This window comes from Saccopteryx leptura, chromosome X (genome assembly GCF_036850995.1).
Source record: "Saccopteryx leptura isolate mSacLep1 chromosome X, mSacLep1_pri_phased_curated, whole genome shotgun sequence".
Classification (NCBI taxonomy): domain Eukaryota; kingdom Metazoa; phylum Chordata; class Mammalia; order Chiroptera; family Emballonuridae; genus Saccopteryx; species Saccopteryx leptura.
In genome coordinates this window covers 138,205,672-138,349,850 of record NC_089516.1, presented here as the reverse complement: position 1 = coordinate 138,349,850, position 144,179 = coordinate 138,205,672, and the positions used below count along the sequence as shown (strand labels likewise).

Below are 144,179 nucleotides of genomic sequence, written 5' to 3'. Positions count from 1 at the left end.
CAGAAAATGCAGATAGAAACAGCAAAAAGAGTAGCAGATGCAGTAAGCTAGCTCACAGCAGGTTACAAACAACAGTTGATGCAAACCCAAGAAGAACTAGATCCACCCACTATTGGTAGTGGGTGGCAGACAGCACCAACCACCAACCTTAGACTCAACTACTTACACAGGCAGCACACTAAAAGGTGGAGTCTAGCAGGCACCAAGAGGACAGACAGGCCCTGGCCGGTTGACTCAGTGATAGAGCATTGGCCTGGCATGCAGGAGTCCTGAGTTTGATTCCTGGCCAGAGAACAGAGGAGAGGCGCCCATCTGCTTCTCCACCCCTCCCCCTCTCCTTCATCTCTGTCTCTCTCTTCCCCTCCTGCAGCCAAGGATCCATTGGAGAAAAGTTGGCCTGGGTGCTGAGGATGTCTCTAGGGCCTCTGCCTCAGGTGCTAGAATGGCTCTGGTTGCAAAAGAGCAAAACCCCAGATGGGCAGAGCATTGCCCCCTGGTGGGCATACCGGGTGGATCCTGGTCAGGCACATGCAGGAGTCTGTTTGACTGCCTCCCCATTTCCAACTTTAGAAAAAAAACCCAAACAAACAAAAAAAAGAGGACAGATATTTCACAGTGTGTGTGTCATACACATAATCAAGGTTGACCCTTAGAGTCAGCAAGTTTTAAGGGATAAACATACCCACAAAAAGACCAAGTGCATCTAATACTCGCATAAAACAAGAAGAAAAATATTATCCTCAAAAATCATGTTTAGAACAAGGCAATCAAATGGCCTGGAGAAGAGTAACACTGAGCCCATCTTCTTCATAAAGACCACACAAAAATTTCAAAGTCAGACAGCACTTCCTAATACATAGACAAAATGGGCAGACATAGAAATGCCACCCAAATGAATCAACAAGAGAAATCCCCAGAAAAAAAACTGAATGAAATGGAAGTAACGCAAATACCAGATGCAGAGTTTAAAACAATGCTTTTTAAGATGCTCAAGGATCTTAGAGCAACAGTGGATGGACATAATGAGCACCTAAATAAAGAGATAGCAAGCATCAAAAAGTATATTGAAATCATAAAAAAGAACCAGTCAGAAATGACAAATACAATATCAGAAATGAAGACTGCACTAAAAGGAATTAATAGCATGCTGGATGAAGCAGAGAATTCAATCAGTGACTTAGAAGACAAAATAAATGAAAGTACAGAGGCAAAGAAGCTAAAAGAAAAGAGGCTTAAAAAGTCTGAGGTAAATCCAGGGGAGCTCTGTGACAACATGAACAGAAACAACATCTGCATCATAAGGGTTCCTGAAAGAGAAGAGAATGAACAATAAATAGAGAACCTGTTTGAAAAAAATCATACCTGAAAACTTCCCTAAATTGATGAAGGAAAAAGTCACACAAGTTCAAAAAGCACAGAGAGTTCCATTAAAGAGAAACCCAAGAAAGCCTACAGCAAGACACATCATAATTAAAGTGTTAAAGTTAAGAGACAAAGAAAGAATACTAAAAACTGCAAGAGAAAAGCAATTAATTACCTAGAGAAAAGCCCCCATATGAATGACATCTGAATTTTCAACAGAAACAATTCAGGTCAGAAGGGGATGACAAGAAATATTCAAAGTGATGCAAAGCAAGAACCTACAACCAAGACTTCTTTATCCAGCAAGGCTATCATTTAAAATTGAAGGAGAAATAAAAAACTTCACAATCAAAAATAATTTAATGAATTCATTACAGCCAAAACAGTACTACAAGAAATGTTAGGGGGCCTGCTGTAAAAAGAGGAAAGGTAAAAAATCAAGAAAAAAAGAATTGAAAATTTAAAGAATAAAATGACAATAAACAATTATATATCAATAATAACCTTAAATATAAGTGGATTAAATGCTTCAATCAAAAGACATAGGGTAGCTGCATGGATAAGAAAACAGGACCCATACATATGCTGTCTACAAGAGACACACCTCAGAACAAAAGATACTCATAGACTAAAAGTAAAAGGATGGAAAAAAATTATTTCACCCAAATAGAAATGAAAAAAAAAAAGCTGTGATAGCAATACTTATATCTGATAAAATTGACTTTAAAACAAAGGTTATAGTAAGGGATAAAGAATGTCACTACATAATGATAAAGGGAATATTCCAACAGGAGGATATAAGCATTGTAAATATCTATGCACCTAAAAATATAGGAGTACCTAAATATAATAAGAAGCTTTTGATGGACATAAAGGGTGAGATCTACAGTAATAGTATAATAGTAGGGGATTTTAATATCCCAATAACATCAATGGATATTTCCTAAAGACAAAAAATTAACAAACAGTGGCCTTAAATGACACACTAGATTTAATAGATATCTTCAGAACCTTTCACCCCAAAGCAGCAAAATATACATTCTTTTCAATTGCTCATGGGACATTCACTAGAATAGATCACATGTTAGGACACAAAACAAGTTACAATAAAGTTAAGAAGATTGAAATCATATCAAGCACCTTCTCTAATCACAGTGGTATGAAATAGAAATCAACTACAATAGAAAAACTAAAAAACATTCAAACACTTAACAGCTAAATAGTGTGTTATTAAATAATGAAAGGGTTAACAATGCAATCAAGTAAAAAATAAAAATTTTCTTGAAAAAATGAAAATAAATATATAACTCAAAATTTATTTGACAAAACAAAAGCAGCCCTGAGATGGAAGTTCATAGCATTTACAGACATATATAAACAGCAAGAAAAAGCTCAAATAAACAACTTGACCCTGAATTTAAATGAACTAGAAAAAGAAAAACAAATAAAGCCCAGAGGAAGAAGAAAGAAAATAATAAAAATCGAGTGGAAAAATATAATATATAGGCTAAAAAAACAATGCAAAAGATCAATGAAACCAAGAGCTGGTTGTTTGAAAAGGTAAACAAGATTGATGAACTTTTAACCAGACTCATCAAGAAAAAAAAAGAAAGGACTCAAATAAATAAAATTAGAAATGAAAGTGGAGAGAGATGACGTCAGAGTAATGGCGGGGTAGGAAGCGATACCGATAAATCTCCCCCAAAACTCAACAAGATCTTCAACCAGAAACAGAAAAACCTATACTTGGAGCCTCCAGATGATTCACAATACACCCGAAGGTATGATCGAGTGAAAAATTGGCTAAATATATAACCAAACCCCAAAGGAAATAAGGAGTAAGAAATGCTCCGCCTTCCTCACTAACATAAACAGGGCGGCTTTCTCTGGTAACTGTGAATATAGAAACTGAGGCGGGCAAAGGGGGTGAATAGATCCAGGCCGCGGCACAAACGGCCAAACCAGGCTGTGGCACGGAGATCCAAGCCGAGGAAAAACTGATCCTGTGGCAACCCGGGCAATACAAGCTAACACTCGTGACAAACCAAACAAAGAAAGACAAGCGGGGCAGCCATTTTACCCGTTCTCCTGGACGGTGTGCAGTTAGTGGGCGAGAGATTTCTTCCTAAGCCCCGGGAGTGGGTGCCCGTGTTACCCCACAGAGAGGCAGAGTCAGAGGCCTTTCTGTGGGCTGAAAGCAGAATCTCTGGGCAGCCCTGGTGCCCTGGGAAAGCCATGCACGGGAGGGAGCGAGAACTAATTCCAACGGTGGAAATTTTCCGTGCTGGTGGGGGTTTCACTCAGAGGGAAATGCGGCCGGCCTCATATCCTGGTCTGCGCACGCAGATAGGGAGTGAGAGATTCCTCCGAGTGCCTCGGCAGTGCGCGCCCATGGTATCGCACAGAGGGGCAGAGTCAAGGGCCTTTGTGTGGGCCAAAGCGGAATCTCGGGCTGCCCCAGCGCCTTGCAAAAGCCACGCACAGGGACACAGTGAGAGCCAATTCCAATGCTGCAACTTTTCCTTGCTGTTGGGGGTTTCACTCAGAGCGTGAGACTGCTGGCCGGATAACCTGGTCTGTGTACGCAGATAGCGAGAGTTTCCTCCAAGCGCCCCGGAAGTGGGTGCCCGCCTGTGTTACTGGATAGAGTGGCAGAGCCAGAGGTCTTTGAGTGGGCGGAAAGCCCGCCTGATTATGCTAGCAGCTCTGACTGACAGAGCCTTACCCAGAGCCCTGTGCTGAGTGAAAATAGAGTGGGGAGTTGCCAGATCTTTGAGCCTCTTACTATCCAGGCAGAGGCAGCAGCAACCCCATAGCTGGATTATCAGGCTACTAATTGAGGAAGGAAAGATTAGGAGAAAGGCTCCAGGAACACGGACTCTCTCACTGTCGGAGCCTATAAATGATAATGAGCCTCGACTGCCAACGAGACTAAAGCACAATACATGACATTGCAATACAGACTTATCAACTGCAAACCTCTACCTGAGCGTGCCAAAGGGGCAGAACCCGGGGTACAGAGTCACCGACCAGGAAGAGGGAGAGAAAAGAAAATGCAAAAAGATAACCTCTCAAAATCAAGAATAATCTGCAGACTTTATAACCTATCCCATTTTATTATATTTGTTCATTTGTTTCTCTTATATTCATTCTTGATACCTTTTTTCCTCCTCCAATTTGGCCGATTAACTCTCTGCCGGTCTTACTCTCTCCTCTCCTTGAACTACACTACCCATAAGTGTTACATGTCCCATTATCTTTTCTCTACTCTTCCTTTCTCTCTATGAGGGTTGCACTTCAAAACACTTAACTCTCACTCTCTCTCCTTTCTTTTTTCTTCTTTAAGTGGTTCCCTCTTTTTTTCTCTCTCTTTCTTTTCTCCCTCTGTATTAGTTTCTTCCTTTCTCCTTTGCATCTCCTCTCATTCAAACCTCAATAAAAAACAAATTATCTTATCTGGGACTCAAACTTATGTTTATGGCATTTTGGGGGTTTTTTACTTCACCTTTTTAACTCACTAGCAGTGCTCCCATCCCTGGCCCTCCATTTTATCTAGTTCTTATTCCACTAAATACAATAGTAATTTTTTAATTTGTCCCCCCATTTTTCTGTTTTCCTCTTATTCCTCTCATCATAACTCTTAGACAACCAACACCTAAAAGCAAATCATTTTATTCTTGACCCAAATTTTTTCCTTATTTGTTTTTTGTGGGTCCATACCACTTTTTTGTTCTTTTTTTTTTTCTTTTCTTTTTTTTTCCCCCTTTATTACTTTTCCCCAATTCAGGCCCTCCATCACAGGCATTGTTTGTTATAATTCACAGTTCATCACAAGATTTTCTCAAGAAAGAGGGGAGAGGAGAGGAGAGGAAAAAAGGAGGGGGGGAATAATTTCCTTTTTTAAAAATATTTATTTTATTTTATTTTTCTTTATTTCATTATTAATTTTTTTAAAAAAACAACTCTTTTCGATTTATTTTTTTATTTTTTTTAACTTTTTATTCTTTATTAAATCTCATTAATACTATCAACAAAACCACCCTCAGATGCCATTAAGGAAGTGAAAATCGAATATCATGGATACAAAAGAAAGAGAGGTAACACAGCTAGATGAGGAAAAATCTATAGAGAAAAAATTTAATATATTGGAAACCTTGGAGCTAAATGACATAGAATTCAAGACAGAAATCCTAAAAATACTCCGAGATATACAAGAAAACACAGAAAGGCAATTTAGGGAGCTCAGAAAACAACTCAATGAACACAAAGAATATATGTCCAAGGAAATTCAAACTATAAAAACAAATCAAACAGAGATGAAAAACTCAATTCACGAGCTGAAAAACGAAGTATCAAGCTTAGCTAATAGAACAGGTCAGATAGAAGAGAGTATTAGGGAAATAGAAGACAAGCAACTTGAGGCACAACAGAGAGAAGAAGAAAGAGACTCAAAAATTAAAAAAAATGAGATAGCCCTACAAGAAATATCTGACTCCATCAAAAAGAATAACATAACAATAATAGGTATATCAGAGGGAGAAGAGAGAGAAAATGGAATGGAGAACATACTCAAACAAATAATAGATGAGAATTTCCCAAGCCTGTGGAAAGAACTAAAGCCTCAAGTTCAAGAAGCAAACAGAACTCCGAGTTTTCTTAACCCCAACAAACCTACTCCAAGGCATATCATAATGAAATTGACACAAACCAACAGCAAAGAAAAAATTCTCAAGGCAGCCAGGGAAAAGAAGAATACAACATATAAAGGAAGGCCCATTAGATTATCATCAGATTTCTCAGCAGAAACTCTACAAGAGAGAAGAGAGTGGACCCCAAAATTTAAAATCCTGAAAGAGAGGAACTTTCAGCCATGAATACTATACCCATCAAAGCTACCCTTCAAATATGAAGGAAATATAAAAACAGTGACAGATACAGAAAAGATGAGGGAATTTATCATCAGAAAACCCCCACTCCAGGAATTACTAAAGGGGGTTCTCCAATCATATACAAAGAACAAAAAAAATACAGAGCCAGAAGTAAAAGCTCGGAGAAGAACACAATAAAACCAAATTTAAACTGTGACAACATCAAAAAGAAAGAGGGGGAGAAGATGGAGATTAACAGTAGCAAAGGACGACGGAGTGCAAAAGTACTCACAAAATAGTTCGCTACAATGAACAGGGTAGGGACCCTTTTCTTTACTCAAAAGTAACCACCATTGAAAAAACCACAACAGAAGCACATGAGATAAAAAAGATAGCAACAGAGAAAAGATGTATGGCATACAACCAAATAAAAACAAAAGATAGAAAATCGAAAGAGAGGGATCAAACAAGACACAAAACTAGCAGAAAGCAATCTATAAAATGGCAATAGGGAAATCACAAGTATCAATAATTACACTAAATGTAAATGGATTAAACTCACCAATAAAAAGGCACAGAGTAGCAGAATGGATTAAAAAAGAAAATCCAACTGTATGTTGCCTACAGGAAACTCATCTAAGTAACAAGGATAAAAACAAATTCAAAGTGAAAGGCTGGAAAACAATACTCCAAGCAAATAACATCGAAAAAAAAGCAGGTGTAGCAATACTCATATCGGATAATGCTAACTACAAGACAGGAAAAGTACTCAGAGACAAAAATGGCCATTTCATAATGGCTAAGGGGACACTGAATTAAGAAGACATAACAATTCTTAATATATATGCACCAAACCAAGGAGCACCAAAATATATAAGACAGCTACTTATTGACCTTAAAACAAAAACTGACAAAATTACAATCATACTTGGAGAACTCAATACACCGCTGACGGCTATAGATCGGTCATCCAAATAGAGAATCAACAAAGATATAGTGGCCTTAAACAAAACACTAGAGCACCTGGATATGATAGACATCTACAGGACATTTCATCCCAAAGTGACTGAGTATACATTTTTCTCCAGTGTACATGGATCATTCTCAAGAATTGACCATATGTTGGGCCACAAAAACAACATCAGCAAATTCAGAAAAATTGAAGTTGTACCAAGCATATTTTCTGATCATAAAGCCTTGAAACTAGAATTCAACTGCAAAAAAGAGGAAAAAAATCCCACAAAAATGTGGAAAATAAACAACATACTTTTAAAAAATGAATGGGTCAAAGAAGAAATAAGTGCATAGATCAAAAGATATATACAGACTAATGAAAATGACAATACAACATATCAGAATCTATGGGATATAGCAAAAGCAGTGATAAGAGGGAAGTTCATATCACTTCAGGCATATATGAACGAACAAGAGAGAGCCCAAGTGAACCACTTAACTTCCCACCTTAAGGAACTAGAAAACGAAGAAAATAGACAACCCAAAATCAGCCGAAGAAAGGAGATAATAAAAACCAGAGCAGAAATAAATGAATTAGAGAAGAGAAAAAGTATAGAAAAAATTAATAGAACAAGGAGCTGGTTCTTTGAAAAGATCAACAAAATTGACAATCCCTTGGCAAGACTTACGAAGGAAAAAAGAGAAAGAACTCATATAAACAAAATCCAAAATGAAAGAGGAGAAATCACCATGCACACCGAAGATATACAAAGAAATATTGTAGAATAGTATGAAAAACTTTATACCACTAAATTCAACAACCTAGAAGAAATGGATAAATTCCTAGAACAATACAACCTTCCTAGACTGAGTCAAGAAGAAGCAGAAAGCCTAAACAGACCTATCAGTAGAGAAGAAATAGAAAAAACCATTAAAAACCTCCCCCCAAAAAAAGTCCAGGCCCTGATGGCTATACCAGCGAATTTTATCAAACATTCAAAGAAGACTTGGTTCGTATTCTACTCAAAGTCTTCCAAAAAATTGAAGAAGAAGCAATACTTCCAAACACATTTTATGAGGCCAACCTAACCATCATACCAAAACCAGGCAAGGATGGCACAAAAAAAGGAAACTACAGACCAATATCTCTAATGAATACAGATGCTAAAATACTAAACAAAATACTAGCAAATCGAATACAACAACATATTAAAAAAATAATACATCATGAGCAAGTGGGATTCATCCCAGAATCTCAAGGATGGTTCAACATACGTAAAACGGTTAACGTAATACACCATATCAACAAAACAAAGAACAAAAACCACATGATCTTATCAATAGATGCAGAAAAGGCTTTTGATAAAATACAACACAATTTTATGTTTAAGACTCTCAACAAAATGGGTATAGAAGGAAAATATCTCAACATGTTAAAGGCCATATGTGATAAACCATCTGCTAACATCATATTAAATGGCACTAAACTGAAGGCTTTCCCCCTTAAATCAGGAACAAGACAGGGTTGTCCACTTTCTCCACTCTTATTTAATGTGGTTCTAGAGGTTCTAGCCAGAGCAATCAGACAAGACAAAGAAATAAAAGGCATCCATATCGGAAAGGAAGAAGTAAAGGCATCACTTTCTGCAGATGATATGATCCTATACATTGAAAACCCCGAAGAATCCACAAAAAGACTACTAGAAACAATAACCCAATACAGTAAGGTCGCAGGATACAAAATTAACATACAGAAGGCAATAGCCTTTCTATATGCCAACAATGAAACAATTGAGAATGAACTCAAAAGGATAATCCCCTTCACGATTGCAACAAAAAAATAAAATACCTAGGAATAAACATAACAAAGTATGTAAAGGACTTATATAATGAAAACTATAAACCATTGTTAAGGGAAATCAAAAAAGATATAATGAGATGGAAGAATATACCTTGTTCTTGGCTAGGAAGAATAAATATAATCAAGATGGCTATATTACCCAAAGCAATATACAAATTTAATGCAATTCCCATCAAACTTCCAATGACGTTTTTTTAAAGAAATAGAGGAAAAAATCATCATATTTATATGGAACTATAAAAAACCCCGAATAGCCAAAGCAATCCTAAAGAAAAAGAATTAAGCTCGGTTCATTACAATACCTGACTTCAAACTCTATTATAGGGCCACGACAATCAAAACAGCATGGTTTTGGCAGAGAAATAGACTCTCAGACCAATGGAACAGAATAGAAAGTCCAGAAATAAAACCAAATATATATAGTCAAATAATTTTTGATAAAGGTGCCAACAACACATAATGGAGAAAAGAAAGCCTCTTCAATAAATGTTGCTGGGAAAACTGGAAAGCCACATGCAAAAGAATGAAACTGGACTACAGTCTCTCCCCCTGTACAAAAATTAACTCAAAATGGATCAAAGATCTAAACATAAGACCTGAAACAATTAAGTACATAGAAGAAGACATAGGTACTCAACTCATGGACCTGGGTTTTAAAGAGCATTTTATGAATTTGACTCCACAGGCAAGAGAAGTGTAGGCAAAAATTAATGAATGGGACTACAGCAGACTAAGAAGTTTTTGCTCAGCAAGAGAAACTGATAACAAAATAAACAGAAAGCCAACTAAATGGGAAATGATATTTCAAACAACAGCTCAGACAAGGGCCTAATATCCAAAATATACAAAGAACTCATAAAACTCAACAACAAACAAACATACAATCCAATAAAAAAAAATGGGAAGAGGAGATGAACAGACACTTCGCCCAGGAAGAAATACATATGGCAAACAGATATATGAAAAGATGCTCATCTTCTTTAGCTATTAGAGAAATGCAAATCAAAACAGCAATGAGATACCACCTCATACCTGGTAGATTAGCTATTATTAGCAAGGCAGGTAATAGCAAATGTTGGAGAGGCTGTGGAGAAAAAGGAACCCTCATACACTGTTGGTGGGAATGTAAAGTAGTACAACCATTATGGAAGAAAGTATGGTGGTTCCTCAAAAACTGAAAATAGAACTACGTTATGACCCAGCAATCCCTCTACTGGGTATATACCCCCAAAACTCAGAAATATTTATACATAAAGACACATGCAGCCCCATATTTATTGCAGCATTGTTCACAGTGTCCAGGACATGGAAACAACCTAAAAGCCCATCAATAGAAGACTGGATAAAGAAGATGTGGCACATATACAGTATGGAATACTACTCAGCCATAAGAAATGATGACATCGGAACATTTACAGCAAAATGGTGGGATCTTGATAACATGATACGAAGCGAAATAAGTAAATCAGAAAAAACCAGGAACTGCATTATTCCATACGTAGGTGGGACATAAAAGTGAAAGTAAGAGACATTGATAAGAGTGTGGTGGTTACGGGGGGGAGGGGGGAATGGGAGAGTGAAAGGGAGAGGGGGAGGTGCACAAAGAAAACAAGATAGAAGGTGACAGAGGACAATCTGACTTTGGGTGATGGGTATGCAACATAATTGAATGACAAGATAACCTGGACTTGTTATCTTTGAATATATGTATCCTGATTTATTGATGTCACCCCATTAAAAAATAAAATTATTTTAAAAAATAAAAAGGGAAATAAAAGAAATGAAAGTGGAGAAGAAACAACTGCCACACAGAAATACAAAGGATAGAAAATATTATGAAGATTTGTATGTGAAAAAATCGGAAAACCTCGGTGAAATGGTTAAATTCCTAGAAACATATAGTCTTACAAAATTCAATCCGGAAGAATCAGAAAACCTAAACAGACCGATTACAACTAATAAAATTGAAACATTTTAAAAAAAAAAAACTACAAAAGCCCTGGACCAGATGGCTGTACAAGCGAATTTTACCAAATATTCAGAGAAAAACTAACACCTATTTTCTCAAGCTATTTCAAAAATTCAAGAGAAGGAAAAACTTGCAAGCTCCTTTTTATGAGGCAAGCAGAATCCTCTTTGCAAATCCATGTAAAGACACTACAAAGAAAGGATGCTAAAAGCCAATATCTCTGATGAAGTTAGATGCTAAAATTTTCAACAAAATGTTGGGAAACCAAGTCTAGCAATACAGGAAAAAAATCATACACCATGATCAAGTGAGATTTATTCTGGGGAGGCAAGGCTGGTATAATATCCACAAATCAAACAATGTGATTCATTACATAAACAAAAGGAAGGAGAAAATCACATGATAATATCAGTAAATATAGAAAAAGCATTTGATAAAATCCAGCACCCATTTATGATTAAAACTCTCACCAAAGTGGGAACACAGTGAACATACCTTAGTATAATAAAGGACATCTATGACAAACACACGGCCAACATCATACTAAATTGGCAAAAATTAAAAGCAATCCCCTTAAGATCAGGAAAAAGGCAGGGGTGCCCCCTTTCACCACTCTTATTCAACATAGTTCTGGATATTCTAGTCATAGTTATCAGATAAGGAGAAGAAATAAAAGGAACTAATTTAGAAAAGAACAAATAAAACTATCATTATGTACTGATGATATGATATTGTACATAGAAACCCCTAAAGTCTCAGTCAAAAAAGTACCAGACTTGATAAATAAATTTGGCAAAGTGGCAGGATATAAAATTGATATTCAGAAACAAGTGGCATTTTTATGCCATTTATTAACAATAAACTGTCTGAAAGAGAAACTAAGAAAAAATACTCCCTTCATTTTTGCAACAAATAAAATAAAGTACCTAGGAGTAAATTTAACCAAGGAAGTATAACACTTGTATGTGGAAAATTATAAAACATTGATAAAAGAAATCAAAGAAGATACAAACAAGTGGAAGCATATACCGTGTTCATGAATAGGAAGAATAAACATCATTAAAATATCTATATTACCCAAAGCAATCTATAAATTCAATGCAATTTCCATTAAAATATCAATGACATACTTCAAAGATATAGAGCAAATATTCCTAAAATTTGTATGGAAACAAAAAAGAATATGAGAAGCCTCAGTAATCTTGAAAAAAAAGAATAAAGTGGGAGATATCACACTTTCTGATATCAAGTTATACTACAAGGCCATTATACTCAAACAGCCTGGTACTGGCATAAGAACAGGCATACTGATCAATGGAACAGAACAGAGAATCCAGAAATAAATCCATGCCTTTATGTTCAACTGATATTTGACAAAGGAGGTAAGAGCATACAACGGAGTAAAGACAGTCTCTTTAATAAATTGTGTTGAAAAAATTGGAACATGTAAATGTAAAAAAATGAAACTTGACCATCAACTTACACCATTCACAAAAGTAAACACAAGATAGCTAAAAGACTTAAATTTAAGTTGTGAAACCATAAACATCTTGAAAGAAAACATAAGCAGTAAACTCTCCAATATCTCTCGTAGCAATATTTTTGCGATTTATCTCCATAGGCATGTGAAATAAAGGACAGGATGAACAAATGGGAGTATATCAAACTAAAAAGCTTTTGTACAGCAAAAGACACTGTGAACAGAATAACAAGACAACCCACACAATGGGAGTACATATTCACCAATACATCTGATAAGGGGTTAATAACCAAAATTTATAAAGAACTTTTAAAACTCAACACTGGGAAGATAAACAATCAAATAAAAAAATGGACAAAAGAACTGAATGGACACTTCTCCAAAGAGGGCATACAAGTGGCCAATAGGCATATGAAAAAATGTTCAACGTCACTAATCATCAGAGAAATGCAATGTAAAACCACAAAGACATACCACCTCATACCTTTCAGAATGGTGCTCATGAACAAAACAACACAAAGTAAGTGCTGGCAAGGGTGTGGAGAAAAGGAAACCCTTCTGCACTGCTGGTGAGAATGCAAACTTGTGCAGTCACTGTGGAGAACTGAATGAAGTTTCTTCTAAAAATTAAAAATGAGTGCCTGACCTGTGGTGGCGCCGTGGAATAAAGCATTGACCTGGAATACTGAGGTCGCCGGTTTGAAAACCTGGGCTTGCCTGGTCAAGGCACATATGAAAGTTGATGCTTACTGTTCCTCCCCCTTCTCTCTCTCTCTCTCTCTCTCTTCTCTCTGAAAATTGAATAAATAAAGTCTTAAAAAATTAAAAATGAAACTGCCTTTTCACCCAGTTATCCCACTATTAGCAATATATCCTAAGAATACCAAATCACTGATTCAAAGAAGATATGCACCCCCATGTTTATTGCAGCATTGTTTACAATAGCCAAGATCTGGAAACAGCCCAAGTGTCCATCAGTGAATGAGTGAATTAAAAAGCAGTGGTATATATACACAATGGAATACTATGCAGCTGTGAAAAAGAAGAAACCTTACCTTTTTTGACTGCATGGATGGACCTGGAGATTATTATGCTAAGTGAAATCTACCAGGCAGAGAACAAAAAATATCATATGATCTCCAATATATGTGGAATCTAATGAACAGAGTGAACTGAGGAATAGAATAGAGGCAGAGGAACTGCAGTCAGAAGGAAAGGGGATGAGGGGATGGAATCAGAAAAGGTAAAGGGATTAATGGAAGTATATATACATAACACAGAGATATAGATAACAAGAGAGCAAATCCTAGAGGGAAGGGAGGAAGGATTTAGGGGCAGAGAGGCAAATGGGATATAAAAAGGAACACAGGGGTCGGGGTGAAGGTATATTTAGTGGGACACTTGAATCCATGTAAACACAATAAATTAAAAACTAATAAAAATTAGAGGGAAAAAAAGAATGATAGTGTGCTGCATGCCATGAAGGCATTTTATCTTAAACCCTTTGATCTAGTAGTTATATTTCTAGGTCACTAGCCTATAAAAATAGTTCTAAACATGCATAGGATAGATTTAAAAGAAAGCTTCATATAGCATTATTTATAATAGTAAAAAAAGTGTTAACCTGATGATCTATTTTGTGAAAAAGTTGAATAAATTATATAGTTCACCCGCTATGGAATTCTATTAGCTATTACAATGACTTTCTGTTGAACAGTAAAAGCAAGAGGACAGAACAATAGTTTATAGAATACTATGGTTAAATCTTCATTTCATAGATAGGCTCTTGAAAACTGCAACTTAAAGGGAAACAATGTATAAAGAAACCAATTTTATCATAGACTAATTGATAGAAACAAGAGTTAAGTGACTGGCATATTTCTGGTCACTAAAAAAATCACCAAACTTCTACACAAAGGTCCGCACACTTTTAATATCAAACATTGAGCTATATATGCATTTAAGAAAAATGAATAAAAACAAGTAATAGAAAGATTTTCCAACCTGTTTATTCCAGTTCAGAGTCATGAGTGATTGGAGCCACTCTTGTCAGCTCAGGACACAAGGCAGGATCCACCTTGGAGAGGACGCCCTTCCATTGCCGAGCCACTCAGACACACCCACATTCATTCAGACTGGGACAGTTTAGACACGTCAATTCACCTCATATGCTCACTTTGGAATGTAAGAGGAACACTGTAATCTCTGGAGAAAAGCAATACTAGAGAGAACATGCAAACCAAATAGACAGTGACCTCACCCAGAAATTGATTTTTTCCTCAACTTTAACAAAATAAAATAGAATGAAATATTATTAGAGGACCTGCTGTATGTATAGGATGATTTTATTTGGTAAAACACACAAGAACACATGCACATATACAGAAAAGTGTCTGGAAGATACAAAGCAAAAAATCATCATGCCTGTCTTTGGGCATTGAGCCTGGGAGAGGGGTATTTTCATTTGTTCTTTTATATACTACTGCCCTTTTTACTTTTATAATAAGCATGTGTTAGTTTTGTAACAAAAAACACACACACACAACAATCTTACTCTATAACATTTAGAATAAAAAAACTATAAGGAAACAAAAAATCTATATGAAATTTAATTAAAAAAAGATAATTATTATTAACATGTTAAAATTTTCTTTTCAGTCCCTGTTATGCATTTTTACACATTTGAGATCTTATTCTATGTAATATTAACCTGGTTTTTCAATTAGTATAATGTTGTGTAGCTGATATAAAAAACTTAGAGAATAAAAAATACATGTATCCCCAACACCTAGGGGTAGTTGCTTAAGAAAATGTCATGAAATTCAAATGCACAAAATTGGATTGTGGATAATCCATGCATCCTGTCATAGATCGTGCACACTGATCCATACATGACTTTCTTTTATTTTTATCTATTAACTTATTTGATTTGATTTTTTAATTGTCATACAACTATTAAATAGTCAACATACTTTTAATTACATAATGAACAATTGTGCACTCACTCTTTGAACTTGAGCACTAGAGTACTGACATTAACTTCAATCCACTTCTAGGATCCTCTTATTCCAGCACCATTTCCTCAACCCCAATGACCTGAATTGATTATTCATATTCCTTTGCTTTTCAATAAAACATTTTAATCTCAAATATGTATATATATGCCTAAATAATATACTGTTTAGTTTTACTTGTTTTTGACTAATATGAAATCCAGTTATATGTAGTCATCTGAGAGTTGATATTTTAATTTAACGTTATAGAAATAAAATCTATCCACATTATTATTTTTAGCTGTAATACATAAATTTCATTGCTGTATAATATTCCACAATGTAAATATATCACAATTTATCCATTTTATTTTGATACATTAACTATGAACATTTTATTGCATATTCTTCTGGTTATTTTCCTGATGACATTTAAATAATTTCTTTTCTCCAAAATTTTAATACTATATATACATTTATGAGACTTGTTCCTCCTATTAATGAGATCTTGTGAACATATTCCCATTTCTGTAAATATTCTCCTATGGTATAAACTTAGATGGCTGTAGAGTATTCCATCATATATTTACAATATAATTTTATTCATCTGCAACAATTGTTGGACTTCTTGCTTGTTTATAATTTTTATGCTGTGATAGGACTTATGATGTATATATCTTTTAGATCAGCAACTCTCTTCTTAATAATTTATTCTTTTTCTGCCTGAATAGCTCAGTGGGTTAGAGAATCCTCCTGAAGTGCAGAAGTTGCCAATTTGATCTCCGGTCAGGGCATATACAGGAACAACTCGATGTGCCTCTCTCTCTCTCTCTCTCTCTATTTCTCTCCACCTTCCTCTCTCACTTAAATAAATAAATATGCAATGTTTTTTAAGAGATTTTTTCTTCCTGAAGCTGGAAACCTGGAGGCAGTCAGACAGACTCCCGCATGTGCCCGACCGGGAACCACCTGGCACGCCCACCAGGGGGCAGTGCTCTGCCCATCCAGGACGTCGCTCTGTTGCGACCAGAGCCACTCTAGCACCTGGGGAAGAGGCCATGGAGCCATCCCCAGCGCCTGGGCCATCTTTTTTCTCCAATGAAGCCTCAGCTGCGGGAGGGGAAGAGAGAGACAGAGAGGAAGGAGAGGGGGAGGGGTGGAGAAGCAGATGGGCACCTCTCCTTTGTGTCCTGGCCGGGAATTAAACCCAGGACTTCCTCACACCAGGTCGATGCTCTACCACTGAGCCAACCAGCCAGGGCCAAAAGATTTTATTCTAAGTAATATTTGAATAAATTTTCACCCAGTCACATGAAAGTCCACCATCAAAGATGAGGCAGTGTGTATTCTGCACAACTTGTACAATGTGTGCTCATCACAACAGTTTTTATAATACAAAAAAAGGAAAATACTTTAATGAAGTAAATAAGTTATGTACTGTCTGACCAGGTGGTAATGCAGTAGGTAGAGTGTCAGACTGGAATGCGGGAGACTGAGGTCCCAAACCCTGAGGTCGCAGGCTTGAGGGCAGGCTTATTGACTTGAGCACAGGCTCACAGGCTTAAGTGTGGAGTCACTGGCTTGAGCGTGGAATCATAGACATGACCCCATGGTCAGTGGCTTGAGCCCAAAGGTCGCTGGCTTGAAACCCAATGTCACTGGCTTGACCCAAAATTTGCTGGCTTGAGCAAGGGATCAATCGCTATGTTGTAGCCCCCCACCTCCCAGGTGAAGGCACATATGAGAAAGCAATCAATGAAAAAGTTAGTTGCCATAACGAAGAATTGATGCTTTCCATCCCTCTCCCTTCTTGTCTGTCTGTCACTATCTGTCCTTCTCTAAGTCTCTCTTTCTGTTTCTGTCTCTCTTGCTAAAAAATAAATAAAAAATAAAGAGAAAGTAAATGAAAATGATACATTATTCTAACCATCTAGAAATAATTAGTTTACAGTCTACAATGAATTTATTTGTACTCATTTTTCTTTGATTATATATTTTAACAGTTGCAATCACACTTTATATAAGCCTTTATGCTGATTTTTCACTTAAAATTATATAATATAAAGTCATAAATATTTTAATGGAATACTATTCCATCACACAGAAATAACAGATTTACTTAATTACATGCTTAAAGGTAGACCCTAAAGTTTTTGTATTTTTAACTATACCAGTTAACTATGTGAGGAACATCTTTGTACATGAATTATTCACATTTTAATTAATTCCATTGAGTAAATTTATTGGAGTAAAAATACTAAGTCAAAGAGTACATAAATTTTTATATCCCTTGATAATATGTTGCCAAAATTTTATTTAACATATATTTTAAGTCTGCATGGAATAGTAGAAAAAAAGATAAAAATATGTGGACCCAATGCCTATCTTTAGTATGTAGACAAAAAAAGGGAAAAAAAGAAAGACAGCATGACAGACTAAACCTGACTAGCTCAGGTGACCCTTGTATGATGGCCTTGCAAACCAAGAGACCTCAAGTAACTACACAGAAAGATCTGAACTTAAAACTTTCTAACAAAAACTGTTCATGGTGAGTAATGTCTTAGGGAGGTATTTTTCTTTAACAAAGGTCAATGCTTATCTTAATCAAGCCTGTCTGTTGTCTTTTACATGTACAATAGTGTACCTGATAACATGCTTTTGTAATGTAAGCATAATCTTCTTTCCCTGTGCCCCTCAGAAAAGATATTTCACCAGAGCAGAAACCAACAAATCCCATCATTGTTGTTATTATGATGTTAATTAAATATGTCATTCCTTTTTATGTAAAAGAAATGTCAGTATATATACTTTTACTTTTTTTAGAGAGAGAGACAGAGAGAGGGACAGACAGACAGGAAGGGAGAGAGATAAGAAGCATCAATTCTTAGTAGCAGCACCGTAGTGGTTCACTAATTACTTTCTTATATGTGCCTTGACTGGGGGTGTGGGGGACTTCAGCCAAGCTGGTGAGCCCTTGCTCAAGCCAGCAACCTTGGGCTCAAGCCAGAGACTTTAGACTTTATGTCAGCGACCATTGGGCTCAAGCCAGGAACCGTGGGTCATGTGTATGATTCCACGCTCAAGTCATTGACACTGTGCTCAAGCTGGTGAGCCTATACTCAAACCGGATAAGCCCATGCTCAAACTGGCAACCTCAGTGTATTTAACCTGGGTCCTTTGCATCCCAGGCCAATGTTCTATCTATTGTACCACCACATGGTCAGGGACCTTTTTACTTTTTTCCCAATCCTAGAGACTTCCTTGTTTTATTTTCTCCCACCTCCCTAATCTATCACAAATTAATTTCATGTAACTCCCTTACATCTTCCCCTTTGATTCTTATGTATAAAATCAGTGGTAAAAGTGCCATATTCCAGAGCATTTTCTCAATCGGTTGAGATTTTACTTTCTGGCAATTGTCAACATTTTGCCTCAAATAAACTCACTAAAAATTTTTACAGGTTTGGAAGTTTTTTTACTTTGACAAATAATTTCTTCTTGATATTTGATTAGGTAAAAACTGATGTAAAAACATCTATCTTATTTAAGTCACAAGGTTATTGTAATAATCAAATGAGAATGTAAATCATTGAATCACCATGAATGTTAATTTCTCAGAAATACTTTTATTAACTTTCCAGACTCACACAGCACCCTATACTTACTTTTCCTTCATAGCCTTATAAAGCTTATAATAATTGTTCAATTATTTGAGCACCATCTGTTTCTTCCAGATGATTGTAAGTCCCATTAAAATATGCCTGGCACACAGTTGGCACTCAATAAATATTTGTTCAATGAATGAATAAATGAATAAAGTGACAACACTTTGTAAACTAAGTAATTAGACATGTGTAAGGTATCATTATTATTACTAATTTGTATTACCATGAAGATAATTCTAAATTTTTAGAAATTCCTTGCCTAACCAAAATTTTGTTATGTGGTTTTAACATTTGTCATGCCAACTGGAAGCAGTGGTTAGCAACATTATTGGAAGTACCTGATAGGAGCTGAGACTTGGAGAACCAAGTAGTTAGTTCTCTAGGTCAGCATGTTGGGAGTTAAATAGTTATAGTCACTGTTATTCAGACACAAGGTCAGTGATATTTGAAGCAGGTAGATCCTGGAGGCCAGAAACAAGCTAATAGTAAGTGGTCTAATAAGGTGTAAACTGGACAATATTCAGAGATAAGGAACTGAAGTAGATGGGATAAATTCCAAGTACTAATACTGAAAGTATGGAACTATGAATATGATTCTAAAATAAAGGTTACTTGAATTCAGTGTTTCCTTATATTATTTCTACCCAAACTGAAAATTTTACGATGAAGTGTTTGTGCCTAGTTCCATATACATGAGCAAGGAAATGATAGCATCTAGTTGAGGAATAAGATTTGTGAATACAAACAAATGGGTTAGGATAGTGATAAGATACAGTAAGACCATTTGTATATAAGATTCTATAATAGTCTACGCATAAAATGAAAGCAATCAAGTTTTGGCTCTTGTAATTCTCATTTTTATTTTCAACATCAGATATTATTTGTAGTGGTTAGGGTCATGTACTCTAGAAACATGTTAGTTGGGCTTAAATACTAGTTCAATGATCTATTAGTTGTGTCTTTTGGACAAGTTATGCATCGGCATGTGCCAGTTTTCTCATCTGTAAAACAAAGGTGATAGGACCTACCTCAATAAGTTCTTGTAAAGATTAAATGAATTGATGCATGTAAGGACCTTAGAACAGTGCCTGGATATAGAAAATGCTATGTTAAGTGTTATTATTATTACTACTACTGCTATTATTATTAATAATAAAATAAGGCCAAATAAAAATTAATGTTATAAAAACAGATAAATACACTGAATGCCATCCACTGTATGTTAACTTTAGCTGAAATTAATCTTTAAATAGTTTTTCTTGTAAAAATTTTCACTTGTACATAAACACATTTTACTATATAAAAACTATAAGAATTGATAAAATAACAAAAATTATTACAGCATTTTCATATGTGTGTTTATTCTATGGAAGCTGTTTTATAAACATTATACTTAACATTTAAAAAAATAAATACACATTTCCTAATTGCAAAAAAATAAAACAAAACCACTCTTAGGCTAAAGTCAGTCTCTAACATCTGGTCTATAAACATGGATGCCATACTAAATTTTCTGAAGCTAATTCTACCAGAAACTCTCATTTGAGTTTGAAAACTTATCTGTGGAAAGGTGTGAACATGAAAAAGCTCAGTCTTGGGAAGGCTAATTTTGAAAAAGTCTGAACCTGGGGAATTATTGGAATACCTGTGCTATAGAACATGTTAGAATACCTGGATATTGTAGACACTGGATGACCAGAAATGCTAGAAGGCTGGAAACGGAAGACGTGGATATTGAGACAACTGTTGGAAGACTGGGTAGTTGTCAGAAGCCGTGGAGATGTTAGAAGATATGGAGATGCTGGAAGACGTGAAGACTCTGGAAGGTGTGAATGCGCTGGAAGATGAGCAGACGCTGGAAGCCCTGGAGATGCTGGAAGACCTGGAGGTGTAGGAAGATATTCATTTTTTGGAAAACATGGCTTAGTTGGAAGACACAGATTTTCTGGAGGACGTGGATTTGTTGGAAGATGTGGATTTTCTGGAAGACGTGGATTTTCAGGAAGACATAGATTTTCTGGAAGACGTGGATTTTCTGGAAGACGTGGCTTTGTTTGAAGATGTGGGTAGGCTGGAAGACATTAGTTTGATGGAAGACACAACTTCATTGGAAGACAAGAATTTGCTGGAAGACATGGATTTTTTCTGGAGTCTATGAATTTGATAGAAGATGTGGATAATCTAGAAGATCTGGAAGTGATTGGAAGACATGGATATTCTGGAAGACATGGCTTTTCTGGAAGACAGAGATTTTCAGGAAAACCCAAATTGTCTGGAAGTCCTTGATGGTCTGGAAAATGTAGATTTTCTGGAAGACCTGGAGGTTATTGGAAGACACAGATCTCAAGGAAAACATATATTTTTGGAAGACATGAATGTTCTGGAAGACATGGCCTTACTGGAAGACCTAGATTTAGTGGAAGAATAGATTTTGTCTGGAAGACGTGGATTGACCAAAAGACTGGATTTGGTGGAAGACATGGATTGGTTGGAAGACCTAGATTTTTCCAGAAGATGTAGATTAGCTAGAAGACCTTGAAGTTGGTGGAAGACGTGAAATTTCCTGGAAGATATGGATTTTGTGGAAGTCCTATAATTGCTGGGAGCCTGTATTTACTGGAAGGCGTTGATTGTCTGGGAGATGTGGGTTGTCTGGAAGACGTGGATTGTCTGGAAGACGTAGATTTTCTAGAAGATTGGGCTTAGCTGGAAGACCTCGATGTTGTCAGAAGACGTGGAATTAGTTGGAAGACGTGGTGTTGCTGGGAGACCTGGAGTTGCTAGAAGACCTTGACACTGGCACCAGTGGAATTCCTGGACATTGGAGACATTGGAAGCACAGGATGTTGAAGACATTGGAAACTTTGGATTTTGAGGAGATTATTTATTCTAGACATTGGAAACTTTGGAGATCCTGAATGTTGAAATTAATGGATATTGGAAGCCCTGAGCACTAGTGAAATGATAAGTCCTGGACCTTGAGAGCCTTAAAGTTTGGAAGATATTAACAATAGAAGATATAGACATTTAGAAATCCTAAAATTAGAAATCTTGGATATCGAAAATCATTGGAGAACCTGAATATTGACATATTTGTGTTAAAAGACATAGAATTTGAGAAATGTACTATTCATGATGATGTAAGTCAAAGATGTTGGAAGCCAAAGATATTAGAACACCTAGACTTTAAGGAATCAGTATGTTAAAAGACCTACTCATTCAAACATTGAGGATATTTGAATACCTAAATGTTGAAAGATCAGGTTTTTGGAGATATTGAAAGACTTTGCATAAGAAAACTTATAATTATACAAGATATTGTAAAATCATAATTTAGGAGACACTAAAAGTTATAGGAGCTGAATGATATAAGTAGTAGAAGATGGAGAAGCTGGACTTAGACACATGAAATATGTGAATGCAAGAAGACTGGTATATGGAAGATATTATAAAATTATAAAATTAGAAGTTAGAATTTGGACTTTAAAAGATAAGACCTAGAACTTGAAGGTTGATTTTTGGAGATACTAGAAGACCTAGACTTTTTAATACCCTGATATTGAAAAAATTAGAAAACACTGGCATTGGAGATGTTGCAGGCTAAAGAGTGAAAGATTTGGATGTTGTAACTTTTCATTTTTCTTCTTTTCTTTAATCTTTTTTTTAAAGTGATAGTAGAGGAGATAGTGAGACTAACTCTTATATATTCCTCAACCGGGATCTACCCAGCAAACCCCTTCTGGGGCCAATAATTGAATCAACCAAGTTATCCTCAGTGCCTAAGGTTGACACTAGGATCAACCGAGCCACTGGTTGTGGGAGGGGAAGAGGGAAAAATGGGGGAGAGGAAGAGGAAGCAGATGATTGCTTTTCCTGTGTGCCTTGACCAGGAATCAAATCCAGGACATCCATACGCTGGGCCAACACTCTGTCAACTGAGTCATCCAACCAGGGATGGATGTTGTAATTTTTAGAAGATATGGCAATTAAAGATTTTGGAAGCTTTGTAGCTCAGATGATGTGATGTTAGAGACACTGAAGAATTGGAAAGCCAAATATTAGAGACATTAGAAGGTCATGTTGAAAGGCTTTCATATTAGAATCTGATATTACATTTAAAAATAAATTATAAGGCTATTATTCTAATAAACTTTATGATATGGCATTTCTTTCACTAAAAAGCATAGGGAAAAGACATTCTAGAAAGACAACATGAGGATGTAGGGAAGTACAAGTTGAAACAAGTAATTTGAATGGGCTGGATTCTATCTTAGTCTTAATGAACTGGCCTTCTAGATCTGTGCTGTTTGACAAGGTGGACATGATGGATTATCAAAGAATAGCAATATCAAGGTTAGAGAAACTATTTGACTTTAGATTAAGGATCAGCACACATTTCTTATAATAAAATATCAGATAATAAATATTTAAGGTTTTGCAGGACATACGGTTTCTGTTGTAACTATTGAACTCTGCCACAGCAGTGCAGCTCTAGACAATATATAAATGAGTGAGCAAGGCTTCATGTTGGAAAAAAATTAGGTCAGATTTGGCACAAAGCCTTTAGTTTGCCAAACCCAGATCTAGATGCCAAATCTAGGATGTGGTAAACTTAAGTAAATTCTAGGCTGGCATTCACATGCAAGAGAATGGATAGAATAATTTGAAAGCCAGAGGTAAATAAATATAGATGAATTTTATGATACTGAGAAGATGAGGTTGGTCATAACTTAAAAATAGAGTTTTCATTGATACTTATTTGTTTTAAAGGCCTGAACAAGAAGATTTGTATTCAGAGCTAAATTAAGGGGTAGCATTAAAAGGGGCTAGGGTTCAGTGAGAATGACCTAATTTAGTAGGCTAGAAGATTAACAAGAAAATTAAAGAAACTCACCCATACAGACTGAATTAATCCTGCCAGGGCTAACCACCATTCTCCCAAAGAGAGAGAATAGCCAGCCCAGGGCAGACAAGAGGACAGTGGTAAGTGGTAAACCTCTCACTCTAAGTCCCATTTTGTTATCATTTTGGCACTTATTATATCACTATTAATTAATTAAGAACTATTGCTAAATTTTTGGAATAATGTAGAGAAAAAGGGAAACTGCAACTTGCTAGGCACACCTCAGGCACTTTGGCTATAGGTAATAAGTTGAATTTCTGATCTTATCCACCAGAGATAAGCAACAAGTTTAAGAGAGTTGACCTGTAGGCTAAAGAACATGAATACTTAGAGAGAACTGAGGAAGATAGGGACTATCACATACACTGTATGAAAGAGAACACTGGCAAACAAAACTGATTAAGGTACACAGGCTATACAATCATTTAAAGGGGTTGGCAAAAGCAGATTTACAGTTGTTAGTAAGTAAGACAGTTTATTCTTGTATTATTATTTATTTAACCTGCACGTCCTTTTCCATGTGAACAACTAACTGTAAACCTGCTTTTGCCCACTCCTGTATAGAAAATGGGCAGCCACAGAATATTTTTTTAATAAGGAAGTAAAAGAATCAGAATTGTGCACAAGGGAAGTTAGTAAATCAGCAAGTTGCTGAATACCAAAGACTATTAGATAGATGTATCATCCAGGTTAAGTGATAGTGACAGCTTGGTTTAAGGAAGTGACAATTCTATTGCTCAACAGACATTGTTAGAGTTACAGTGAATACTCTTCATGTTACCACTATTTTCATACCACTATTTCAAACTTCCTGATACACAGAAGATATACAAAGAAGTTCAGGAGATAATTATCAGGAAGTGTTTTAACCTAGTAAGATTACTTAGACATCCAATTCTCTCAAAGGCAGTTGAGCCAGAAACTTGTGGTTTAAACAAAGTGGGTCTTATATAGTTTTATCATTAGCTCCTATCAACACAAGAGCAAATTAATTATTTTAAAAGTAGAACCAAGTAGATGGATTATTTTCTAGAGAATAGGAATACTGTAGATGTGAAAAAGCCATTACCTTTAATCTTTAGATAAATAATATCATGCAATGATAACCACATTGTAAATATAGCATATGAAATCATCATAGGTTAAAGAGAAACATAGGGATAAAAGAATTATTGTTTAGGTACATTTCAGAAGCAAACAAAAAATATTAAAAATTGATTTATATTCTTTCTTTCTTCTTAAAACCATCATGCATACCTTATTTTGAAAAAATTAGATAAAAATATCAAAATATTAAAAATTTTAGAAGACAGAAATAAAGTATCATCTATTTGTTTTAAAATGTTTGTTATAATAATAATAACAGCAACAATTTATTGAGTGCTTACTATGTACCAGGCACTGTACTAAGCATTTGATATAATCTCACAGAAAGCCTGTGAAATAATGAAGGTATTTTTTTACCCCATTTTACAGATTAGAAACCCAAGTTTGAAACCTTAAACAAAAACATTCTTACAATCAGAAATCTGGTAATTGGCAAAGACAGGATTGAAAACAGTTCTTTCTGATTCTAAAGTCTTAGGACTTCTGCTGACTTCTCTTGCTCCGTGAGCCCAAGGTTTATCCTGTCGGGACTATGCACCACTTTCCCCAAAAGAAAAAACCCTCAGCCCAGGGCTCAGAAGAAGCAGTAGCAAAACCCTCACTCTAAGTCTCATGTTCTTTTCATTATTGCATTTATCATACAAGTGCCAATTAATCAAGAGCCAGTTCTATGTGTTTGCAATAATGGATTAATTTAATCTTTGGCTTTATGTAATGATGCCAGAAAGATGAAGTGCAATGTCTTAAGCCCACTAGATTCATATTTAATTTATCATTATTTGTAATTCACATAATGAAGTATACTACTTATTTTTTCATCTATTTTCTCTCTGATTTTATGGTTTCCAAGAACATATACACTTTGTTCATAGAACATCATACTTCTGAATTCTTAGATAAACAACCAGAACAAACTTGATTTTAAAGGCTGTTAAAAAATAATAATACCATTTAAATTTCAGTGATCAATGTATTGCATAACACAAACATGATTCACACACTCAGACTATACACACTGTATGTATATATTTTTTTATTTTTGACAGTTTTTAAATATGTCTGGAAAGGAGAAAATTTCCATGTACTTCATGACATATATATAATGTAAGAATTTATCTGAGTTATTCTACAACAGAAAGATTTGTTCCACTCAAACTGTTATAAAATATACTAAAATTCTTTTAACTTTTCAATTTTGCAGATTATTCTTAACTTAAAAGAAAAAAGAAACACCTGTTTACATGGCAGTGTTGTCATTAACTTCTTAGCTTATACTGACTTTCTCATCCTCCTATATGTTCTGCTGCCTTGTTCAACTCAATTATATGTAGTCTATCATATCCTCTCATTGCTGCTACTTCTTAGATTATTTTAACTGGACATTACCTTAAACAATAATTAGATTTATTCCATTGTTTTATTTCAAATGATCTGGGAACTAGACAAATGTTTCCTAGTATCAAGCTGAAGTCTAAACATTCCTATAACAGCTAAAATTATATAGTAGTCAGTTTACCATTAAATTATTTTGTATTCATAGTTCTTATTTGTGCTGTTTAATTTAAGATGTGATTTCTCTAATTCTGTTCAAATTAAGAGAAAAAATTGCCAAGACAGAAATCTCATTGAATGGTAAAATTATCAAGAAAGCACAATCTTTAAAGGCATATAGAACCACTGAGTATACTGGTAAAACAATCATTGAGTTAAAAAAATTATTGACCTCTAGATATGATTAAAATTATGCCAAATTCCATAGAATTTTGAAACAGTAACCTTACAGAATTCTTTGTTTTGGTTTATGGAAACAGTAAATAAAAAATGTTAAAATGTTTTACTCAAAATATCTATTCATTATTATATTCCTCAAAACCTGTAACTCAGAAGAAAAACAGCAATTATCATATAAAAAGAAACTTACAGGAGGTACTGTCTATATTTTCTTCAGAAACTTTATGCTATGTTTGTTTCCCTTTTTTACTGTGGCATCTATGTTTCTCTTTACTGGAAGGCACTAAAATGTAGTAGAGCTTGAACCATGAATAAAATTTTTTAAATAACAAGAACATAATACAATAATACTACTACTTACCTTGGTCTTTATGAAAAGGCTTAGGTACGAACAATGAGGTTGATAAATCCTTTTATCAAGTTAATGACATTAGAGATGAAAGGACTTTAGAGAGCAAATAGTCCATTGTTCTCATTTGACAGATAAGGTAAGAATAAGATGATTTGACTAAGACCATTCATTCATCTAGTGGCAAAGCAAAAACTTCAAATCAAGGTTTCCTAGTTCCTGGGCCCATATCATTTATACTATATTTTCAGTTATAACTCTATTTGGAATTGGAGCAGTGGTTTGCAATCATGACTATATTTTTAAAAAATCACTTTAGGACTTTTCAAAACATAGAAATGCTGTTCTCATCTCTGATTCAGCATACCTAGGGGCAGTTCCCAGAAATCTGTATTATTTTCAAAGGTCTCCATCATGATTTTTCTGTGCAGTTAGTGTTGAGAATCATTGTGGCTTACAGTAAAAGCATAAAACTTCTCTGGCACTCTGACAAGTCATAAGCACCAAAGCACCCTATAATGTGTTTTCAACTCTCTTCTGCTTCTTTTGAGCTTGTTAAGGGATGTCTCTCATCCCAACTCTAACTATGCAAGCAAGCTTTTTTAACTTTTGCATTTTCCCTTTCCTCTAATCACTTCAGTCTCAGATATAGGTAGCCTATAATTCAGACTTCCACATGTGGAGCAGATTTTCACCATATTTAAGGAAGAGGAAGGAAGTATCAATACATATATTTTTTTCTGAAGACTATTCAACTGTTCTAAATCACTAGGAAGACCAAATATGAGAACAGAGAAGATTGATGGAAATGAACTCTAGTAGCATCCTTCCATAATTAAGAACCAAAGTAAATCCAGGAATCCACTATAAATATACTGCCTTTCCAAACTAATTAAAAACTAGTGAAAAGAAGAGGGTTTGGATCCTTTCTATTGAGATAGCAAGTTAGGCTTAAACAGAATTAAAACAAATTTCCAGATCAAGAAAACAAATTAAATTGTCCAACCAAGTACAGTAGTCCTTTCCTTAGGTACTGGAATTGACTCCTAAAAACCTTATTGTAGGGGAATTTGTGTTGGACAAAATTATGAGCTTTTGGGGGAAATCAGGGCAGGGAAAGAAGTATTATGAAAGTAAAGACAGAGTGAATCTTCATGGTATTTTGCTAAATTTACATTAGCAATAGTGATTATTGGACAATTAATTTATATTTCTCTCTGATTCCAAGGTGAAAACAATCATGCATCAATGAAAATGCTGATCATCCCAGTATTGATAGGGAAAAAATTCAAGAAAATTGGATTTTGTCTGGAGATAAAGTGTAAGCTCTGTCTTCTGGTCCACTTTCATCCTCTGGCACATGAATCACCACACCTTCAGAGCTAATCAGACCTGAATCCCTAAATTTAACTTTCTATGTGTAGTCTTTCTGCCTGTTGTTTACAGAATGGTTTTGAATGACACAACATGATAGTCCAATCTCTTTTCTTCTGTTGGCCTAAGCAAAAAGAAAAGAATCAGTGGTATTTGTTTGAAAGTTTCTTCTTACTGATTTATAGGGTTATGGGTAATTATTTAAGCTTTGCCTGAAGGTCAATAAATATTCAACTGAAGGATCTTTTTCCTGAATCATCACAGCATGTTTTTTACAGAGTGGTTACTTCAACATTTTTCAAGTCCTTCAGGTTAACTTAGGTTGAGCTCTTTTCTCAACTTTCGATGTGATTACATCTCTGGAACATTTCTCAATGATTGGAGGGTGAGAGTCTAATAGTTTAGCAATATCCCTTAATTTAATGTCTTCAAATCCTTTGAAACCTAAATGTTTTGCAGATGCTAGAATACTTTCATTTCATTTTCTACAACTGGAGAGAATTTTTCAGAATCAGTTACAACTTCATTCCAAAGTTTCTGTCAAGCACCATAAAAGATTGATCATTTTATGTCTCTCACTGATTCTTGTACTATTGTTGAAGTGTTACAGACATTGAAATTTTGCCAAGCTTCTTTCACATAAGTTCTGCTGTTTCTCTCATAAGATCTGCAAGGTAGTCTGTCGGGAGCCGATCCACTAATGCTGGCTAACTAGGTCACAGCAGCAGAAGACCCACAACTGCTGGCTGACAAGGTCACAGCAGGAGAAGACCCACAACTGCTGGCTGACAAGGTCACAGCAGAAGAAGATCAAAAACTGCTGATTGACAAAGTCACTGCAGTGAAGACCAATGGCTGTGGGGTGACAAAGTCACTGCAAAAGGAAAGGCACGATACTTCCCCCTTTGATTTTTTTAATTAATCTGGCCTTATATCCCCCCTTTTTCTGGGTGTGTGCTATTATTTGTGGCACAGGGATAATAGTACCGTACTTTCCCTGTAGATTTGTAGTAATTTCTTTGGAAATGAGACAGAGGGTGTGAGTTCCACAGAAAAGCCTGTAAGCCCCTTGAACTGGGCTCATAGACATAAGAGGCTGGCTATGATATCCCTCATAAAGGGTTAAGTTTGTAGGAGAATTCCTTCTTAATCATGTTAAAAAGAATAGTTTGTGACTTGTGAATGGTTAGGAGGCAGTGGCTGTGCACAGAGCACCCTGAGGCCTTCACTTAACATTTTTTCCTCCCTAGCCTTTTCATGTGATAAGTAGAGAAACATTCCTTTCTTCTTTGATCTGCAAATAGTGGTATATTCTGAGAAGAATAGAGTCAAAACTTAACTAGTGTTTAAATATAATAAATAAGTAATATTTGATTAGACAATAGTATCTTAGGTAGGTATAGTAGAATGGCCCATTGTGTGGCCTAGAATGAGAGCATAGTCAGCAAGAAAAGAATGTTTTACTAAGAGAATTGTCTTTTGACTAAAGGCAATTGCTAGGCTTTCTCAATGAGATGTTCTCATGAGATTTAAAAATGTAGGGAAATCCATGGAATGTCTTGTGTTGCTGCTGGGCTATCTTGCAAGTGCACTCTGCATATCTTTGGATGAAAGCTATTCTTGATGTTATGTTAATTTCTATAGAGGCAAGCCTTTTAGAACTAATACTCTAAAAGCTTTTACTGATGTTGTTATCGCTATTCAAGTTATTTTGTATTTTGAATGATTTGCTACCTGACTTGTGACTCATAGATGTAAATGAACTGTTATCCGGAAACATGAAAACATAGTGAAACAAAAGTAATAATTAACACCATGTGATTGTAACTCGGTGTGCGTGTATAAAAAGGGAGCTATACTAGCATTTGGGAGAGATGCCTGGCAGTAAATGCTAACTAGAGAATAAAGAGAAAGAAAAGAATTCGGCTCTCTCACTCGATCTCGCCGACGCCGTCTCTTCCTGTGGGACCCCTGGATCCCCCCCGGGGCTGGACCCCGGCATTTGGCGCCCGATACAGGGACTCACAGGTAATCCCCCCTCGTTGTCTCGGGACGGCTAGGACTCCACTCAGGGTGCTGCAGACCCCCCTGTAAGAAAGACAGGGTGAGGATAGGTGGAGAATTTCAGAACTTAAGATTTTGAGAAGTCATGGGCCATACTGAGTCTAAAGAAAGAAGACTCTTTATGAAAGTTATTAAGTATACACTTTCCCAAAAAGGAGTTAAGGTCTCCTCTAAACAAGTAGCTCGTTTTATGAAATTCGTACAAAAATGTTCTCCATGGTTTCCAGATGAGGGAACGCTTGATTTCGAGAAATGGGTTAAAGTTGGAGAAGATTTAAAACTTTATTATGAGCTTCACGGACCAGAAAAGGTTCCAGTTGATACATTTGCTTTATGGAGCTTGATTAAAGATGCCTTAAATCCAGAACATGAGATGCATAAACTTTCTAAGGCAACTGCTCCTCCAAAAGAAGAGACTCCGTTAATTAGAAGTAAAAGGCAGTCTCAAGATAGTACAAATCATGCTATGGCCTCTTTAAAATTAAGTAAACATCAGAATGATAGTGAAAATCATTTATCTCCAAAAGATGAGGCTGAATTAGAAAATGAGGCAGCTAAATATAATAGGGATAATGAGGATTGGAAGTCAAAAACAGTCTTGCCCATATTATATCCCTCCAAGACTGACAAAAAGGATGAAAATAAGGCTGTTAAAATGTCTTTGCCTCTACCAGTACAATCACCAGATGTTAATGAAAAGAAAAAATCATCAGGGTTAACAGGGTTGCAGAAGGCAATTCAAGCTTCTTGCGACCAAGGGGAAACTGATTTGGCATTATGTTTCCCTGTGGCTGTGGCTGGTGAATTTGATGAGGAGGATCCTACATGGGAGCCGCTTTCTTATAAATTATTGAAAGAGTTGAAAATGGCTTGCAGTCAATATGGACCCACCTCTCCTTATACTATGTCTTTGGTGGAAACAGTTTCTCATAATTGGATGACTCCTTATGATTGGGAACAAGTGGCTAAAGCTTGTTTATCTGGAGGAAATTATCTCCTTTGGAGAGCTGAATATGAGGAGCAAGCTAAACAACAGGCAGTTAGGAACAGGAGGACACATAATCCTGTGATTAGAGAAATGATTACGGGAGAAGGAGAATTTGCTGATGTTAGTGAACAGTTAAAACTTTCTAAACCAGCTTTGATACAAGTGAATAATTGTGCTATATCAGCTTGGAGAAAGTTGCCAGCTTTGTCTGGTGGAGATGTTACTGTAGTAGGAGTAAAACAGAAAGGTGATGAACCTTATGAGGAGTTTGTTGCTCGGTTGATTCAAGCAGTAAGAAGAGTTATTTCAAATGAGGCGGCAGGAGATATTATAATTAAACAGTTGGCTTATGAAAATGCTAATTCCACTTGCCAGGCTATGTTGCGGTCAGTGAGGAGAGAAGGAACGATAGGAGATTTCATCAAAGCCTGTCAGGATGTAAATCCTGCTTTTGTTCAGGGAGTAACTATTGCTGCAGCTTTAAAAGGAGAAACGTATCCTCAATTTATTAAGACCATGTATCAAGGAAAAATGCCTTCTGTCAATGAAGCTTCCTCTAAGGGAAGTCTTACTTGCTTTACTTGTAATCAAACGGGCCACTTTAGCCGACAATGCCCTAACAAGAGTGGGCAAGCAGGCCCAGGAGTGCAAGGGACAGCTCCCGTAATTAATAATGCTAATAATAATGTCCCATTGCCTAAGACTTTGTGTCCACGCTGTCAAAAAGGATATCATTGGGCAAAGCAGTGCCGTTCTAAATTTCACAAAAACGGACAGCCATTAGGACCAAATTTAGGAATAGAATGGCAGCCCCCACATAATTCAAATCTGACAAGTAATCAAAGTAGCAATCAGGGAAACTGGCAAGGGGGCCAGCCTCAGGCCCCGATAACAATTGGGGCCAGCCTGAATCCATTTGTCAACTCCGGTCCGTCTCAGACCTCACCAGGGCAACCCCAGGCAGCGCAGGACTGGACCTCTGTTCCACCGCCTCAGCAATATTAACCCCTGACAGTCCGGCGGTTACATTACCAACAGGAGTTAAAGGTCCCCTTCCTAAAGGAATGGTTGGATTATTAATTGGCAGAAGTTCAACATCTTTAAAAGGAATATACGTAATGCCAGGAATAATTGATTCGGACTATGAAGGGGAGATAAAAATAATGATTGCTCCCCCAATTAAAACGCTTGAGATTTATCCTGGTCAAAGAATTGCTCAGCTTTTACTATTGCCTTACTGTCCCATCGGAAAGCCTATATCTGAACAAAAACGGGGAGAAGGTGCCTTTGGCTCCAGTGATTTTGTGTTTTGGATACAAGAAATTAAGAAAGTTCGGCCACTAAAGAAATTAAAGATTTCTGGAAAAGAAATCGAGGGGCTTTTAGATACCGGGGCAGACGTCTCCTGCATTGCTGGCAAAGATTGGCCTCGAGCCTGGCCGACTCAGTCAACTCCAACCTCATTAGTTGGACTTGGCCAGGCTTCAAATGTTGCTAAAAGTTCTCAAATATTAACCTGGCAGGATGAAGACAATAACCAAGGAACTTTCTGCCCCTATGTAATTTCAAGTATACCATTATCTCTCTGGGGGAGAGACATTTTAGAACAAATGGGTGTTTTCATGTACAGCCTAGATTCAAAAGTAACTGCACAAATGTTACAGATGGGTTTTGATCCTAATCGAGGGCTAGGAAAGAAACAGCAGGGCCAAGTATATCCAAGTCAGACATTAGAAAATCAAGGAAGACTTGGTATAGAATATACAAATTTATAGTTGGGGCCACTGAGTTATTTGCTGCCGATCCTATTAACTGGAAATCTAACAACCCAGTATGGGTAGAACAGTGGCCCCTGAGTTCAGAAAAAATTAAGGCAGCCAGAGAATTAGTTATGCAGCAATTACAGGAAGGACATATAGAAGTTTCTAACAGTCCATGGAATACTCCTATTTTTGTTATTAAAAAGAAATCAGGAAAATGGAGGTTGCTACAGGACCTTAGGGCTATAAATGCCACTATGGAAGATATGGGGTCATTACAACCTGGACTCCCCTCACCAGTTGCGATGCCTCATGGCTACAGTGTAATTGTTATAGATTTACAGGATTGCTTTTTTACTATACCATTAGCTACACAGGATTGTCGAAGGTTTGCATTTAGTCTGCCATCAGAAAATTTTAAACAACCTTATGAGAGATATCAATGGAAGGTATTACCCCAGGGAATGAAAAACAGTCCCACGCTTTGTCAAAAATTTGTGAATCAAGCTTTAGATCCAATAAGATTAAAATATCCTGATCTTTATTTAATTCACTATATGGATGACATTTTGCTTGCTCTGCCTGATCGGGAAAAATTGCATAATATTTTACAAGAAACAACTCAGTCTTTACAGAATTTTGGATTAAAAATTGCCCCTGAAAAAATTCAAGTACAGCCACCTTTTAATTACTTAGGACGTGTTCTGTCTACAGACATTGTCAGTCCTCAAAAGTTACAATTAAGAAAAGATCATTTAAAAACTCTAAATGACTATCAAAAATTATTGGGAGACATTAATTGGATCAGACCCTATTTGAAATTAACTACAGCAGAGCTTAAGCCATTGTTTGATATTTTGAGAGGAGATGCTGATCCAACTTCTCCTCGAGAGCTCACAGAAGAAGCGGCAAAAGCTCTTAGAAAAATAGAAGAAGTAATTAATAATCAACATTTAGTCAGAGTTATTATAGAGGAACCATGGCAGCTTGTGATTTTAGCCACTGAACACACCCCTACCGGATGTTTGTGGCAGAATGGCCCTCTAGAGTGGCTTCACTTACCTGTCTCTCACAAGAAAGTTATTATGCCCTATACTGATTTGGTGGCTACTCTTATAATTAAAGGAAGAAACCGCAGCAGAGAGTTGTTTGGTAAAGAAATGGCGGAAGTCATTGTTCCTTATAATAAGGATCAATTTCAAGCATTATTACAGCTAAATTCAGAATGGCAAATTGCTTTTAGTAATTTTACAGGGCAGGTTTTATTTCATCTTCCTGCTCACCCACTGCTGCAATTTCTAAAAAGACAATCAGTAATTTTTCCCACTAAGACTTCTAGAAATCCGCTGCCGCCACCAGCTGCACTGGTTTTTACTGATGGCTCATCTAATGGTAAAGCTGTAACAATTATAGGGGATGAGCATATTATCACTGATACTCAGGAGAAATCAGCGCAAAAAACAGAAATTATTGCTGTTATAACAGCATTTCAAAAATTGAAACATGTTCCCTTTAATTTGTTCACTGATTCACAGTATATAGTTAAAATGTTTCCTCACATTGAAACTGCTTCTTTACCACATCATCTAACCACGATTTTTTCACTTTTAAGCAGCCTACAAAAGCAGATCCATTCCAGAACTCTCCCTTTCTTTATCGGCCACATTCGCTCTCACACTTCTATTCCAGGGCCACTACACGAAGGAAATCGTCTTGCTGATTTTCTTACACAGCAGAAAGCAGTGTTTACAGCAGTAGAAGAAGCAAAACTTTCACATGCTTTACATCACCAGAATGCATCTGCACTCCGGTGGCAGTTTCAACTATCTCGTGAAGCTGCTCGAGCTATCGTGCGTAGCTGTAACACTTGCCCTACTCACTTTTCTAATCGTAGTTTTGGAGTTAACCCACGAGGACTCCGACCCAATGACCTTTGGCAGATGGATGTCTGTCATATTTCATCTTTTGGCAAACTTTGCTATGTACATGTTTGTGTTGATACCTTTTCAAATGTTGTTGCTTGTACTGCACGAACTGGAGAGGCCTTTAAGGATGTAGTACAACATCTTTTTCACTGCTTTGCTATTCTAGGAATGCCAAAGGCTATTAAAACTGATAATGCTCCAGCATATACATCAGCTGCCTTTAAAAGGTTTTGTAACACCTTTAATATTTCACATATTACTGGCATCCCTTACAATCCACAGGGACAAGGTATAGTAGAAAGGACTCATCAGACCCTGAAAATGCAGATTCAAAAACTACGGGAAGGTGAGTTAAAATATAGTTCCCCACATCAGCTTTTAAATCATGCTTTGTTTGTTATTAACAATCTTAATTCAGACTCTCAAGGCCACACTCGCATGCTGAGACACTGGAATCTGGATCTGGATAAGCCTAAACCAATGGCAAAGTGGAAGGATTTATTGACAGGTCAATGGAAAGGTCCAGATGTAATTTTAACTCAAGGGAGAGGGTATGCTTGTATATTTCCACAGGACGCTGACTCGCCTCTTTGGATCCCAGACCGGCTGATTCGCCATGTGTCACCAGAGGCCTCCACTGCCACTGCTGCCCCCTCCCAGCCAGAAGGAGACTTCTGTGCCACCCGCATCACCAGTGACTTTCCAGCAAAGGCCATCAAGGAGCTCTCTGTATAATCCTGTTACTCGAGTGATGCAGCGATTGTCACTACAGGAAGCTAGACGACCTCCCTATCAACGGATGGCTCGCTCTACTCGAACTGTCAACCCACCAACCTGGGGCCAGTTGAAGGCATTGACTGTGAGGGCTGATTTAATTTGTCATCGACAAAACATACATCGTAACCCTGCTAATATGTTTATTGTTATGCTAGCTGTACTTTCAATTCAGGTACTTAATGTTGAGGCTACTGAACAAAACAAATCTTATTGGGCTTATATTCCAAATCCACCATTAGTTAAGCTCGTTACTTGGGGAGGAAATGATATACCTGTGTTTAATAATCATACTAAGTTTTTGGGAGGATCATGTAGTTCTTTTATTATGCATAAAACTAATTCAAATTTCTCATTTCATGGGAAAACGGATAAGATACCTATATGTTTTATGTTTAATAATACTCACAAGATTTCTGGGTGTTTTCCTACTACACTTAAGACTATTTTGACTGACTCTCCTAAAAGTAATAAACCTGGACACCCAACAAGAGACTTATGGTCTCTCACAATTTTAATGCCTGGAGGCCCTGACACCCATGAGTATAATCCTGTTACATTGCCTCCTAAGGGATTTCACCCATGTGAACTTTATCCTCCAAAAAAGGCAACTCAAGAGCCTTACTGGTGGTCTGTAGAGAATAGATTTGGTTTTCCCCCATGGCAAGAATGTGCATATTACAATTATATGAATTATACTGCATATGCTGTTAATTTCACTGTACAAGATTGGTCTAGTCCTTATTCTGAATATGATTATAGAAAATTAGTACAGAAAATGAAAGACGATTACAGTTGGTCAGATAAATATAATCCTTTAAATAAAATCGTCACACGTTGGCAGTCTGCTGGATGGATACCTGCACAGCTGACTTATCAGGATGAATTAACCACCAGGTATCAAACAAAGCTTTGGCAGCTAATTGCAGCTGCTGCACCAGCATATTTGGTTAGGCCTTACCCTTATCCTGCTCAGAATATTTTTGTTCAGGCTTGTGTACCGGCTCCTTATGTACTCTTGATTGCTACAATAGACAGTAATCTTTCTGTTAGTACTTATAATTCTATATTTAGCATTTCCTGCTCTCGCTGTGTTTTAACAAACTGTCTATCTTATGACACCAAAGCTCAAGTTATGTTTATTTTGCGGCAGCCACCTTATGTGATGTTACCTGTTAGTCTGTCTCAGCCTTGGTATGATGACCCAGGGTTGCATGCACTACAGGCTGTTTCTGAAGCGCTTGCTCACCATCGAGGAAAGCGATTTGTTGCCGCATTGATTTTGGGAATTACTGCTCTTATTGCTATTATAGGATCTGTAGCTGCTTCCACCACTGCTTTAGCTCAATCAGTTCACACTGCAAATCATGTGGATAGTTTATCTCGTAATATATCTCTTGCATTAGCAGTACAGGAGACTATAGATAGAAAGTTAGAATTGAAAGTGAATGCTTTAGAAGAAGCTTTTATTCACATATGTAATGAGTTGTTAGCTATGAAAGCTAGAATGACTCTTAGATGCCATGCAGGATTCAGGTGGATATGTGTGACTCCTTTAGAATACAATCAGTCTATCATAGCATGGAATAATGTACAGAATCATTTGTTAGGTGTATAGAATAATAGTGATATTAGTTTAGATTTGAAGGAATTACATCAGCAGATACAAAACTTAGGACATTCAGGCTCTTTAGTCTCTGCCTCAGAAGTAGCTAATCAATTTGTTGAAAACATTAAAAGTATGTTTTCTATGCATGGCCTGACCTCTCTGGCTACTGATATAGGCATAATAATAGCTGTGGCAATTATCACTCTTCTTGTCCTTCCAGTCATGTTCCGACTCTTAAACAGCAATCTCAGAGAAACAACGGTGAAAATACAAAAGCTTTATTTAAATAATAAAAAAGGGGGAGATGTCGGGAGCCGATCCACTAATGCTGGCTAACTAGGTCACAGCAGCAGAAGACCCACAACTGCTGGCTGACAAGGTCACAGCAGGAGAAGACCCACAACTGCTGGCTGACAAGGTCACAGCAGAAGAAGATCAAAAACTGCTGATTGACAAAGTCACTGCAGTGAAGACCAATGGCTGTGGGGTGACAAAGTCACTGCAAAAGGAAAGGCACGATACTTCCCCCTTTGATTTTTTTAATTAATCTGGCCTTATATCCCCCCTTTTTCTGGGTGTGTGCTATTATTTGTGGCACAGGGATAATAGTACCGTACTTTCCCTGTAGATTTGTAGTAATTTCTTTGGAAATGAGACAGAGGGTGTGAGTTCCACAGAAAAGCCTGTAAGCCCCTTGAACTGGGCTCATAGACATAAGAGGCTGGCTATGATATCCCTCATAAAGGGTTAAGTTTGTAGGAGAATTCCTTCTTAATCATGTTAAAAAGAATAGTTTGTGACTTGTGAATGGTTAGGAGGCAGTGGCTGTGCACAGAGCACCCTGAGGCCTTCACTTAACATTTTTTCCTCCCTAGCCTTTTCATGTGATAAGTAGAGAAACATTCCTTTCTTCTTTGATCTGCAAATAGTGGTATATTCTGAGAAGAATAGAGTCAAAACTTAACTAGTGTTTAAATATAATAAATAAGTAATATTTGATTAGACAATAGTATCTTAGGTAGGTATAGTAGAATGGCCCATTGTGTGGCCTAGAATGAGAGCGTAGTCAGCAAGAAAAGAATGTTTTACTAAGAGAATTGTCTTTTGACTAAAGGCAATTGCTAGGCTTTCTCAATGAGATGTTCTCATGAGATTTAAAAATGTAGGGAAATCCATGGAATGTCTTGTGTTGCTGCTGGGCTATCTTGCAAGTGCACTCTGCATATCTTTGGATGAAAGCTATTCTTGATGTTATGTTAATTTCTATAGAGGCAAGCCTTTTAGAACTAATACTCTAAAAGCTTTTACTGATGTTGTTATCGCTATTCAAGTTATTTTGTATTTTGAATGATTTGCTACCTGACTTGTGACTCATAGATGTAAATGAACTGTTATCCGGAAACATGAAAACATAGTGAAACAAAAGTAATAATTAACACCATGTGATTGTAACTCGGTGTGCGTGTATAAAAAGGGAGCTATACTAGCATTTGGGAGAGATGCCTGGCAGTAAATGCTAACTAGAGAATAAAGAGAAAGAAAAGAATTCGGCTCTCTCACTCGATCTCGCCGACGCCGTCTCTTCCTGTGGGACCCCTGGATCCCCCCCGGGGCTGGACCCCGGCAGTAGTCAAACATAAAGCAAATATAATACATCATGAGCATTTTTAGCACTTCCAGCTGCATGGGTTGAAGCAGTACAGTTGTAATGGGTGGGAGGATGGAGACGACTTTAATACAAAGATCAGCATTTACTCTTGCACTTTTGTCAATGAGACAAGTGTCCAGTAACATAAGAATCAGCAACACTTTGAACTCAAGATTTTTTTTTGTTTAAATATTACTCAACCTCAGGAGCAAAACACTTCAAAAACTAATACAAAAAGGGTTTCTCTATGATCCAAATTTTATGGTTTCCCTCATCTAGACAGGAAAATGTTTCTCACATTCTCTTCTAAGAGAATATAGATTTTGAAATCTGTGAAGCAACATGGGTTTAATCAGAAAGTCACCACATGCATTGGAACAGAGTATGTCTTTGAGCTTGTCTTTTCCAGGCTTGAAGCCTGTGGTTTGTTTCTCGTCTTTTGCAATACATGTGCAAGTAGGCGTGCACTTCCAGAACATGACCGTTTCATCAATATTAAACACATGTTCAGGCAAATAGCCATTTTCCTCCATCATTTTTTTCCAAAAGTTCAAGATACTTTGCAGCAGCTTCATAATTTTCTTTTTCTGCGAGATACTTTTTTCATATAGACCATATCATTTCTTAAACTTATTCAACCACCTATTACTCATGATGAATGTTATAATTTTTCATCTAGATTGAAATTTAAACTTTTATTTTTGTGATGATTATTGGCTAATTATATATACAGAAAAAGACTTATTTGGCTTTTCTGTTTAAAAGCCACAAATACAAATCTCTTTCCATTTTTTCTATTTAGGCATTTTGAATTATTTGTGATTTTTCTCAATTATTCCTGTGTGCCGATTAACTCACTAGCCCTAATACTTTGTCATTTTTATTCACTGTTTGAACTATAGATTCATTAACACAAAAAAAACCCTTAAAAAACAAATCAAAACAACAACAAATTCCCTAGAGAGGTCTTGATCCCACCATTTTCAAGCATTTCAACAACACTCATTCTGTTTGCAATAGACATTACCTTTCTTGCCTTTTCTACTGATCTTGCATTTATTTCTATCATCTACCACTTTGCTTTTCTGTTTGCATGCTATTGTTACCCAGACTTAAGCAAATTTACAATTATTGAACCTTTTATATCACTGAGTGATATACAACACTAATTTGTAATATAAATGAAAACATTCACAAGACAAATGAAAAGGGAAAAACAGCTTTTGCATGGCTGCATGTGTGTGATTGACAGCTGTAGAGTAAGCAACAAACAGAAGTACAAGGGTAGAAACAAACAACTCAAATGTTGGTCTCGTCACATGAGGTAGTCAGCAAGACATGATGATGACCTGAACTTGCATTTTGTTCCAAAACTCTCAAACGTGCAGACTAGGTAAACTGAAATTTTGTATGAGAATGACTTGCAGTTTTAGAGGGATCCCAAAACTGAGGAGTCAAGTTCAGGTTACCAGGTTAAGAAGAAAGGCACAAATGTCACCATCTAGAAGAAAGCAGATACAAAAATAAGAAATAAATTCAGGAAGGCAGGCAGTCTGCTTAAGTAGAATATAAGCTAGTGAGTCAACTAGAATTTGGGATATTAATAATATATTCCAAATAGTTTTTACAAAGGCTAAAACAATTTGCATGCTAATTAACAGTGGATGAGAATCTTTTTTCCCATATGTTCACCCAATGTGAAATATTATCAACCATTGTAATTTGTGTCAAGCAGAAGGTGAATAACAAGGTATCTTGTTTTTGTCTTAATTTTTATTTCTTTAACCATACTTCCATATGGCAAACCATTTCCATTTCTTCATCTTTAAATTGTCAGTTCATAAGTTTTGCCACCTTTTTTTTAAACTGGTTTATAGGCATTATATTAGTATATTAGGGAACTCTTATTTTAATTTCATGTTGCAAACATTTTATCTAAGCTTGTCATTTACTTTTTAATTGTATTCATTTTATCTTTTGCCATCAATATGTTTCAAATATTTATGTAGTCAAATGTTTCATACCTTGCTTTGAAAAGCTGTCTTGTCCCCAAGATGATAAGATTATGTTCACCTATTTTTATTTATTATTTTTATAGTTCTGTGGTAGTATTTCAAGGTATTGAGGAAAGTATGGGCCATTCAATAAATGGTGTTGGAAGAACTGACTATCCACCTACAAGAAATGTCTGATGGTCTTTCTCAATGGTATTTCCCCTATGCACTAGAGACACAGAAGTTATGGTAGTTTCAGAGCCCTAAGATGAGCAAATTGGAGGCTCATGTTAATTCTAGTCAGTTTCTCAGTTTTTTCAGAGGTCAGTGTAGCTTGAATAAAGGAGTGTTTTCAAATTAAAAAATAATTACTATACATTTTTTCTGGCTTAAATTCTGTTCTGCCATGAATCTAAACTCTTTACTTATTTCAGCTGGGTGATTGTACCAATTTATCAGGTCTCTGATCTTCTGATAACAATTTTAGTAATAATAATAAATAGCATGGTTTAACACAACTAAAGAAATTTGAAAGTGAGTTGATTGTTAGATAAGATTAGATGAATACTATTTACTTTGTTAAGGATAATAATGGAACTATGGAAATATAGGCAAATACTTTTTGGAGGGAAAGCTGAAGCCAATTTGCACAATTATGTAATGAGTAATTTTTTTGTGGAAAATAAATTCAGGTGTTTTGTAGGTGAGCATTCATTGCACGATGCTTTCCATTTCTCTATAGGTTTAAACATTCTCAAAATAAAAATTGTGTCTACATATATGAGTGCATAAAGTAATAATTTCATGTTTCATGGCTACATTTTAGGCACTATCACATGTGCATCAGAGTCTTTTCAGATTAAATACAAGATGAAGAGTTATAGCTAAAGAACAACTGATTATTGCAGGGGAATAAATTTAAAAAATATTTTTCTCTTATTGTCAATAAATTAAGTACTAAGCATTATAAAGCTCAAATCTCAATATCAATATAAAGGTAAGAGACTCAATTTCCAAGTTTTCTTTTTCTTTACCAAAATTTGAACAAAATATTTATAACAATTTTACCTAAAACCAGATTATTTGAACCTGGACACAGTTCAACTTTATAATACTATTAACAGTTGTTTCCTATACCATACAAGAGATGGAGATTCTGGAAGAAATAAGGAGCAAACAAGAGCATAAAAACTAATAACCCTGGGGAGGGAGAAAGACTACCATATGTTGAACTAAATCACTGTGTAAAACTTCATTAAAGCAACTTTTAAATGATAGAATATACTTCTACACATAACATTCACTTTGGGTCAGGGTTTATCTCGTATTCTCCAACCTTGGGAATATGTCACTTTTGTAAGATTCTGGAGTCAAGTTAGTATGAAGAATAAAATCCCTGAAATAAACTTCTTATGTTACCTATCTTTCAATTCTGCAAACTATACAGAGACTTAAAACTGCTAGGATGATAACAAATAATGGTATAATCAAGTGCATGTCTTTCAAGGTGGTTTTCCAAAGTACATTTATCTACAGGATTGAGAATATAACATCATTCTTCTAGTCCATGTGAATCTAAGATACCTGGTATCCTCCATTAGGAGAAACAAAACTTATCTCGTTGAACTATGTACTCATGACTTGGAGGTAACACTACTCAAGTGTGCAAAAGGGCAAGAGGGTTTCAGGATGTGTTTCTGTTGGCATTTCAATGAAAAAAAGTTTTTTTTTTTAAATTCTATACACTGTGAAGATTTGTATGTACAAACATGTCTGAGTTCGTTGCTGCTTCTACTGTGAAAGAACATTTGGTCTTAGGGAGTTTGCTTTTATCTTTTATTTTTTTAAAATATTTTTTTATTGAATTTTTAAATTTATTGGGTTAACATGAATTCAAGTGTCCTACTCAATATTACACCATCACCCCTCAACAACATACCATCATGACACTCCCTTTGTGCCCTCATCTTGATTCCTCCCCTTTCCTCTGGGTTTTGCTGTCCTGTTATCTGTATCTATGTGTGTTATATATACATAATTTCACTAATCTCTACACCCTCTCTGAACCTGTCCTCCTTCCCTCTGACTTCTGTCCCTCTGTTCTGTGTCACTCCACCTCTGCCCCTATTCTATTCCTCAGTTCACCGTGCTTATTAGATTCTGCATATAAGTGAAATCGTATGACATTTGTTTTTCTCTGCCTGGCTTATTTCACTTAGGATGATAATCTCCAGTTCCATCTATGCTATCACAAAAGGTAAAATTTTCTTCTTTTTCACAGCAACATAGTATTCCATTGTGTATATGTACCACTGTTTTTTCATCCACTCACAAACATTTGGGATATTTCCAAATCTTGGCTATTGTTAACAATGCTTCAATAAACACAGGGGTGCATATCTTCTTTTGAATCAGTGTTTTGGGATTTTAAGATATATTCCTAAAAGTGGAGTAGCTGGGTCACAAAGCAGTTTCATTTTTAATTTTTTTTTTTTTAAATTTTTATTTTATTTATTCATTTTTTTAGAAAGGAGAGAGAGAGGGAGGGAGGGAGAGAGAGAGAGAGAGAGAGAGAGAGAGAGGAGAGAGTAGGGGGGAGGAGCAGGAAGCATCAACTCCCATATGTGCCTTGACCAGGCAAGCCCAGGGTTTCGAACCGGCGACCTCAGCATTTCCAGGTCGACGCTTTATCCACTGCGCCACCACAGGTCAGGCCTCATTTTTAATTTTTTGAGGAATCTCCTTACCGTTTTCCACAGTGGCTGCCCCAGTCTGCTTTCCCACCAGCAGGGCAGGAGGGTTCGCTTTTCTCCACATACTCGCCAGCACTTATTCTGTGTTGTTTTGTTGAAGAGCGCCATTCTGACTGGTGTGAGATGTTATCTCCTTGTGGTTTTAATTTGCCTTTCTCTAATGATTAGTGATGTTGAGCAGTTTTTCATCTGCCTATTGGCTATCTGTATGTCCTCTTTGGAGATCATTTCTTTTGATCATTTTTTGATTGGATTGTTTGTCTTCCTGGTGTTGAGTTTTACAAGTTCTTTATAAATTTTAGTTATTAACCCCTTATCAGAGACGTATTGTTGAATATGTTCTCCCATTGTATAGCTTGTCTTTTTATTCTGTTCTTATTGTCTTTAGCTGTGCAAAAGCTTTTTAGTTTGATATAGTCCCATTTGTTTATCTTGTCTTTTATTTTACTTGCCCGTGGAGATAAATTGGCAAATATATTTCTGCGAAAAATGTCGGAGAGCTTACTGCCTATGTTTTCTTTTAAGTCTTTTATCCATTTTGAGTTTATTTTTGTGAATGGTGTTAGATGGTGGTCTAGTTTCATTTTTTGCAGGTAGCTGTCCAATTTTTCCAACATAATTTATTAAAGAGGCTGTCTTTACTCCATTGTATGCTCTTACCTCCTTTGTCAAATATCAGTTGTCCATAAAGCTGCTGTGGGTTTATTTCTGTGTCCTGTGTTCTGTTCCATTGATCTATATGCCTGTTCTTATTTTGAGTACAATGGCCTTGTAGTATAATTTGATACCTGGAAGTGTGATACTTATTTCTATATGCCAGGTTATTTTGAGTACAATGGCCTTGTAGTATAATTTGATACCTGGAAGTGTGATACCTCCCACTTTATTTTTCCTTTTCAAGATTCCTGAAGCAATTCGTGTTCTTTTTTGGTTCTATATAAATTTTTGGAATTTGTGTTCTATATCTTTGAAGTATGTCATTGGTATTTTCATTGGTATTGCATTGAATTTATATTTTGCTTTGGGTAATATAGACATTTTAATGATGTTTATTCTTCCTAACCATGAGCACGGTATGTGCTTCCACTTACTTCTGTCTTCCTTTATTTCTTTTATCAATGTTTTATAATTTTCCGAGTACAAGTCTTTAATCTCCTTGGTTAAATTTACTCCTAGGTACTTTATTTTATTTTGTTGCAATAGTGAAGGGGATTGTTTTTTTAATTTCTCTTTCTGACAGTTCATTGTTGGTGTATAAAAATGCCTCTGGCCTGACCAGGCAGTGGCTCAGTGGATAGAGCATCAGACTAGGATGCGGAAAACCCAGGTTCGAGACCCCGAGGTCGCCAGATTGAGCGTGGGCTCATCAGGTTTGAGCAAAAAAAAAAAATCACCAGCTTGGACGCAAGGTTGCTGGCTCAAGCAAGAGGTTACTCGGTCTGCTGAAGGCCCATGGTCAAGGCACATATGAGAAAGCAATCAATGAACAACTAAGGTGTCACAATGCGCAATGAAAAACTAATGATTGATGCTTCTCATCTCTCTGTTCCTGTCTGTCTGTCCCTGTCTATCCCTCACTCTGACTCTCTCTCTGTCTCTGTAAAAAATAAATTAAAAAATGCCTCTGATTTCTGAGTATTAATTTTATATTTTACCACCTTGCTGAATTCATTTATCAGGTCCAGTAGTTTTTTGACTCAGACGTTAGGGTTTTCTATATACAATATCATATCATTTGGAAATAATGATAGTTTTACTTCTTCTTTTCCAATTTGGATGCCTTTTATTTCTTCTTGTTGTTTGATTGCTGTGGCTAGGACTTCCAGGACTATTTTGAATAAGAGTGGTGAAAGGGGGCACCCCTGCCTTGTTCCTGATCTTAAGGGGATTGCTTTTAATATTTGTCCATTGAGTATGATGTTGGCTGTGGGTTTGTCATAGATGGCCTTTATCATGTTGAGGTATGCTCCCTGTATTCCCACTTTGCTGATCATAAATGGGTGCTGGATTTTATCAAATGCTTTTTCTGCATCTATAGAAATTATCATGTGTTTTTTCTCCTTCCTCTTGTTTATGTGGTGAATCATATTGATTGATTTGCGAATATTTTATTAGCCTTGCCTCCCCAGAATAAATCCCACTTGATCATGGTGTATGTTTTTTTTCATATATTGCTGGATTCAGTTTGCTAATATTTTGTTGAGGATTTTAGCATCTATATTCATCAGGGATATTGGCCTATAATTTTCTTTCTTTGTGTTGTCTTTGCCTGGTTTTAGAATCAGAATTATGCTCACCTCATAAAAGGAGCTTGGAAGTCTTCCTTCCTCTTGAATATTCTAAAATAGCCTGAGAAGGATAGGAGTTATTTCTTCTTTGAATATTTGGTAGAATTCACTTGTGAAGCCATCTGGCCCAGGACTTTTCTTTGTTGGGAGTTTTTTGATAACTCTTTCAATCTCATTTGTTGTAATTAGTCTGTTTAGGTTTTCCAATTCTTCCAAATTGATTTGTGGAATATTGTATGTTTCAAGAAATTTGTTCATGTCATCTAAAAGGGTAGGAAAGGCTTAGTTTTAAAACCAAGCCCCAGGCTACAAGGATCCTGCCTGCCCACCGCCAGCCCCCAACACACATTAATATCACCTGGGCGACAGGCTTTTACGTGGGCAGCGCCATCTTTAACAAAGTGAGCATAATATATTTTATCTGCCCAACAGTGACATACACCTCTATACAAAGTGATCACAAGCTCCTGGCATAAATACATGCATTCTGTAAAAGGTATATAAGATGTAAGGAATATCACTTCGAAGAGCTTGTGGTTTACTTCTTCTTTTGGGGTCATGCTGCTCTGCCACCTATTAAAATCTTACTTCTTTCATCAACTTGTCTGGGCATCTCTATCCTTCTTAATTCTTGCTACAAAACCAACTCATTGCCACAGAAGACCAAATAATAGGTACTTGTAAGGCCACTAGCCATGGCCACCATCACAGCTGCCTGGCCCTTGCACGTTCACATTTGATTTGGACATATGGTAGTGAAACAGTGGAGCCAAGAACTGATGGGCCATTACCTTTAATTGGCCATTACCTTGCACCTGGCAGGCGAGAAATACACACAGTGGGAAAACACTTCCCTTTCCATTCAGGGCTCCCAAATCCACTGAGTTATCTGAGTATTCCTGTAATCAAAGGTTTCTACCTCACCAGCTTTATTTACCGCTGTTCCCCATCTCCTTCTCTCTGCACAAATTCTGCACAAACTGGCTTCTCCTTCAACACTCCGCCATCTTGGCCACCTCTCCTTGCAATGTTAATTTCAGGAACTGAGAGAGAGAGCTCCTGGTCTGCCCCATTTTATAGTGTAGAAATCAAAACCTTTTATCCAATATACAAACAAGGAAGTCTCTGATACAAAGTCACTTATCTGAGGCATAAATGGGATTCCTCATAAGAGTGCACCACCCTACATCATGCAACAGTCAAGGGCAGGCATGGCCAACATATGGCCTATGGGCTGGATCTGACCCATGTAATGAGTTTATGAGGCCCGTGATTAAATTTTTAATATTCTTTGCTACTTTAAAATCTCAGCTACTCAGAAGCAGAAGCATCTTTGATTATTGGAAATAAAAATATTTAAGAAGATAGTGATACACAGAAAAGAATTCCATGTGACTAATCTAGGGTTAACTTCCAATAATTGGTCGAATAGATTCGTGATACTTCTTTATTTTAAAAAAAATTCCATTATAAAGATTTACAACTTTTGTACTCATCTGTACTCGATATGAACTATTTGACGTTTAGCGGCAATGTGAAACCCACATTCTTTTAGGCGGAGTTTGCCAGTGTGCACCCAAGGTCAAACAATTTGTTATTTTTGTGGTCAAGTGTGCTGAATCAAGTGGCATTGTAACATAGACAATAGCTGCAGTTGATAACTGAAAACGTGTCCAGGCTGTTTGTAAAATGAAATGTTTTATTTCAGATATAAACCCTTCAAGTTCATTCTATTAATTAAATATTGTTTCAATTGATTGCGATACAGTTTGGATATTATATGGTATGTAATTATATTTTTATTAAAATATATTTTTATTAAAATAATATTGTATATTAAATTTTTTCACTCACATTTATTCTAAACAAATTATATAATAAAATTTTGTTTATTTAAATGAATCATTTTTGTATTTAACATTTTTTAATTTTAATATTTTGTTTGGCCTGTGAAAAAAGTTCTTTCTAATTTGGCCCCGGGGGCAAAACCTGTTGGCCAAGCCTGGTCAGGGATGTGAGGAAAAGCTTAGTTTTGAAAAGATCTTAATATTAAAAGGGCACTAAAGGCATAGTCTTATAACTAAACCTTAGGCTATAATGACTTTGCTGGCTTATGGCCTGTCCCCCACACCCAATGCAAACTATAAGCAAGCAAACATACATAGCATATGTACAAACTTATTTGACCAACACAATCAAATTATCTCTTTTATGCTTCCTTCTGTGATTCTTTAAAAGCCCAAAACATATCCTCAGTAAAACAAAACAAAAGCAAAATAACAGCAACAGAAAATTAAATATTTGGTAGAAGTAATTCAATTAACCAAAGAGATGGTTACACTCTTTGATTCTCATTTTTCTATCTGAAAACAGACTAAATAATACCAAGTTCCTCCTTGGGAGATGAAATAGAAGGCAGTAAACTGATATTTAAAAATCCAAATAAGAAGCTGCAGCTAACACAGAATTAATTCAAGTTACTGTTTGTACGGCCAGTAGTCTCTGCCATCGTGGCCATTCACATGCAAGTTCTTATTGGATTCACACAGATGGTAAAGAAACAGTGGAGTCAAAAATGGTAGGCCATTCCTTTATTAAAGTCTCACACTGGCCAATGAGCAACCACATAAGAAAAACACTTCCCTCTGGTTCCACAACCAAGAAAATCTCCGGTTCCTCCTAGAATCAAAGGTCTGCACCAGTCTCAGTGTAGCTCACAGAAGACCCTCATCTCTGGTTCTCCATCTGAACCCCTTCTCCCTCTCTTCTCATGTCTTCTTCTTCAGTACTCTGCATTATCTCTGCTATCCCTGCAAAATATGGCTTCTCTCTAAGTAAAACTGGCTTCTCTCTCTGCCTCCTACTGCTCTCCTTTTTAAAACTTTCTGGTGCTAAAATCTCTTCTCCAACAAACATTAGCAAGACAATAGCCCTTCCAAGCAGGAAGGTAATTTGCAATTTCACAGACATATACCTGGTGCTGCCAAGCCCCCAATGGAGAGTATAAGTGAGCAAACATAAAAATCACATTTTACCAACTTATTTGAACAACACTGTTTCCTGCCTGTTAGCTTGGTTTTTAACAACCAAAGAGCTAAGGAGTAGGTTATATTTTTGTTTTTATGATCTAGTTGGGGGTCTGAGTTAAACCTCTCTCAGTGTTCTATCCTCCCTTGCAACTGTTCAACCTGGCTATACATATTCCTGAATTTCATATAACAGAACCTTAATATTATTATTTTTATGATCACATCTTATGGCTTTTTGGAAGAAATTCACAGCATAGAAGAAAAGTCACTATGAGTTGTATCAGATGAATCAGAATTATAGAGAGGAGAGGATCAGTGTTTCTTAAAAGATCTTGATGTGATTCTAAAGTATATCTGTATGGCCAGTAGCCAGGGCCACCATCATAGCTGCCTGGCCCATGCAGGTTTGCATTGCATTCGGACAGTCAGTAAAGAAACAACGGAGCCAAAAACTGGTGGGCCATCTTCTTTAATCCTAGCTTGCACCTGGTGGGCAAGTAAAAACACACACTGGGCTCCAAAACCCACTCATATTCAGTGCTCACAAAACTACTGACTTATCTGAGTTTCTTAGAATCAAAGGTTTCTAGCTCACCAGACTTATTCACCTCTGTTCCCCATCTTCTTCCTTCTCCCTACACAAACTCTGCACAAATTGGCTTCTCACTCAACACTCTGCCATCTTGGCTGCTTCTCCTGGCCCCCTCCACGTGGCCTCTTCTGCTCTCCTCTAAGGTTAATCTCAGGAACTGAGAGAGTAAGCTCCTGTTCTGCCCCTATTTTATAGTGTAGATTCATAACCTTTGATCTAATATACAATATAGGAAAGTTTCTAATACAAAGTCACTTATCTGGGACATGATGGGATTATACTACCCCGCATCAAAAAGGGTGGGAAAGGCTTAATCCTAAAACCAAGCTCCAGGCTACAAGGATCCTGCCTGTGCACAGCCCACAGAGACACACTTTAATATCACCTGGGCAACGGCCTCCATGTGGGCAGCGCCATTTTTAACAAAGTGAGCATAATATATTTTATCTGCCCAAGAATATCTAAGGTTTAAAACTACAAGTTTGTTTTAAGGTCAATAAGTAGCTGTCTTATATATTTTGGTGCTCCTTGGTTTGGTGCATATATATTAAGAATTGTTATGTCTTCTTGATTCAGTGTCCCCTTAGCCATTATGAAGTGGCTATTTTTGTCTCTGAGTACTTTTGCTGTCTTGTAGTCAGCATTATCATATATGAGTATTGCTACGCCTGCTTTTTTTTTGGATGTTATTTGCTTGGAGTATTGTTTTCCAGCCTTTCACTTTGAATTTGTTTTTATCCTTGTTACTTAGATGAGTTTCCTGTAGGCAGCATACAGTTGGATATTCTTTTTTAATCCATTCTGCTACTCTGTGCCTTTTTATTGGTGAGTTTAATCCATTTACATTTAGTGTAATTATTGACACTTGTGAGTTCCCTATTGCCATTTTATATATTGCTTTCTGTTACTTTTGTGTCTTGTTTGATCCTTCTCTTTTGTTTTTCTATCTTTTGAAAAATTACAAGTTTGGATAATTTCAACCTTGGAAGTTGTAAGGCCAGTGGTTGCCATTGTTGTAGCCATGCAGTTTCTCATTGGATTCAGGCAGATGGTAAAAAAACAAAGGAGCCAAAAAATGATGGGCCATTCCGTTTACTAAAGTTTGTTCTGGCAGATGAGCAAACACACAGGGAAGACTGCTCCCTTTTCACTCAGAGCTCCCAAAACCCTGACACATTTTCCAGTTCCTCCTGGACTCAAAGGACTCCATAAGCCTCAGCTGGGCTCCCAAACACCCTCAGCACTCTTTCTCTCCCCTTTGATACTTTCTTAGCACTCAGCATTCTCTCTACTTTTCCCAGGAAAACAGGCTGGGGGAAAAAATACCCCTTCTGCAGCAAACATTAGCAAAACAATCACTCTTACCAAACAGGAAGGCAATGCTCAATTTGCAATCTGCTGCCCTGGGGGCAACCACCACAGCCTTCCACAGACTACACACACAGCACTGCCCAGGCCAATGCAAAATATAAGTGAGCAAACTTAAAAAAACATTTGTTACAAACTTATTTGCCCAACTGGAGGTTTCTAAGTACTTGGAATTTATATCATATGCAGTAAGAGTAACTCTCTAGACCAGGAGTCTCAAACTCAACTCAGCATGTGGGCCGCAGAGCAAGATCACAGCCTTTCCGTGGGCCGCACTAGGTCTACAAAAGGCAACTGTTACACAACACTTTTCTCACTGCAGTTGAAAACAAAAAAAAATCAGTACAACAAGCATAAATCCGGGCCGCATGTGGCCTGCAGGCCGCGAGTTTGAGACCCCTGCTCTAGACCAAGGCTGCCCAGTAGAAATATAATATGAGTCATGGATATAACTTAAAATATTTTAGATAACACATAGAAAAAAGTAAAAAGTAACAGGTAAATTAACTTTAGAACATTTTATATTACTAAATATATCCAAAACAATATTATTTCAACATATAATCAAAATTTAAAATGAAATCATTTATTATTTTTTCTGTACTAAGTCTTGGTAGCTTGGTATGTATTTTACACATACAGTATATATTATGAAATGAACAGAAGGGCTAGAAGTGAAGGCATTTTTCTAGTATGGGAGTATGTTAGAAGAAATACCCCCTCCCCAAATGGGTATGGTTTTTGTTGGGCAAATAAGTTTGTAAAATTTGTGTTATTTGGTTCTGCTCACTTTTATTGTTAAAAATAGTCACTTTTCATGTGATCATGATGCCATGTGATAGTGCTGATTACCTTTATGCTTGGGAAGGGGCTTCATTATGCTGGAGGAGAGCTTTCACGCTGAAAAGACTTAAAAGGAGGAGCTAGGAGGCCATTTTGGCAGAGAAAATACCACGTTGTTGCAGGGAGAGAGGCTGCAGAGAGTCAAGCAAGTAACATGGCAGGGTGCTGAATGGTAACAGAGGTGGGAGCCTTTGATTCTAGGAGAAACCACAAAGATTCTCCTGGTTGCAGAACAGGAGAACATGTGAGTGGGTTTTGGTGCCCCATGTGTTTGTTTTTTACTTGTTGGCCTGTACAGGTCTAGAATAAATGATGGTTCACCAGTTTTTGGCTTCGTTGTTTCATTACCGTCTGTCCAAATCAAATGCTAACTTGTACGGCCAGGTGGCTGTGATGGTGGCCACAACTACTGGCTCTACAGCTTTTATCTTGTTATTGGCTACCACTCCAGAATGGCATTATATAAAGGCAAAGGTGTTTTACCAAGTTGTTGGAAGGACCAGAGCAGGAAAATCTGGTAAATATTGGTCCAACTTCTTTACCTATTAACAACATGATTTAGGCCCAAGCATGAGAGGTTTCTACCATATTGTACTGATAATCTGTGGCAGCACAAAGACTCCAGATTTTTAGGCTGCTTTCAGGATCCTGATAGTTGAAAAGGTCGTGTCTATCCTAAGTCTCCTTTTACTTGATTAACAAAGAAGTGGTTTACTTTTCTAATTTTGAATAAAACAAAGGAACTAATCAAATATTTTTCATTTTATGGTGAAAATTAAAATACAAAATTTTGCCTTGGCTAGGTAACTCAGTTGATTAGAACATCATCCTAATATACCAAAGTTGCAAGTTTGATCCCCAGTCAAGGCACATATAAAAATCAAACATTGAATGCATGAATAAGTGGAATAAGAAATCTCTCTCTCTCTCTTTCCTTTCTCTCCTTCTATAAAATCAATAAATACCAGAAATATTAAAAATAAAAAAAACAAATTTTTATTTTGTTGGTGATAGATACTTGAATTTCAAACTACCTTCTTGATGTTCTGCTTACCTGTCAGACCTCACCCTTACTGGACTATTGCCCCTAAGACAGAGGAATTCCAAGAAGCTGGCAAGCCCCCCAAGGAGGAGCATTCCAGACATACCAGAACTTTTGTCTCAGTATCTTGGGCTCTCCCAAACACTATATAATTCACCCCTAGTCTGTAATTGGCACTCTTCTCCCTGGAGAAGTGCCCGGCAGGGTTCCTTTCTTCCTTTCAATAAAGCCTGTTACTCTGGTCTTTTGGACTCCCATGGATTTCAACATTTGGTGCCGCAACCTGGGACAGGGTACTAACTGCCTGGACGATCCCTCTTTGCCATCCAAACATAAAACCAGGGAAGCAATGGGCAGCGGCAGCTTGTCCTGGACTTACTTCCTAATTCTGTTTGCACGTGTAATTGTAGGTCAATTGGCCAGCAGTCTAACACTGTCCTGAACCCCTGCTGGATCAGAAAGGTAAGGAGTTTCTTTCTTCCCCTTCCCCGGTTGGCCTCCAAATTTCTCTCTAAAAACACCCCTTCCTCGTTGGACGGTTTTGACTTTAGACCCCATATCTATGGGTGGTCTGCCTCTACTTCTTTATGGACTTCAATGAAAGTCTAGGTGCACCTGCCAGGCCACTGTCCTACATCCTGAGATCTCAGCCTTGGGGTGACAACCTCTTGTTTGAGACTCTCTTTCTGTGGAGATTTTCTCCTCTCGGAACTGTGACTGAAGGCGGAGACACCTCCATCTATCACCAGTCTCCTTTACTGTGGGCTCCTCCCAGTCCAAACCATCCAGCCAGCCTCCCCACAGAACATGGGCTCCTCCCAATTTCAGGCCTCAGAGACTACTCCTGTACTTTTTCGGGACTCCTCTACTCCTTCGGGACTCCTCTACTCCTTCAGGACTCACCCTACTCTCTGGGGTTCACAGTTTGGGAGGTTTCTACTCTGAGTGACTAGCTTCCTTGGGGTGACTCAGACCTCTTGTCTGAGATTCTCTTTAGTGCTCAGCCAGGTTGCTTTCCACTACCATTACAATATCCTCAGACATCTTGACAATTTCTGCCACAGAATGGGGAGGGCATCAGAAATTTCTTACATGCAGGATTTCTTCTCCCTTCTCTCCTGTCCTTAATTTCTATGCCTCCTGTTCTACACACAGGCTGCTTTTGGTCAGAGAAACCTCACCTAAAACCTCCATTCCTAATCTTTTCTTCTCTGCAGACTCCCAACTCTCTCCCTCCTGCGTGATCCCCGAAGGCACCCATCTCTGGTCCCTCTGCAAATCTTTTCCACTCAAGTCTATTTCCTCCATGAGCCCCCTCCCTTCTCCACTGTGTTCTTCTTCCCCTCCCTCCTCCTTAGAAACTGTGTCACTGGCTGAGGTGCCTGTCTCTTCTCTGACCCCTCCTCCCTCCTTACAAACTGTGACTGTGCCTCTTTTCTCCTTTCCCTCTGCCCTCTCCTCAGAGCTTTAGCTTTCTTTTTTGACTCCTCTGATCATGTTGCACTTTAATCTCCTCCTCCTCTTGCAGATTCTGACTCTCCTTCATTCCATCCAGCTTTTCACACTGTCCATCCATCTGCTTTCTCTCTTCCTCCCCTCTATGCTGGCAACATCTTGAAAAACTTTAAAAAAGCAGAATTGTATATTAAGCTATATGAGTAAGTAATCTGTCTTGTCTCTTTGTCAAAAAATATCTTTAGTATAATTTTAATTGAAACAAGTAAAGCACGCGCATTTAAATTTCTTAATTTATAATATGTGAAGTCTTTGTTTAATGTGTAACTGTGTCTGCTTCTAAGGCCCTAAACCAATAATTACCCACTTCTTAAACCAGGTTTACTCATCCCAACTGACTCTCCCTGCAATACTCCCATCCTTCTTGTTCAAAAACCTTCAGGGGCTTGTCACCTTGTACAAGCCTTATATCTAATCAATGAGGCAATAGTTCCTCTCCATCCAGTAGTCCCTAATCTCTACAGGTCCTAGACCTCAAAAATACCTTCTTTACCATTCCTCTACACCCAGACTCTTACTTTCTGTTTACCTTTATGTGGACTGTCTTACCCTAGGGGGTCAAAAACACCCACAGTTGTTTGTGCAAGCACTAGCTCCAAATTTAGCAGCATGCAATCTCAAAACGAGTACTCTTTTACAATATGTAAATAACCTACTCTTCTACAGCCCCTCCCTGCCTGCCTCAAGGAGACACACTGCCACCCTTCTTAACTTCCTCACTGTGAAGGGATATCCTATCTTCTCTACTAAGACTCAACTTCATTCTCAGTCTGTAGTCTATCAGGACATCATCGCCTTCACCCCCACCACCTGGGGTCTCACCATAAATCAAACTCAGACCCTCCACAGGCTTCAACCACCTACCACCACAGATTAAATTTTTTCTTTTCTCAGACTAATAGGCTTCTTTAAACAGTGAATTCCTAATTTTGCTTTTAGTCAAGCCCCTCAGTGAGATCTTCTGAGCATGGCTTCTGCCAAGGAAGTAACAGAAAAGGCAAATAAGGCCCCAAAGAAGTCAGGAAATACCAGCTTTTGGCATATGCTCTAAAGGCTCCAGCACCCTAAAGGGCTTCATAGGATTTCATCAGGGCCCTGCTCAAGTGTGGAAAGAAAAGTCATTGAAATAAAGCCTGCCAGGCTTCCTGGCCCCATCAAGGGACACACCACTGCTGTGGAAAGAGGGACACGAGAAGGTAAGCTGCCCCCTTGCTCCATGGAGGGAGGGTTCAGTCTCTTCTAGCCCTACTCCAGCAACCTATGACCTGACCTTGCTCAGCATACTGGAAATTGCCACTGAATTCTAAAAGGTGCCCAAGGCCAGCCATTGGCCTCATCTCACAACATCCTTCACGAGCCTAAGGTGTTTCTTCCAAGTAGCAGGTAAACTGATCTCATTTCTTGTAAACACAAGGGCCATCTACTATGCCTTGCCTGAATATTTGAGTTTTATTTATCCCTCAAAGAACTCTACTGTGGGTATTGACAGTCTGATTTTGTTACTTTATTTAATGTATAGCATCTACTTTATTCCTCTTGTCTCAATGCCCCATGCCTATTGTAGGCTGGGACCTGCTGCTAATTCCAGCTAGAAGCAGTGGTCACTAGGACTTAAACTCTAAATGCAAAGTATAGAAATGTAACGACCCTTTTCTAAGTACTTGCAGAATTTACAGATTACTCAGCAAACTGTTCAAAGACTATCCAAGAGGCACTTCCAGCATTACATCATTCAAAGACTGACTTTCCCGTGGACAGATCCACACACCGTGATTCTGACAACTCCCACTACTGCTAAGGGTGACTTTTTCCTCCACCCTGACCATCTGGAGCTCAGAAACAGAGAAACAAAACCAACCTTTTGTCCTTCTATTCTCTATTCACCTCTCATCCTGTATTAACCAATCAGGGACTTTCTACTCATGTGGGACCAACATCTATATGTATCTCCCTACTAATTGGACAAAAACCTGTACCCTAATCTATCTCACCCCAAATGTCAACCTAATCCCACTTCATGAGCCTTTTCCAGTTCCTAGTACAGTACCCGTCAATCTAAGGACCAAACAAGCTGTACAGGTAATCCCTCTCCTTGTTGCTTTAAGAATTTCTATAAAAGTAGGTCTAGGTTCAGGGGAAGAGTCCACTTCCCTGTCTTATTTCTACTCTCTCTCTCTCTCTCTCTCTCTCTCTCTCTCTCTCTCTCTTTCTCTCTGAAGCCCAGCGAATTCGTAAACATAGAATCAGTGGTTTCCCATAAACTGGGTGTCTTGATTATTGCCTTTCATTGGTCCACTCACTCTCTTATTTATTTTTTTAACTTTTGGACCTTGCCTCTTATGTTTGTTCACTAGTTTCTTACAGAACTGCACGCAGACCTTTGTTAATCAGAAAATTGGAAAAAATCTACCTAACCCTACACACCAACCCTGAAACCTGCCCTCGTGAAACAGAAAAATCTGAACCCCTACATCAGCAAACCTCCTAAATCCTATCTTTCAACCCCTACAGGTCCCCTAACCCTAAAGCTCTCACATATCCCTGAAGAACTAGGAGAATAAATAGCATTCACCTCTTAACACTTCTCAGTCTTTTTACCCTTCTCATAGTAAGGGGATAAGATCACTGGGTCTTCTTGGCTGAAGGAGAGCCTACAAATGGACATGAAACATTTCTTTTAGCTCAAACTACCTGCTCTCTCCAGAGCTGCCAGGAAAGAATATCTCTAACTTTACCATGGAAGAACTTTCACCCCCTGCTATACAACCCTCCTTATCTCTGCATTCCTGATCTCCAAATACATACTTGCCCCCTTCTTTATCAAGTTCCTACCAACCCAGATGAAAAAAATCTCTAGGATTACCTAAAGTCAAATGCTCCTACACTCCTATTCCCCAATATCCCAAGGAGAACTTCATGAGGGAAATATCAAATAGGTTGGGATGACAGCAGGAAGAAGCCACCCCTCAGCCCCAGAAGTTCCTCCTGAATGTTCTCCAAACCCCCTTCCTTTTAAACCACATATATTCAGTCCTTCTAAAAAAGTACACCAACAGGTTTTCTGTCTCTAAATATCTCCTCCCATTCGAGAGGAACCAGACCAGCACGTCTCATGAGGCTCATCCAGGAGACCATGTACCACCATGTCTCACTGTCCACTTGGCACTCGCAGCAAGCAATTCACAATTATTACCTCGCAAAAGTGTTTTACTTCATCACTCAGGTTTTTGAGGACATCGCCTGGTTCAGACATGACAGCACGGAAATTGACGACCTCCTTAACTGGATGAGGGACTTGGCTTGGCAAGGTTCCCTTCTTGAGTTCTCTCCAGAAGAAGCAATAATTTTCCAATTTTTTCTCCTCATCACCTCCACTGTATATTAAAAAATTAATAACTACCATTCTTTTATATGTAACCACAGAGTTGAGAAATGATAGATAGATGAATTCCAAACTGCCCTCTTGATGTTCCACTTATCTGTCAGACCTCACCCTTACTGGACTATTGCCTCTGAGACAGAGGAATTCCAAGAAGCTGGCAAGCCCCCCAAGGAGGAGTATTCCCAACATACCAGAACTTTTGCCTCAGTATACCTTCAGGCTCTCCCAAACACTATATAATTCGTCCCTAGTCTTTAACCAGTGCTCTTCTCTCCAGGAGAAGTGCCCCACAGGTTCCTTTCTTCTTTTCAATAAAGCTTGTTACTCTAGTCTTTCGAACTCCCATGGATTCCAACAGTTGGGATTTTTCTGTTTAATGTTTCAGACTTTGGACAGCTTATCTAATGCATTCTCAACTTTCAATTTCAGCAGACACACACAAAATGAGGTGGTTAAAGGGCCCAATTAACTCAGAAAGTTTTCAGTTAAATAGTGATTGATTTCTGGAACAAGCCACACACCTTGCAGCAATGATCAGAAACCTCATTAACAAGTATTAAACAAAAGGGCACCTTGGGTGTTAAAGGTCACTGGTTGATTACACAAACCTCTTTAGTCTTTCGTCTTTTTATTAAAGGAAACAACAGTAAAGTTCACTTAAACACTAATAGCCTGACTGATATTCAGTAGTGTGTGGTAAGTAAAAGGGCTTTCCAAAAAAAAAAAAAAAAAAAGAAAGAAGATAAAGATGAAGAAGATTTGTAACTATAAACAATATGCTTCCCTAAAGTGCAATTTTGTACTAGAGAGAGTTGGGGGAGGGGAAGTCAATGTATTTGGGACCTTTTGTTCTTTTAATTATTCTTTTCAGTGGTTTGTTTTGAAATTAAAACCTGTTAACAGTTCTGCCTCACCTAATGTCAGAATCCTTATGCCTTGTCACTGTTACACCACACAACTGAGCAAAGAGCAAAATGTAGATACAAAGTGACACATACACATTGATTCTGTCTGTGCTTGCAATCACTGACATGGAACCCCTATATAAAAGCACTGCGCTAAGCCCTCAAAGAGACACAAAAGTAAAGGAGATATACTTTCTAACTTCAAAATGCTTAAATGCATGAGAAGGGAACATACAAATATATATATGACATACATATGCAATATTATGGGAGATACATCTTTTTACAGATTTATATCTGTGTAATTTTTTAGATCATTTTGTCTTGATCTGGGTGAAAAGGGGGCATATAGATGAGATAAGGAGAAGAGACAGGCAGTTTTGACAAACACTAACACTTGAAAGCACAGTTTAAGAGTGAAAGCTACAGTCTTAGCTTCCATAGCAAAGGCTTTCTTTTATATTTTTTTCTTTTTTCAGCTTTAATTACATAGTAGTCAGAAAATTTTCATTTATTCAGAAAAGTAATGCATTCTTGCTTGTCCAGTTTTACATTAACCAATAGGAGATAAAAAAAAATTTCACAAAAAAAAGTGAAGGACAGATATTCCAATCAATAATATATTTACAAGATATTGAAATATTTGCACAAGGAAAGCAAGAGAATTTTCATTATGAAGATTGCACAGAGCCCAGTTAATCTGGCATTATTCATGGACCATATTGGGTCCATATTCCCTTCCCTTTCATTCCCTTCCCTTCCTTTCCCTCTTTCTCTCTCTCTCTCTCTCTCTCTCTCTTTATTTCTATTGTTTTTTACATTTTGAAGTGGTTTAATTTATAAATCAAATGTCTACAAACAAATGGCTATGCCCAGCAGTTGGAGCAATAGATACTGTGAAGGCCTGTTGGTGTTTGGGACAGAGAAAATTTTCCCACCAAAAAGTCTAGGGCTTTGTTTCCTCTGACTCCCTTCTTGATGTTGGAGCTGAAAAAAAATGTTTAGGATTTGCTGCTGAGTATGCAGAACTTGTAATACTAGAGATCACTGAATATTTTGTTTCTCACTTGTAGTGAAAAGGAAGATAGTAATGCATTTGATATGAGCCTTGAATGATGGGATGAATTGAGCAGCCAAATTGAGAAAGGTTTGCATTCTGGCAAAGGTGGTGGTATGTAAAAGTAGAGTGGGAGAAAAGCCTAAACAAATGAGAGGAGCTGGAGAAAGAAGATTCTATAGTTCCAGATCAAGAACTCTGGCAAGCACATTAAAGAGGCTGAACCAAAGTTTGTTTTTGGAAAAAAAATACAAAAACAATAACAACAAAAACAAAACAAACAAAACCAAACATCAAAGTTCTCCTTTGGGGCTGAATACAGTACACTATTTCTAGAATATTCATCACCCAGGAATCAGGGAGGAGAACAAGTGAATGATATGGTAATGGAAAAGGAACAATTGGGAACATCTCTCTACCATTGGTCAAGTTCTTCTTCCAAAGCTGATTTAGCTGCCCTTTGTGTTTGTTAAGCCTGTGTAATGATGAAGGCTGTGTGGTAAGTGTGCAGAAGATCTCTGAGCTTTTGTGGAAAACTAAATAATAAGGCTTTGCAAACAATGGGTTTTAAAGGTCTCTAATGCCGAGAAATATAATAATATTCACAAACACAAGTTTAAATAAAAAATTGAAAAGCAAAAAATACCTGTTGCGTTAAAAAAGTATTAGTTGATTGGAATAAGGTTTTGATATAATCTCTTTAGAAAGCCCTTAATACTCTGCTTCAAATACAAAGCTATCCTTATTTCCTCTAAAACTCCACCTCAGCAAATTGTTTGGCCATGTCAAGAAATGGAAGCTTCTTCAAGATTTATTCTGCCCATTGGCAAACCAGTCAAGATTTTCAGTTCTCATTTTATATCATATGAATCTTGCTTTGCATGCAATAGTTATTTTGTGTATTAAATAATATTTTATCAATAGTCATGTTTTTAAGTTGCAAAATTTAAAAGAGTTCTCAAATATTTACCCACAGATATGTCATTTCCTCCTTCAGTCATTCTCATTCTTCTTCTCATACTTCTCCTTAGCATTTGTAGACACATTGAATATTTTTTTATTAACTTGTGTGTGTGTGTGTGTGTGTGTGTGTGTGAGAGAGAGAGAGAGAGAGAGAGAGAGAGAGAGAGAGAAAGAGAGAGAGCAGAAGGGAGAAAGAGGGAGAGAGATGACAAGCATCAACTCATAGTTGTATTCCTTTATTCACTGATTGTTTCTTGTATGTGCCTTGATGGGGGAAGGAGGCAGCTCAAGATGTGCCAGTGACCCCCTTGCTCAGACCAATGGCCTTGGGCTTCAAGGCAGTGAGCAATCTCTGGGCTCAAGCCAGCAATCTTGGGATCATGTCAATGATCCAACACTCAGGCCCATATGACCGTTCTCTGGCTAGCAACCTTGGTTGGGAAGAGCATTGTCCTAATGTGCAAAGGTTGCTAGTTCGATCTTCAGTCAGGGCATATACAGATCTGTTTGTCTCCCTTTCTCTCTCTCTAAAAATCAATAAAAAAATAAAAATTAAAAAAATCCCACATGTCTACACTCAAGCTGATGATTTGTGGGTTTCAAATCAGGTACCTCATCACCCCAGGTCAACACTCACAACACTGGTCAGGCTGAATCTTCTTGACACACACTGAATACTGTGTGTCTTCCACTCTTTGTCTGGGTCATTCACTCAGTCTCAAATTCTTTTTCTTTCTTTCTTTCTTTCTTTCTTTCTTTCTTTCTTTCTTTCTTTCTTTCTTTCTTTCTTCCTTCCTTCCTTCCTTCCTTCCTTCCTTCCTTCCTTCCTTCTTTCCTCCCTCCCTACCCTCCTTCTTTCCTTCCTTCTTCCTTCCTTCCTTCCTTCCTTCCTTCCTTCCTTCCTTCCTTCCTTCCTTCCTTCCTTCCTCTCTTTCTCTTTCTCTCTCTTTCCTTCTTTCTTTCTTTTGATTTTTATATATTGAAGTGATTTCATTTAGAAAGATTATTATGTGTTGGCTAAAAAGAGAATTAACATCAGTATCACTGAACTTAGAGTAACTATAACAATGTTTAAAATCTTTAAAATTTCATCTTATTTTTCATCATCAGGTAAGGAACATGACATTCTTTTTGAAGAAATTTTCATTTCAGGAATGATAAGTTTCTTAATTTGTCCTATTTCTTTTCTGTTCCAATCTTCTTTCAATATTGGCTTACTCAAGGATACATTTCAACACATTGGACCTCGAAAAATGATCTTAGTTTCTAGATCTGCACATGGTGGTGGATGTCATTAACATGTTCCTGAAATATAAGTGGATAATCTTCTTGTAAAGATGTTGTCAATGTCATTATTTAAAGATGCTGCAATCTCATTTCTTTTATTCTTTTAATTTGTGGGCTATATTCTTTTTTTTTTACAGACACAGAGAGAGTCAGAGAGAGGGATAGATAGGGACAGACAGACAGGAATGAAGAGAGATGAGAAGCATCAATCATCAGTTTTTTGTTGTGACATCTTAGTTGTTCATTGATTGCTTTCTCATATGTGCCTTGACTGTGGGCCTTCAGCAGACCAAGTGACCCTTTGCTTGATCCAGTGACCTTGGGTTCAAGCTGGTGAACTTTGCTCAAACCAGATGAGCCCGCGCTCAAACTGGCAACCTTGGGGTCTCAAACCTGGGTCTTCTGCATCCCAGTCCAATGTTCTATCCATTGAGCCACCACCTGGTCAGGCTGTGGAATATATTCTTGATTAATCAGATTACCAACATCACAGAGAACAGTTAAGAAAAATTTTTTTTTCTGTTCTAATGTATTACAAAGCTCCTTGAAATACTGGAGAGCAACTTCTTTTTCACTGTGAATGATTTTCTCTGAATAACATTTCTTTTCTTCCAGCTTTTCGTTAAGACAAGTAAGACATGTCCAGTGTGTTTTAGTTAACTGTTCAAGCAGTTTTTGAGATATTCTTTTTTTATTCTCTTTTATAGGCATTTTGAAGATCTATAGGATGACCATGATGTCCCATAGTAAGGCAACAACAACAAACTAATTTTTTATCTAATAGACAGTAAACATTTAATGGTTTCCTGTAATGTTGAGGACAAGTGACAATATCTGGATAATTTTCTTGCTAGTATTTTTAAATAATAACCCTTAATGCAAAATAAACAGGTAAAGATTCAATACTAGTTGGAGCAATCTCAATAATACTTCTGCAATTGGGGTATTTGAGAAGAATTTGTAAAGGTCTCTCTATATAAAAGTTACTAGAAGCCTGAAGAATGTTTTCCAGGCAGTTTCTACAAAATGTGTGGAAGCATTGTAGTACATCTTCAAAAATATTGTAAGAAATGAGACTCATTAACTTGTCCTCAAAATTGTACATTTCCTATTTAGTTGATCTTCTGGTTTGATGAATGAATTACTTTATCTTCTCCAAGTATTTTAGATTTATTTATTTTTTTTTATGCGTGTGTATGTGTATGTGCATGTGCATGTATGTGTGAGTGAGAGAGAGAGAAAGAGAGAGAGAGAGAGAGAGAGAGAGAGAGAGAGAGAAAGAGAAGTACAGACAAGAACAGACAGACACAAAGAGAAAGAGATGAGAAGCATCAAGTCATAGTTGGAGCACCTTAACCATTCATTGATTGCTTTCTCATATGTGCCTTGCTTGACTGGGGTAAGGGTGGGGCTTCAGCCAAGCCAGTGACCTCTTGCTCAAGCCAATGACCTTGGGCTCAAGCCAACAACTATGGGGTCAAGTCTATGATCCTACGCTCAAGCTGATGAGCCTGCACTCAAGCCAGCAACCTCAGGGTTTCAAACTTGAGTCCTCAACATCCCAGGTTGACCTTTTATCCATTGTGCCACCACCTGGTCAGGTTAGATTCTTTTATTCTTATTCAGCCTCTACTGCCCTAGAGCCACTGCCTTCTGGAACACAAAGAGAAGCTTCTCAGACTCACCTCAAGGAGCAGGAGCAATTGCTCTTTCATTCTGGTTCCTCAACTCTTCCTTAGGGGAAGTGATCTCAAAGTCATTGCATTAGTACCTGTGTGCTTTTGAATCAACCCATTTTCTCTGCAAGCAACAATGCTTCTCCCTCTAGTTTTCATCAATCTATGAATTATATCAATTATCTCACCTTAAAACTGGTAAAGGTGGGATGGGAATAAAATGCATTACAAAAATTTTCCATTTCCCTTTACCCAGAATAATTAGATTTGGTTAGAAAATTCTCAAGGACAAAAGAGTTTTGTATTATTTTAAATGTAGTTAATTGGAATGTATCATCTGGACCATTGCCTTATATTTGACATATTATCGGGTTGTCATCTAAAAGCTATTTCAGAACTGGGAAAATCACCTTTATTTATATCCATGAAAAGTGACTAATTCTTAGAAATAGGTTGGAATCAAATTCAGCTGAATTATCCTTACCTTTATAAAGTATATGAAAAGATATCTTCAAATTCTATCCAAGAAATGTAAGTACACACTAAAAGCTTCATTTTTATAAGCTTAATTGTAGTAGGAAAAGCCACTTATGTCAAATAAGATGCTTTCCACATCTTGTTACTCACGCTTATTGTTGTTACAATTAATAATAATATAATTGTATATCACATTAAATTTTATGTTTGTTGGTACATTTTTTCTCACTTCACAAAAAATCTGTGAGGTAAGCAGAGCAAATATTTTTGTCCTTCTTATTTTACAGATGAGAAAACTGGTAATAAGGTAGATTACCCAACTAGTCAATAGTGGAATTAGATGTTAAATTCAGTTTTCTACCTTCCTGTTCAACATGTATATTGCCTGTAAATACTAATGGAGCAAACTGTAATTATCTAGCATTCAATAAAAATATTTTTTATTGTTTTAATACACTGGATAGAATTATTACAGAAGATTGAACCTTAACTGATTAGGTTGAGGGAAGAGACAGTGGTTGACTCTACAGAGAAAGAAATCTGTACCACTCCTGATATTAAATTGTAACTAAGTGAGACACTTTGCTGTCTCACAGTGCACTTTCTCTATACAAGAAGCACAGTTTCCTAGATATTTAAATTAATTGTTACACTCACAGCTTTAATAACATTTTAGTAAAATGAAAAGTGAGGTGGTTTCTTCTGAAGTAGAAGTTAATACTATATTATTTTCTACCTCAGTTTTTTTAGCTGTAAAGGAGCATAAAATGCCCCTTTAATTTCATAAGGCATTGTCATCAATCCTACACTCTGTTTCATGCTAACACATTGTTGGCCAAAAAAGAGAGAAAAAATGAGCAGAATTCAAGGCAGAAAATGAGACGAAGCCAAACAGGCCAGGGCACCAGAGGGATTTTTATGCCCGTGGGCAATTCTGCGTCTTCAAAAAGTACTGCTATTTTTGAAGGCAGCTGGGCAAAGTTGTTTCTTCTCACTGCCAAATGAGAGAGAACAAAGATCAAAGCCAGTATACTTGGATTCATAGGATCACAATTATTGTGTTGCTCTGCATGAAAAGGCAGGCCAAAATTCAATGAATGCCAACATAATTCTTTGTTTTTTACAATTTATATCAAGGTTTTTTTTACTATTTTTATTTAATTTATTACAGTGTTATTGGTGAATAAAATTATGTAGTTTCCAAGTGTACAATTTTATAACATACTTTTCACAAAAATTAGGAAATATTTAAAAAATGAATATGAAGTGAAAAATATCCCCTTAATATTTGTGAATAGTATACATTATCTGTATATTATAGTTTTGTATTCACTACCCAAACACAATAATTCATTCATTGGTTCAGAGATTTCCAAACTTTTTTAAAAAGTTCAAATTATAGCTCATCCCACCCTTTACTTAAATAAAGGTTTCTGTATTGCATTTATTATTTTTCCTACAACTATAACTCCTCTGTATTTATGGTGGAAAATTTTAACTGCAGAGAAAATGTATTTATATTTTCTTTTTAAAATGAATTCAGGCATTTAAAGCTTACACGTTGTTTTCTTCAGAACACTAAAGGTAAGGCCAAGGGGAGAAGGCAGATTTGAAAGTGTACAAGTTCCTCCCAAGAAAAGACATAGAAAGAATAGTAAATGAAGTAAATGTCAGGAGTGAAGGACAGAATACTTAATCTTGAATGTGGTACAGGTACAAAGCAAGCAAATTCTTCATCCCTGTGGCTCTTCTTTCCAGAACATTCCCAATATCAAATAATCTGTTCTACTCTCTCTATAAATACACTTATAGCTTTCACTTCTCATCATAATTTTCAGTTTAATCTTTGAATGGAGTATTAATTATATCATTTTAAGTGAATGATCACTGTGACATGTACTGATTATATAAATCATCAGGTATGTGAACATTCTCAAAAAGTAATCATACTGGACACTGTTCTCATTAAATGTAGAAGAAGAAAAAAAATCAAATTACTATATTTTTAAGTGATAAAGTCCTCTTAACCTCTTCTTTGCAGGTAGTGTTGTTAATTCCTAGAACTGGAGTAAGGGAGACATGAAGAGAGTTTGGAAATATCAAGCTTACTCCTGTTTCATTGTGAGCAATGTATGTGACTAATAAAACTCCACAACCTCATTCAAGACTCTCATTTCCATATTTTTTGAACTCCCAACTCCATATGAAATGATATGGAATAAACTAAGGTTATATAAAAGAAAAATAGATTCTAAAGCTCTCAACCAAAGACAATATACCAAATAACTATCTACACTCCAATTTGTTCCCCCCTGTGCCATCATGACCTAATTTTCAGTGAGTGAAATACTTTTGGTAAGAAACATTGACTATCTCTCTGGTTCTGAAAGTGAAACAGGTTAGGGGAATCTTCTAGCTGAGTCTAGACTGTCCAGAAACTGAGTGGGTCAACAATGCAATCTGACTACAAATAGCATATGGTCAATAGGGGAATGTTATTCAGCTTAAGGAACAAGTGATCATACTGCACCAGTAATACTGTACAAACCTTTGGTACCTTGATAACCTGGACTGTCAGGAGGAGGGAAACAAGAGTAACAGGAGACAAATCATTAAATGGAGAATGGTAAAGACAGCCAAAGCTGAATAAAAAGAAAAGTTCAATGTAAGAGCTGTCTTCAGTTAGCAAAAGTGCCATGTGCCACTAGGAGGTGAGCTGCCACAGAGATCAGAATGTGCATTCTAGGGAGGCAGTTTTTAGTCCAATATGAGGAAGAACTAGTAAAGATGGTCAGAGACTAAGAGCTACCTCAAGGAACACTGAGTTTCCCATTCTTGGAGGTTTTCAAGCAAAGGGAAAGAAAAACTATTTATTGAAGACTTCATTTGAAATACAGGTATTGCACTAAATGGCCTTTAAGGGTTCTTCCAATTCTAAGACTATATTATCATCTTCCATTTTCTGGTTCTCAGTCTCACACGGATCTTAAAATAAGTACTAGAAATCTTCCTATATTATAAATGAGGTCATAGCTTAGCTATTAACCTACATTCACCAATATGTGTGACCTCTATTCACTGGTCTGTGCACACAGTAATGACTTCAGACAGGAAGCTCAAAAAAGCTCTGATTCCAACCTGAGCAAAGTTTCACTTAAGGTAGTTACAGGCACCTGCACATACAGGCCTTATTCAAGTAGTTCATGAAGAACACCCCCCAAACAGACCCTCCTCACTCTTCAACCTCTCACACATAGGCATCATTGCTCCTGCACTCAGACCACTAGGCAATAGTGAACTCTCCTTTACAGGCTCCCTGGTGATGAAAGCCTCTCAAAATAAACATCTTCAGTGGCATGCTCAAATACTTGTTAGCACAAATGTCATTCTTCAGTCAGCATCTTTAGCCTTGTTTCCAGTCCGGATATAGGTTGTCATGTGTCTTAACCTGAGCTAAATTGCTAAGCATATGGAAGACACAGATCATAACCAATCACAAACCAGATGTTGGTTGTCTGTTATTGGTTACCAATTCAGCAACCCTCACTGTAGAATAAACCTAGTGTGCAAACTCAGATACAAAATAAATAAATAAATAAATAAATAAATAAATAAAATAATGCAACTGTATTCCAGCCATCGTCCCTGCATTCTGACAACACAGTAACCCTCATAGAGATATGCAACTTTCTAAAAGGCTACATCCTTATCTTCACTTCTGTCACATACAAGAAATAAAGTCTTCAGGGATCTCTCATGTGTGAATTAAGTCAAATTGTTGATCACCATGTCCTATTTGTGACAGAGGATATTGCCAAGATATTTCTAATGGCATTTTTTTGTGGCCTTCATGAAGGCTACTTTCACCTTTCTCTATTACCTTACAGCAAAACCTGCAGTTGTTTTAATAATACTCTCAGGAAGTCAATGACAGACATTCTTGCATGCTTAAAAATCATGTAGTGTTTGCTGATTGTCTTAAAGTCTCCATTGTGCTTCTTTTGTCTTTTATATCCAATAAAATGAGTTTCTCCACACAATGAAGACAAGTTTCCTTTCTTACTCAAATAATTGCAACTATAAATACAATTCCATTCTGGAAAGTAATAAAACTTTTGTGGCAATCTGAGGTCCCTGGCACACTTGTTTATTCCCTCCAAAACACTGGATGTAGCTGCATGTGTCCTAAAAAAGTCCATGTGACTCTGACTCAGAGGCTCAGAGGCTATTTTCTTTTTTTTTTTTTAATAATTTTATTTTTTTAATGGGGCAACATCAATAAATCAGGATACATATATTCAAAGATAACATATCCAGGTTATCTTGTCGTTCAATTATGTTGCATACCCATCACCCAATGTCAGATTGGCCTCTGTCACCTTCTATCTAGTTTTCTTTGTGCCCCTCCCCCTCCCCCTTTCCCTCTCCATCTTCCCCCTCCCCCCATAACCACCACTCTTATCAATGTCTCTTAGTCTCACTTTTATGTCCCACCTAAGTATGAAATAATACAGTTCCTGTTTTTTTCTAATTTACTTATTTCACTTTGTATAATGTTATCAAGATCCCACCATTTTGCTGTAAATGATCCGATGTCATCATTTCTTTTTTTTGTTTTGTTTTGTATTTTTCTGAAGCTGGAAACAGGGAGAGACAGTCAGACAGACTTCTGCATGCACCCGACCGGGATCCACCCAGCACGCCCACCAGGGGCGACACTCTGCCCACCAGGGGGCAATACTCTGCCCCTCCGGGGCATCTCTCTGCCATGACCAGAGCCACTCTAGCGCCTGGGGCAGAGGCCAAGGAGCCATCCCCAGCACCCGGGCCATCTTTGCTCTGATGGAGCCTTGGCTGTGGGAGGGGAAGAGAGAGACAGAGAGGAAGGAGGGGGGGTGGAGAAGCAAATGGGCACTTCTCCTATGTGCCCTGGCCGGGAATCAAACCCGGGTCCCCCGCATGCCAGGCCGACGCTCTACTGCTGAGCCAACCGGCCAGGGCCATTTCTTATGGCTGAGTAGTATTCCATAGTGTATATGTGCCACATCTTCTTTATCCAGTCATCTATTGACGGGCTTTTTGGTTGTTTCCATGTCCTGGCCACTGTGAACAATGCTGCAATGAACATGGGGCTGCATGTGTCTTTACGTATTAATATTTCTGAGATTTGGGGGTATATACCCAGTAGAGGGATTGCTGGGTCATAAGGTAGTTCTATTTTCAGTTTTTTGAGGAACTATCATACTTTCTTCCATAATGGTTGTACTACTTTACATTCCCACCAACAGTGTATGAGGGTTCTTTTTTCTCCACAGCCTCTCCAACATTTGCTATTACCTGTCTTGTTAATATTAGCTAATCTAACAGGTGTGAGGTGGTATCTCATTGCAGTTTTGATTTGCATTTCAGAGGCTATTTTCCAGCTGTACTTCCTCTCCTCAGTCCTCTAACACTGTACACATTTCTGTGGTTTCCAAATGCCTTGACCCAGCTCTTTTGGCAGAAGTGAGAGGTGTTGATCAAGCTCTTGAGATTTCAGGAGCACTAATTTTTCTGGCTCCTGAATCCACTGTCACAAAACAGAGCAGCATGTTGAGCCCAACTTTACCCTACAGGACTCCAAGCTGGTGGTTTCCACCCATCTTCCATGCTGGGTAAGGAAATAATCTTTTTTGAAAATTGTTTTGTCCTCTATAGATGACAAACACTTCCATGAACACTTCAACAAGATTTTAGCAATTAATCATATGTGGGATTCAGGAGTTTGGGTATACTGTCACTGTAAAAAGTGACACAGAAGATGCCCCAAGTCATATGAATAAATGGGAGAGTCAGTATAAAGTGTTGTTGAGTAATACTTCTTCTCTGATTACTACTTCTACAACTGTTATTCCTAACAACACCAACAACAATAGAAACTTATGAATACTATGTTTATGAGTACTGACAGAAAGAATTCAGTGCATAATATTAGGAAATCAATGCTTTTAATTTGATTTTGCAATTAAGTTAATAATTCTCTAGTAAGTATCTCCTTTTGAACAAGATCAACTACATAATTTGTGGGGCCCAGTGGTGAATGAAAACGTGGGCCCCTTTTTCAAAAATTAAGAATTTTGGCACCATGACAGCACAGCATCACACCAATCATAGAATCCTTCTAAGTATAGGGCCCTATGAGACAACACAAATCACAACCCCATGAAGCTAACCCTCCTTTGAGCCCTCAGGAGACACTTAAGTTTTAGTATAATGATTAACTGTAGAGACAAATGAGGAAACATGTTATTGGTTCTCTGATTCTTCTCATTTCATGAAGACTTGATTTTATTACCTCTACTGAATTCAGATATCATCAAGAGTGTCATTAGGATCTGAGATGTGTTACAATTGCTGGATGACAATCTATTTTTTTCATTGATTCTTTAGATAATGTACTTCTTGTGGAGTTTTGATTAATTTTGTTGTCCCTCTTATATACTATATAAAACAAAATCTTAGAAAGCAGCATAATCACCATTCCTACCTTTCTTAGCCCTTCAGTTAAGAAAGGATACATTGAATATATTAAAACTAAACTAAGATGTGGTACATATATACAATGGAATACTATTAATCCATAAGAGATGGTGATATATTGCCGTTTATGACAACATGGGTGGACACTGAGAACATTATACTGAGTGAAATAAGTAAATTAGAAAAAGGTAAAAACTATATAATTTCACACATAGGTGGGGTATAAAAATGAGATTCATGGACATAAAAGTGAATTGGTTACTGGGGAGACAGTGAGGGAGAGATATGGAGAAGGAAGTAAAGAGGGACAAATATATGGTGATGGAAAATGATTTGACTTTGGATGATGGGCACACAACACAATCAATAGTTTAAATGCTGTAGAGCTTTTTAACTGAAACCTATGTAGTCTTTTTTTTGTGACAGACAGAGAGAGGGACAGATAGGGACAGATAGACAGGAAGAGAGAGAGATGAGAACCATCAATTCTTTGTTGCATCATCTTAGTTATTCATTGATTGTGTGCCTTGACCAGGGGGCTATAGAAGAGCAAGTGACCCCTTACTCAAGCCAGCAACCTTGGGCTCAAACTGGTGAGCCTTGCTTAAAACAGATGAGCCCTTGCTCAAGCTGGCAACCTCAGGATTTCGAACCTATGTCCTCTGCATCCTTGTCCAATGCTCTATCCACTGCACTACGGCCTGGTCAGGCCCTATTGTACTTTCATTGATCACCTCTTTAATTTAATGACAAGAAGAGTCTCCATCTGTTAACCCACTTTTGGAGAACAAATAGTGCCATTGAAGGCACACCCTCACACAAGGCTGTGTTAGTGTTTTCACAACAGATGTGCCTGACATTTTTGGTTTGGAGGGATCCAACCAGTCCTTAACCAAAACCTCATCTATCATGATTCTTTCCTAGCACTCCTACTTCCAAGTCAGTAAACAAATAAAAGAATGCTAAGAAAACTATCAAATAATTTAGATGACATTTGGGTCCATCTCAGCACGCTTTCACCCAAGTATTATAAATAAACAATCCTTTTAGAACACAGCAGCCTTGTGTTTTCAGCTCGGCTCTCCAGGTTGTCCACCCATAGACCTGGGAAAGTGGTTAGCCTGTCAGCTACCTCACATGGGATATGGCAGGCCAGACCTGGAGTTCTTTCCAGGTCAGACTTAGTTGGGGGTTTATACCTACGTGCCAGTTGCCAAGAGAAGCTGAAAGGAGGCTTTCCCCTTCCCCAGTGACCGGCCACCCACAGCTTTAACCTGACATTTTGGTGCCAAAATCCGGAGGAGTTTGTGCCAGAGACAAATCGAGGGTCAAACCCTGACCCTGGGAGGGGTGAAGTTTTGCCACCCAGGGAGTAGTGAATAGCGGTAGCCCTTCTCAGGCTTACCCCAAGATCCTGCCTCCCCTTCTCTGTGGAGTTGAAGGACTAGTTTTCTTCAACCCTCCGGCCGCACCTCCTGAACCTACCAAGAAGGGAAACTCCCTTCCCCTGCATGAAGAAAACTAAAAACCAAACATAAGGATACTACCCTCTCGTTTCGCCTCACCACATGAACACCTGGCAACAATAACATTTGGGTGAGTAAATCCAGCAGCTCTATAAGTGGGAACTTTCCAAACCCTCCCGCATCTCTCATTCTACTGTCCAGGAAAGTTAATTTCAAAAATCCAACGTTGGTCAGAAGGTGTTCCAGGCATTTGCCTGAGCTGGATGGCCACATAGGAATGCCTGGAAAGCAGCCAGCCTCCATTTCCAGTGGGCCTGATAGAACGGGGATGCCTGCCTTGTCCAAAAGCTCATTCCACCTTCCATGACAATCCGTTCCCTCCTTGAGACTGCTAGATGCTCACCCCCCACAGCATGGGGAGCTCCCTGTCAGCCATCCCAAGATAATACCTCTAGGATGCCTCCTAAAAGACCTCCAGACCCTGAGTTTAGCCCAGGATCTCAGGCCAAAGCACCTTATTATTATTATTATTTTTTTGCAACACCGCTTGGCCTTGTTATAAAATGACCTGAAAATGGCACTTCTGATGTTAACATCGTGACTGACCTTAATATAATTTCTGCTGACGAAACAAAAAGTGATCTGAGATACCCTATGTCCAGGCCTTTCTTTCTTTTTTCTTTTTTTCTTTTTCTTTTTTTTTTTTTTGGCAGGCCTTTCTTGCACTCAGGTCACAACCCGTGCTCTGTAATTCTTGGTCTCCCTCTCAAATATTCCTTCCTCCTTTGATCTGGCCCACCACAGAACCCCCCCAGCCTTCTCCTTCTGATCCCTCTGCTCCTCAACCTCCTGATTCCCAGAGCGCACCCCTATTGCAGCCAGAGCCCTCTCCCTATTTAGTGCTGCCACTCTCCCCTACCTCCTAGCAGCTGCAGCTTTAACACAACACATATAATACATATAATGCAAGTCACATATGTAATTTTAATTTTTATGTTATAATAGGTAAAACTTTTTAAAAAGCAGGTGAAATCAACTTTAATAACATAATTCCACTCAACCTATTTAAAATACTATCATTTCAACATGTAATAAATATAAAAATATTAATGAAACATTTTATTTCTGTTTGCCCTGTATTTGAAATCATGAAAAATTTCTTACTGTTAATAGTTTTTTTTTATTTTTTTTATTTTTAATCAGCAATGATGAGTATCAAGTTACTAGGACAGTGGTTCTCAAAGTGAACTGGTGTGCCCTAGAACAGTGGTCGCCAACCCCTGGGCTGCAGACCGGTAGTGGTCAGTGGCCCATTTAGCACCAGTCCACAGAGAAAGAATAAATACCTTACATTATTTTTGTTTTATTTATATTTAAGTCTGAATGATGTTTTATTTTTTAAAAATGACCAGATTCCCTCTGTTACATCGGTCTAAGACTCACTCTTGACACTTGTCTTGGTCACATGATACATTTATGTATCCCACCCTAAAGGCCGGTCTGTGAAAATATTTTCTGACATTAAACCGCTCCGTGGCCCAAAAAAGGTTGGGGACCACTGCCCTAGAAGATTTCCAGGTGTACCCTATGGTATTCCAGAGAAATATGTGCCTGTTAGGAACCAAAAAAAAAAAAACAGGGTTTTTGAAATTTAGATTTTTAGGGGGACAGAGGTGTGGGGATTTGGCTATAAACTGACAGTCCACCCAACCCCCACCTCACTTGCCTGATTAGGTTGCAAAAGGCTGTTCAGCTGTGGTGCTGGATTGTTTACACTACCTCCCATATTTCCAGAAAAGACTGGAGGCAAGTTTTTTTCTATCTTTTGTTTGGTGTAAAGTTAAGATGATATGTATGGTGGGGGTTTTCTGCACTTAACACAATTAGGAGTAAAAAGAGAGGAATTCTTCAGTGCATTGATGAGGAAATGAGAGTTTGCTTTTCAAGTAGATGCCAAAACATTGAAGAAATCACTAGGACACATCAGGCTCATGTTTCTCATAAATACAAGAATGAAAAATTTAACACATTTGCGCTGGGAACTGCCAAATTTACTAAATCTTACTAAGAATGTATCTATCTATATATAAAGATAACTTTTTTGTTTTTGTTTTTTATTTTGTAACCCCGCTTTTTTACAAATTCTAAAAAGCATAACTCAGATAATGTAACATAAAAATGTTTTTTAATGTCAGAATAAATTTAATTTTGTTGTATTTATTTCCTTTAATTACCATAAAAGCATGCTTGGACTTTATATTTTTTTCTTTAATATTTGACTTAATTATTATAACATATTTCTCAGAAATTTGTATATAGTGCGCCTACAATTATTTGTAAAATTTTGAATGCACCTCCCACTTCAAAAAGTTTGAGAATCCCTATACTAGGGTTTTTTAGTTCATTGGACCATGCAAAATTGTGATTAAATTATACTATTTAAAAGCACAAGTATTTATAATATGCTGGAAATAACAACTGTACAAATAATTAAATGTATGACAAATTTCAGATGCTAACTTAAATATGTGTGATATAATAAATAGTTTCTCAAAATTATTTTAGGTGGCATGTAATTAGAAAATATTAAGATCACTGTCATAGAACACTATGTAAATAAAGTCCAGAAAAACCTGAGTGAGGCCAATACCATGCTGTTTTGATTGTCATGGCCCTATAATATAGTTTGAAGTCAGGTATTGTAATGCCCCCAGCTTCATTCTTTTTCTTTAGGATTGCTTTGTCTATTCGGGGTTTTTTTATAGTTCCATATAAATCTGATGATTTTTTGCTCCATTTCTTTAAAAAATGTCATTGGAATTTTGATGGGAATTGCATTAAATTTGTATATTGCTTTGGGTAATATGGCCATCTTGATTATATTCTTCCTAACCAAGAACAAGGTATATTCTTCCATCTCATTATATCTTTTTCGATTTCCCTTAATAATGGTTTATAGTTTTTATTGTATAAGCCCTCTACATTCTTTGTTATGTTTATTCCTAAGTATTTTACTTTTTTGTTGCAATCATGAAGGGGATTATTCTTTTGAGTTCATTCTCAATTGTTTCATTGTTGGCATATAGAAAGGCTATTGACTTCTGTATGTTAATTTTGTATCCTGCGACCTTACTGTATTGGCTTATTGTTTCTAGTAGTCTTTTTGTGGAGTCTTTGGGGTTTTTGATGTATAGGATCATATCATCTGCAAAAAGTGATAACTTTACTTCTTCTTTTCTGATATGGATGCCTTTTATTTCTTTGTCTTGTCTGATTGCTCTGACTAGAACCCCTAGTACCACATTAAATAAGAGTGGAGAGAGTGGACAACCCTGTCTTGTTCCTGATTTAAGGGGGAAAGCCTTCAGTTTTGTGCCATTTAATATGATGTTAGCTGATGGTTTATCATATATGGCCTTTATCATGTTGAGATATTTTCCTTCTATACCCATTTTGTTGAGAGTCTTAAACATAAAATTGTGTTGTATTTTATCAAAAGCCTTTTCTGCGTCTATTGATAAGATCATGGGGTTTTTGTTCTTTGTTTTGTTGATATAGTGTATTACGTTAACCGTTTTACATGTTGAACCATCCTTGAGATTCTGGGATGAATCCCACTTGATCATGATGTATTATTATTATTATTATTATTATTATTATTATTATTTGTATTTTTCTGAAGCTGGAAACGGGGAGAGACAGTCAGACAGATTCTCGCATGCCCCCGACCAGGATCCACCGGCACGCCCAACAGGGGCGACACTCTGCCCACCAGGGTGCGATGCTCTGCCCCTCCGGGGCTTCACTCTGCCTCGACCAGAGCCACTCTAGCACCTGGGGCAGAGGCCGAGGAGCCATCCCCAGCGCCTGGGGCCATCTTGGCTCCAATGGAGCCTCGGCTGCGGGAGGGGAAGAGAGTGACAGAGAGGAAGGAGGGGGGTGGAGAAGCAAATGGGCGCTTCTCCTATGTGCCCTGGCTGGGAATCGACCCCGGTTCCCCTGCACACCAGGCCGACGCTTTACCGCTGAGCCAACAGGCCAGGGCCGATGTATTATTTTTTTAATATGTTGTTGTATTCGATTTGCTAGTATTTTGTTTAGTATTTTAACATCTGTATTCATTAGAGATATTGGTCTTTAGTTCTCTTTTTTTGTGCCATCCTTGCCTGGTTCCTCAAAAAACTGAAAATAGAACTACTTTATGATGCAGCAATCCCTCTACTGGGTATATACCCCAAAAACTCAGAAACATTGATACGTAAAGTCACATGCAGCCCCATGTTCATTGCAGCATTGTTCACAGTGGCCAGGACATGGAAACAACCAAAAAGCCCGTCAATAGATGACTGAATAAAGAAGATGTGGCACATATACACTATGGAATACTACTCAGCCATAAGAAATGATGACATTGGATCATTTACAGCAAAATCGTGGGATCTTGATAACATGATACAAAGTGAAATAAGTAAATCAGAAAAAACCAGGAACTGCATTATTCCATACGTAGGTGGGACATAAAAGTGAAACTAAGAGACTTTGATAAGAGTGTGGTGGTTACGGGGGGAAGGGGGAAAGAGAGAGGGAAAGGGGAGGGGGAAGGGCACAAAGAGAACTAGATAGAAGGTGACAGAGGACAATCCGACTTTGGTGATGGGTATGCAACATAATTGAATGACAAGATAACCTGGACATGTTATCTTTGAATATATGTATCCTGATTTATTGATGTCGCCCCATTAAAAAAATAAAATTATATAAAAACAAAACTGAGTGAGGGGCATAAAATTTAGAAAGCTAAGTTTCTTTTTATGTTATAACAATTTTTACTTTCTGAATATAGCAGAAACTACTGTAACATGATGTACACTAGCTTATAGGGCAGGGAGGTAATGCAACTTTGTAACAGGTAAAAATTTAGGAATATTTCTAAGCAATCCACAAATACTGTACTTACTCAATATGATCACTAGATGGCAAATGTCCAAGGGTTAGGATTAGGGTTAGGGTTAGGGTTAGGGTTAAGGTTAGGGTTAGGGTTAGGGTTAGGATTAGGATTAGGGTTAGGGTTCCTGTGTCTAGGCGGGAAGCACTCTTTCCCCTTCTTCCACTGACTCACTGAATCTTCTATGTATTCCTGCAAAAAGGAAAATGATATGAACAACAGTAACAATCACAACAAAGAAACAATAATATTACAAAGTATTTGTTTTAGTTCTTTCCATATGCCAGGGACAGTAATAAGCCCTTACAATTTCTAAAAAATTCAGAAATGGATTTATCTATGATGTTAATGTATTCTTCATTAATACTATTTACAAATAATGTTAATGAATACATCTTTACGATATAAACATGCACATTGACCCCAAAACCCAAACCCTATCTAGCTAAGATCTTCAGCTCTAACAAAACCAAAAAGCAGCAGGTACAGCAGCAGAGGTAGTAGCAGCAGTATCTATGACATTCCAAACATGAGGATTCACTTCACACACTTTCATTTCACTTCAAACACATCTAAGAAGTATGCGTTAATATTAACCCAATTTTACAGTAAGAAAGCAGAAAAATGGTGCCAAGTCACTGAGTTAGTGTCATTTCTCGGATGTATATACAGGTTTTGTTTTGTTTGTTTTTTAATTCAATACCTATGTATTTTAATATTAATCTGCTTGATATTTCAGTGGTGTGTGTGTGTGTGTGTGTGTGTGTGTGTGTGTTTCTATCCATGTATATTTCCATATTTGGCTATTCATGTTGATATTTCTTTGCCTTCCTATGATTCTATGCTTGTGATTCTGTGCATGTGTGTGTGTGTGTGTGTGTGTGTGTTTGTGTGTGGTCACACATGTGCACTCCAGGTCTTTTAAAGATGTTTCTGGTAATTTCCACATCTGATTCAATACAATAATCAGAGGGAGCATAGTAATTTTCATTTTCTCTTAAAGAGGTGAGGAAGCCCTGGCCGGTTGGTTCAGTGGTAGAGTGTCGGCCTGGCGTGCGGGGGACCCGGGTTCGATTCCGGCCAGGGCACATAGGAGAAGCGCCCATTTGCTTCTCCATCCTTCCATCCTTGCTCTCTGTTTCTCTCTCCCCCTCCCGCAGCTGAGGCTCCATTGGAGCAAAGATGGCCCCGGGCGCTGGGGATGGCTCTTTGGCCTCTACCCCAGGCGCTAGAGTGGCTCTGGTCGTGGCAGAGCAACGCCCCGGAGAGGCAGAGCATCGCCCCCTGGTGGGCAGAGCGTTGCCCCTGGTGGGCGTGCCAGGTGGCTCCCCGTCGGGCACATGCGGGAGTCTGTCTGACTGTCTCTCCCCGTTTCCAGCTTCAGAAAAATACAAAAAAAAGAAAAAGTCACAGCTACCTTTGAAAAAGTATTATTATTGTGTCCTTTTACATGTGATCGAATGTTTGTATTTTCATATGTATAGATTGGCATGAGTGTCTATGTCTGTTTCTATTTGAACATGATTAAGTCCATGTATGCATTTATATGCTTATGTTGGCATATGTATAAGTGTATGCACATTCACATAATTGACCATAAGTTTAGAACTGAGTGCCAAATAAGCATAGGAGTATATTTGTAGATCATTGTGTGTGTGTATGTGTGTGCACACACATACCAATTGTGCATATGTTAACATGTGAGGGTGTCTATCTGTGCATCTATGCAATTTGACTGCCTTTGAATATGTTTATAGTTTTTTAGTGTTTTAGGTTTGCATTGTCTTTAGATATGTGTGTGTTTCATAATTTATTTATAGATTTTATTTATTGATTTTAGAGAAGGAGAGAGAGAGAAAAGGAGGAAGGAACAGAAGCATCAATTTATAATAGTTGTTACTCACATGTGCCTTGACCAGGGAAGCCCAGGGTTTTGAACTGGGGACGTTAGCATTCCAGGTCGATACTTTATCCATTGCTCTACCATTGGTCAGACAATCTCTTACATTTATAAACTAAAGATGTGTATTTGGAAGGTTATATCTGGCCTCTGAGTGCATATCTACATGTACATTTATGGGATGGGCAAAAGTAGTTTTACAGGTGTGAGTACCCAAAACACAGAGTTTGCTCTTGTATTATTATTTATCAATTTTTGTTATATTTTATATGAAAAACTGTAAACCTACTTTTGCCCTCCACATGTATGTGTCTGCATGTGAACGTACACTTATAAAGTTCCGTGTGCATGTGCTTTTAAGGGGTTTTTGGAGTGTGTCATGTCTGAATGAGTGCAATCTTGTCTCTTGGGGGTGAAGTATCCAGGTCTTGGTGCACATATTTAAGTCTGTGGGACTGTACCTTTATCTCCATGTATTTAACTCTGCATGAGTCCATGTGTATAAGTTAGCATTTATATTTGTGTGGGCACATTTAGTCCTTAAGTTTACTTATTGCAAATCTTCATCTGTAAGATGGGTCTTTGTATGTCTATGTATGTGTGTGTACACCATATATATATATAATGCATGTATGTGTGTGTCTGAGTATGAGTCTATGGGTTTACATGTATCTATGCATTCTGGTCTGTAAGTCCCTTTATTTGTGTCTAGGTGCTTCTGTATTCACAATGCATGCCTTGATGTCTATCCATTTGTTCACCTACCTCTGTTTGCATGTGTATGTCTGTTTATGAGTGTTTATGGGGGCATATGTGTATATGTGTATAAATCTGTCTTTATGAGAATGAATTTCTTTGGATGACTTTCTTTGGGTGAATGGATCTGTATGTCTATATGCAGATATTTATGTTATCGGTGCATGTAAAGACTCCATATGCATGAGAATTTTGTATGGCTATGTGTATGTGCTTCTCTCTGCCTGTATTTGTTTGTGCATGCCTCTATAGTATGCATGCTCAACTATGTTTGCATGCATACATATTACTATACACACAAGTGTCTGTGCCAGTGTGTCAGTGAAGGTGCGTTGAGCTCTGTTAGTGGGGGTACACATACTTCTATGTCTGAATATTCAGGTCAATAGATATGCATGCTTCTGTGTGTATTTGTATGCCTCTGTGTTCACATATATATTTGTGCATCTCCATGTCTATCTGTGCATCCGTGTAGAATGACTGTATATGAATAATTGTGTATATGTTTCTACAGTCACCTGCACAAACTTCTGTGATCATGCCTTTGTGAGTCTATAAGGGTATGGGTCTGTGTACATCTCTCTGTGCACATGTCTGTGTCTCTGTAAATTTATCTGTATTTCTTCACATGTATGTAACTTTGTATGCTCCTCTTGTGTCTCTGAGTGAGTCTGTATGTGGATGCAGATGTGTTTGCTTGTATAATATTTTTGTAGGTCCTTAAGCCTGTGCCTATATGTGTAGATATGTGATTTTTCATATGAAAGTGCCTCATCTATTTGTCATCTATCATCTATCTATCATCTATCTATCTATCTATCTATCTATCTATCTATCTATCTATCTATCATCTATCAATCATCTATCTATCTATCTATCTATCTATCTATCTACCTACCTATCATATACTTATCATCTATATATCATCTATCTCTCTATCTGTCATCCATGATGCATATTTCTCTGTATATGATATATATGGTACTATGAGACATATCCTGAAATACCACTGTCTGTATTGTATGTACATGTAGAGATTTTTTTATGGATCCGTCTCTTTTTTGTCTTTATGTGTATGGATATGTCTCCATGTACAAATACATTTATGTGTGCACATCCTTATGCTTGTTTATTGCCCTGTATACACCCACATGCATAAATATTATTATGTGTGCTTCATGTACATTTTCATGCACATTTACATGTATTTATGGTGAGCATGAACACTTAGGTTGCATATGCAATCATGATAATGTTCATGCATATGTGTTTTAGTAATATCTATGATGTTGGGAGTGTATACATGTGACTTTGTGAATAAGAAAATGCTACTAAATACATATTTAAAACACATGTACTGGCATGACCTGTGGTGGCACAGTGGATAAAGCATTGACCTGGAAATGCTGAGGTCGCCGGTTCGAAACCCTGGGCTTGCCTGGTCAAGGCATATATGGGAGTTGATGCTTCCAGCTCCTCCCCCCTTCTCTCTCTCTCTCTGTCTCTCTTTCCTCTCTCTCCCTCTCTGTCTCTCTCTCTCCTCTCTAAAAATGAATAAAAATTTTAAAAATATGAAAAAAAACACATGTACTGTATCTACCTATGAATTAATGTTTCAATGTATAAATGTTTCTGTATTTCTGCAAATCAATAAAATACGTATACCTCTTTTTGCATATGAATGATTACATGTATGTTTATGTGTATGTGTGTACACATACAAATACACATGTGTCTGTGTCAGTTCATGTATACTTGAATACATTTCTCAATAAATGTCTGGGGGTGTCTCAGAATGTGCCCCATGAGCCTACAGAAGCATCTGTGTATTTCTGTATGTCTGTGTATTTTTGTTTTTGCATCTTTGAGGTTATGAATCAGTAAACACATTGTCTGGGTGACACATATATGTCTCTGAATGCTTCTCTGGGTCTCTACAAGTATATAGTGTACATTTCTGATTATGTGTTTCTCTGTATCTACACACAGAACTATGGGTATTTGTGTGAATCTGTGTATGTCTATGTGTATCTGTGTATACCTGAGATGAAGCCTGTTGGGACTCAAGGTTTTATGTTTGTATTTGTGCAAACAAATGTGTTTGGTGTAATCTTAAAAATGTATGGTCTATAGGGTTATGGCACACTTGTAGATCTATGTCAGTATGAACCTCTATGAAACTGCATGTGAGTGTGTCTATTCTGTTGTGTATGTACTCATCTATGATTAATATATGTATGTGTAGATGTGAGCCCTTTCTTCTGGAAAGACTTTTCTAGTCATTTCTACACCTGCTTTTCTAAAATACAGTCAGCAGATTGGACTTTAAACTTTCATTCTATTTTTTTTTTTTTTGCGTTTTTCTGAAGCTGGAAACAGGGAGAGACAGTCAGACAGACTCCCGTATGCGCCCGACCGGGATCCACCCGGCATGCCCACCATGGGGCTCTGCCCATCCTGGGTGTCGCCATGTTGCGACCAGAGCCACTCTAGCGCCTGGGGCAGAGGCCACAGAGCCATCCCCAGCGCCCGGGCCATCTTTGCTCCAATGGAGCCTTGGCTGCGGGAGGTGAAGAGAGAGACAGAGAGGAAAGCGTGGCAGAGGGGTGGAGAAGCAAATGGGCGCTTCTCCTATGTGTCCTGGCCGGAAATCGAACCCGGGTCCTCCGCACGCTAGGCCGACGCTCTACCGCTGAGCCAACTGGCCAGGGCTTTCATTCTATTCTTGAAGTACCAAGAAATTAAATATTAAAAGGCAGCCTCGTTTGAAAAGTGTTGATAGGCTTGATCTGTGGTGGTGCATTGGATAAAGTGTCAACCTGGAATGCTGAGGTCGCCAGTTCAAAACTCTGATCTTGCCTGGTTAAGGCACATATGGGAGTTGATCCTTCTTGCTTCTCTCTCTTTCTCTCACTCTCCCCTCACTAAAATAAATAAATAAAAATAAAATAGACTTCCTGGATTAGAAGAATACATTAAAAATGTTGATTATTGAAGATGGTAACTATAGTCTAATAGCATAAACTTTTTATAATCTGAAAAGAAAAAGCAGGTGAGTGCTCAGATCTTCAAATCCTACTGCCACTGTTGGAGACTCTGGCATGTAACTACCTTCCTTCACATCTCTGGCCCTACACAGGCCCTCATGCTGCCTCATTCCATCATCTGCTTCACCAGCCTTATCTATTGCAAAGGGCTCCAAAATTACTTCTACTTTCTGTCCTAGGAGGTTGGAACCAGTGTTATCCCCAGTTTATAAATGAGGAATAGGATCAGAGAATTAGAGTGCATTGTGTGGTCTCATGGCCAATCAGTGGCAGAATTAAAAACCAGACCCGACTGACTACAAATCCATATTCCTTCTACTCTGCCACTGACCAATTATACTATCAAATGCGCTGAAGTCGCAGCACCAGTAATTGGTAAAGCCAAGCCTGGGAGCAGGCAGGTCTGCCACCAAAGACTGTGTTCTGAATTTTGATACTTCTCAGAAATTGTCTCATTTAATTTTTGGAAAGACCTAAAAGAAAGTACTTTACCATGTTTATAAATAGGTGCCTGACCAGTTGGTGATGCAGTGGGTAGAGCATCAGCCTGGGATGCAGAGGACCCAGGTTCAAATCTTCAAGGTCACTGACTTGAGCATGGGCTCATCTGCCTTGATCGCAAGCTCACCAGCTTAAGCGCAGGGTTGCTGGCTTGAGCATGGGATCATAAACATGACCCGATGGTTGCGGTTTGAGCCCAAAGGTCACTGGTTTAAGCAAGGGGTCACGGGCTCTGCTGTAGCCTCCCAGTCAAGGCACATATGAGAAAGCAATCAATGAACAACTAAGGTGTCACAACAAAAAATTGATGCTTCTCATCTCTCTCCCTTCCTGTATGTCTGTCCTTTTCTCTCTGTCACTCGCACTAAAAAAAAAAAAAGGGCATACAGACTCAAACATTGAAGTCACTTGCCAAATCTCTGTGTGAGCATATATATCCTTGGTTCATATTGTATAGAGCAACATACTGTTAAAGATTAAATGTGACAGAGTGAGTGTAGGCCTCACAAAGTGAAGCTGAATGTTCTAGAGTGATCAGATATATATTGCTGCTTTGCTTGGTGTTATAGGCTTTCTGAGTATTGTGTAGCAAGACTTGGTGTTATTAACAGTGTCAGTGAAGTTTGGGGTAAATCTGCTTGGTATGGGGTTAATATGTATATAGTTGATTATATCTATCCATGGATATATAGTAGTAATATTCTGTGAGAACCAAGGGGATTTGTTTCAGTCTTCTGAACTAGTTTCTGAGTTAGGTAGCATGTCTCTGTGTAATGATGTAAGGTGAGTCTGAGTATGGTAGAGAAAATCTTTTGTTACAAAAAAATTATCTTTGTATTGTTGGATAATTCTTTGTTTTGGGGTGATGAGTTTTATGTTGTTGGGTGAATCTGAAGGTAGTGGGATCTAGATGTTGTGAGGTAAGTATATGGGTTGTATAATGTGTTAGTAAATTGTAGGTTTTGTAAATGAATTTCTTGTGGTGTCAGACTATGACTAGTTTGACTCATGCGTGCATTGTGAAGTTGTTCTTTATATTAAGGGAGGCATAGCTAAGGGATGTGAAAAAAAGCTGTGCATTGTGGGTTGCCTCCATGAATTATGGGCCATAAGGGTCCTGAGTATATAGTGTTGAGTGATTGTGCTTTGAGGGAGTAATTCTGAATGTTGTGAATTTTATGACTGTGATTTTTTTGATATACCCCCAGGGAACTCTATAGATGGAAGGAACAGGTTTTCACATTGTAGGGCATGTCTAGGTGTTGTGGTCTATATAGTGTATTCTGTTCATTGTAGGATATACCTTGGAATAATGAAATAAGACTATGTGTAATGGGTTGAATCTATAATTCTATAGCAAATCATTGTGTCATATAGGCAGTTTTTGCATTGTACAGTATTTCTGTCCCTTACAAGAAATCTATGTGATTTTTTAAAAGAGGGGAGTCTTTTGGGTATATTATGTCTGTACATAGTATGACATTTCTGGACATTATAGCCCAATGTTGTGCAAGGGACAAAATTGTATTATACAGGATGTGGTATTGATTGTGTCCTGGTGTTGTCAAGAGAGTGTGGGTTATTAGGGGCAAACCTGGGTGTGGGTGAGATTGTGTTTTTGTTGTGGGACTATTCTGTATGCTATAAGACATATCTTCCTTCTGTGTAATTCTCTGTTGTGGAGTATGCTGGTGTGTAACTGCGCATGTCTTAAACTTGGGATCTTTATGTTGGTGATGACTTGTTTTGTGGGGTGAGTATGTGTTAGGGCAATGGATGTTCATCCAGGATATGTCTCTCAATAGTATTGGGCAAGTCTGTATATCATGAGGCTTGCCTGTAGTACTGTGGGTCATGTATTGATTTTGCAGAATGATGTGATGTTGTAATGATTTTTTGTGTATGTAGAAGAGTTTCAGTATTGAGCAGAATTTCAGTGCACTGTAGAGGAGAACTTTATATAAGTTGAGTATATATTTTGTGATTTGATTCTAGGTGTTTTGGAGTAAATTTGTATTTGTAGGATGTCTGAGCAGAATGGTACAGTCATTCTGGAACTGTGGGAGTGTTTGTATTTTCAAGAGATTTTGTACATTTTAAGATGCAGGTTTTGCCAAGGTGTTGTAGGGGTGAGTATGTACACCGTAGGCTGTGCCTACGATGTGGATCGAGGGCACCTTGTGGGTTAAGGATGTGGTGTAAAGCTTGTCTGGTGAGAAGCATAAGTGTGCAATATGGATTATGGTATACTTTCATCCTGTGGGGTAGGTCTGTGTCTCCTAGGGCAATTCTGGAGGATGGGAACATATTTATATATTTATTTTGTGAGATATTTGCCTTGTGGAGAGATAATGTGTGTTTTTAGGTGAATCTGTGCATCAGAATATAATTTGGTGTTTGTGGTACAAACCTTTTTGTCATAGGGTACATCTGTGTATGTTAAGTTAGGTGTAAGGTGTTAAGAATATAGTTTGTGCATTGTATGATATGTCTTAGTGTTGTGTCACAAAATCGAATTTGAGGGTGTGGTTAGATGTCTGTTGTCTATTCTGTGGTGAGTTTATGCTGTAGAGTAAGGCTATACATTACAGGGAGATTTTTGTGTTATGGAACTTACCTCTGTGTTATAAGATATATCTCAGTGTTGTGTGGTAAGTCTGAGCATTGTGGAACAATCTTGTTCATTGTAAATTCATTGTTGGTATTATGAGACATTTCTGTGGTATTATGGTGTAAGATTGAATTTTGAGGCAAACCTATGTTATATATTGGATGACTTATGGAGCAAGTCTTGTTAATTTTTGGAGAATTTTTACATTGTGAGGTAAATTTGTGCTTTGTGATGTGATTCCATATACTATGGTGGAAGTTTTATGTCATGGAGCATGTGTAACATAATTTGGCTTAGATATTCAGTTATAAGTATGGGAATTATGAAAGAGGCTTGGCATTATAAAGTTCATATGTATGTTGTGGATTGTTTCTTCATGTGTTGCTGTATGTTTGTGTATTGGGGGGCATATCTGATGGTTGTGGTGTACTCTGGGTTAATTATTTGCTTTGTGAAAGAGTCTCAGCATTGTATGATAACCCTGGGTAGAAGAGTGAAAGTCTATGAATTGTATGATGAATTTGGAAGTTGTGTAAAATTCTGCAGATAGTGGGGCAAATTAATTTTCTGTGGCATGTTTTAGAGTTAATGGCTGAGACTATGCTGGTGGGGAAGAGGCAAATCTACATATTTGAGGATGTGACCAGATGTTATAAAAGAGTCCATTCATTATGGAGTGTATGTTTTCAGAAATGTTCATAAGTTGTTGCAATTCTGTGTATTTCTGGAGAGTCTGTATCTTAAGAAGCATATTTGTGTATTGTGGGATATATACAGAAATTGTGGCAGAAGTTATCTATTTTGAAATGAGTGTGTGTGTTTATGCAATTTGAGTTACTGTGAGGTGGATCTGGACATTGTAGGGAGAACTTTGTGTTGTTCCTGGATTCAGTGTATTGTTTTGAGAATGTCTAAGTTGTGATTGTCTACATTGTAATGTATGTTTGGGCCTTGTTGGACTGATTCTAAGTGAAGGTAAATTTATGTGTTATGCAGTGTTTGCTGCAGGGTGAATTTTTGGCAGAGTGTGAGTGAGGGTTTGGTGCAAATTTTGAAAGAGTGTGGTGTGTGATGGAGTGAATCATTGTTCTCTGAGGTAGATCTGTGAGATGTTGGTTGTAGTTGTGCATTGTGACGCAATTCTCTACATTGTGGGACAATTCAAAACTTGTAAGCTGAGTTTAAATGTTGTTTCTTTCTATCCATTGCAGGGCAACCATATATTGGTGATGGTATTTCTATGGGATGTGTTTTTAAGTTTTAATATTACTTGGCAGACATTTTAGAGCCTGGGTGTTGTCAAGCCTGTGTGTTTTGCTACAAGTCTGGGATTTGTGGAGCTAGTGCAGTGTGGGATAAAGTGTGTGTTAGGTTAATTTATGTCTTAAATAATGACTTGACAAGGTGCAATGTAATCTTGTGTGTTCTGTAAGGTGTCTATATCTGGAAGCAGGTCCTTACATTGTAGTGTGTTTTTATATGTTGCAGTACATGTGTGTGCATTGATTGGGTAATCTTTGCACCATAGTGTTGGTTAGTTAATTGTGGGTGTTTCTATATATTGTAGGACAGATTGTATATTGTGATATTATTCTATACTTTCTTGGGAAACTTGTTTAAGTGTTGTTGATGGTAAGATTTTTTGGGTCAGTCTTTTTGTTGAGAGATGTATGTATGCATTTCTTTTGGGTCAACTCTGGAGTATTATGTGGCACATTTATGTGTCATAGTCGACTTTATACAACTTGTAATGAATCTGTACACTCTGGGGTATTTTTGTAGTTTGCGTTATGGGGAGAAAAGATGATGTTGGAACATGTTTCTGTACTGTGGAAGGAGTCTTGTGACATGTGTCTCCCCACTGTGACTTTGTACTGTGGGGCATCTCAATACTTTGGGATATGATTCTGTGTTTTATGGAGGTATATTCTATGTTTTGGGGGTGAATTGTAATTATTTTAGATTGAGACTTACAATTTTGGTCCAATTCCACATGTAGAAACAACAACAATAACAACAACAACAAAACCAGTTAAGATAGATAACACTAATTCTGTGCTAGGCACTGTTCTAAACACTTTGTAAGGTAGTCACTCCTTTATTCTTCTTAATAACTCTAATAAGTGCCACAGAGAGGTTAAGAAACCTTTCCAAGTTCACACAATTAGTAAGTAATAAATGTAGGATTAGAATCCAGGCAGCCTGGATCCTCAGTGTAAGCTTGTAACTGTAATCTATACTGTCCCTTTCTTTTGGGGTGTGCTGTGCATATCTTTGTGCATGTCTCTGGGTTTCATGGCATATGTCTAGGTGTTGTGGCATGTCTTGAGTTGCAGCATACCTAAAGATTGTCAAATTTATCAAGTATTGTGGGGCTTATGTGCAAATTGCATGGTTGGTCTTATTGAAAAGGCATTGCTTTATATCAAGTTTGGAAGTTAAAGTGCTAATATTTGCACTGTGTGGCAAGGCTTTTCATTGCAGCCAAATGTGTAAGTTGCATGTCAAACTTTTGCTTTAAAGGGAAAATGTGTGGTGATCGTTTTTTGTGAGCTGTTGGAGAATTTTCTGTGTTTACATGAGTACCTATTTTGAAAGGTATGTTTCCTTGTTGTGAATCTAGTCCCTGGATTATGGCATGTCTCTGTGCCTTATGGAGTGAGTCTGTGTGCTGTTTTCCAGGTCTTTGATTTAAAGAAAAAATTTGTAGATTATAGGAAATATGTATATATTGTGGTCTCCATGTATTCTGAAGTTAATGGCTACATTGGGAGGGTATATTATAACATGCCTCTGTTGTTGTAGGGTGGAAGGTGTGTATATGTGTTAGTGTGGAGGTTGTTTGCATTTTGTGTCTGTTTGTGTTCATGGAAAGTGTTTTTGTATTGTGGGCATATCTGTGCATTGGAGGTAAGTGAACATTTGAAGAAGGGACAAGTTTGAATATTGTGGTATGAGGCTACATGTTATGTAATGCTGAACACTGTGAAGCTTCTCTGTACATAGTAATATACTTCTAAGTGCCCTAGAAGATGTAACATAGAGTATTTTGTATTCCTGAGACAAGTCTTAGTTTATAGGAAAGGCTTTAGGTTGATGGGTTAGCCTCTGTGTTATAATGCAGTCTCATATTTTATGGGGTATATGTGTGTATGCTAAGCTGTTTTGGAGCAAGTTGATGTACTGTAGAGTCTTTCTATGTGTCTTTGGATGAGTCTGTGTATTGTGGTAAATTCACATCATATCATGGGGTACCCCTAAATTTTGGGGTGAGACAGTGCAGGATGAGTCAGTTTCATGGTACAGGTGTTATACATTTAGGAGCATGAATTTAGGAGCATGTTTGTAAATAGCAGATATATCTACACATTATGTGACAAAACATAGTGTGTCATAGGATATGTTTGTAATATTATGGCTTATTCCTGAGTTGTAGTGTGCATTTGTATACGTGTGTGTTGTGTTGTATTGTGAGTCTATATTTTGTGGGATGTGACTGTGTGGTATGCATACAGTCTGGGCATTGTAGAATGAGTCTGGATATTATGGATCAAGCCTATGTATTGTATAGCATTTTTTAAAATTGTGGTGCAATTCAGTGTGTTGTGGGTGACATCTGGCTTAGGGTTCTCTTTGTGTTCTGTAGGATGTGTAGGTATTGTGATGAGGTGTCTGTATATATAGAGCAGTGCTTTTCAACAGTTTTACACTTAGGGACCAGTGAAAATAGGATAATTATTTCAGGGACAGCTAAGACAGAAATCACCATGAGAATAAGTAAATTTGACTAAGATCATGGGATTTATAATCTTCATGCAATATCAGGGTGGTTAACTCTTTCAAAGACCAGGACAAAAATTATAGGGACTAATTCACAGACCAGTGATTAAAAAACACTACTGTAGAGTGTCTCTAGATGTTCTGGGATTAGTTTCTGTATTATGTGGTGAATTTTCATGCTGTCACATGATTCTGGGTATTTGAAGTAGACCCTTTTTACTTTAATAGTAGTGGTTGGGGTGGAGAGTAATATTTTAAAAGTTTTAATAGCTCCTGTGTGCCAGGCATTGTACTAAGCACATAACATATATTAATTCATTTAATACTCACGCTAACTTTTTTGAATAGATATTATTATTACTCTCGATTTGCAAATGAGCAGAGAAATATACTTACCCATGGTGATACAATTAGGAAGAGCTGGAACCTGTATTCAAGTCCAGTTATCACGTATCCAGAGGCTTTGCTCTAAACCATTACACAAGTTGTGTATTTGTTTTAGGACAGAATTGTAGCTCAATAGTATGGTAAAGCATGTCTGCAATGGCATATGATGGAGCCTTTTGCATTATATGATAATGTGCATTGTGTGTCTACAAAATGGGGAATGCTTATGTGGATGTAAGGTTTCCATTTTAGAGTAAATCTGTGTTGTGATGCAATTCTGTGCACTGCAGAATAAATCTGTGTTTACAGGCTTGCTTGTAAATTTTAAGTTTTATGGGTATGATTATGTTGTGAGCAGGTCTATGTTCTAAAGGGCTTGTCTGTACATTTAGGGTGAGTCTCTGTGTTCAGTGGTGTTTGTGTGTATTGTGGAGCAAGTATATACAGTCATGAAAGAATCTACACATTTTGGTTGAATTCTGTCATGGTTGGGCATATCTTCCTTATAGGCAGCAGTATGAGCAAGGAAATCAGTCCCTGTGCTTTGAGATAAATGTGGGAGGTGGTAGAACAAATGTCTGCAGGTCTTTTGGAGTATGCGTTTACACTGTGTAATCACCATAAGGAGTGTGGTTTTTGTAAAGTGAATTTGTATGGCAAGTATGTACTGCAGGGCCTTTCAGTTTGTGTGATACACTGTGTTCTAGGAGGAGAGTATTTTTGCTGTGGGAAGAATCTGAGCCTTGTGAGGAGACTCTCTGTGCTGTAGGTTTAGTCTGTGTTTTGTGAGATGAGTCTGCTTAATCTGGGTAGTGTCTGTGTACAATGGGGCAAGATTTTGTCCTTTCAGGATAGTCTATGCATCATGAAGCAAGTCAATCTGCTGTGAGAGCGTCTTTGTGTTTCTCTGTATGGGTCTTCAAGCTGTGCCATGGACTGTAACCCTTTTTATTTATTTATTTATTATTATTATATAATTGTCATATTGTTTTATTGTTTTTAGATTTTGTTGCATTCACTTACAAATCTACTTGGATTTATGATTGTGTAAGAGCTATACACATAACTTTACATCTAGTTTTATGTTTGTACATTTAGTTGTTTTTATTTTTTAATTACAATTGACATAAATATTATATTAGTTTCATGTGTACAACCTAGTGATTAGACACTTATATAACTTATGAAGTGATCATCCTGAAAAGTGTAGTATCCATCTGATACCATATGCAGTTATTACAGTACTATTTACTATATTACCTATGCTACATTTCACATCCCCATGACTTTTGTTATAACTGGCAATTTGCACAGGTTAAAACCTTTCCCTTTTTCATCCATCCTCCTAACTTGCCCCCCCCTTCTGGCAACTGTCAGTTTGTTCTCTGTATCTCTGTGTTTATTTATGTTTTGTTTGTTCACTTATTTTGTTTTTTAGACTGCATATCCAGGTAAAATTATGTGGTATTTGTCTTTTTCTGCCTGACTTATTTATCTTAGCATAATATCCTCGAGGTTCATCCATGCTGTTGCAAATGGAAAAATTAATTTCATTTTTATAACAGAGTCATATTCTATTGAATAAAGACTGTGTTCTTTGGAGTTTGTGATCTTTGCTGTGAGTCTGTTTGTTATAGGTAAAGTATATGTTCTGTAGGAAGACTCTGTGTGATATGAGATGAAGCTATGTGCCCTGAGGAGGGTCTGTGTGTTCTAAGGAGTCTGTGATATGAGATGACTTTTCAAGCTTGGCAGGAGTCTATGTGCTATAGGATGGAGTCTGTGTGCTCTGGTAAAGGTCAATGTGATGTGAGGGAAGTCTGTGCCCTGTTAAGGATCTCAGCTATAGGTTTTGCCTGTGGAGCATTGGAAGAATATATGCTGGGAGGAGAATCTTTGTGATGTGGGAAGTATCTAATGTACTGTGGGGAGTATCTGTTTGCTGTGGGTGACATCTTAATGATGTAGGAAGTCTATGTGTCATGGGAAAAATGTATGTTCTGTGATGAAAGTTTGTATGCTGTAGGAAGTATTTAAGTGCTGTAGGATATGTCTGTGCCCTGTGCAGTGAGTCTTTTTGCTTTAAGAATATGTGTTCTTGAGAGAATCTGTTCTATGGAGTAAGTCTGTGTTCTCTAGAGAGACTGTTTACCAGGGAAAGTACCTGTGTGATGTTGGGACACTCAGTGAGTTTGGGATTTTCTGACTGTGATTGGTAGAGTCCTTATTGTAGAATGATTCTATTTTCTTTATGTTAGTCTTTTTTGCATCAGGGAAAAGATTCATGTCTCTGTGTATGACTGATAAAAGAGATGTCTCTGTTTTATGGGCCAAGTCTTTTTGTTGTGGTTTCTGTGTGCCATGGGAAGGGCCTGTGAACTTTAAAGGTAAATGTGTGTTTGAGTTATTTAGCCAGTAAACACTAGAGGGTGAGTTTATACAAAGGTCTGTTTCAGAGCACTTTTCCTTCAATATCAGTAAATAATAATGGCAACATTTACACATGATTACTCTTACCAAACACTGTTATAAAGGTGCTATTATTATCCCCATTTTACATGTGAGAAAACTGAAGTACAGAGAAATTAATTGTAATTTGTGGAAGTTGGAAACCAGGCAGTCTGTTTACCATGCTAACATTAGTATAAGTCTCCTGGGCCCCCTGAAGGCATCAGTGACCTCAAACATTGGGAAGACTTCATGGTCACTAGTGGACATACTGATAGCAAGTAATTTTGGAGGAAAAAAAAAGAAAGTAGCTCAAAGCCTTCCAAGGATTTAAAGAATACAATGTTCTATATACAGTAATGATGGCAGTTTAACCCAGAAAAACTGATTTTATTACTGCCGAATAACTCCTTCAGTGACTCTGGCTCCCAAGATCCATCCCTTGCCTTCACAGCTTCATTCTCACACTACAGAGGAGGGAATGCACAAGCCCTGGCAAGCTGCCATTGTCAAGGAAACCAGCCTCCAGTGACAAACAAATCACAGCCTAATTTGGCAAATCAAGAAATTACTGGGCTGTTGCTGTGAGCCAAAGGAGCCCTTTGCAATACTAGTAGGCAAGCCTTCCTTACCCAGGCCTCCTTCTTTTCTTTCAGACTCAGTAAAGGCTAGAGAAAGCTTAGAAATCAATAGAAAGAGAAGGATGTGTTGGGAATGGGGTGAAAGGTCAACAATGGTGGCAGGTGATTTTAATTGTCAAATATTTTGTTAGCAAAATTTAATCCATCCATTTCTCACTAAAAGACTCAATGTTTTATACTTGAACCTTCCACCTGCAGTGAAGAGGTGAACCATTGTCATGCGTTCCGATCTGCAGGAAATGGTGGCAGTGGTGACATGGATTGGGACTCACCCCCCTTGAAATCCCCAGATCAGAATACTGCCATCAACAAGCTGGAAAACATTATTTCTGCTCCTCCTACACTTCTTACATTTCCTTCTTATATCAGTTTAGAAAATTCCATGAACTGACTCAAGATAACTTTAATTCTCTGAGTACCTGAAGAGTAGAAGAAAGATGTTGAAAGAAGAACCTTAGGAATAACAATAACCAAAGAGATATATTTTTTAAACATAAAATTAGAATATCAGGTGTGCCTAAGAGGAACAGCACATTTGGAACAGTGTTTTATATACTTGGTTTTCTCAATTTTTATTTGTAAAAAACATTTGATAAAGATTTTAAATTGTTAAAGATTTTAAATTGTTAAAAATTTCAAATCCTCTTTTGAAAACATTGCCCTAATCTGTGTGTGCCTAGAATTCTTGAAGAGTGTAAGTATGAACATGACATTTTCAAATGCTTCCAGCAGGTGTTAGAAAGTAGGAGTACTCTTGTGGAATGTAACCATCTTATGTAGAGAGGAAATGGCTGACATATGGAGAGCTATACCCTACCTAATGAGACAACAGTTGTTTCAATTTCAAATCAGTGGGAAAATGTTGGATTACTCAATAAATGATGCTGAAACAATTGGTTACCTAATTGGAAAAAAAAAACAAAATTTAGATCCCACTTCATAACATGTACCAAAATGAATTCTAGAAGATTAGAGTTAAATGTAGAAAATGAAGTAATGAAATGACTAGGGAACAATACAGGTTAATATACTCATCAAAGAAAATAAATAAATCACAAACTAAAAAAACAATTGATAGTGTGGATATTTAAAAATGTAAAGCTGTGATGTAAAAATAACCTCATTATAAATGATTAAAAAATCAATAGGCAAATAGTAACTGGAAAATAATGTCTTTACCACTTATGATAAATAAATTAGGTGATATGTATGGGGTTGGGGGTAGAGGAGAAAACTTAAAAGTGATTCATACCATTTGATCCAGGAATTCCACGTCTATAAATTTATCCTAGGGTGAAAAACAGAAGAGCACACAGAGCTTTATATAGAAAGATATTCCTTCAGTCATAACAGCAAAAATTGCACATATAAACAAAGACTCAATAATTAGATATTTAATGGAACACCTATATGATCAAACATTATACCTCCACAAAACATCATATTATGTGAAATATTAAAAACGTGCAAATTCCTTCCAATACACTGTTTAATGATTAAAGCAAGTTGGAAACTATATGCACATATGATTTTCATTTTGTATATAAATATATATTTTTATGCATTTATTTGCATGTATTCACAAAAGAAAGAGTAACACTACTTAAGTTAATAGTAATTATCTCTAGTTTATGGGATTATGGGTAATGTTAATACACATTTTTAATTTTTTTTCAAATTTTATGCAATGAATATATAATTTTTTTTATAATTAAAGAAGAAAGACAGCATTTTAAACAAGATACATTAATGTTATAAAAGCGATAGGAACAGAGAAAAAAAAGTCTTTGAATGAAGGCAATAAAAAGCAAAGACTAAATTACCAATGTATACTGACATAAGATCAAACAAAACAAACTCAATATATACCATATAAAAACTATGGTGTTATTTGCATGTTAGTAGATACAAGTTTCTTATACAAGATGGACTCCTGGAAAATTTTCTTCACTACACCAGAGAATGGTCACATGTCCCTTAATGCATCATTCTCTTTGCCGCAGTGCTCTGTTAAACAGCCCCTCCCTTTTCTTTCAACATACTTTCTCCCCCTTCCCTATGCAAAGCATGGTACCAGCAGACATTTTCAGACTGAAAAATGGTCCATTTTGTGGACTTTCTTTTAAGATTTTTTATTCTTATTTTTCTTCCTGGATTGCTGCTTTGTCATTTCATTAAAAAAAATCTACCTATCTTTTTTCTCCTTTCTCTCTGTTGAAGTATCAAAACAATCTGAAATTTAAAGAAATGAAAAGTCACCAATTTAGCTATTTTTTTCTTGCATAAATAAATCTACAAAAACAATTTCCAGGTAAAAGAAGACACAAAAGCTTACATATTTTGAGGCACATTTCAGAAACCTAAAGAAAAACTTTGCTGATAATAATCTCTTCTGTCCTTCTTACATTCCTTTTCAAAGAAAGAAACACTGACCATATTCTGTCTTTACTGTACAAAATGATGCCCACAAATGCAAATAAATAATTTTCAAAATAAAGCACAGTCACAATGTTCATTATTTTTTTTCATAGAAAAACAAAATTTTGATCTTCCTTATTTATCACATATTCATCTCTCAGTTAGGATAATTAATCTGAACATTACAGGCTGCCTTTCTTCTTACTTTGTCTCCTATACAGACATCCAGTTACATAATTTTCTTACCTTTTTAAAAGTAAGTAATGGTGTCCTTTTATGCATTTCATTATAACATTATTTTTCCTGCTATCTCCCACACTGTGAAAGGAAATAAGATTTGAGAACATTTTGAATCACAAACCATTTTATTACATCTAATCCAAATACAGTAAAGCTGAAATAACATACTGAATGCAATTCTCATTTTAGTGACATTTTCATAGAGTCTTATTTTGGGAAATATTTTAGCAGAATCACAAGGAAGATGTTTCTATATTTTCTTCCAGCAACTCATTCACCATTTAAGATACAAGGTTTAAACTTGAAAAGTGACTGGAATATTTAGAATGCAATTAATCCATTTTCCCTATGCTATTGATTAAAATCAGAAATCCCTACACAGTTCTGAATTATTATGTTCCATTAAAATATGTCACTTGCTTTAGAAAGCATATTTTGGGTATCTATATTACAAAAGATTTCTTAGTTACTTACCAGCAACATGTACTCTGCCTCCGCACCAGCTCTGAGGCTGTCGCACTGAATGAGGTGGGGGAAAAACTGCAGCAGCAGCAGCCACTTGAAAATGGGTTGTGCTCTGAAGTAGGAACAATCTCTATGCAAAGAAATAAAATACCTCGAAGTTAGCTTCAAAATTCCTTCAAAAACCTAAAATCATAGTAAGCAATACATGCTAAAAGTACACGCTCATCAAAGGACAGATTTTAAAAGCTAAATCTCTGATCCAAATCACACTTAAATTGCTTTAATTTCCAGTGGAACCCCTACAATGCCATGGCTTTTGGCTCTCCCATCTCCTAGCAACAGTCTCAATATATTTTTTTCTTTTCTGCAGTGGTCCTACTAGCTATCAGACAAAGTCTAGTCTCTGGTAGTGAGCATTACCATTTTATTTTTCAATATGTGTTTTCCTTAAATGAGTAATAAAGAGTCAGGCATTCAATAACAACTTCTCTAGAAGATTTTTTTTCAAATGACATTTCATTCAAATGGCAAAGATTGTTCTTGGTCCTTCCCTTGGTGCAATGTTGTCATTAAACCCTTGACCTAAAGATAAGCTTTGGAAAAGGTGTCCAACCCCTTCTGCAATCACTAAATTACCCATAGTCCTACAACTAGAAACCCAGACCTTAAATTAGTGTTATTATCCACTCTGCTAAGAAAGAAAAAATAATGCACAGAATTAATCTATATTCTTACTCTTGTTATCAAGACCTTCTCCACTCCTACCATCAGCATAGCTACTGGAGGCATATGTCATTAAAAAAAAACAGTGGAAAAAATATAATCAAATTATAAACAACCTATTTATCTATAATTATTAACATGGAAAATACTAACTATATGTTAAGGAAACAAAAGCAGGTAACTATATAGTATGTATGATATGAACATTTTTATATCTTATTTAGATCAGAATAAATGTACATAAAGAAAGCTATAAAATTATATATCAAAATGTTAAGAGTGATTGTGTCTGGGTTTTTTATGGATCATAGAATTTGAGGGGATTTTAAATCACATTTCATTCTGATTATTTATTTAATAACTTTTCTGCAGTTAACATATATCCTTTAAGTTATTACAAGAGAACAGTACACCTCAATGTGGACATACTTAATGCCACTGAACTGTACAACTAAAGTAGTTAAAATAATTAATTTTATTTTATGTATATTTATGATAAAAAAAGAGAGACCCATTCATTCACTCCCCAAATACATACTGAGCATCAACACATTTAAAACACTGTATTGGGGCTTGCCTGGTCAAGGCAAAAATGGGAGTTGATGTTTCCTGCTCCTATCTCCCTTCTCTCTCTCTCTAAATATGAATAAATAATAAACATATTAAAAAATAAAACTAAATAAAATACTGTACTGAGGGGACAGAGATTATAAAAATGAAAACACTATTTGTTTTCTTTCTAAAAGTTGATAATCTAACAACTACCCCAAACATTTCAATATGAATTTTTATTATACATGACATATAGAACTGCTGCATATTAGACATACTTTAAATTTTTTTCTATCATTTCTAATTAGGGTTACATTATCTGCCTAAAAATTTTTAACTCCAAATGAGTGGAGGAAGCAAAGAATTACATATTAAATTTTATTATGTAAATACATATGTGCATTTGTATATTTGTATAGCATTGTCATATTTTATAAAAGAGGGGAAGGAATATTGTTCTAGGTTAAAAAACATAAAAAAAGATATGACAGTTTGTACTGGCTGGAAGCTCAGCTGGTTATAGTGTTGTCCCAAAATGCCAAGGTTGCAGGCTCACTCTTCAGTCAGGACACATACAAGAATCAGCTGATAAATGCATAAATGAGTGGAACAACAATTTGATGTTCCTCTCTTCCTCCTTTTCTCTCTAAAATAAATAAATAAAATTTTAAAATATTAAAAAGATATTTCAAAAAAGATATGACATGAAATACAATGTGTGTTCTTTGGTTGAATCCTGAATAGAAAATAAAACAGCTATAAAAGAAATTATGAAAACAGTTGAGATGTTTGAATATAGAGTAGATATTGGATAATAGATAATTGTAATAGTTTTTTAAGGTATGATAATATGATGAACTTGTTCTCATAAACACATTGAAGCACTGAGAAGTGAAATACAATGATGTCTATAAATCACTTTGAAATATTTAGAAGAAAGTATAAGGAGATATAAAATGAATGTAGCAAAATGTTAATACTTGTAAACCTTGGTTAAGTATACACAGGGATCAGCTGTGTTATTCTTAATCTAAAATCCAGATATAAATAAATATGTTTTAATAAAAATAATTATTCTGGAGATTTCAATATGGCAACAAAGTAGGTGAACATTCCAATTGCCATCTCCCAGAACCAAATTGGATTCCAGTACAACATAATTTAAGAACAATCATCTTGAAAAACCAACTTTGGACTAAACAAAGAGGAGTCCATAACCAAGGATCACAAGAGGAAGCCACACAAAGACAGAGATGTGGAAAGGGCTGTCCCCAAGAACAAGAAGGCTGAGGATATGGATGGACTATTACTGGGGAAGAGTTTACCATGAGAGGTGTGGGTCCTAATTCCCAAGCCCAGAACCAAATCCTAAAGCCCCCGAGCCTAGAACAGTACCCACATAGCATCTGACAGTAAAAAGTGCTTAGGTTTCTGTCTGGTAGAAAAATAAGGGAGCTCTTGGAGATGCAGGCTCTGTCTTAAAGGGCGAGCACAGAGAATTTCATTCACAGTCACATACCTGGGGTTCTGATAAAGGAAGGGTTGAGAGAATTGGAGTTTTGTGAGGAGCATGTAAAGTTGGAGGCTCATACAAAGACAGGGTGGGGGATCACAACCAGAACCTCTGTGCTGAGTCAATCTCCAGTACCTTAGTCACCATCTTTCTTGGGTGGAACAGTCCCTTCTGAGCAACATTAGCTTGGGGAAAAGCAAGGCCTACCCTCGGTAGTCTCTTTTGCCCCACCCACAAAGACTAGTTTATTTAGAGAAGCCAGGAAGAAGGGGGTTTCCCAATAACTCAGTTTTCTGGCATTGAGGCCAGAGCTTTCCCCCATATACTCCCGAGTCTATAAATGGTGTTTCTGCCTTAGAGGAGACTCAGTAGAAACTGTCCAAACAACAGCAAACCACACCTCTGGGTCTCCAAGGCCATACCCACAGGACTCCTGAAGCCACACCCTACTGAGATCTGTGAAAAAATTTTGGACAAACTGACACCTGGGGTTGATGGGCAGAAGCCATGCCCAGCATCCTTCCTAATTCCTGACTTGCTGAAGGCTCTAGACTCTACCAGAGGTTTTCCCAATGGCCAAGCCCAACAAGCTGCCAGCAGACAGAAGCTACAGGAAGCAAGACTCGGGGAACCTTGACTGTTTAAGTGAACACTTTGTCAGGCCCAGTATGGGTAAAAGCCAACATAAGCATGCAGCTTGGCATTTCCATGTACACCTGGGCCCAACAGAGGCAGCCACAAACTCTAGATTGCTTGTAGCACCATGAAGGTTGCTAAGGGCCAGTCACAAACAGTGTCTTTCACTGGTCTGTGCTAAGTTACCTCCAGAGAGGCCCAGGGTTGGCACATTCAGTGGACAGCTGTGGACAACACTGATTTAGGACCTAACAACTCTTGCTATTGGTGTGATTTAAGGAAAGTCTCCTCACACTTCTATCAGTAGAGGCAAGATCTGTTTTCTGTTATCAGCATCTGCACAATGGCTCATGTGAATTGGATAGGGTGGAGTTTCACAGTCAGCTGGCCTAGGTGCTGGATATCCTGTCCGGCTTGGCTAGGTTACACAGGAGGAATGAAGAGAGGCTTGGAACATGGAAATATAAACTGTGGGTGACTGTGAGCCTATTGTTGGGTCTGGTCGATTGGGTTTAGAAACTTTCTGGGGAGGCATAGTCAGCCCCAGACAAGGACTCTCCCAGTCTTACTCACAAAGACCAGATTATCACCAGCCATAAAAACTTCTGCAGAGGGCACTGTGTGCTCCACATGATCTGAATCTGCTGCTCACTTTGCTGGGGAGAAATAAAATTTGAATATCCAGCAGTGGCTGAGGGATTAGGCTCTGGAATAGAGGCTACTTTCTTAGTACTGAAATACTTACCAAGAGACCCCAAAAGTAGGGGGTCCCATGAACATTGTATTCCCAACCTCAGCTGCCATAACCCACCAAGCTTGAAACTTGAAGGGGGTTGTTTGGGAGAGGACAGTCTGAATCCACATTATATTCTTTCTACAGAAGACTCTGTGGGAAGACCAGGCAGCTACAAGAGGAAATGAAACAACAGAAAAGTGGAGGCAAATATTAAGGAACTTAGGGTTTTATGGTGCTGCTTACATCTCTAAGCAGCAGGAAGCTGATCTTTATACACAGGTTGGCACCTCCCACACTACTCAGGCACAGGAAATGCAGACACAAACAGCAAACAGAGCAGTAGTAGCTCCAAGCATGTAGCACAGCAAATAAAAACAATGACTGACACCAACCCAAGAAGACTTAAAACCAACATAACCAGTAGTGGTTGGCAGAGAGCACAAACCATAGACTCAGCTAACTAAACAAGCAGAATGCCCAAAGTAGGAATGCAGCAGGCACCAGGCACTGTGGAGTAAAAATATGTCCAAAAGGGCAAACATTGCACAGGGCATAATACACAAGATCAAAGTTGATTCATAGAGCCAACCAGCCTGAAGGGATAACTGCATGCACAAAAAAATAAACTGAATTTAATACTCACATACAACAAGAGGGAAAATACTACCCTCAAGAAACATTCTTAGAACAAGGACAACAGGTGGTCTGGAGGTCAGTACAACAAAACCCATCTTTCTCATAAAGACACCATAACAAATTTTAGAGTCAGACGGCATTATCTAGTACACAGAAAAAATGGGCAAAGAAATATGACCCAAATGAACCAACAAGAGAAATCCCCAGAAAAAGAACTAAATGAAATGAAAGTAACCAAACTATCAAATGCAGAGATTAAAATAATAATTTTTAGGATGCTAAAGAATCTCAGAGCACCAATGCATGGTCACAATGAGTACCTAAATAAAGAGATAGCAAACATCAAGAAAGGCATTGGAGTAACAAAACAAAAAAAGTCAGAATTGAAAAAATACAAAGAAAGAAAAGAAGACAGCAATAGAAAGAATCAACATTAGTCTGGATAAGCAGAGAACTGAAGAAGTGATTTAGAGAACAAGGTAAATAAAAGCACAGAAGCAGAGCAGCACAAAGAAAAGAGGCTCTTAGAGAACTCTGTGGCAATTTAAAAAGAAACAACATCCACATCATAGGAGTTCCTGAAGGAGAAGAGAACAAACAAGGGAGGGAGAACCTGTTTGAAGAAATCATAGCTGAAAATTTCCCCATAACCTATGACCAAGACTACTTTATCTAGCAGGGCTATCTTTTAAAGTAGGAGAAATAAAAATCTTCCCAGAGAAAAAGAGACTCAAGGAATTCATTACAACCAAACAAATGCTACAATAAATGTTAAGGAGCCCTCAAAAAGATGAAAAAAAAAAAAACAAAATTGAGAGAGAAACAGGACTGTAAGTTTAAAGAATAAAATGGCAATAAATAAATACACATCAATTATAACTTTAAATGTAAATAAATAAATGCTCCAATCAAAAGATAGATAGTAGCTGTATAAATAAGAAAACAGGATCCATACATATGCTGTCAACAAGAGACCCACCTTAGAACAAAATATATACATAGACTAAAAGTGAAATGATGCAAAAAAATATTTAATGCAAATGAAAATGAAAAAAAAATCTGGAGTAGCAACACTTAATATTGATAAAATAGACCTAAAACAAAGGCTATAGTAAGGGATAAAAAAGATCACTACATAAAGATAAAGGGTGCAATGCAACAGGAGGATATAAACATTGTAAATATTTGTGAGCCTAATATAGGAGCACCTAAATATATAAAGCAGATTTTGATGGACACAAAGGTTGGGATCAACAGCATTACTATAATAGTAAGAAATTTCAATACCAAAATAATATTAATGGATAGATCCTCCAGAGAAAAAAATTAACAAAGAAACAGCATCCTTAAACAACACACTAGATCAACTGGATTTAATTGATATCCTCAGAACCTTTCAACCCAAAGCAGCAAAATATACATTATTTTCAAGTGCTCATGATACACTTTCTAGGATAGACCTCAAGTTAGGACACAGAACAAGTCTCAATAAATTTAAGAAGATTGAAATCATATCAAGCATCTTCTCTGATCACAATAGCATGAAACTAGAAATCAACTACAATAGAAAAACTAAAAAACATTCAAACACTTGGAAGCTAAATGGCATGTTATTAAATTACAAATGCATTAAAAATGAGATCTAAAAAGGAAATAAAAATATTTTTTGAAACAAATGAAAATGAACAAAAAACAAATCAAAATCATGGGAAACAGCAAAAACAGTCCTGAGAGGGAAGATCATAACATTACAGGCATATTTTAAGAAGCAATAAAAAGCTCAAAAAAAAATAACCAAACACGGTACCTAAAAGAACTAGAAAAAAATCAATAAATAAAACCCAGAGGAAATAGAAATAAGGAAATAATAAAGAAAAGAGGAGCCTGACCAGGCAGGGATGCAGTGAATAGAGCATTGAACTGGGACGCAGAGGACCTGGGTTTGAAACCTGAAAGTCACCAGATTGAGTGCGGGCTCACCTGGTTTGACCAAGGCTCACCAGCTTGAGCCCAACGTCACTGGCAAGAAGTCACTCGCTCTGCTGTAGCCTCTTGGTCAAGGCACATATGAAAAAGCAAACAATGAACAACGAATGTGTTGCAATGAAGTACTGATGATTCTCATCTCTCTCCCTTCTGGTCTGTCTCTATTTGTCCCTCTCTCTGTCTCAATCTGTCTCTGTCACAGAAAAATAAAGAAATAAAGAAAAGAGAAGAAATAAATGACATAGAGGCTAAAAAAATACAAAAGATTAATGAAACCAAGAGTAGGATCTTTGAAAACGTAAACAAGATTAATGAATCTTTAACCAGATGTATAAAAAACCCTAAACAAACAAACAAACAAACAAAAAAAGAGTACCCACATGAACAGCTTCACAGACAAATTTTACTGAGCATCCAAAAAAGAACTAACAGCTATCTTTCTTAAGCTATTTCATAAAATTCAAGAGGAGGGAAGACTTCCAAGCTTTTTTTATGAAGCAAACATTATAGTCATTCCAAAACCAGGAAAAGACACTACAAAATAAAAAACAAAAACTATAGGCCAGTATCCATGATGAACATAAATACTAAAATTCTCAACAAAATATTAGCAAACCAGATACAGCAGTACATCAATACATCAAAAATATCACACATCATAATCAAATGGGATTTATTCCTGGGAGGCAATTCTGGTATAATATCTGCAAATCAATAAATGTGATTAATCACATAAACAAACAGAAGAATAAAAATCACATAATTATATTAATAGATTAAAACAAAACATTTGACAAAATCCAGCACCCATTTATGATCAAAACTCTCAGCAAACTGTGAATACAGGAAATATACCTCAACATAATAAAGGCCTTCTATGACAAACCAAAAGCCAAAATCATACTCAAGGGGCAAAAATTAAAAGCTATCACCTTAAGATAAAAAACAAGGCAATGCTGCCCCTTACACCACTCTTATTTAACATAATTCTGTAAGTCCTAGCCACAGCAATCCAACAAGAAGATGAAATAAAAGGCATCCAAATTAGAAAAGAAGTAAAACTTCATTAAATTTAAATTAATAAATTATTTTTATCAGTACTTGCTGATGCCCTCATACTGTATGTAGAAAACACTAAACTCTCAGTCAAAAAAATACTAGGCCTGATAAGTGAATTTGGCAGAGTAGCAGGATGTAAAATTAATATTCAGAAATCAGTGTCATTTTTATACAAAGATAAATTGTCAGAAAGATAAATTAAGAAAACAATGCCCTTCACTATGACAACAAATGTAATAAAGTACCTAAGAATAAATAAAATCAAGGAGGTAAAAGACTTGTACTTGGAAAATTATAAGACATTAAAAAAGAAATTAGGTAAGATGCAAACAAGTGGAAATATATACCGTGTTCATAGATAGGAAGAATGTACATCATTAAAATGTCTATATGACTTAAAGAAAACTATAAATTCAGTAAAATTTCTATTAAAATACCAATGGTATACTTCAAAAATATAGAACAAATATACCAAAAATTTATATGGAACCAAGAAAAAACACCAATAGCCTCAGCAGTCTTGAAAATGAAGAATAAATTGGAAGGTATTGCACTTCCTGTTATCAAGTCATACTACAATGCCATTGTAATAAAAACAGCTGGGTATTTCAACAGCACAGGTACACAAATCAATGAAACAGAACAGTGAACCTAGAAACAAACCTAGGTCTTTCTAGTCAACTAATATTTGACAAAGGAGGTAAGAACATAAAATAGAGTAAAGACAGTCTCTTTAATAAATGGTGTTGGAAAAATTAGACAGGTACATGCAAAAAAATAAAACTAGACCAACAACTCACACCATTCACAAAAATAAATTCAATATGGATAAAAGACTTAAATGTAAGTCACAAAACTATAAACATCTTGGAAGAAAACATGGGCAATAAACTCCCCAACATCTCTCATAGCAATGTTTATACCTATATATCTCCACGGGCAAGTAAAATAAAGGACAAAATAAACAAATGAGACTATCAGGATACAAAGTTTTTCCCCAACAAAAGACACCATGAACAAAATAAAATGACAACCCACACAATGGGAGAACATATTTGTCAATATATCTGATAAGGCTTCAATAACCAAAATTTATAAAGAAATTCTAAAACCCAACACCAGGAAGATAAACAATCCAATTAAAAATGGGCTAAGGAGGCCCTGGCCGGTTGGCTCAGCGGTAGAGCGTCGGCCTGGCGTGCAGGAGTCCCAGGTTTGATTCCCGGCCAGGGCACACAGGAGAAGCGCCCATCTGCTTCTCCACCCCTCCCCCTCTCCTTCCTCTCTGTCTCTCTCTTCCCCTCCCGCAGCCGAGGCTCCATTGGAGCAAAGATGGCCCGGGCGCTGGGGATGGCTCTGTGGCCTCTGCCTCAGGCACTAGAATGGCTCTGGATGCAACAGAGCGATGCCCCAAAGGGGCAAAACATCGCCCCCTGGTGGGCATGCTGGGTGGATCCCAGTCGAGCAAAGCATCGCCCCCTGGTGGGCATGCCGGGTGGATCCCGGTCGGGCGCATGCGGGAGAGTCTGTCTGACTGCCTCCCTGTTTCCAGCTTCGGAAAAATGAAAAAAAATAAAATAAATAAAAATGGGCTAAGGAACTGAATAGACACTTCTCTGAAGAGGACTTACAGATGGCCAATAAGGATATGAAAAAATGTTCAACATCACTAATCATCAGAGAAATGCAATTTAAAACCAAATGAGATATCACCTCACATCTTTCAGAATGACACTCATTAACAAATCAACACTGGCGAGGGTGTGGAGAAGAGGGAACCCAACTGCACTGTTGGTGGGAGTACAGGCTTGTGCAGCCAGTTTGGAAAACGATATTGTATTTCCTCAAAAAAATTAAAAATAGAACTTCCTTTGACCCAGCTATTCCACTTTCGGGAATATATCCTAAGAATCTCAAAACCCTGATTCAAAAGGAGATATGGACCACTACATGACACATGACATTCATCATTCAATTTGTCAGTATGGAAATCATTTTCTCAAAGATTACAAACCTAATCATCATTAATTCCAAAATATACATGAATTTTAACTTTAAATATATTTATCATGTAATTATTATTATTTTTAAAAATACTTTATTAATTTAATTTTACTGTGTTAACATGGATTCCAGTGTCTAGCTCAATATAATACCCTTACCCCAACCCACTTGTCCCCCATTACACTCTCTTTGCCCCATTCATCCTAACTCCCTCCTCCCTCTTCCTTGGGATTTGCTGTCCTTTTACCTGTATCTATGTGTTATATATATATATAAATTTACTAATCCCTTCATTTTCTCTGATCCCATCCCCACCTTCCCCTTCCCTCTGACAATTGTTCCTCTGCTCATCATGACTCCACCTCTGCCTGTATTCTGTTCCTCAGTTCACCATATTCATTAGATTCCACATATAAGTGAGATCATATAATATTTGTCATTCTCTGCCTGGCTTATTTCACTTACCATAATGATCTCCAGGTCCATCCATGCCATCGCAAAAGGTAAGATTTCCTTCTTTTTCATGGCTGTGTAGTATTCCATTGTGTACATAATCTTTTGTATCCTTTTTAAAGCCTTTATGTCATTTATTTCCATTCTGATCGTTATTATTTCTTTCCTTCTACTTTTTTTTTGGCCTTTATTTGTTGTTCTATTCTTCGTTCTTTTGGTTTAGGGTTAAGTTGTTTATTTGAGCCTTATTTTGCTCCTTAAGGTATGCCTGTAATGCTGTGAACTTCCCTCTCGGGACTACTTTTTCTGTGTTTCACTGATTTTGAGTTGTTGTATGTTGATTTTCATTTGTTTCTAGGAAATTTTTTTATTTCTTCCTTGATCTGGTTGTTAACCCATTCATTATTTAATAACATGCTATTTAGCCTCCAATTGTTTGAATGCTTTTCAGTTTTTTTTATTGTGATTTATTTCTAGTTTCATGCTATTGTGATTGGAGAAAATGCTTGATATGATTTCAGTTTTCTTAAAATTACTGAGATTTGCTTTGTGTCCTAACATGTGATCTATCCTAGAAAATGTACCATAAGCACCTGAAAAGAATGTATATACTGCAGCTTTGGGGTGAAAGCTTCTGAAGATATCAGTTAAATCCAGTTGATCTAGTGTATCATTTTAAGCTACTGTTTCCTTGTTAATTTTCTGTCTGAAGAATCTAATTTATTGATGTTAGTTGGGTATTAAAATCCCCTACTATTATAGTATTGCTGTTGACCTCACACTTCATGTCCATCAAAATCTGTTTTATATATTTAAGTGCTTCTATATTAGGTGCATAAATATAGATAATAGTTATATCCTTCTTTGGATTATTCCCTTTATCATTATGTAGTGACCTTCTTTATCTCTTACTATAGCTTTTGTTTTAAAGGTTATTTTGTCAGATATAAGTTTTGCTACCTTGGCTTTTTTCTCCTTTCCATTTGTGTAACAGTTGTCATTGTGTTCACAGTTTCTGTCATTGCACTTTCAGTGTATGTGTACCTTTAGTTCTGAAGTGGGTTTCTTATATACAGCACAGGTATGGGTCCTGTTTTATTTTCCATGCAGGTGCCCTATGTATTTTGATGAAGAATTTAATCCTTTTACATTTAGGGATATTCTTTATATGTACTTATTTATTGCCATTTTATTTTATTTTATTTATTTTTATATTAAATAATTTTATTTTTTTAATGGAGCGACATCAATAAGTCAGGATACATACATTCAAAGATAACAAGTCCAGGTAATCTTGTTGTTCAATTATGTTGCATACCAATCACCCAAAGTCAGATTGTCCTCTGTCACCTTCTATCTAGTTTTCTTTGTGCCCCTCCCCCTCCCCCTTTTCCTCTCCCTTTCCCCCCTCCCCCCCGTAACCACCACACTCTTATCAACGTCTCTTACTTTCACTTTTATATCACACCTACCTATGGAATAATGCAGTTCCTGGTTTTTTCTGATTTACTTATTTCGCTTCGTATCATGTTATCAAAATCCCACCATTTTGCTGTAAATGATCCGATGTCATCATTTCTTATGGCTGAGTAGTATTCCATAGTGTATATGAGCCACATCTTCTTTATCCAGTCACCTATTGACGGGCTTTTTGGTTGTTTCCATGTCCTGGCCACTGTGAACAATGCTGCAATAAACATGGGGCTGCATGTGTCTTTACGTATCAATGTTTCTGAGTTTTTGGGGTATATACCCAGTAGAGGGATTGCTGGGTCATAAGGTAGTTCTATTTTCAGTTTTTTGAGGAACCACCATACTTTCTTCCATAATGGTTGTACTATTTTACATTCCCATCAACAGTGTATGAGGATTCCTTTTTCTCCACAGCCTCTCCAACATTTGCTATTACCTGTCTTGTTTATAATAGCTAATCAAACAGGTGTGAGGTGGTATCTCATAGCAGTTTTGATTTGCATTTCTCTAATAGATAAAGAAGATGAGCATCTTTTCATATATCTGTTGGCCATTTGTATTTATTCCTGGGAGAAGTGTCTGTTCATATTCTCTTCCCATTTTTTTATTGGATTGTTTGTTTGTTTGCTGTTGAGTTTTATGAGTTCTTTGTATATTTTGGATATTAGACCCTTATCTGAGCTGTTGTTTGAAAATATCATTTCCCATTTAGTTGGATTTCTGTTTATTTTGTTATCAGTTTCTCTTGCTGAGCAAAAACTTCTTAGTCTGATGTAGTCCCATTCATTAATATTTGCCTTCAATTGTCTTGCCTGTGGAGTCAAATTAATAAAATGCTCTTTAAAACCCAGTTCCATGAGTTTAGTACCTATGTCTTCTTCTATGTACTTAATTGTTTCAGGTCTTATGTTTAGATCTTTGATCCATTTTGAGTTAATTTTAGTATAGGGGGACAAACTGTAGTCCAGTTTCATTCTTTTGCAAATGGCTTTCCAGTTTTCCCAGCACCATTTATTGAAGAGGCTTTCTTTTCTCCATTGTGTGTTGTTGGCCCCTTTATCAAAAATTATTTGACTATATATATGTGGTTTTATTTCTGGATTTTCTATTCTGTTCCATTGGTCTGAGTGTCTATTTTTCTGCCAATACCATGCTGTTTTGATTGTCATGGCCCTATAATATAGTTTGAAGTCAGGTATTGTAATGCCCCCAGATTCATTCTTTTTCTTTAGGATTGCTTTAGCTGTTCGAGGTTTTTTATAGCTCCATATAAATCTGATGACTTTTTGCTCTATTTCTTTAAAAAATGTCATTGGAATTTGATGGGAATTGCATTAAATTTGTATATTGCTTTGGGTAATATAGCCATCTTGATTATATTTATTCTTCCTAACCAAGAACAAGGTATATTCTTCCATTTCATTATATCTTTTTCGATTTCCCTTAACAATGGTTTATAGTTTTCATTATATAAGTCCTTTACAGTCTTTCTTATGTTTATTCCTAAGTATTTTATTTTTTTTGTTGCAATCGTGAAGGGGATTATTCTTTTGAGTTTGTTCTCAATAGTTTCATTGTTGGCATGTAGAAAGGCTATTGACTTTTGTATGTTAATTTTGTATCCTGCGAACTTACTGTATTGGCTTATTGTTTCTAGTAGTCTTTTGGTGGATTCTTTGGGATTTTCAATGTATAGGATCATATCATCTGTAAAAAGTGAGACCTTTACTTCTACTTTTCCAATATGGATGCCTTTTATTTCTTTGTCTTGTCTGATTGCTCTGGATAGAACCTCTAGTACCACATTAAATAAGAGTGGAGAGAGTGGACAACCCTGTCTTGTTCCTGATTTAAGGGGGAATGCCTTCAGTTTAGTGCCCTTTAATATGATGTTAGCTGATGGTTTTTCATATATGGCCTTTATCATGTTGAGATATTTTCCTTCTATACCAATTTTGTTGAGAGTTTTAAACATAAAATTGTGTTGTATTTTATCAAAAGCCTTTTCTGCGTCTATTGATAATATCATGTGATTTCTCTTCTTTGTTTTGTTGATATAGTGTATTACGTTAACCGTTTTACATATGTTGAACCATCCTTGAGATACTGGGATGAATCCCACTTGATCATGATGTATTATTTTTTTAATATGTTGTTGTATTCGATTTGCTAGTATTTTGTTTAGTATTTTAGCATCTGTACTCATTAGAGATATTGGTCTGTAGTTTTCTTTTTTTGTGCAGTCCTTGCCTGGTTTTGGTATGAGGGTTATGTTGGCCTCATAAAATGTGTTTGGAAGTATTGCTTCTTCTTCAATTTTTTGGAAGACTTTCAGTAGAATAGGAACCAAGTCTTCTTTGAGTGTTTGATAAAATTCACTGATATAGCCATCAGGGCCTGGACTTTTACTTTTGGGTAGGTTTTTAATGTTTTTTTTTCTATTTTTCCTCTACTAATAGGCTTGTTTAGGCTTTCTGCTTCTTCTTGACTCAGTCTAGGAAGGTTGTATTGTTCTAGGAATTTATCCATTTCTTCTAGGTTGTTGACTTTAGTGGCATAAAGTTTTTCATAGTATTCTACAATAATTCTTTGTATATCTACGGTGTCTGTGGTGATTTCTCCTCTTTCATTTTGGATTTTGTTTATATGAGTTCTTTCTCTTTTTTCCTTGGTAAGTCTTGCGAAGGGTTTGTCAATTTTTTTGATCTTTTCAAAGTACCAGCTCCTTGTTCTATTAATTTTTTCTATAGATTTTCTGTTCTCTATTTCATTTATTTCTGCTCTGATTTTTATTATCTCCTTTCTTTGGCTGGTTTTGGGTTGTCTTTGTTCTTCTTTTTCTAGTTCCTTAAGGTGTGAAGTTTAGTGGTTCACTTGTGCTCTCTTGTTTGTTCATATATGCCTGAAGTGATATGAACTTCCCTCTTATCACTGCTTTTGCTGCATCCCATAGGTTCTGATATGTCATATTGTCATTTTCATTAGTCTGTATATATCTTTTGATTTCAGCACTTATTTCTTCTTTGACCTATTCATTTTTTTAAAGTATGTTGTTTAGTCTCCACATTTTTGTGGGATTTTTTTCCTCTTTTTTGCAGTTGAATTCTAGTTTCAAGGCTTTATGATCAGAAAATATGCTTGGTACAACTTCAATTTTTCTGAATTTGCTGATGTTGTTTTTGTGGCCCAACATATAGTCAGTTCTTGAGAATGATCCATGTACAGTGGAGAAAAATGTATACTCAGTCTCTTTGGGATGAAATGTCCTGTAGATGTCTATAATATGCAGGTGCTCTAGTGTTTTGTTTAAGGCCACTATGTCTTTGTTGATTCTCTGTTTGGATGACCGATCTAGAGCCGTCAACGGTGTATTGAGGTCTCCAAGTATTATTGTATTTTTGTCAGTTTTTGTTTTAAGGTCAATAAGTAGCTGTCTTATATATTTTGGTGCTCCTTGGTTTGGTGCATATATATTAAGAATTGTTATGTCTTCTCGATTCAGTGTCCCCTTAGCCATTATGAAATGGCCATTTTTGTCTCTGAGTACTTTTGCTGTCTGGTAGTCAGCATTATCAGATATGAGTATTGCTATGCCTGCTTTTTTTGGATGTTTTTTGCTTGGAGTATTTTTTTCCAGCCTTTCACTTTGAATTTGTTTTTATCCTTGTTACTTAGATGAGTTTTCTGTAGGCAGCATACAGTTGGATTTTCTTTTTTAATCCATTCTGCTACTCTGTGCCTTTTTATTGGTGAGTTTAATCCGTTCACATTTAGTGTAATTATTGAAACTTGTGAGTTCCCTATTGCCATTTTATATCTTGCTTTCTGTTAGGTTTGTGTCTTGTTTGATCCTTCTCTTTCATTTTTCTATCTTTTGTTTTTATTTGGTTGTATTCCATATATCTTTCCTCTGTTGCTATCTTTTTTATCTCATGTGCTTCTGTGGTGGTTTTTTCAATGGTGGTTACCTTTAAGTAATGAAAAGGGTTCCTACCCTGTTCATTATAGTGAACTATTTTGTGGGTAATTTTGCACTCCATTGTCCTTTGCTACTGTTAATCTCCATCTTCTCTCCCCTTTCTTTTTGTTGTTGTCACAGTTTAAATTTGGTTTTATTGTGTTCTTCTTGGAGCTTTTACTTGTGGCTCTGTTTTTTTTTTGTTGTTGTTCTTTGTATCTGATTGGAGAACCCCCTTTAGTAATTCCTGGAGTGGGGGTTTTCTGAAGATATATTCCCTCCTTCTTTCTGTATCTGTGAATGTTTTTATTTATCCTTCATATTTGAAGGATAGCTTTGATGGGTATAGTATTCATGGTTGGAAGTTCCTCTCTTTCAGGAGTTTAAATATTGGGGTCCACTCTCTTCTAGCTTGTAGAATTTCTGCTGAGAAATCTGATGATAATCTAATGGGCCTTCCTTTATATGTTGTATTCTTCTTTTCCCTGGCTGCCTTGAGAATTTTTTCTTTGCTGTTGGGTTTTGACAATTTTATTATGATATGACTTGGAGTAGGTTTCTTGGGGTTAAGAAAACTCGGAGTTCTGTTTGCTTCTTGAACTTGAGGTTTTAGTTCTTTCCACAGGCTTGGGAAGTTCTCATCTATTATTTTTTGAGTTTGTTCTCCATTCCATTTTCTCTCTCTTCTCCCTCAGATATACCTATTATTCTTATTTTATTCTTTTTCATGGAGTCCGATAATTCTTGTAGGGCTATCTCTTTTTTTTTAATTTTTGAGTTTCTTCTCTCTGTTGTGCCTCAAGTTGCTTGTCTTCTATTTCACTAATCCTCTCTTCTATCTGACCTGTTCTATTAGCTAAGCTTGTTACTTCGTTTTTCAGCTCGTGAATTGAGTTTTTCCTCTCTGTTTGATTTGTTTTTATAGTTTCAATTTCCTTGGAAATATATTATATGTGTTTATTGAGTTTTTTTCTGAGCTCCCTAAATTGCCTTTCTGTGTTTTCTTGTATATCTCTGAATATTTTTAGGATTTCTATTTTAAATTCTCTGTTGTTTAACTCCAAGGTTTCCAATATATTAAATTTTTTCTCCATAGATTTTTCCTCATCTAGCTGTGTTACCTCTTTCTTTTGAATCCATGATATTCGATTTTCTCTTTTTTAATGGCATGTGAGGGTGGTTTTATTGATAGTATTAATGAAATTTAATAAAGAATAAAAAGTTAAAAAAATAAATTGAAAATAGTGTTTTTTTAAAATTAATAATGAAATTAGAAAAATAAAATAAAATAAAAATTAAAAGAAGGAAATTATACATTTCCTCCTTTTTTCCTCTCCCCTTCTCTCCCCTTTCTTGAGAAAATCTTGTGGTGAACTGTGAATTATAACAAACAATGCCTGTAATGGAGGGCCTGAGTTGGGGAAAAGTAATAAAGGGGCAAAAAAAAAAAAAAGAAAGAAAGAAAAAAGAAGGTGATATGGACCCACAAAAAGCAAATAAGGAAAAAATTTGGGTCAATAATAAAATGATTTGCTTTTAGGTGTTTGTTGACTAAGAGTTACGATGAGAGGAATAAGAGGGAAACAGAAAAATGGGGGTGGGAATTAAAAAATTACTATTGTATTTAGTGGAACAAGAACTAGATAAAATGGAGAGCCAGGGATGGGAGCACTGCTAGTGAGTTAAAAAGGTGAAGTAAAAACCCCCCAAAATGCCACAAACATATGTTTGAGTCCCAGAGAAGATAATTTGTTTGTTATTGAGGTTTGAATGAGAGGAGGTGTAAACGAGTAAGGAAGAAACTAATATAGAGGGAGAAAAGAAAGAGAGAGAGAGAGAGAAAAAAGAGGGAACCACTAAAAGAAGAAAAAAAAAGAGGAGAGAGAGAAAGAGAGAGAGTTAAGGGTTTTGGAGTGCAACACTCATAGAGAGAAAGGACGAGGAAAGAAAAGATAATGGGAGATGTAACACATATGGGTAGTGTAGGTCAAGGAGAGGATAGAGTAAGACCGGCAGAGAGTTAATCAGCCAAATTGGAGGAGGAAAAAAAATATCAGGAATGAAGATAAGAGAAACAAACGAACAAATATAATAAAATGAGATAGGTTATAAAATCTGCAGATTTTTCTTGATTTTGAGAGGTTATCTTTTTGCTTTGCTTTTCTCTCCCTCTTCCTGGTCGGTTACTCTGTACCCCAGGTTCTGCCCCTTTGTCATGCTCAGGTAGAGGTTTGCAGTTCATAAATCTCTAAGGCGATGTCATGTATTGTGCTTTAGTCTCGTTGGCAGTCGAGGCTCATTAGCATTTATAGGTTCCGACAGTGAGAGAGTCCGTGTTCCTGGAGCCTTTCTCTTAGTCTTTCCTTCCTCAATTAGTAGCCTGATAATCTAGCTATGGGGTTGCTGCTGCCTCTGCCTGGATAGTAAGAGGCTCAAAGAGCTGGCAACTCCCCACTCTATTTCCACTCAGCACAGGGCTCTGCGTAAGGCTCAGTCAGTCAGAGCTGCTACCATAATCAGGCAGGGTTTCTGCCCACTCAAAGACCTCTGGCTCTGCCACTCTGTCCAGTAACACAGGCGGGCGCCCACTTCCTGGGCGCTTGGAGGAAACTCTCGGTCACTATCTGCGCGAGCAGACCAGGATATCCGGCCGGCAGTCTCAGGCTCTGAGTGAAACCCCCAACCGCATGGAAAAGTTCCAGCGTTGGAATTTGCTCTCGCTCTGTCCCTGTGCGCGGCTTTTGAAAGGCACTGGGGCGGCCTAAGATTCCGCTTTGGCCCACACAAAGGCCCCTGACTCTGTCCCTCTGTGTGGTAACACGGGCGCGCACTGCCGAGGCACTCAGAAGAATCTCTCGCTCACTATCTGTGCTCGCAGACCAGGATATCAGGCCGGCCGTGTTTCCTTCTGAGTGAAACCCCCACCAGCACGGAAAAGTTCCACCGTTGGAATTAGTTCTTGCTCTCTCCCATGTGCAGCTTTCCCAGGGTGCTGGGGCTGCCCAGAGATTCTGCTTTCAGCCCACACAAAGGCCTCTGACTCTGCCTCTCTGTGGGACAACACAGGAGCCCACTCCCGGGGCTTTGGAAGCAATCTCTTGCCCAATATCTGTGCGCGCCGACCAGGGGATTGGGGAAAATGGCTGCCCCGCTTGTCTTTCTTTGTCTGGGTTTGGTGCAAGTATTAGCTTGTATTGCCCGGATTGCCACAGGAACAGTTTTTCCTCGGCTTGGATCTTCATGCCACAGCCTGGTTCAGCCATTTGTGCTGCAGCCTGGATCTATTCACCCCCTTTGCCCACCTCAGTTTCTATATTCACAGTTCCCAGAGAAAGCCGCCCTGTTTAGGTTAGTGAGGAAGGTGGAGCATTTCTTACTCCCTATTTCCTTCGGGGTTTGGTTATATATTTAGCCAATTTTTTTGCTCAACCATACCTTCAGGTGTATTGCAAAACATCTGGAGGCTCCAAGGATAGGTTTTTCTATTTCTGGTTGAAGATCTTGTTGAGTTTTGGGGGAGATTTATAGGTATCGCTTCCTACTCCGCCATTACTCTGATGTCATCACCATTTTATTTTTAAAACCTTTTGAGTAGTGAGTTTTATTTTCATGCTCACTGAACCCAGGGAGTGAGTATTTTTCAAAAAATAAAATTAGTTTTAGTTAGAGTTTTGGTAATTTAAAATCATATTTGTTGGATAACTAATTTATACAAACAAGAACATACATTTGCCTTTTTTTAATGTTGCTTACACATTTTTAAAATAAAATTTTTTGTTATCTCATGCAATTCTTGCGTAACTCTCATCTGTAAATAAAGACATAATATATGATTATACTATGGATGGTCAGCAGGCATGCTAATATACATGGACATTCATACTATTCAAAGGGTTAAACTACAATTCTCGTTTTTTAATTTGTTTTTCTTTTGGTCTTTTTATATAAGGCCCCTTAACATTTTTTGCTGTATTAGCTTCATTTTAATGAATTTCTTGAGTCTTTTTTTATCTGGAAAGGTTTCTCATTCAATTTTAAATGATAGCCCTACTGGATAAGTAGTCTTGGTTGTATATTCTGGTTCTGCATTATTTGAATATTTCTTTTCTTTTTAATTTATTTATTAAATTTAATGCAGTGACATTGATGAATCAGGGTACATATGTTGAAAGAAAACATCTCTAGATTATTTTGACATTTGATTGTGCTGTGTACCGCTCCCCCCAAATTAAATTGTCTTCTGTTACCTTCTATCTGGTTTTCTTGTGCCCCTCCCATCCCCAAATCCCTTTCTCCTTCTTTGCCCCATTCCCCTCCCCCCACCCCCCACTCCCAACCGCTGTTGTCATCACATCCTTCTTCACATCTCTGAGTCTCATTTATATGTCCCTTCTATGTATGGATTCATATAGTTCTTAGTTTTTTTCTGATTTACTTATTTTACTCTGTATAATGTTATCAAGGTCCATCCATGTTATTGTAAATGATCCGATGTCATAATTTCTTATGGCTGAGTAGTATTCCATAGTATATATGTACCAAAGCTTTTTAATCCACTCGTCTTCTGACGGACACTTGGGCTGTTTCTAGATCTTTGCTACTGTGAACAATGCTGTCACAAACATGGGGGTGCATTTCTCCTTTTTGAGCCATTCTATGGTGTCCTTGAGGTATATTCCTAAAAGTGGGATAGCTGGGTCAAAAGGCAGTTCGATTTTCAGTATTTTGAGGAATCTTCACAATATTTTTCACAGTGGCTGCACCAGTCTCCATTCCCACCAGCAGTGAAGGAGGGTTCCCTTTCCTCCACATCCTCGCCAGCACTTACTCTGTGTTGTTTTGTTGATGAGCGCCATTCTGGCTGGTGTGAGGTGATATCTCATTGTGGTTTTAATTTGCACTTCTCTAATGATTAGTGATGTTGAGCATTTTTTCATATGCGTACTGGCCATCTGTATGTCCTCTTTGGAGAAGAGTCTATTCATTTCTTTTTTCCATTTTTGGATTGGATTGTTTGTCTTCCTGGTGTTGAGATTTACAAGTTCTTTATAAATTTTGGTTATTAACCCCTTATCAGATGTATTGTCAGCTAAGATCTCCTATTGTGTAGTTTGTCTTTTTATTCTGTTCTTGTTGTCTTTAGCTGTGCAAAAGCTTTTTAGTTTGATAGAGTCCCATTTGTTTATCGTGTCTTTTATTTCACTTCCCTGTGGAGATAAATCAGCAAATATATTGCTCTGAGAGATGTTGGAGAGCTTACTGCTTATGTTTTCTTCTAAGATGCTCATGGTTTCACTGCCTACATTTAAGTCTTTTATCCATTTTGAGTTTATTATTGTGAGTGGTGTAAGCTGGTGATCTAGTTTCATTATTTTTGCAGGTAGCTGTCCGATTTTCTCAACACCATTTGTTGAAGAGGCTGTCTTTACTCCATTGTGTTTCCTTACCTCCTTCATCAAATATCAGTTGTCCATAGAACTGTGGGTTTATTTCTGGGTTCTCTGTTCTGTTCCATTGATCTATATGCCTGTTCTTATGCCATTACCAGGCTGTTTTGAGTACAATGGTCTTGTAGTATAACATGATATCAGGAAGTGTGATACCTCCCACTTTATTCTTTTTTTTTAAGATTGCTGAGGCTATTCGTGTTCTCTTTTGGTTCCATATAAATTTTTGGAATATGTGTTCTATATCTTTGAAGTATGTCATTGGTATTTTAATTGGTATTGCACTGAATTTATAGATTGCTTTGGGTAATACAGACATTTTAATAATGTTTATTCTTCCTAACCATGAGCACGGTATATGCTTCCACTTGTTTGTATCTTCCTTGATTTCTTTTATCAATGCTTTGTAATTTTCCGAGTACAAGTCTTTAGTCTCCTTAGTTAAGTTTATTCCTAGGTGCTTTATTTTTTTGGTTGTAATTGTGAAGGGGATTGTTTCCTTAATTTCTCTTTCTGACTGTTCATTGTTGGTGTAAAAAAGTGTCTCTTATCTCCGAGTATTTATTTTATATCCTGCCACTTTGCTGAATTCATTTATCAGGTCCAGTAGCTTTTTGACTGAGACTTTAGGGTTTTCTATATACAATATCATATCATCTGCAAATAATGATAGTTTTACTTCTTTTCCAACTTGAATGCCTTTTATTTCTTCTTCTTGTCTGATTGCTGTGGCTAGGACTTCCAGGACTATGTTAAATAAGAGTGGTGAAAGCGGGCACCCCTGCCTTGTTCCTGATCTTAAGGGTATTGCTTTTAATTTTTTCCCATTGAGTATGATGTTGGCTGTTTGTTTCTCATAGATGGCTTTTATCATGTTGAGGTTTGTTCCCTGTATTTCACTTTGCTGAGAGTTTTAATTATGAATAGGTGCTGGATTTTATCAAATGCTTTTTCTGCATCTATTGAAATTATCATATGTTTTTTCTCCTTCTTTTTGTATATGTGATGAATCACATTGTTTGATTTACGAATATTGTAACATCCTTGCCTCCCCAAAATAAATCCCACTTGATCATGGTGTATGATTTTTTCCATATATTGTTGGATCCGGTTTGCTAATATTTTGTTGAGGATTTTAGCATCTATATTCATCAGATGTTGATCTATAATTTTCTTTCTTTGTGTTGTCTTTGCCTGGTTTTGGAATCAGAATTATGTTCGCCTCATAAAAGGAGCTTAGAAGTCTTCCTTCCTCTTGAATTTCTTGAAGTAGTTTGAGAAGGATAGGAGTTAGTTCTTCTTTGAATATTTGGTAGAATTTCATTGTGAAGCCATCGGGACATGGACTTTTCTTTGTTGGGAGTTTTTTGATAACTGTTTCAATCTCATTTGTTGTAATCAGTCTATTTAGGTTTTTCTGATTGTTCCAGATTGATTTTTGGAAGATTGTATGTTTCAGGGAATTTGTCCATTTCATGTAGGTTGTCTAGTTTTTTTGCATACAGTGTTTCATAGAATTTTCTTACAATATTTTGTATTTCTGTTGTGTCAGTTGTTATTTCTCCTGTCTCACTTCTAATTTATTTATTTGAGTCCTTTCTCTCTTTTTCTTGGTGAGTCTCGTTAAAGGTTCATCAATCTTGTTTATATTTTCAAGGAACCAGCTCCTACTTTCATTGATCCTCTGTATTGTTTCTTTAGCCTCTATGTCATTTATTTCTGCTCTAACCTTTATTATTTCCTTCCTTCTACTACATTTGGGCTCTACTTTCTCTTCTTTTTCTAATTCTTTTAGATGCAGGGTTAAGTTGTTTCTTTGAGCTTTTTCTAGCTTCTGAAAGTGTGCCTGTGTTGCTATGAACTTCCCTCTCAGTACAGCTTTTGCTGTGTCCCATAAATTTTGAGTTGTTTTATGCTCATTGTCATTCGTTTTTAGGATTTTTTTTATTTCTTCTTTGATCTCATTCTTAATGCATTCATTATTTAACAACCTGCTATTTAGTTTCCATGTGTTTGAGAATTTTTAAGCATTTCTCTTGTGGTTCATTTCTAGTTTCATTCCATTGTGATCAGAGAAAGTGCTTGATATGATTTCAGTCTTCTTAAATTTGTTGAGACCACTTTTGTGCCCTAACATGTGGTCTATCCTAGGGAATGTACCATGAGCACTTGAAAAGAATGTATATTCTGCTTCTTTAGGGTGAAAGGTTCTGAAGATATCTATTAAATCGAGTTGATCTAGTGTTTCCAATAAGTCTGCTGTTTCTTTGTTAATTTTCTTTCTTGAGAATCTATCTAGTAATGTTAGTGGGGTATTGATATCCCCTACTATTATAGTATTGATGATGATCTCGCCCTTTAAATCCATCAAAGTCTGCTTTATATATTTGGGTGCTCCTATATTAGGTGCATAGATATTTATAATAGTTATATATTCCTGTTGGATTACTCCCTTTATCATTATGTAGTGGCCTTCTTTATCTCTGACTATATCCTTTGTTTTAAAGTCCAATTTGTCTGATATAAGTATTGCTACCCCAGCTTTTTTTTCATTTTCATTTGCATGAAATGTTTTTTTCCATCCTTTTACTTTCAATCTATGTGTATCTTTTGTTCTTAGGTGTGTCTCTTGAAGACAGCATATGTATGGGTCCTGTTTTCTTTCTTTTTTAAAAAACTTTTATTTATTTATTTATTTATTTTTTAATGGGGTGACATCAGTAAATCAGGAAACGTATATTCAAAGATAACATGTCTAGGTTATTTTGTCATTCAATTATGTTGCATAACCATCACCGAAATTCAGATTGTCTTCTGTCACCTTCTATGTAGTTCTCTTTGTGCCCCTCCCCCTCCCCTCCCCCTTTCTTCTCCCTCTCCCCCTCCCCCCATAACCACCACACTCTTATCAATGTATCTTGGTCTCACTTTTATGTCCCACATACGTATGGAATAATGCAGTTCCTGGTTTTTTCTGATTTACTTATTTCACTCCGTATAATGTTATCAAGATCCCAACATTTATTTGTAAATAATCTGATGTCATCATATCTTATGGCTGAGTAGTATTCCATAGTGTATATGTGCCACATCTTCTTTATCCAGTCATCTATTGATGGGCTTTTTGGTTGTTTCCATGTCCTGGCCACTGTGAAAAATGCTGCAATGAACCTGGGGCTGCATGTGTCTTTACGTATCAATGTTTCTGAGTTTTTGGGGTATATACCCATTAGAGTGATTGCTGGGTCATAAGGTAGTTCTATTTTCAGTTTTTTTGAGGAACTACCATACTTTCTGTCATAATGGTTGTACTACTTTACATTCCCACCAACAGTGGATGAGGGTTCCTTTTTCTCCACAACCTCTCCAACGGGTCCTGTTTTCTTATCCATGCAGCTACCCTTTGTCTTTTGATTGGATCATTTAATCCATTTACATTTAAGGTTATTATTGATATGTAGTTGTTTATTGCCATTTCCTTCTTTAAAGGTGTATTCTTTTTTTGCTATATTCTTTTCCCACTTTGATCTGTTTACAACAGGCCCATTAACATTTCCTGCCGCATTGGTTTGGTTGTAATGAATTCCTTGAGTTGTTTTTTGTCTGGGAAGCTTTTTATTTCTCCTTTGATTTTAAATGATAGCCTTGCTGGATAAAGAAGTCTTTGTTGTAGGTTCTTGTTCTGCATTACTTTGAATAGTTCTTGCCATTCTTTTCTGGCCTCAAGTGTTTCTGTTGAGAAGTCAGATGTCATCCTTATGGGGGCTCCTTTGTAGGTGATAACTTTTTTTTCTCTTGCAGCTTTTAATATTTTCTCTTTTTCGCTTAGCTTTGGTATTTTAATTATGATATGTCTTGGTGTAGGTTTCTTTGGGTTTCTCTTTAATGGAGTCCTCTGTGATTCTTGGACTTGTGAGAGTTTCTCTTGCATTAATTTAGGGAAGTTTTCAGCTATGATATGATTGAACATAGTCTCTATCCCTTGTTCTTTTTCTTCTTCTTCAGGAACCCCTGTGATGTGGATGTTATTTCTCTTTATGTTGTCACAGAGCTCTCTAAAGGTTTCCTGTGACTTTTTGAGTCTCTTTTTTCTTTTCTTCTCTGCTTTCATGCCTTCATTCCAGTTGTCCTCCAACACGCTGATTCGATCCTCAGCCCTATCTATCCTGTTTTTAATTCCTTCCATTGTGGTCTCTATTTCTGATATTGTATTTGACATCTCCGACTGATTCTTTTTTATACTTGCTATTTCTTTATTTAGGTGTTCATAATGACCATCCATTATTGTTCTAAGATCCCTAAGCATCTTTACAATCATTATTTTGAACTCCGCATCTGGAAGTTTGATTATTTCCATATCACTCAGTTCACCTCCTAAAGGTGTCTCTTGTGGTTTCATTTGGATTGCACTTCTTTGTCTTCTCTTTGTCTCTTTTTGGGTGTTTTATTTCAAGAGTTGGTTGAGTCTAGGCTTGGTGTTGTCTGCCTCTAGTTCTCAGTTTTGTTATTTCTAGTTCTTCTTGTGTTGGTATCAGCTGTTATCTGTAATCCACTTTCAGATTTGGGCAGCTTTGAAGTCTTGATTTGTTTGTTTTTTTAATAGGTGATAGTCTTGTTTTATGATCTCAGCAGGGGGCTTCCTTGAAACTGTATCCAGGAATGCGATGGGTGTAACCTGAGACTCTGAAGGCCTCTTTAGCCAAAATTAATCTCTCTGGGGGCAGGGTGTTTTCTCAGCTTCAGTAGGGGCAGGTGTATCTCAGATCTCCGTGGAGACCTGAGTTACTGCCCCTCCTCCCCACTTCTTGTTTTCAGCTGTGTCTTGTTGCACTGATTGGAGCTGAATAGATGTCCGGAGATCTCTGATCCGAAAGCAATTGAGCTCTGTTTTGTGAAATGTTCAGTCTCTCCCCCAGGTATGGCCGCCTCCAGAACAGATGAGTCAGCTTTTTTAGGTCGTCTCCTTCATTCCTTAGCATCTCACAGTCTGTCCCTCTCTCTTTCCTTTCCACTTGGGAGATAGTCTTGTCTTTTCAATGCACCTCGCTCTCTGGTCGCCAAGCAAGTGGCTGTGAGCAGTAGTTTCTGCTCTTTTCCCTTGTGTTAGATCCCCTCTGGGCTCTCATCCTCACCTCCCCCTCCGTTCCTGTAAGCAGGGGTGATTCAGGCGCTCCCTACTAGTTTTGTTGTGGCTTCTTCTATGCTCCTTGGTTTTTGAGAGCTGTTCTTGTAGTTCAGAGTTGGTTTTTCATGCTGATTTTTCCTAAATTGATTTGTATTCCAGTTTGGTGGTGAGAACTGGGCCTCTGTGCGTCCGCCTACTCTGCTGCCATCTTTTTTCCCCCTTGATAATTTCTTCTAGCCTCAAGTGTTTTTGTTGAGAGGTCAGATGTCATTTTTGTGGGGGCTTCTCTGTAAGTAATTAACTGCTTTTCTCTTGCAACTTTTAACTATCTTTGTCTTTTTATCTTGGCATTTTAATTATGGTTTGTCTTGGTGTGGCTTCTTTGGTTTCAGCACTAATGGAACTCTCTGTGCTTCTTCAATTTGTGTGGCTTTTTCCTTCATCAATTTTGGGAAATTTTCATCTATGATTTCTTCAAACAGATTCTCCCTCCCTTGTTTGTTCTCTTCTCCTTCAGGAACCCCTATGATGTAGATGTTTTTTCTTTTCAAATTTCCACAGAGGTCTCTAAGACCCTCTTTTCTTTGTGCTGCTCTGCTTCTGTTCTTTTGTTTATATTGTCCTCTAAATCACTGATTCAGTTCTCTGCTTTATCTATCCTGCTGTTGATTCCCTCTAGAGCAGTCATCTCTTATATCGTTTCTGTTATTTCTAACTGGTTGTTTTTTTCTGATTTCAATTTCCTTTTTAATGTTTGTTATTTCTTTAAGTTCTCATTATGACCATCCACTGTTGCTCTAAGATCCTTAAGCATCCTAAAAATTATTATTTTAAATTCTGCATCTGGTAGTTTGGCTACTTCCATTTCCATTTAGTTTTTTTTTTTTTTTTTCTGGTTATATCTCTTGTTTCTTCATTTGGGTTGTATTTCTTTTTCTGCCCATTTTATTTTTTATTATTTTAAAATTAAATTTAATGCAGTGACATTGATAAATCAGGGTACATATGTTCCGAGAAAACATCTCCAGATTATTTTGACATTTGATTATGCTGTATACCCTTCACCCAAAGTCAAATTGTCTTCCGTCACCTTCTATCTGGTTTTCTTTGTGCCCCTCCCCTCCCTCACCCATTCTCTCCTTCCTCGCCCCATCCCTCCTCCCCCCATCCCCCACCCCCATTACCATCACATTCTTGTTCATGTCTCTGAGTCTCATTTTTATGTACCATCTATTTATGGGTTCATATAGTTCTTAGTTTTTTCTGATTTACTTATTTCACTCTGTATAAAGTTATCAAGGTCCATCCATGTTATTGTAAATGATCCGATGTCATCGTTTCTTATGGCTGAGCAGTATTCCATAGTATATATGTACCAAAGCTTTTTAATTCATTCGTCCTCTGATGGACACTTTGGCTGTTTCCAGATCTTCACTATTGTGAACAACGCTGCCACAAACATGGGGGTGCATTTCTCCTTTTGGAGCAGTGCTATAGTGTTCTTGGTGTATATTCCTAAAAGTGGGATAGCTGGGTCAAAAGGCAGTTCGATTTTCAACTTTTTGAGAAATCTCCATACTGTTTTACGCAGAGGCTGCACCAGTCTGCATTCCCACCAGCAGTGCAGGAAGGGTTCCCTTTTCTCCACATCCTCGCCAGCACTTATTCTGTGTTTTTTTGTTGATGAATGCCATCCTGACTGGTGTGAAGTGATATCTCATTGTGGTTTTAATTTGCATTTCTCTAGTGATTAGTGATGTTGTTTTTCTGCCCGTTTTATCTGTGTATTAGGTAGTACTGTTTGACTTTGAAATTTGTAATGGCATCCTCATGAAGAAGATGTGCTTGGTGGTACTATCCTCCAGGCCACCTGATTTCCTTGCTGAAGGAATGCTTTTTGAGGGTAATATTTTCCCTCTTGTTGTATGTGAGTATTGAATGCAGTTAGTCTTTTAATGGGTGTGGTTATCCCTTAAGGCTGGCAGGTTCTAACTCTCAACCTTGATCATGTTATTAGCCACTATGCAGTGTCTGTCTTGTTGAGCGTATTTTTACTCCACAGTGTCTAGTACCTGCTGGACTCCTCCTTTGGACATTCTGCTTGTGCTGTTAGCTGAGTCTAGGTTTGGTGCTTTCTACCACCCATTACTTGTTGTATTGGTTCTAGGTCTTCTTTGGTAGTGTCAGACATTGTTTTTAAACTGTTGTGGTCTACCTGTTTGGAGTTACTCTTCTGTTCACTGTTGTGTCTGCATTTCTATTGCCTAGATAGTGTGGGATGGGCCAACCTGTGTATAAGGATCAGCTTCCTTGTGCTTATAAATGTGAGCAGCTCCATGAAACGTCAAGTTCTTTAAGATTTGCCTCCACTTTTATGCTCTTTTATCTCCTCTTGCAGCTTCCTGGTCTTCTCACTAAGTATTCTGTAGAAAGACTGTAGTGTGGGCTCAGAATGGCATCACACAAACAAGCTATCTAAACGTTGCTAGCTTAGTGGTTATGGCAGCTGAGGTTGGTAATATAATGTTAGTAGGATCCCCTACTTCAGGTGTCTTTTGGTCAGAAATGCAGTATGGCAAAAATGGCCTCTACTCTACAGTCTAGTCCATCAGCCCTTGCTGGATACTCAAATTTTATTTCTCAGCAAGGTGAGTAGCAAGTTCAGATCAAGTGCAGCCAACAGTACCCTCTGCATAGGTTTTTCCAGCTGGTGAAACCCTGCTCTCAGGTAGTAAGACTGAAAAAATCTTTGTCAGAGTCTGACTAGTCCCCCCAGAAAGTGGCTAAACCCCTTGACCAGAAGCAACAATAAGCTTGCGAGGACTACACTTTAAGTGTTCTTGCTCCAAGCCTCTTTCTTCTTTCACCCTATGGATCTTAGCCAAGTGGGGCAGGATATCTAGTACCCATTGGCTGACTGTGAAGTTCCACCTATCCAATGCATATGAGCTGCTGTGCCAGTGCTGATCGGAGAAAGTAGACATCACCACAGTTGAGCCAGGTATGAGAAACCCTTCCTTAGAACATGCCAGTACAAGAGTTTGTAAGTCCTGTACTGTTGCTCTTCACAGCTGACCACTGGATGTGCTGGCCCTGGGCCTGCCTGTAGGGAACTTGGCTTATGCCATGGGGGATACTGCTTGTGACTGGCCTTCAGTATCCTTCTTGGATCTACAAGCAATCTAGAGGTTGTGGCTGCTTCTTATGGGCCTAGGTGCACATGGAAATACCAAGCTGTACACCTAGGCTGGCTTTTACCCACCCTGGATCTGGGGAAAGGTTGACAAAAGACAGAGTTTCCCCAAAACCCATCTCTCTCTTTTTTTAATAATTTTATTTCTTTAATGGGGTGACATCAATAAATCAGGATACATATATTCAAAGATAACATGTCCAGGTTATCTTGTCGTTCACTTTTGTTGCATACCCATCACCCAAAGTCAGATTGTCCTCTGTCACCTTCTATCTAGTTTTCTTTGTGCCCCTCCCCCTCCCCCTTTCCCTCTCCCTCTCGCCCCTCCCCCCATAACCACCACACTCTTATCAATGTCTCTTAGTCTCACTTTTATGTCCCACCTACGTATGGAATAATGCAGTTCCTGTTTTTTTCTCATATACTTATTTCACTTTGTATAATGTTATCAAGATCCCACCATTTTGCTGTAAATGATCCGATGTCATCATTTCTTATGGCTGAGTAGTATTCCATAGTGTATATTTGCCACATCTTCTTTATCCAGTCTTCTATTGACGGGCTTTTTGGTTGTTTCCATGTCCTGGCCACTGTGAACAATGCTGCAATGAACATGGGGCTGCATGTGTCTTTACGTATCAATGTTTCTGAGTTTTTGGGGTATATACCCAGTAGAAGAATTGCTGGGTCATAAGGTAGTTCTATTTTCAGTTTTTTGAGGAACCACCATGCTTTCTTCCATAATGGTTGTACTACTTTACATTCCCACCAACAGTGTATGAGGGTTCCTTTTTCTCCCCAGCCTCTCCAACATTTGCTATTATCTGTCCTGTTAATAATAGCTAATCTAACAGGTGTGCGGTGGTATCTCATTGCAGTTTTGATTTGCATTTCTTTAATAACTAAAGAAGATGAGCATCTTTTTATATATCTGTTGGCCGTTTGTATTTCTTCCTGAGAGAAGTGTCTGTTCATGTCCTCTTCCCATTTTTTTATTGGATTGCTTGTTTGTTTGTTGTTGAGTTTTATGAGTTCTTTGTATATTTTGGATATTAGACCCTTATCTGAGCTGTTGTTTGAAAATATCATTTCCCATTTAGTTGGTTTTCTGTTTATTTTGTTATCAGTTTCTCTTGCTGAGCAAAAACTTCTTAGTCTGATGTAGTCCCATTCATTAATTTCATTAATTTTTGCCTTCACTTCTCTTGCCATTGGAGTCAAATTCATAAAATGCTCTTTAAAACCCAGGTCCATGAGTTTAGTACCTATGTCTTCTTCTATGCACTTAATTGTTTCAGGTCTTATGTTTAGATCTTTGATACATTTTGAGTTAATTTTAGTACAGGGGGACAGACTGTAGTCCAGTTTCATTTCTTTGCATGTGGCTTTCCAGTTTTCCCAACACCATTTATTGAAGAGGCTTTCTTTTCTCCATGGTGTGTTCTTGGCCACTTTATCAAAAATTATTTGACTATATATATGTGGTTTTATTTCTGGGTTTTCGATTCTGTTCCAGTGGTCTGAGCATTTATTTTTCTGGAAATACCATGCTGTTTTGATTGTTGTGGCCCTATAATATAGTTTGAAGTCAGGTTTTGTAATGCCCCCAGCTTCATTCTTTTTCTTTAGGATTGCTTTGTCTATTCAGGGTTTTTTATAGTCCCATATAAATCTGATGATTTTTTGCTGCATTTCTTTTAAAAATGTCATTGGAATTTTGATAGGAATTGCATTATATTTGTGTATTGCTTTGGATAATATGGCCATCTTTATTATATTTATTCTTCCTAACCAAGAACAAGGAAAATTCTTCCATCTAATTATATCTTTTTTGATTTCCCTTAACAATGGTTTATAGTTTTCATTATATAAGTCCTTTACATTCTTTGTTATGTTTATTCCTAGGTATTTTATTTTTTTCTTGCAATCGTGAAGAGGATTATTCTTTTGAGTTCATTCTCAATTGTTTCATTGTTGGCATATAGAAAGGCTATTGACTTCTGTATGTTAAATTTGTATCATGTGACCTTACTGTATTGGCTTATTGTTTCTAGTAGTCTTTTTGTGGATTTTTTGTGATTTTCGATGTATAGGATTATATCATCTGCAAAAGTGATACCTTTACTTCTTTTCTGATATGGATGCCTTTATTTCTTTGTCTTGCCTGATTGCTCTGGATAGAACCTCTAGTACCACATTAAATAAGAGTGGAGAGAGTGGACAACCTGTCTTCTTCCTGATTTAAGGGGGAACGCATTCAGTTTTTTGTCATTTAATATGATGTTAACCCATAGTTTATCATATATGGCCTTTATCATGTTGAGAAATTTTCCTTCTATACCCATTTTTTTGAGAGTTTTAAACATAAAATTGTGTTGTATTTTATTGAATGTCTTTTCTGTGTCTATTGATAATATCATGTGGTTTTTGTTCATTGTTTTGTTGATATGGTGTATTATGTTAACCGTTTTATGTATGTTGAACCATCCTTGAGATTCTGGGATGAATCCCACTTGATCATGATGTATTATTTTTTTAATATGTTGTTGTATTTGATTTCCTAGTATTTTGTTTAGTATTTTAGCATCTGTATTCATTAGAGATATTGGTCTGTAGTTTTCTTTTTTTGTGCAGTCCTTGCCTGGTTTTGGTATGAAGGTTATGTTGCTTCTTCTTCAATTTTTTGGAAGACTTTCAGTAGAATAGAAACCAAGTCTTCTTTGAAGATTTGATAAAATTCGCTGGTATAGCCGTCTGGGCTTGGACTTTTATTTTTGTGGAGGTTTTCAATGTTTTTTTCTATTTCTTCTCTACTAATAGGTCTGTTTAAGCTTTCTGCTTCTTCTTGACTCAGTCTAGGAAGGTTATATTATTTTAGGAATTTATCCATTTCTTCTAGATTGTTGACTTTAGTGGCATAAAGTTTTTCATAGTATTCTACAATAATTCTTTGTATATCTACGATGTCCGTGGTGATTTCTCCTCTTTCATTTTGGATTTTGTTTATATGAGTTGTTTCTCTTTTTTCCTTCGTAAGTCTTGCGAAGGGTTTGTCAATTTTTTTGATCTTTTCAAAGAACCAGCTCCTTGTTCTATTAATTTTTTCTATAGTTTTTCTGTTCTCTATTCCATGTATTTCTGCTCTGATTTTTATTATCTCCTTTTTTCGGCTGGTTTTGGGTTGTCTTTGTTTTTCTTTTTTTAGTTCCTTAAGGTGTGAAGTTATGTGGTTCACTTGGGCTCTCTCTTGTTTGTTCATATATGCCTGAAGTGATATGAACTTTCGTCTTATCACTTTTTTTGCTGCATCCCATAGATTCTGATATGTCATATTGTCATTTTCATTTGTCTGTATATATCTTTTGATCTCTGCACTTATTTCTTATTTGACCCATTCATTTTGTGAGGTCGTATCTCATTGCAGTTTTGATTTGCATTTGTCTAATAGCTAAATAAGATGAGCATCTTTTCATATATCTGTTGGCCATTTGTATTTCTTCCTGGGAGAAGTGTCTGTTCATGTCCTATTCCCATTTTTTTAATTGGATTGTTTGTTTGGGTAAACAAAATTTAAAATAATTTAAAACAAGTACATACAACCAAGACTACTCTATCCAGCAAAGTTGTCATTTAAAGATGAAGGTAAATAAAGAGCTCCCCAGACAGAAAAAGTCTCAAGGAGTTTATTACCACCAAACCAGTACTTCAAAAAATGCTATACCACACATTACAAAAAGAAGAAAGGAAAAAAATTGTGAGAAATAGGATTATAAGCTTAAGAAACAAAAATGGCAATAAATAAGTACATATCAAGAATAATCTTAAATGTAAATGAATCAAATGCTCCAATCAACAAACATAGGGTAGTTGCATGGATAAAAAAGAAGACCTATATATATGCTATGTGCAAGAGACCCACCTCAGAAAATAAATTACACATAGACTGTAAATGAAGGGATACAAAAATATTTCATGCAAACAGAAATTTAAAAAAGCTATGATGGCAATACTTATATCTGACAAAACAGCTTTTAAAACAATGGCTATTGTAAGATATAAAGAAGGCTACTATGTAATAATAAACGGAAAAATCCAAGAAAATGTTATAACCATTGTAAATATTTATACATATGATATAGTAGCATCCAACTAAGTAGAGTAGATTTTAATGAACATAAAGGAAGAGATAAATAGCAATACAGTAAGAGTAATAAATTTTAACACTTCATTAACCTGAACAGATTGATCTTCTAGACTGAAAATTAACAACAACAATAAAAAAAACAACCAGGAGCTTTAAATGACATCCTAGATCAACTGAATTTAATTGGTATCTTCAGATCATTTTACCTCAAAACAGTAGAATATACAACCATTTCAAGTACTCATGGTACAGTTTTTAAAATAAACCACATGTTAGAACACAAAACAAGTCTCAATAAATATAAGATTAAAATCTCTAGCCACAATGGCATGAAACTATAAATCATCTACAATAAAAAAACTGAAAAATATTCAAATAATTGTAGGCTAAATAGCATGTTATTAAATAACAAACAGGTCAAGTTAACAATGAGAACAAGAAAGAAATCAAAAAATTTTTTGAGCCTTACTCGGTGATGGTGCAGTGGATAGAGCATCAGACTGGGATGTGGAGGACTCAGGTTTGAAACCTTGAAGTCACTGGCTTGAGCATGGGCTCATCTGGTTTGAGCAAGGCTCACCAGGTTGAGCCCAAGGTCACTGGCTTCAGTCAGGGGTCACTCAGTCTGCTGTAGCCCCCCAGTCAAGGCACATATAAGGAAGCAATCAATGTACAACTAACACTGCACAACAAATAATTGATGCTTCTCCTCTCTCTCCCTAACTCTCTGTCTGTCCTTATCTGTCCCACTCTGTCTCCTCTGTCTCTGTCACACACAAAAATATTTTTCTTGAAATAAATGAAAATGGACATTTAACCATCCAAATCTATGGGACACAATGAAAGCAGTCCTGAGAGAAAAGGTCATACAGGCATACCACAAGAAGCAAGAAAAATCTCAAATAAACAATTCAACCCTGCAATTAAAGAACTAGAAAATGAAAAAGAAACACATGAATCCCAGAGGAAAGACAGAAATAAAGATCAGAATTAAAATAAATTACATAGAGGCTAAAAAAAAAACAATAAAGGTGTTCAATGAAACCAAGACCCGATTCATTTGAAAGGTAAACAAGATTGATCAACCTTTTATAAGATTTATCAAAAAAATGAAAGATGATCAAATAAATAAAATTAGAAGTGAAAGAAGAGAAGTAACATCTGACATCAAAGAAATACATAGGATTGTAAAAAAAAATACTATGATAATCTATATGACAAAAAAATTGGGCAAACTGGGTGAAATGTATAAATTCCTAGAAAGATACTATTTGCGAAAATTGACTCTAGAAGTATCAGAAATATTGAGCGGACAGATTACAACAAATGAAATAAAAAGTGTTATCAAAAAACTTTCAGGAAACAAAAGTCCTGTGCCAGATGGTTTCACAGGTAAATATTACCAAGTATTCAAAGAAGAACTAACACTTACCTTTCTCAAGCTATTTCAAAAGATTCAAGACAAGAAAATACTTCCAAGCTCATTTTATGAGAATGTGTTATCTTAATTCCAAAACCAGGTAAGACACTACAAAGAAAGAAAGTGATATGCCAATATCCCTGATGAATTTAGATGCTAAATTTCTCAGCTTAATTAATATGAGTAAAGCAGATCCAGCAATACATTATAAAGGTGAAAGATTTATGCAATCTGAAAAAATAACAAAGTATTAGATCCAGCAATACATTAAAAAGTTTATACATCAATTGATACTTATTTCGAGGAAGCAAGGTTGGTACAATATTTATAAATCTATAAATGTGATTAATCACATAAACAAAATGAAGGATAAAAATCACATAACTAGCCTGATCGGGTGGTGGCGCAGTGGATAGAATGTCAGACTGGGAAGCGGAGAAGCCAGGTTCGAGACCCCGAGGTCGCCAGCTTGAGCATGGGCTCATCTGGTTTGAACAAAGCTCATCAGCTTGGACCCAAGGTTGCTGGCTTGAGCAAGGGGTTCCTCGGTCTGCTGTAGCCGCACAGTCAAGGCACATATGAGAAAGCAATCAATGAACAATTAAAGTGCCACAACAAAAAACTGATGATTGATGTTTCTCATCTCTCTGCATTCCTGTCTGTCTATCCTTATCTATCCCTCTCTCTGACTCTCACTCTGTCTCTGTAAAAAAAAATATACTAAATCACATAATCATATCAATAGATGCAAAGAAAGCACTTGATAAAATCCAGAAAGCATGTATGGTAAAAATTCTCATCTATATGAGAATACAAGGAACATACATACCTTAACATAACAAAGGCCGTATATGACAAACTAACAGTCAACATCACTCTCAATGGGAAAAAATTAAAAACAATACCCTTAATATTAGGAACAAGAAAGGAATGTCCCCTTTCATCACTCTTTTTTAAAAATTAATTTTAGTGAGAGAGGCAGGGAGAGAAGGAGAGAGAGAGAGATAGAAACGTCAATCTGTTCCTGTATGTGTCTTGACTGAGGATCAAACCAGCAACTTCAGGATGGCACTCTATACTAACTGAGCTGTCCAGCCAGGGGATCACTACTCTTATTCAACATAATGCTGGAAGTTCTATTCACAGTGCTTAGACAAGAAGGAAAATAAAAGTCTTCCAAATTGGAAAAAAGAAGTAAAACTGTAATTATTTGCTGATGACATTATATTGTACATTGAAAAACTATTAAATCTCAGCCAAAAAGCTACTAAACATGATAAATGAATTAGGTAGAGTGGCAGAATATAAAATTAACATTCAAAAATCAGTGGAATTTTTATAAAACAAAAAATTAAGTGTAAGGAAAAAAAATTAAACAATCTTATTTACTAAGGCAACAATAACAAAGAATAAAGTACCTAAGAATAAGTTTAACTAAGGATGTAAAAGACATGTATTCAGAAAATTAAAAGACATTGCAAAAAATTGAGGAAGAAACAAACAAGTGGAAGCATATACCATGTTCATGGATAGAGAGAATTAACATTATTAAAATATCATACTACCTAAAATTATATATAAATTCAATGCAACTCCTATAAAAATCCAATGGTATACCTCACAGATCTAAAACAAATATTTCAAAAATTTATGTGAAAAAAAAATGAACCCTAATAGCTTCAGCAATCTTGAAAATGAAGAACAAAGAAAGTGGTATCAAACTTCCTGATATCAAATTATACATACTACAAGGTCATTGTAATAAAAACAGCCTGGCACTGACATAACATTAGGCATACATATCAAAGAAACAGAACTGAGAATCCAGGAATAAACTTGTATAATAAATATGTATTTTCTGATGGCTTTAGGCGACCCCTGTGTTTTGTTCGTTAGACCCTGCTTGGGTCGTGACCCACAGGTTGAGAACCGCTGGATTAGGGGTATACAATGGAGTAAAAACTCTCTTTAATAAATGCTGTTGGGAACATTGGACAGGTACTTGCCAAAAAATAAAACCAGACTCCCAATTTACACCATTCAAAAAATAAACTGAAAATAGATAAAAGACTTAAATATAAGTCACAAAACCATAAAAATCTTAGAAGTAAACATAAGCAATCCACTCTCATATATCTCTTTTAGCAATATTTTTACCAATATATCTCCTCAAACAAGTGAAATAAAGAAAAAAAAATTAGCCTGATCCGGTAGTGGTGCAATGGATAGAGCATCAAATGGGATGCAGAGGTCCCAAATTCGAGACCCCGAGGTCACCAGCTTAAGCATGGTCTCATCTGGTTTGAGCAAAGCTCACCAGCTTGAACCCAAGGTTGCTGGCTTGAACAAGGGGTTACTTGGTCTGCTGTAGCCCCACGGTCAAGGCACATATGAGAAAGCAATCAGTGAACATCTAAGGTGCCACAATGAAGAATTGATGCTTTTCATCTCTCTCCCTTCCTGTCTGTCTGTTCCTATCTGTCCATCTCTCTGTCTATCTCTCTGTCTCTGTCACAAAAACAAAACAAAGCCTGTGTGGAAACGTGGATCTTTGCAAAGCAAGGGAAAGACTTTAGTGGTCATAAAAAGGCACCATTCATACCCCCATGTCCAGATAGTTAAAATCCCTAATGACTCTAGCTACTGTGCCCTGAATTCATTCATTCTACATTCAGGCTAAAACTACTACATTTCCAAAGACTGACAACAACAAGCATACCAAGGCAGACCCATTCTTAGAGATGATGCAGGTCCTCTTGGACTATTAAGAAAACCCTGTAAATGGCTTGGAAAATATTCTAGGTCCCTAATGCTCAAAAAGCATTGTGTAGCTCCAGTACACTAAGTTGAATTGACTGAATCATTTAAGGCTTACAATTTGATCAGCTTTAAGTACACCAAGAGCCCAGCTCAGCATTTCACTTTTACAATTAGGAAGCACTATCACCATCATCACCACCACAACTACCACTATCCCAACACATACACTAGTAAACAATTTAAATTTTTCTCAGAGATGACATCAAAATTATGTAGATATGTTGTTTTGAATTAAAAAATATATTTTACTTCAGTTTTTTTCTATAATTGTATGACATTAGCAAATGGATATGATATAGAAAAAAGAACAGTACGTAAGACACCAGACAAAATGATCCCAGCTCAGTTAGTAAGAAATTGTGTGAGCTTTGAAAAGGCATATTTACTCTCTGAGCCTCACTTTCTTCATATATAAAACAAAAATGTTGAATTTGATTGTCTCTAAAACCCCCTTAAATTCTAAATATGATTCTGTTGACAATACATATCCATTCAGTTCAACCAATTAATTACATCACACATAGCCTTAAATGACCACAAGGTGTCAGAATATGCTCATCTAACAGTTTTCAACAACTTTACTTCTGCACTGAATTAGAAGACTAACTTTCATATATCTCACACATTTGAAAAACTTTTATAATAACCCAATCAAAGAGATTAGAAAAGCATTTTCAGTAAAATTTAACCTAGATAATAGGGAGCAATAGCTTCTTCCACCTTTACCTTCTCCCAAATACTACCACATGCTTATTTTCTCCACTAACCCTTCAACTGTACTATTTTTGATCCTCAAATCTAAGTTTTACTTATCATTCAAACTAGCTCTACTTATTCACAATAGCAATAATGATAATCTATACAAATAAAACTAACACAAAATACATGAGACCAAATTAATGCAACTATAATTACTGAAGGGTATAAAAAATGATGAAGATAATTGAAAACACCTACTATAGGCTGGAAAAGTAATTTTTTGGTCAAAATTAATTTTAATCCTATACATTTTCCCCATTAAATCTGAAAATCTCAGCCTAATTCTTCATCCAGAAGATAAAATGGGCAAAAAAGATCCAATTTTTTTAACCTCTAGAAACTATTGAGAAAAGATAAAGAGTTACACATGCCTCACAAAATATAAAGACATTTAGACTTGTCATTGTAATAGTGAAACAACAAAAGACTAGGGATACAGAACAATGGACCAGATTAAGGTCTAGAAGCAGATCCTGTATATATAGGAATTCAGTATATGATAAAAGTTGAATTTAAAATAAGTGAGAAAATAGTCTAGGAAATATTAATTGCAGAATCAACTTTATATGGAAAAGTAAAATTAACTAATTGCTAACTGCTTGCTATAGTGAATTCTTTTTTTTTTTTGTATTTTTCTGAAGCTGGAAATGGGGAGAGACAGTCAGACAGACTCCCGCATGCGCCTGACCGGGATCCACCCGGCACGCCCACCAGGGGGCGATGCTCTGCCCCTCTGGGGCGTCGCTCTGCCACGACCAGAGCCACTCTAGCACCTGGGGCAGAGGCCAAGGAGCCATCCCCAGTGCCCGGGCCATCTTTGCTCCAATGGAGCTTCAGCTGCGGGAGGGCAAGAGAGAGACAGAGAGGAAGGAGGGGGGGTGGAGAAGCAAATGGGCGCTTCTCCTATGTGCCCTGGCCGGGAATCAAACCCGGGTCCCCCGCACACCAGGTTGATGCTCTACCGCTGAGCCAACCAGCCAGGGCCTGCTATAGTGAATTCTAAGTGAAGCTCTGAGAGAGAGAGAGAGAGAGAGAGAGAGAGAGATTTAAATATAATACAATAATAAGAAAGAACAAATACTTTCCTTCTATGGCTTTCATTTTCCTTTTTTGAAAAAGAAATAATAATATCCACTTCACAGAACTATTATAAATGTTAAAAAGGCTGGTGAGTGACATGTTGATCTGTACTGAATATATCTTAGTGGTATAATAGAATGGCAATAAATATATAGTAATAAATAATTTTTTATTAGACTTAAAAATTACAAGACTAGAGAACAACTCACTTTCTCCAAATCACTCAGTATAAAATGGATCCAGAGTTTAAAACTGAGACACTATTAGAACCCAGGTCTTCTAAGTTACAGCTCAGTAATTTTGTCTATAGATTCTCTCTTTTTTTAAAAAAAAATATTAGGAAACCGTTTTAATACTGAACTGTTTCATTGACTTTCCATATGATTGCAATATCTGTTCATTTAGAAATTATATAAATGCTAAACTATTATAAAGTCAATAATACAAGCATAACAGTATTATAGACTGTATTTATATATATAACAGTATTTATATACATTTTTAAAGCTATGGTATGTTTATATTCTGAGATAGTTTTTATTCAGTCCACATTAAATGCCTGGTGTAGCCCCAAGGATAGGAATCACTGAACTATGTAAAACTCACTTGTTTATTCCTACAGAAATAGCACTCAATCAGAACAATCAAAAGACTGATTGCAACTCTCAAAGAACAACCTAAGAGTCTACAATCTTATGCCACCTGTCAGTAATAACCTTAATTCTATGGGTAGAGAAATAGTTGATAGCCATTTTGTAAAAGGGGTTAAATCTTACAGGCAAAAGTAGTTTCACTTATGGCATTAGCATGTCAATTTACTGCAATGATCAAAAGATTTATTCCTCATACGTAAGTAAGTCTTTTAATTTAATTTCAGAAGAAAAAAAGTATACATCCAAACCTAGTAGGAACATTTGGTGATACCTTGGGATTTGAGTCAGGAGAAGAGTTGATAATGGCTGCCATAATGCAGGCTGGGAAAAGGGTGAAAGGCACTGGCTAGTAATTTGAGGACAGAGTAGAAAGGTGCTAAGGAAAGAAAGTTAGGAGAGGATGAGAGTTCCAGGGAAAGAGATGGGGCTAGTTTGTGATATGCATTTTACCAGGATTACTGATGTCATGGTCTTCCTAAAGCTAAATAACTTTTTGAATCTGCTGAATTCTGTTTGATTATATATTTACTGTGTTTCAATCCAGTGACTCTTATTCATGTCACTTAATTTCTGTACCTGTTTGCTCATCTGTAAAATAGGCAATAATTGCTGCCACCACTTCACGGGCTATTTGGGAGATCTCAGTAGATCTCAGAGGGAAAATTACACAAATAGAGAAAATTATTGTTACTCAAGGCATCTTCCCTGCCTGGGTTATGTAAAGACAGGAAATAGAGCCCCACCTATTTTCATCCTACCATCGGATTATACTTAAGCAGACATAAAAAATAAAAACTTTTTGGCCCTACTTTGTGGCATGTAGATATGTGGGGATAACAACATGATAAGTGCTACAGAGAATTTGTCCAACATCAGATCCTGGCCTTCCATCACCATAATTTATGATTACTTTAGGTTCACAAACAGGTTGAATAAAGCCAGAAAAAAAACAAAACAACACAACAAAAACCACTTTACTTGGGGAATTTTAGAGAGAATGGAGGATGTAATTCCCTGAGATCATAAGCAAAAGGAAATTCACTTTTCATTTTTTTTTGAACAGAAATGAGAAGTCTTTTTACACACCCAGCCACTCTGCACCTCTGTGCCACAAATTATTTCTATAATTTATAATTTAATTTCTACCACTTCTTTCTGAGGCTTACTTTTACTTGGAGAACTCTCTCATCATAATACCATCCCAGCACAGATATTATTCTGAACCAATGATATATTTGAAAAATTGTATGACAAACATTTTGAAAAATTTGTAACAAAAAGGTGACATTGCATATGTGAGAATTTTTGGCCCCAAATTTTGAATGATAATTGTGTAAGGTGCACAGACTTGGCTCTTGGTTGAGACAAGCGCACTGATCGTGTACTTCAGGTACTATGTATGTGTACTTGTTATTCCATCAGCACTTTGATTTTCATTATTAAAAATTTTGATTAGCTTTCCAGTAGAATGAGACACTCAATATTGCCTGGAAACAACTCTGCGGCAAGAAAAATGAGCAATGCTTTTTAAAATAGACAGCAGAGGTCACCAAAGTATAGTTTATTTATCTACTCCTGAGAGGCCCTGAAAATCGTGACATTCGAATGGCAAATTTCAGGTTTATTAGCAACCAATCCTTTTTTTTTAAAGGATCCACAAGACAATTGAAAAACAGTTTCTCGTAGATCTGTGATGGTGAACCTTTTTATAAAAACCACCCACTTTTGCAGTGCTGGTCAACCTGGTCCCTCCTGCCCACTAGTGGATGTTCCAGCTTTCATGGTGGGTGGTAGCAGAGCAACCAAAGTATTAATAAAAAGATAGATTTAACTATAGTAAGTTGTTTTATAAAGATTTATTCTGCCAAACAACAAAAATCTGACATAAAGTACTTGGAAAGTAATTATTATTATATGCTTTAACTTGCTGTAACTCTGCTTTATAAATTTTATAAAGTAAAGTTACTTCCCTACTTTATAAATCACCATTACTGTGGAACTGGTTGGCAGTTAGAAAATTTTACTACTAACAGAGATACAAAAGTGGGCGGTAGTTATAAAAAGGTTGATTACCCCTGGATTAGATGTTCACCATAACCCTGTAAGGTTGGCAAGCCCAAATAGGTATAGTGACTTGCTTTGAGTCACACAGCAAGAACTCAGTAGTTCTAAATCCCAAAGTCTTTTTAAGACTCCATGTCATTTTTGCCCAATCTTAAGAACCTAAGAGCTTTGCAATACTCCACACCATTATGTGGAACAGGATATATGAGTTCAGTATGAAAATCTGAATTTCTCTCCACATTTATCTCACACCATTCTCCCCCTTATCAGATTCTTGGCTCAGCCCAGAAATAGCAGAGGATGCTCAAGAAATTTTGACCAAAGAACAACCTCCAGCCCCCAAACCCTACTCCATTGAACCCTGACCCTTTCTCAGCAAGAGACAAGTATCATTTGCACCCAGAATGAAAAGAAACTTTTGTTCATAGGACTCATATTTAAAGGTGGGTTGAGAGAGGGCAGGTTAACTATGTTACTGACTCACTTCTCAAGAGGTAGGTCTGTCTAGGAAATAGCCTAACATGCTCAAGAGTTACTTGTTATAAAGCTGAAGTGAATTAAACTAATTTCCCAATGTGATAGCACAAAAGACCACAAGATCCCCTGCTGTAAATTAAAGTAACCTATGCGACATCTCCTACTTCAAATTGAAGAGAGAGAAAAATGTGATTTAAACTTCTTTCTAGAATTTTCTAAAAGAATATGGAACTTTACAACAAGGCACTTCGCCCACATCTCTCAACAGAATTTTGCTGTCCCAAATATTTTAAACAAAATTTTGTAGGAGGGAGATGATGTCAGAGTGATGGCATGGTAGGAAGCGATACCGATAAATCTCCCCATAAACTCAACAAGATCTTCAACCAGAAACAGAAAAACCTATCCTTGGAGCCTTCAGATATTTTGCAACACACCGGAAGGTATGGTCGAGCGAAAAATTGGCTAAATATATAATCAAACCCTGGGGGAAATACGGAGTAAGAAATGCTCCGCCTTCCTCACTAACCTAAGTAAGGTTGCTTTCACTAGGAACTTACAGTATAGAAACTAAGGCAGGCAAAGAGGGTGAATAGATCCAGGCCACGGCACAAACGGCTGAACCTGGCTGTGGCACGAAGATCCAAGCCAAGGAAAAACTGTGACTGTGGCAACCCAGGCAATACAAGCTAACACTTGCGCAAAACCCAGATAAAGAAAAACAAATGGGGCAGCCATATTCCCCATCTCCTGGTCAGCGTGCACAGATAGTGGGTGAGAGATTCCTCCGAACACCTCAGGGGTGGGCGCCGCCCGTGTTAACCCACAGAGAGGCAGAGTCAGAGGCCTTTGTGTGGGCTGAAAGTGAAATCTCTGAATTGCCCCAGCGCCCTGAGGGAGCTGCACACGGAGAGGGAGCCAGAGCCAATTCCAATGTTGGAACTTTTCCATGCAGGCCGAGGGCTTTCTCGGAGTGAGAAACGGCTGGCCTGATATCCTGGTCGGCACGCACGGAGAGTGGGCAGGAGATTCCTCCAAACATTTCAGGGGTGGGCACCCTTGTTTTCCCACAGAGGGGCAGAGTCAGAGTCCTGTGTGTGGGCCAAAAGTGCAACTGCCCCAGTACCCTGAAAAAGCCACATGCACAGGGAGGAAGCTAGAGCCAATTCCAACACTGGAACTTTTCCGTGCAGGCGGAGGGCTTTCTCGGAGTGATACACTGACGGCTTGATATGCTGGTTGGCGCACACGGAGAGTGGGCAACAGATTCCTCTGAGCACTTCAGGGGCGGGTGCTCATGTTATCCCACAGAGAGGCAGAGTTAGAGGTCTTTGAGTGGGAGGAAGCCCCACAAGATCATGTTAGCAGCTCTGACTAACAAAGCCTTACCCAGAGCCCAGTGCTGAGTGGGAATAGAGTGGGGAGTTGCCAGCTCTTTGAGCCTCTTACTATCCAGGCAGAGGCAGCAGCAACCCCATAGCTGGATTATCAGGCTTCTAATTGAGGAAGGAAAGACTAGGAGATAGGCTCCAGGAACACGGACTCTCTCACTGTCGGAGCCTATAAACGCTAATGAGCCTCGACTGCCAACGAGACTGAAGCCCAATACATGACATCGCCATAGAGAATTATCAACTGCAAACCTCTACCACAGTGTGCCACAGGGGCAGAACCCAGGGTACAAAGTCACCGACCAAGAAGAAGGACAGAAAAAAAAAGCAAGATGATAACCTCTCAAAATCAAGAATAATCCCAAGACTTTATAACCTATCCCATTTTATTATATTTGTTCGTCTGTGTCTCCTATCTTCATTCTTGATTTTTTTTTCTTTTTTTTCCTCCTCCAATTTGGTTGTTTAATTCTCTGCCGGCTTTACTCTCTCCTCTATTTGAACTATACTACCCATAAGTGTTACATCTCCCATTATCTTTTCTTTCCTCTTCCTTTCTCTCTATGAGGGTTGCACACCAAAACTCTTAACTCTCTCTCTTTCTCTCCTCTTTTTTCTTTTTTCTTCTTTTAGTGGTTCCATCTTTTTTTTTCTCTCTCTCTCTCTTTTCTCACTCTATATTAGTTTCTTCCTTTCTCCTTTACATCTCCTGTCATTAAAACCTCAATAATGAACAAATTATCTTATCTGGGACTCAAACTTACATTTGTGGCATTTTGGGGAGTTTTTACTTCACCTTTTTAACTCACTAGCAGTACTCCCATCCCTGGCTCTCCATTTTATCTAGTTTTTGTTCCACTAAATACAATAGTAATATTAAAATTTTTTTATTCCCCCCCTTTTTCCTGTTTCCCTCTTATTCCTCTCATCATAACTATTAGTCAGCCAATACCTAAAAGCAAATCATTTTATTCTTGACCCAAATTTTTTCCTTATATGCTATTTGTGGGTCCATACCACTCCCCCCCTTTCTTTTTCTTTTTTCTTTTCTCTTTTTCCTTTGCCCCTTTATTACCTCTCCCCAATTCAGGCCCTCTATTACAGGTATTGTTTGTTCTATTTAGTACAATATAATTCACAGTTCACCACAAGGTTTTCTCAAGAAAGAGGAAAGAGGAGAGGAGAGGAAAAAAGGAGGAGGAGAAATAATTTCCTTTTTTTCAAATTTTTATTTTATTTCATTTTTCTTTAATTAATGATGAAATTATAAAAAATCTTTTCAATTTTTTACTACTATTTATTCTTTTAACTTTTTATTCTTTATTAAATCTCATTAATACTATCAACAAAACCACACTCAGATGCCGATAAAGAAGAAAAAATCAAATATTATGGATAAAAAAAGAAAGAGAAGTAAAACAGATAAATGAGGAAAAATCTACAGAGAAAAATTTAAGATATTGGAAACCTTGGAGTTAAACGACAGAGAATTTAAAATAGAAATCATAAAAATACTCAGAGATATAGAAGAAAATACAGAAAGGCAATTTAGGGAGCTCAGAAAACAACTCAACGAACACAAAGAGTATATCTCCAAGAAAATTGAAACTATAAAAACAAATCAAACAGAGATGAAAAACTCAATTCATGAATTGAAAAATGAGGTAACAGGCTTAGCTAATAGAACAGGCCAGATAGAAGAGAGGATTAGTGAAATAGAAGGCAAGCAACTTGAGGCATAACAGAGAGAAGAGGAAAGAGATTCAAAATTAAAAAAAAAAAATGAGATAGCCCTACAGGAATTATCTGACTCCATCAAAAAGAATAACATAAGAATAATAGGTATATCAGAGGGAGAAGAGAGAGAAAATGGAATGGAGAACATACTCAAACAAATAATAGATAAGAACTTCCAAAGCATGTGGAAAGAACTAAAGCCTCAAATCCTAGAAGCAAACAGAACTCCGAGTTTTCTTAACCCCAACAAACCTACTTCAAGGCACATCATAATGAAATTGGCACAAAACAACTGCAAAGAAAAAATTCTCAAGGGCAGCCAGGCAAAAAAAGAATACAACATATAAAGGAAGGCCCATTAGATTATCATCAGATTTCTCAACAGAAACTCTACAAGTTAGAAGAAAGTGGACGCCAATATATAAAGTCCTGAAAGAGAGGAACTTTCAGCCATGAATACTATACCCATCAAAGCTATCCTTCAAATATGAAGGATAAATAAAAACATTCACAGATACAGAAAAGATGAGGGAATTTATCATCAGAAAACTCCATCTCCAGGAAATACTAAAGGGAGTTCTCCAAACAGATACAAAAAAACAAACAAAAACAAACAAAGACACAAGTAAAAGCTCCAAAAAGAACACAATAAAATCAAATTTAAACTGTGACAACAAAAAGAAAAGGGGGGAGAGGATGGAGATTAACAGTAGCAAAGGACGATGGAGTGCAAAAGTACTCACAAAATAGTGCACTACAATGAACAGGGTAGGAACTCTTTTCATTACTTCATGATAACCACCATTGAAAAAACTACCACAGAAGCACATGATTTAAAAAAGATAACAACAGAGGAAAGATGTATGGAATACAACCAAATAAAAACAAAAGATAGAAAAATGAAAGAGAAGGATCAAAGAAGACACAAAACTAACAGAAAGCAATCTATAAAATTGCAATAGGGAACTCACAAATTTCAATAACTACACTAAACTAAACGGATTAAACTAACCAATAAAAGGGCACAGAGTAGCAGAATGGATCAAAAAAGGAAATCCAACTGTATGCTGCCTACAAGAAACTCTCTAAGTAACAAGGATAAAAATAAATTCAAAGTGAAAGGCTGGATAACAATATTCCAAGCAAGTAACATCCAAAAAAAAGCAGGTGTAGCAATACTCATATCTGATAATGCTGACTACAAGACAACAAAAGTACTCAGAGACAAAAACGGCCATTTCATAATGGCTAAGGAGACACTGAATCAGAAGACATAACAATTCCTAATATATATGCACCAAACTAAGGAGCACCAAAATATATAAGACAACTACTTATTGACCTTGAAACAAAAACTGACAAAAATACAATCATACTTGGAGACCTCAATACAACACTGACAGTTCTAGATCGGTCATCCAAACAGAGAATCAACAAAGATATAGTGGCCTTAAACAATAC

The 144,179-nt window shown here is 37.0% G+C and overlaps 1 long non-coding RNA gene and 2 pseudogenes across 1 annotated transcript; 1 reads left to right on the top strand and 2 right to left on the bottom strand.

Moving 5' to 3' along the window:
- LOC136386501 (cerebellar degeneration-related antigen 1-like) overlaps positions 1 to 22,130 on the top strand; it is a 22,268-nt pseudogene extending 138 nt beyond the window's left edge.
- Positions 22,131 to 27,990: 5,860 nt separating this feature from the next.
- LOC136385871 (uncharacterized) lies at positions 27,991 to 96,724 on the bottom strand. The gene is made up of 6 exons (XR_010747875.1): positions 96,689 to 96,724; positions 96,221 to 96,292; positions 94,809 to 94,844; positions 77,498 to 77,677; positions 39,356 to 40,885; positions 27,991 to 29,283 (listed from the first exon to the last, which is right to left on the bottom strand). It is a non-coding gene; the product is annotated as an uncharacterized lncRNA (long non-coding RNA).
- LOC136386097 (tripartite motif-containing protein 59-like) lies at positions 62,099 to 63,507 on the bottom strand (annotated as a pseudogene).
- Positions 96,725 to 144,179: the final 47,455 nt, after the last annotated feature.